Source organism: Ovis aries, chromosome 2 (assembly GCF_016772045.2).
Source record: "Ovis aries strain OAR_USU_Benz2616 breed Rambouillet chromosome 2, ARS-UI_Ramb_v3.0, whole genome shotgun sequence".
NCBI lineage: Eukaryota > Metazoa > Chordata > Mammalia > Artiodactyla > Bovidae > Ovis > Ovis aries.
In genome coordinates, this window is record NC_056055.1 from 63,495,009 (window position 1) to 63,639,187 (window position 144,179).

A 144,179-nucleotide genomic window follows, 5' to 3' on the forward strand; every position below is an offset into this window, starting at 1 on the left:
CCTCTGTCCTTGGGATTCTCCAGGCAAGAATACTGGAGTGGGTCGTCATGCCCTCCTCCAGTGGATCTTCCCAACCCAAGGCTTGAACCTGTGTCTCTTATGTCTCCTGCATTGTCAGGCAGGTTCTTTACCAGTAGTGCCACCTAGGAAGCCCAAAAGAATGCATAGCAGTATACATAAAATATAGCTACCAAAAAAATGTACTGGAGAAAAGTATCATTACTGTTCAGAAAAGAAGTTTAGCATTAATAAGAGTCAAGGCTCTTAGAGGAATTACAATAAAAGTGGGCCAATTGAATTCCTTTTTCTAATTCTATTTTTTACATTTTTATTTTTTAAATGTTGTCTTAGTTTCTAGCAAAATGAATCAGCCACACGTGTACTTATATCCCTTCCCTTTTGGACCTCCCATTCAGGTCACCACAGTGCACTAAGCAGAGTTCCCTGTGCTCTGCGGTGTGTTCTCATTAGTTATATATTTATACACAGTGTCAGCAGTGTATATGCGTCAATCCTAATCTCCCAGTTCCTCCCACCTACCCCCTGTTTTCCTCTTGGTATCCTTACATTTGTTCTCTATGTGTGTATGAATTTTAAAGTGAGAAAGGGGTGACGCACATGCAAGATGTGAAGTAAAAGTAGGTGTAGGTAGGCATGATCACATTCTTTCAGGGGGATTTTGAGTAAATAGATTGGACTGAAGCACTGGGTTCTAGACTGTGGACTTCTTGATCGTCATACTGTGGATGACATTATGTTCATGTCCAATAGAACTTTCTGTGCTAAGAGAAATGCTTTATACTGTTGCTGTCTAATGTTGTAGGCTTATGTGGCTATGGAGCACTTTAAATGTGGCTAGTGTAACTAAGAAATGGAATCTTAATTTTATTTAATTTTAACTAATTAAAATTTAAATTTAAGTGGCCACATGAGATTAGTGGTGTCAGTGTTAAGCAGCACCGCTCTAGAGAGTAGGGAATCACTGTAGGTTTTAAGCAGGGAAAGACAAGATGAAAAATACATCTTAGGCAGATTAATTTAGCAGCAGTGTTTAGGAAAGCGGGAAAATGAGTAGTTCTTTTGAGATTGTACTAAATTTATAAATTGATCTGGGAGAATTCACATTTTTAAAATGCATTCTGATCATGAACATGATGTACTCTTACATTTATTTAGTTTTTAAATTTCTAAATGTCTTTCAACAGATTTTAGTGATATACTCTTTCATTTATTTGGTTTTTAAATTTCTAAATGTCTCTCAACAAATTTTAGAAACTTATAGCAACATAGTTCATAATAACAAAAATGTGAACATGACCAAAATGTTCATATATAATCTGCGAGTAAAATAAAGCACAATTGTCTATTGCTAGAAGATGAAAGAGCTATAGCTATATGCAACTTGTGAGTAATATTGGATAAATGAAAGCAAAAAATGATATATATAGTATTACTCCATTCAAAATGGACAAAATAATAAGCAAGCAAAATTTTATTATTTATATACATAATAAAATCATAAAGAAAAACAAATAAATGATTTACTATAAAAGTCAGAATAGTTTTTTAAACTTGGAAGGGATGCTGTTGCAACATAGGAAATTTCTAGGGTTATTTTAAATTGGTTTTATTTCTCAATTAAGGTAGTTTGTGTAATAGACCAGTTATACTCTATATATTAATGGCTCAGATGGTAAAGACTCTGCCTGCAATGTAGGAGACCCAGGTTCAGTTCCTGGGTCAGGAAGATCCCCTGGAAAAGGGAAAGGCTACCCACTCCAGTATTCTTGCCTGGAGAATTCCATGGACAGAGGCACCTGGCAGGTTACAGCCCTTGGGGTTGCAAAGAGTCGGACATGACTGAGTAACATTTTCACTTTTTTCAAAAACATAATAGTCATACAAATAAAACTATTATTTGCAACAAAAACAAATGTTGCTCAAATGATTTGCTGTTACTGTCTGTAAAATTTCTAAGCTATATAAACTCATCAGTTTTCTTTAATACAATTACTTACAAAGGCATCAAAGGCCATAGAAACCTTGTTTATGCATCAAGAATAACAAGGTTTAAAAATTTTGCTACTTATTGATTATAATTTGTCCCACTTGACCGTCTTTCATTATCTTGTTTCACAATTGTGTAATTTCATATTAATGAATCTGCTCCTATTGAGTTGAATCAAAACTTCCAATATTGGTAAGATTCTGAAATTTGATAAGCTGGCTAAGGCAAAAGTAAAGATACTCTCAGAGTACCTAGCTATTAATTTAAAGAAACCTCATTTCTCCCATTCAAAACAAAATAAAAGCAAAAAACAAAAAACTAAGCCTTCAAAACAAGTATACACATTAAAAAATAAAAAGTGATGATTTGTATGTGTCCAGAGTTCCCTGCATTTGGTAAATCTCTAAAGAATATTACCCATGTGAAACTAACGTTGGCATACGCCACCTGGATGTTTTCAGAAATAGTGAAGCAAATTAAAGAGAGATGAAGATTTTTAAGGGTTATAGAGTTTGAATACGATAATTTCAAGGACATATAGAGGATTTAGAAGAGAAATCTTGCCTGCACTAGATGAAATTTTCCTCTGTTTGTTATTTAGTCACTCCCTGGTTCCTTTAATAGCTTTTCAGTGAAAAAATTAAAAGAGAAGAGCAGAGGATTGTTTGGGGAGTGACCAGGACGAGGGGAGAGGAGAGCTGCGGCCTCTTGAGAAAGGGGAAAGGATTCTGAAGAGGTGGGAAGTGAGTTATTAGATACACCTATGGAAAGAATATAAAAACATTCTGAATCCCAGAGGCTCAAGCAAAGGAAACCTTGGGGAGTTTTTCTGGACCTGAAAAAGGAATAAGCGCTGAGAAGCAAAGGCGGAATGTAATTTCCTGACGTGGAGAAAAACTGCAATAAGAGCCCACAAAACAGTCAATCCTGAATGCTGAGAAACAGGTACACCAGAGGACTTGTCTTTGCTTTATTCAATGAGATTCTGAATGTGAGTTCATGGTCAACAAAAGTATCTTTCTCCTCAGCCAGAAATAGCACACAGCTAACATACTTAACTCCTTTCTGTTTATATAGCTATAAATGGGTTACACATCTTGTATAGTTTTAGAAACAAACAAACAAAAAAAATCCTTACTTTTATTTCAAAAGATGTTTTCACAAGAATCCATATTGTTTCCTGATAAACTCCTCTACTACCATTAAGGAAAAAAAAGTTGTACGTGTAAAGACTTCCTGGTATAAAATTTGAGTATATAAAAAGAGAGTGGTGTAGATTGGCCCTTTTTGAAAGCTTCTGTGTGGGTTTTTTGTGTGTGTGCCTTCATTAATGGATTTAGAATCATTGAATTGCAAAAAGAAGGCAGAAAGGTGATGTTTTGACAAAATGAGCTCAGTTGTTTGGAAGCGGCCCTTGAGGCAGTAGCTCTGAACTGGGGGCCTTGTGGATTTCTCCATAATGCAGATAAAACTTCATGATATATTTAAATCCTTTTCCGCAAACATTTTCCTGATTTGTTGCCAAGCTGTCACTGAATTTAGTAATCCAGACAGATTACCATAGGGGTTCTATTTTTAGGGTCCTTCTGTTACTGCGGCAGTTGCAGCTGATCGGATTACAGCTATATCCTACCCATGTAAAATGCACTGATGCTTCAAGAGAAACCTGCATCCACTCCCGTAATTACAATGTCAGACTCATTCCTAGATATTTCTCCCTAAGTTGATTTTGTAGCTGCATTGTGACCAATCCATTATTAACTCACTAGATGGTGTGTTTTCTTTTAGTTTTGTTCTGTGCCTTTCAATACTAGCTTACTATTGTGTGTTTTAGTGGTGGGGGGGGGGGGGGGGGGTGGGACATGGGTGATGGAAAATGCATGGTGTGGGTCTCAGAGGACATAAAATTTCTCTAATTTTGAAGGCAGAGAAATGTGTAACCCAGCCTTTACTCTCTCCTATAAATGACAATATCTCCATCTAGTGGTGAAAATGAACTTAACCATAGTATTATCTTCACTGTCAGATGAAGAAAGAGGCAAATTTGCCTCGGAGCATAAATTATATTTTACCTTTAGAATGCAAAGGGATTCCCTGATATAGTAAAGAATCTGCCTGCAATGCAGGAGACACAGATTTTACCCCTGCGTTGGGAAGACCCCCTGGAGAAGGGAATGGCAACCCACTCCAGTATTCTTGACTAGAAAACTCCATGGACAGAAGAGACTGGTGGTTTACAGTCCACGGGGTTGCAAAGAGTCAGACACAACTGAGCGACTAACACTTTCATGTTAGAATATAAAATTTTTCTTAAGAATACATAGTCACTGAGCCAAACTAGACTTCTTCCTGCAGTCTTTGCAAGGGAAAAATAACTCCATTTACTTCAGGGGAAGTTTGGCCTCCAGAAATGACTTTTCAATAGCCAGGTATACAAGTTGTCAATAATCTTTTTCGTGATTTTTTACAAGGCTTTGGGAGGGAGGCAAAGTGTAAAGAAATACTAATAGCAAGTTGATTTAATATCACATGGATTCTTGTACTTGGTCTAATAAGTTATCCAACAAATATCTCATCTCCCTATAAAACTCATATTAATTTCATAGTATATAGACTCCAGTGAATTAGTATATATTAAACATACTTTGGAGAAGGCAATGGCAACCCACTCCAGCACTCTTGCCTGGAAAATCCTATGGATGGAGGAGCCTGGTGGGCTGCAGTCCATGGGGGTCGCTAAGAGTAGGACACGACTGAGCGACTTCACTTTCACTTTTCACTTTCATGCATTGGAGAAGGAAATGGCAACCCACTCCAGTGTTCTTGCCTGTAGAATCCCAGGGACAGGGGAGCCTAGTGGGCTGCCGTCTATGGGGTCGCACAGAGTCAGACACGACTGAAGTGACTTAGCAGCAGCAGCAGCAGCAGCATACATATCTAAGCAAGTAAATTACATTATTTTCTTGAAAGTATAGATGCCAAAGAATGTTAGATTTTCCCATTCTGTAAGTTATTGCAACCTTTACAGTAAAGTAAAATTTTTTAAAAAATTATTTAAAAAGTTAGAATATCGGCAACACTATTTGTGAGAGCAAGCATCTGGAATCTCTAACTGTCCATCAAGAAGAGATCTGTTTACAAAAATCACACATAGAACAAGTAAACTGTTGACCACCATGCATAAGATAGAAAGAATTGAACTGATTGATATAAAATGATAAATAAAGATTTTTCTAGATATGCTGATAGGTGAAAAAAGCAAATTCCAGAATGTAAATATTATTGTAAGATAATATCATTTAAATAAATACCCATCCTTCAATAAAAATGTTATATTAAAAAAAAAGAAAAAACAAGTTATTGTAATATAAAGTTAATAATTTAAGGCTGTCTTTTACAAATGTTCTTGATTATTGCTGTTTGTATTTGCAAACTCAGGATTGTTTTTAATTAATCTTCCAACTTCTATTAAGTTGTACAGCTTTAGTAACAAATTTGTTTACATAAGCATAGGTAGTCATCAGAGAACCAAGAGAGTGGAGACAGCCACTGAGCTTGCAGCAGATTTCCACCAGGTGGCAGCACGTTTGTGGACACATTCCAGATCCTGGTCCTTGAACCCAAATTCCCAATTTTGGTGTGCTGTGCGTAGCATTTTGAGCTTCTCTCGTGGCTCACAATCTGCCTGTAATGCAGGAGACCTGGGTTCAATCCCTGGGTCATAAAGATGGCTTGGAGAAGGGAATGGCAACCCACTGCAGTATTCTTGCCTGGAGAATTCCATGGACAGAGGAACCTGGTAAGCTACAGTCCATGCGGTCACAAAAAGTCACATGACTGAGCGACTAACACTTGCACTTTCATAGGAATTTGGTCTCTCTAAAAGGACTGCTTAGGGCAACTCAGTGCAGAAGTCAGATGTTTCAAGTCAGAATGCCAAGTGATTTGTATAAAATTGAGGATATTCCTTTCCTGAAGCTATAATGTCAGAATACATAGAGAGAGATTAGAGAGAGACAGTTATGAAAATAAATACAAATACATGAGCACATACGCATCTATTTTCCAGTTCTATGTGCTGAGCAGCCATAAGAACAACTACATTCCAACTGCAAACCTAGTGACCAGATTTGGTTCCTAAAATCATTCTCCTTAAAAAGAAGTGAGAAACAGAGAAATAAGTGATTTCAGGACTTATTGGGGGAAGTGCAAGATGAGCCTCAAAAATATTTTTAGCCAGAAAATATGGAAGTTCTCAGATAATGATGAAGATCTGTCAAAATAACAGAGTCCAGACCAAAGAGGCTCCTGCGGTCCAACTTCAGACAATATGAACATCAAAGTAAGTGATAATATTAACAGATTATAAGAAATCAGTGTTATGATTGTCAATGAACTGAGAAACTCTCCGAAAGCAAAGAAAACTAAAGAGACAGGACAACTGAATACAACATGTGAATTGGATTGGACCTTGAACCAGATATTGTCTGTTGGAAAGACATTATTGGAACAACTGAAAAACATAAAGTGGGCCTGAAGATTAGATAAGAGTACTATATAATGTTCATTTCTTGATTTTGATTATTATGCTATGGTTTTGTGGGGAAAATATTCCTGTTTTCACGAAGTTCACACTGAGATATTTAGTGGTAAAGGCTAAAAGTTGCTTTCAAATAAATCAGAAAAACGTGTGTCTGTGTTGTGTGTAGAAAAAGAGAAGAATAGAAATGAGTAAAATGCTATAATGCCAGGGTCTGAGTAAAAGTTATATGAACATTATTTGCATTATTCCTACAACTTTCTACAAGTCTGACCTTTTTTTTTTTTTTTTTCAAAATAAAATTTAGAAATTTAGTGTCTAGAAAAGTAATACTAACACAGTTCCTGGCACATATAATCTTCACAAATATCAAGCTTAGAATTCACGATTTCCACAGAACCTTGTGAATTAATCACATGGTATGGGCTTCCCTGGTGGCTCAGCAGGTAAAGAATCTGCCTGCAATGCAGGAGACCTAGGTTCAATTCCTGGGTTGGGAAGGTCCCCTGGAGAAGGGATAGTTTACCCACTCCAGTATTCTTGGGCTTCCCAGGTGGCTCAGCAGGTAAAGAATCCGCCTGCAATACAAGGTTCAATCCCTGGGTTCAGAAGATCCCCTGGAGAAAGAAAAGGCTACCCACTTCAGTATTCTGACCTCAAGAATTCCATGGACTGTATAGTCCTTGGGGTCACTAAGAGGTGGACACAACTGAGCGCCTTTCACTTCTCTCTTCTTCATGATAAACTAAGGGGCTTCCTAGTGACTTAGACAGTAAGGAATCTGCCTGCAATATGGGAGACCTGAGTTTGATCCCTGAGCTGGGAAGATGCCCTGGAGACAGGAATGACAACCCACTCCAGTATTCTTGTCTGGAGAATTCTGTGGACAGAAGAGCCTGGTGAGCTACCGTCCATGGTGTTGCAAAGAGTCAGACACGACTGAATACCTAACACTTCCTTTTTTCATGATGAACTAAAGTAATATGCCCCTGCCATTCAACATTTAATAATTCTCAGGGTGAAAAATAAAATACCTGTGTGCTATGTGTAAGTCAGAGGATATACTTTTAAAATGATGTAACAAACAGTTTAAAAAGCTGAAATGATGACAAGATTTTTCTTTCCTTCCTTCTTATGAGCTCCCTGAAATAATAGTAAATATACACAAGAAGAATAAATTACAGAGGTTAAAAAAAAAAAGATGTCATCAAGCAACCACATAAATGTTGCATTTCTGTAACATAGGAAATATTGATATATGGATATATTCGAATAGAGAAAAAAAAAAAACTCTGAAGGAAAAGCCTAAAAAAGATGAGAACAATTTCTTTCTAATGAATCACAAATAGCCAAGCTCAATATTATAAAAAATGGAGAATGTACGGGGCAGAAGTTGTCAGAGTACTTAGTATCAATAAAAAGTTGAGTATAGAATGGCTGAGCCTCTGTAAGATCATACTATAAACTCCCAAGCAATGGCACAGAAGGAGGAGGTAATCTTGTGGGTACACTCTACCCCGACTCTCTCTTGTTTGCAAATGAGTGAGGACGTCAGTCATAGTGTAGAAGGCCAAGATATTGCGGAATTGTTGCCAGTTAGCCTCTTGGCCAACCATGGAGCCGTATACCTCTGGACCTTTTATTATGAGCAGAAAGTAAATTCTTAATTGTTTAAGCCATAATTTATCAGGCTTTCTTCTATCTGGAGCGAAAAACATTCCAATATTGATCCAACATTTAAATGTGAAAATGCAATCATTAGAAAGACTCACAATAATAATATATGCTATTAACAAAAATGTGTAGGAGTAGGTGGGGCTGGGGAGATCAAGCAAGAAAGATACCTTCCTCTTTTGCAGGAGATAAGAATTATTGAGTTGAGACATATTAAAATATAAGCTTTCGAATGGGTTTATTTATAGATAGAAGTGCATTCTCAGACAACAGAACAAATGAGAAGAAAAGACGTGATTCAAATGCCATCATCACAAATTAAACCAACCAAAATTATGAGATGAGATGAGAGAAGATGAAAGAAGATATCATATGATCATCATTTTCTTTATTTTGTAAAGTTGGTTTATTAATGTTTGGCTGTGCTGGGTCTTTGTTGCTGCTCAGGCTCTCCTCTAGTTGCAGTGCCGGGGCTACTCATCGCAGTGGCTTCTCTTGTTGAAGAGCACAAGCTCTAGGGCAGCAGGCCTCAGTAGCTGTGGATTGGATGCGTGGGCTTAGTTGCTCCGTGGCATGTGGAATCTTCCCAACCCAGAGATCGAACCTGTGTGCCCTGCATTAGCAGGCAGATTCTTTACAACCAGACCACCAGAGAAGTTCTTATTTTCTTAATTTAATAGCGTGAATATTTATTGTACAAATTTTAAAATATAACTATAGACAATGATTTAAGGTATTTCCCGTGTGTCTGTTGTGCAGTTTTGTTTTTTTCTCAAAAATGGACTTAAGAAAGCCAAAATATTTTTCCTTTTTTCCCTCTGCACAATTGAGAAAGAATCAAATATTCACAGTGTAAAGAAACAAATGTCCTTAGTCTTTGAGAATAGATTTTAAAGATTCTTGAAAAGAAGTAATTGAATGATTATCTGATTTCATACAATGTCAATGGGTGCTTGTTTTTTCTCTTACATTTCTATTTTCAGTCCTCTCTTTTCATTTCTTCTCATTGTGTTAGGTACACACCCTCCAATTGATGCTAATGGCCTTAAACATCTGAAAATCTTCCTTTAGAGTGTGACCTGACTTTAGGCAATCTCCAATAAATCCGAGAGTCCATTGGCACAGCACCAAGAAGCAAGAGTATTTAAAAGCAAGATCATTCATCCAAGAAGAGGGATGCTTTCTGCCAGAGTTCTATTTTCAGATTACTGAGTTCTAAATGGAGCCATTCATTCTAATTGACAGTTGACAATGTTAATAGCCGGCAAAGTGCTTCTGTGAGCAAACATTCCTGTTTTCCTTTGTCTGCTTCCACCCCGGTGATAGCCATTGGCAGCAATCAGTGCCCGCGCTATGTCTCTGTACCAGCCCAGATGATTCTTGTGAGAGGCTGCTGTGCCTCATCCTTGCTCTCACAGGCCTCACTCTCTTCATCAGGAGGAAAGTTTACTTTCAGACTGAAAGCGGAGACATGGTGAGCTTTACTTCCCCAGGGGACATCCAGATGTTCAACAGGTCACCAGATATTCAAGGCTAGAGCTCTTGGGAATCAATTCTTACACATTATATCTGAAGTGCGTCAAAATATGGATTAAGGATAAAAACGTAATGCTATATAAAATCATTACTGCTTCCATTATACACATAGCTTTCCCTCATTGTTGATAATTTTTGTTTTTATTTTCTTTGAAAAATGATTTTCCATATTTTTCATGCCTACAGCTTATGCATCCTTGGTTAAGTTGTAAATCCTATGAAGAAATAGAACTTGCTTTTTAAATTTATTTTTTAATACAGCACTTTGTACATACATTTAGGAGGACATTCATAGAGTTTATCACTAGATGGCAGTAAAGATCAAAAACTGAATGAAACCGGAAAAACTTCCAAGTAGGAATTCTGAAATAAAATTTTAATTTGAATAATTGAAATCAATATAAAAATTTTATGATCAAATACAAGGACTAATACATATCTGAAAAACATGCTGGCTACCATTTGCACTTAAAAAGTGGATTATTCTGGAGAAAACAATGGAAATATTGAAATCAAATTGTTAGAAAAACACAACTAATAATGATATGCCTGTTTGTATGATAATTATGCATACAAACAACTCCCGGGAGACAAACTTACAAGCGTTTTACATTATGTGAGAATCTTGCCTAAAATATTAAAGTATAATTCTGTGCCTTGTCAAAAAAAATGCATTCCCCAAAGATTAGAGAAATTTCGTCATTTAGTATTTTAACATTCTTCATTCTAGTATAATATTTCCTTCATTTTTCAAGAACAGTTGGATAATGCAAAAACATAAAACAGTATTAGAATGATGCACAAGAATTCTCATTGCATTTAATGACACTTTGCTGTTGTTATTTAGCCATTCAGTCCTGTCTAACTCTTTTGCAACCATGGACTTTACCCTGCCAGGCTCCTCAGTCCATAGGATTTCCCAGGCAAGAATACTTGAGTGAGTTGCCATTTCCTTCTCCAGGGGATCTTCCTCATCCAGGGATAGAAACTGCATTAAAAAATTTTAATAATATCACAGTTTCTAATTTTTTTTTTACCAGTGTTTTATTTAGAAAAAGTATAGTGTTTGTATCGGGCTGGAAGAAGCACAAGCTGGAATCAAGATTGCCAAGAGAAATATCAATAACCTCAGATATGCAGATGACACCACTCTTATGGCAGAAAGTGAAGAGGAACTAAAAAGCCTCTTGATGAAAGTGAAAGAGGAGAGTGAAAAAGTTGGCTTAAAACTCAACATTCAGAAAACGAAGATCATGGCATCCGGTCCCATCACTTCATGGGAAATAGATGGGGAAACACTGTCAGACTTTATTTTGGGGGGCTCCAAAATCACTGCAGATGGTGACTGCAGCCATGAAATTAAAAGACACTTACTCCTTGGAAGGAAAGTTATGACCAACCTAGATAGCATATTGAAAAGCAGAGACATTACTTTGCCAACAAAGGTCCATCTAGTCAAGGCTATGGTTTTTCCAGTGGTTGTGTGTGGATGTGAGAGTTGGACTGTGAAGAGGGCTGGGCACCAAAGAATTGATGCTTTTGAACTGTGGTGTTGGAGAAGACTCTTGAGAGTCCCTCAGACTGCAAGGAGATCCAACCAGTCCATTCTGAAGGAGATCAGCCCTGGGATTTCTTTGGAAGGAATGATGTGAAAGCTGAAACTCCAGTACTTTGGCCACCTCATGCGAAGAGTTGGCTCATTGGAAAAGACTCTGATGCTGTGAGGGATTGAGGGCGGGAGGAGAAGGGGGCAACAGAGGATGAGATGGCTGGATGGCATCACCAACTCGATGGACGTGAGTCTGAGTGAACTCCGGGAGATGGTGATGGACAGGGAAGCCTGGCGTGCTGCAGTTCATGGGGTCACAAAGAGTCGGACACAACTGAGCGACTGAGCTGAACTGAACTGATAGTGTTGGTTAGTCAGTCATGTCCAATTCTTCTCAAGTACATGGACTATAACCCACCAGGCTCATCTGTCCATGGAATTCTCCAGGCAAGAATACTGGAGTGGGTTGCTATTCCCTTCTCCAGGGTATCTTCCTACCCTAGGCAAGGAATCCAGGTGTCCTGCTTTGTAGGCAGATTCTTTACCATCTGAGCCACCTGGGATCGATCTTGGGGCATCTTTATCATTTTGTTTATTTGCTTAAAGTGAAGGGTTATGATAAAACATTTTTGTTGTATAGACTTTGCCCTCTAAACATCATCATTTTGTCCTTTGATCAGAGATCAAAGGGAACCTTAACACCTACATGGACAGATTTACCTCCAAGAAAGATCACAAAAGTAGGATGGTTTAGTGAATTGCTCAATGAATCAGATGGTCTTCCTTTCAGCTCTGTTTTGGTGTCACTTTTCGCTAAACAGTCCTTGCAATGAATTACCCGTTACTTAACTGGAGAAAGAGTTGCAAAGAGTTGAACATGACTGAGTGAGCACAAGCATGAGCTTAAGCTTATGTGGCACCAGGTGGCAGGGGCTTATACTGGACCAGACCCTATTTTTCTTTTGTTTTATCTTTTAAGATAAAAAAAAAAGGCTTGACTCTTTTGAGTGAAGATAGGAAAGAACCAGTAAAGAGGAAGATTTAAAACACAAGTAGTTAATAATCAGCCCCATGAAGTGTAAATACTTACCTATTTGATGCATTTATATTTGTTTTCTGTGCAATCCATTCAAACACAGAGAAGCAAGAGGAAACAATGGTTGTATCCGCTTTAAAAAAAAAAAAACTAACAAATGATTTTACTGCAGGTTCTTTTAGTAGGAAGTCAACTTTGTGATTTTATATAAAAGTGGAACTTTTTGGTTTGACTTTTTAAAATTATTTTAGAAAAAGACAAAAAAAATCAAAACAGAAACTAATATTTACTTGCAACTTTCAAGAGAAAATATTAGAAAAACTATTATACATGACTAGGTCATAAATTCCATATGGGTAGTTTGGATGTAGAGTAATGTACAAACCTCTTATATTGTCTTTAGTTAATTGGATCTTTCTCCCATGCTCCCAAACACTGGAAGAAAAAATAATTCTGAGCCCTATCTTGTTTAAAATCCAATAATGTCACTGCTTCTAAGGAACAAATGAAATGGCCGGTATCTCACAGCCCAAGTTAACCTCTAGTGTCAAGTTTTTCCCCTGAGTAGACGAAAAATGTGAACCAGCAAACAGATTGGCCAGGGGACACTGGGCCACAGACCTCAGTCTTTCTGTCGACAGTGACTCACTTCACCCTGGTACACTCCAAAATTCTTAGAGAGTAGCCAAGGGAAGAAGAAATGGGAGAGAAACTAAGAAACTGAGCTGTTTTTTTCTAGACAGATAGAGGAGGATCTAAAAATAGATTATTAAACTAGACTAAAATTCACACCAGATGGCACTAAAAGCTCATTTTGTTTTCCTTCTTAAACTGAGTATGAAGTTTTTGAAGAATAATAGATTATATTTAGACAATAAAAAAGAGCTTCATTCAGGGTCGGCTTCATGAATACACAACCTTTACACATGGGGCCCCACTCAGAAGTCACCACTATTTGGTTCAATGGTGTGCTCTATATGTTTTGAACTTCTAATAATTTTTGGACAAGGACGCTCACATTTTGCCATGTACCCATGCTGGTCTATATTTTCTCTATATTTAGAAAGACTAAAGTAGACTTCTGAATGTGGAGAATTTAACAGAAAAAGTACACATGCTAGATAAATGAGGACAAACATATTTAAAGTATAAAAGTTGAAACACTCAAAATGAATAGTTGGTTTGCATGCTGACAACACAACATTTCCAGTGGTCACAATCTTCAAGAAAATAACACAATAATTGTTTCCAGCTAGAAGCGAGAGACTTGAAGTTTATTTCCATTAGACTAGCCAAAACAAAACAGACTTCTTTTTAGATGGGTGGTTTGGTAGATGACTCAGCTTGGGACTAAGCCTGAATTTCTATGGATTCCTGTGGTGGGGTGAAAAAAAGTAAAAAAAAAAAAAAAAAGAAAGAAAGAAACCCACATACACAGTGAAATTCTTGATGTATAGATATATTCAAGCTATTTTCTTTTCCTTTTCTTTCTCTCATACTGTTTTTGCATTCTATTCCTACTCCTTTTTTGCAAGTACTTTTCCTACTTTTACCTTGGACCCATTTTTAGTTCCATGGACTGCCCAGTCAGCTGGATATTTCAAATAGCAAGATCAATAGATACAGATAACCAGAGAACATTTTTTAGAGCCTAATTCAGAAACCCCAAACAAAAAAATAACTGGTAGTTAATTACTTTTTTTTATTCTTAGGTAAAAAACCAAAGTCTTTAAAAAGATAATGATAAGCATTAAACCTTTTATCACATGAGAACCAGAAGGATGATGTACTAGAACAGTGCAGTTTTTTGTTTTTTTTTTTTTTTTCTGAAAGCCCCATTCAAGTTCTAACATCAATAAGAAGTCTCTTTACTTCTGTTGGGCTTCCATGATTGTTCACCAATAAAGATTCCACCTGTTAATGCAGGAAATGCAGGTTTAATCCCTGGGTCAGGAAGATCCCCTGGAGAAGAAAGTGGCAACCTACTCCAGAAAATTCCATGGACAAGAGGAGCCTGGCAGGCTACAGTCCATGGGCCACAAAGAGTCCACACACATTCACAGAAAAACAGAGTCAATAAATAAGCTTTTCACTGCTTGAAAGGCTAACACTACTGAATTTAATAATCTCCAGTGAGATGAGAGTATAAAGAAGATAATCCATGACTTAGTTTACTACATGCAAGAGCTCTCGTTTCATTCCTCTTTGCAGCAGCTAAAAATGATCTGATGTTTCTGATATTATTGAACATTTCATAATGTATTCTCATATTAAAAGAAGCTTTCTTTGGCAAAAATGTATGGCAAGCTCCTCATCATAGCAGAAGCTACTGTGTTTTAATTTTTACTGAGTTCTTTATGTGGGCTCAATGGTGATTATCTCATTTATTAATAGTTTTCATCACAACCATCAGTGTCATTTTACAGATGACCAAACTGTGGCACAGAGAAGGCAGGAAACAGGCAAGCCTCACAGTCAGTGAGTGGTAGGGCTGGATTTGAATCATGAAACCTGACTAATTCTCAGTTATGATTATGAAGATGCTGATTGTCTGTAAATCAGTCTTCAGAGCCAGAAAAGCAAACAATGGTAATAATTGTAAGACGATGCATTGTTTATACATCATGGCTAAAGAAAAGATTTGGAAGGTGGGTCGCTTTGGCTATTGAGTCAATATCACGGGTTTCTACCACTGAAACTAAAGAAAGGATCATTTCCACATGACTGCACCTTAGGTATCCAGAAATGAAAAAGACTTTTCTTTTCCTGCATTTCTGGCTCAGCCTGAAACAGGTACACAAACTCCAGAACAAGGATTTCTTTTCAGAGCTTTCAATTTTTTAAAGCCATTTTAGTTTTGAGCTGAAAACTGGTTTGCTACTGCTGCTGCTAAGTCACTTCAGTCATGTCCGACTCTGTGGAACTATAGAACGTAGTCTGCCAGGCTCCTCTGACCATGGGATTCTCTAGGCAAGAATGCTGGAATGGGTTGTCATGCTTTCCTCCAGGAGATCTTCCCGACTCAGGGATTGAACCCATGTCACTTATGTCTCCTGCTTGGAAGGCAGGTTCTTTGTCGTTAGCACCAACTGGGAAGCCCCAAAACTAGTTTAATCCTAGTTTAATCACTATAAGATCTATATCATCCATAGCAAAAGAAATGGATGAAATAGAAACACCATTCAATCGTATTGACTGTTTCGCCTATCATTACCAATTATCTTAGAATTTGAAAGCATTGTTGTTGGGTTTTTTTTTTTTCACTTTCTCTTAGATGGTTTAAAGTATATAGTTAATACTCCTCCACACAAGAATCTACAAGTAGTCTGTGTGTGTGCATATTTTAACAAAATCACTGTAAGTTTACAAAAATTCGTGTAATCAAGCAAGGAAGGATAAATGAAAAATCTTTTTCAGCAAATGCAAAACACTAGCTACCTGCTTTGTGTGTTTGTTCATTTATTCCCTAATAAGAAGGGGAAAAGCTTTCTTATTAACATTATACTTAATTTCATATCTTGTCAGGGAACCTGAGTTGACAGTTTTTTATTCTTTTTCCTCTGAATTTTGACAATGAATACATTTTTCTAATATTTGATATTTATATCTCGATTATTTTTCCTTTAAACTTGGGCATTAAAAGAAAATTTGCCATCAAAAAAAGAAAAGAAAACCACCTTTTTGGCCTTGTTTATTAGAATCACCAAGAATAAATAAAATCACTGAATCACTGAATCTCTAAGCAATAAAGGACATTTTTATTTTTACCTATTAATAAAAATAACATCTTTGTCAAAAGACATAGTGTCTTCTGAAGCAGGTTTTCATTCAGTCTCATTTCTTTCTTAATTTTCCTTTGGGGTCAGAAGACCTATGTTCAAATTTATGTTCAAAATTCATTCACCATTCACATACTGTGGGACCTTGGGCAAGTCATGTGATGTCAGGAACTTTAGACTCCTCACATGTAAAAAGCACACGACACTTCCCTACCAGACTTGTTTGAAGACTACATTAATATATATATATATGTATAACAGCTTAGACTAGTTCTTAAGAATAAGAAATTCTCAGTAAATTTAGTCATTCAATAATTCAATAGGATGAAGTTTTACTGATCCTTCACATACTCTTCATTTCATAGCTTTTCCCAATTCTGTTACTCTCTTATTTTACTAAAGTATTTCATATATGTCTGTATATAATGATTATTACATTATATTATCAACTTTTGCATGACTTTCTGGATTCAAAAGTTGATTACCACTTTTTTACTTAATATACTTCTTTTTTTAGGAAAATTTTAAGTTTGCAGCAAAATTGTATAGATTTCTCTTTTAGTCTCTCTCTATGTCTTACAATTTTCCCTATTATTAACATCTTGGATTACCAGGTACAATTTAAAATTGATTAACCAATATTGATACATTATAATTATCTAAACTATACTTGGGTTTCACTCTTTGTTTTATCATCTGTCCCTGGAATTCTAAAAGTAAGAATTCTGGAGTGGGTAACCATTCTCTTCTCCAGGGGATCTTCTGGACCCAGGGATCGAACCAAGGTTTCCTGCATTGCAGGCAGATTATTTACCGTCTGAATCACCAGGGAATCCCATATAACTCTATCAGTTCAGTTCACTTCAGTTCACTCAGTCGTGTCTGACTCTTTGCGACCCCATGAACCACAGCACAGCAGGCCTCCCTGTCCATCACCAACTCCCGGAGTTTACCCAAACTCATGTCCATTGAGTCAGTGATGCCATCTAACCATCTCATCATCTGTCATCGCTTTCTCCTCCCACCTTCAATCTTTCCCAGCATCAGAGTCTTTTCAAATGAGTTGGCTCTTCACATCAAGTGGCCAAAATATTGGAGTTTCAGCTTCAACATCAGTCTTTCCAATGAACACCCAGGACTGATTTCCTTTAGAATGGACTGGTTGCATCTCCTTGCAGTCCAAGGGACTCTCAAGAGTCTTCTCTAGCACCCCAGTTCAAAAGTATACGTTCTTCAACGCTCAGCTTTCTTTATAGTCCAGCTCTCACATCCATACATGACTGATGGAAAAACCTTAGCCTTAACTAGATGGAGCTTTGTTGACAAAGTAATGTCTCTGCCTTTTAATATGCTTTCTAGGTCATAACTTTCCTTGCAAGGAGTAAGTGTCTTTTAATTTCATGGCTGCAATCACCATCTGCAGTGATTTTGGAGCCCAAAAAATAGTCAGCCACTGTTTCCACTGTTTCCCATCTATTTCCCATGAAGTGACGCGACCGGATGCCATGATCTTCGTTTCCTGAATGTTGAGCTTTAAGCCAACTTGTTCACTATCCTCTTTCACTTTCATCAAGAGGCTTTTAGTTCCTCTTCACTTTCTGCCATAAGGGTGGTGTCATCTGCATATCTGAGGTTCTTGATATTTCTCCCAGAAGTCTTGATTCCAGCTGTGCTTCTTCCAGCCCAGCGTTTCTCATGATGTACTCTGCATAGAAGTTAAATATGCAGGGTGACAATATACAACCTTGACATACTCCTTTTCCTATTTGGAACCAGTCTGTTGTTCCATGTCCAGTTTTAACTGTTGCTTCCTGACTTGCATACAGGTTTCTCAAGAGGCAGGTCAGGTGGTCTGGTATTCCCATCTCTTTCAGAATTTTCCACACTTTAATGTGATCCACACAGTCAAAGGCTTTGGCATAGTCAATAAAGCAGAAATAGATGTTTTTCTGGAACTCTCTTTCTTTTTTGATGATCCAGTAGATGTAGGCAGTTTGATCTCTGGTTCCTCTGCCCTTTTTAAAACCAGCTTGAGCATCTGGAAGTTCACGGTTCATGTATTACTGAAGCCTGGCTTGGAGAAATTTGAGCATTATTTTACTAGTGTGTGATATGAGTGCAATTGTGTGGTAGTTTGAGCATTCTTTGACATTGCCTTTCTTTGGGATTGGAATGAAAACTGACCTTTTCCATAACTCTATTGGCTTTGACACATGCATAGTACATGTATTCACCATTATGATGTTGTACTTAGTATTTTAATTAACCTAAAAATGTCCTTTGCTTCACCTATTTATCTCTCCCTTCTTCTTCCTTACCTTTGGTACCAGGGTCCAGCCCCAGTTGGATCCAGGGTATCCCAAGCATGAACGGTGAGGCAAGAGAGATGTATAGATATAGAGAGAGATAAGGAAAGAATTTGCAGTTAAGAGAATAGAGGAGAGAAAAGAGGCTGATATTCCTTGGTTTACACAGAAAGCCAATGAAGCCTCAGACAAGAGACTTTCTCTGTTCATGTAGGCCGCCGGTGCCCTCTCGGTCTCTCGAAGGAGTGAAGACGCAGAGCCCCATCCCAGTCAGGTCTTAGAAGCCCAGGCAAAAAAGTGAATGCAGAGAGCCTCTGAGCTCCAAGGAATCAGCCTGAAAAGGAAAGTAAGAGAGAGAGAGAGAAAGAATTGAAAGAAAGAACGACACGGGGGAACCAGGCTTTCGTGGAACTGGTCCTTGTCCGTCTCTTTATTTTTCAGGGAAGCTTTTATACTTTAAGTTGTACATAGAGATAAATGTAAGAAGCAGAGTCACGCAGGGTCAGCTGCTCTGACCCTTATTTAAAGACAGAGTGTTCTTTGCATATCTTTGTTCTTACAAGGGTCTTATGTTTGTTTACAATATCTTCTGGTCTGAAGACCGATTAACATTTTATGGCCCAATCTTTCTTTCTATTGATAAAGGTTAGTCAATCAGAAAACTTGTTTTCCCTTAAGATCTGCTTAGTCTTAAGACAGTGATAAAGTTACTTTCTTACATAGCAAGGATACAACGATTTATAACAAAGAAAGAGGAGTACAATGATTTATAACAAAGAGAAAATTCATTAACTCAAAAGTTTATTATCGCTAACATCAAAACTACTATATTTCTTTTTCTACAATGCCAATTACATTGATTAACATACTCCCAGGTGCCTAAGGGTATGGAGGCCCGGTGGCAATCATTGAGTTAGCAATGAAACGCTTCACCAACATGATTTTTATTTTTAGAAAAACCCTATGCTAAGCCTTTCAAAATACTCCAAACTCTCTGTGCTGTTTATGGTTGAGAGGTTGTAAACAATCATGTGCATAGTAGTGAGAGTGTGGATAAACCTGTCACACAAGTTAGACTGCCAGCATTTGAGCTGAGACACTCCTTTTATATGCAGGAGACTATTAACTGGAGCTATAAGTTAATTTTCCAGAGAAAGTTGGTTGGGGATAGCCCCTGTTAATGTCAGAAGAGTGTAGTATAACAGACAGATTTTGGTTTCGGGGGTAGATGCTCAAGCAGATCCAGGGGACCCCTTGAGTCCTGACCCACCTTGCCCATCAGGCCTCTTCCACATGACCTTTGTCATGGGTGGGACCTCCCATGCTGGCTCCTGGCACTTTGGCAACCACTTATCTTTGTACTGTCTCTATAGTTTTGCCTTTTCCATAATGTCATATAGTTGAAATCATACAACCAATTTTTAGATTGACTTCTTTCACTCCGCAATGGAGAAGATTAATACATGTCTTTTCCCCAATGTCTTGATAGCTCATTTCTTTCTATGGCTCAGTAATACCATTGTGTGAATATACTAGTTTATACATTAATCTTTTGAAAGACATCTTGGTTGCATCCAAGTTTTGAAAAGTATAAATAAAGCTGCTAAAATCATTTGTATGCAGGTTTTTGTGTGGACATAATTTTTCAACTGATTTGGGTAAAGACCTAATAGTGTGACTGCTAAATTGTATGCAAATGTCTTTAACTTGTAAGAAGCTATCAAACTGTCTTCCAAAATGGCTGTACTATTTTTCTTTCTTATGAACAATGAATACAACTTTTCTGTTACTCCACTTGGAATGGGTTTTGGCCATTCAAATAAATGTATAGTGGTGTTTCATTCACTTTAATTTTCCATTCACTACTGACACATGATATAGAGCATCTTTTCATATGCTTATTTGCCATCTGTGTATCTTTTCTGGTGAAATATCTATTCAGATCTTTTATTCCTTTTTAATTTAGATGCATGCATGCTAAATTGCTTCAGTCATGTCCAACTCTTTGTGAACCTATGGACTGTAGGTTGCCAGGCTCCTTTGTCTAGGGGATTTTCCAGGCAAGAATACTGAAGTGGGCTGCCATGCCCTCCTCCAGTGAAGTTTCTTGACATAGGGATGGAACCCGTATCCCTTATGTCTTCATGTCTCCTGCATTGGCAGGTGGGTTCTTTACCACTAGTGCCATCTGGGAAGCCCTTTTTAATTTAGGCTATTGTTTTCTTTATACATGCTTTGTATACCAGTGTTTATCAGATGTTTTGCAAAGGTTTTCTCCAGGTCTATGACTTGTTTTCTTATTCTCTTAACAGTATCTTTTACAGAGCAGAAGTTTTTCATTTTAATGAAGTCTAATCAATGTTTTTCTTTCATTGATCATAGAGAGTAATATATTTTTATCTTCTGAAATGTTTCTTTGTATCTCTACTTACTTACTTCATACTCTCCTATTCAATTGTGTATCCACTTACCTAGCCTAGAATCTGGAATTTAGTCAGGAGCTTAAGCAGTTTTTGATAAAATATGTAGGTTAGTATGGTATATTAGATATATCCAATTGGAGAGCAATTGGATATTCATACGCAAACAAAATAATTTTGACCAAGTCTCATCTTATGTTATACAAAAATTAGTTCAAAATGAATCACAAACTGAAATAGACACTGAAAAACTATAAAACTCAGAGGAGAAAATTTCCAGGACCTAAGGTTAGGTTAAGAGTCTGTAGATGTGACACCAAAAGCAAAAACATTAAAAGGAAAAACTGAACCTCATTAAAATTTGAAATGTTCCCTCTGAGAAAGCCTTTATCTATTAAAATGATTAAAAGCTACAGACTGAAAGAAAATATTTGCAAACCACATATTTGACAAAGGACTAATATCTAGAATATTTTAAAAGTTCTCAAAATTCAACAATAAAAAAATAGACAATGTCAAAATACAAAATAGTGACAATGTCAAGTGCTGATGAGGTTGTGGAAAACTAGCTTACTTATACATTTATTGTGGGAAAGTAAAATGGTACATCGTCCTGGAAAACAGTTTGATAGTTTCTCAGAAATCTATACATGCAACTACCTTTTTTTTTTGAGCGAGAAATTTTTATTGCTGATGCCATTTCATCTTTATACTGGTTCATGAAATATAGCAGAATGTTCGATTGTTCCAATGCTGATGCAATAAATCCCACTATTATACAGAGATACCATCTCAATAATCTGTAACCAGATGGTAAAAGGGTTAGTTGTTCAGTTGTGTTCCACTGGAGCCTGCCAGTCCCCTTGATCCATGAAATTCTCCAGGCAAGAAGACTAGAATGGGTAGCCATTCCCTTCTCCAGGGGAACTTTCCAACCCAGGGACTGAGCCCAGGTCTCTTGCATTGCAGACAGTCTTTACCATCTGATCTACAATACATACAACACAAAGTAAAAGTGTTAGTTGCTCAGAATTTCATGGACAGAGGAGCCTGGGAGGCTACAGTCCATGGGGTCACTAAGTGTCAGACACAACTGAGCACACACAAAGATGGTAAAATGTAAAAAGTTCATTTTCTAACTCTGTGAACATTTCATTTAATATGCAAAGTCTATTTCAACAAGTGATCATAATATAAAATTCAGATTCCTGTCCCTTGATATCAAATTAAGCAACTGTACTACACACAAAAGAAAATCAGAATAGAAGAATCAATGACACATCAACTGTCCTGTAAAATCATTTTATTTTCTGCAAGGTAAACATTTTTCTTAGGCATTGTTACCAGAACAACCTCTTTGTAGGGTTTTATAGTTTGGAATAACTATGTATTTTTTTAAAAATTGTATTTATTTTGTAGAGTTGTAATACAAAAAATGATTTATAGGCTATATTTTTCAGGAAGAAGTTACTAGACTATATTCCTATTGAAGAAACTTTCCTATTTAAATCTATGATATGGAATGAAAAGATGATTAAAAAGTCTTCTGATCAAAAAGCTTGAGATCATCAAAGGAATGTTTAGTTTCCTTCACAGAGAGCCACCAGGATTTTTTCATAATCTCCTTTGGTTTCATCCTGTTGATAAAAATAAAGTATGCTTAATGCTACCTGAGACCACAATCAATAGAAAGTATTTTTAAATTGTAGAATAATTATTGTATTAGGCTTAACATACATCAGAGTATATCAATTTTTTTGGATCTTGGATAAGAATATCACTTATTTAATTAATAAAATTTATATAGCAGATAACTGGTATTTTTAATTGCTTATATGAAAAGCAGTAGCTTTCAAAATTCAGATGCAAACTTCTCTTGATTATTCTATAGTAAAGCCATTATTTTCCAAGAATGAAATATAACACAGAATAAATATAGCAAAATATAACTTCATATCACCTTTGACTTGCTCAACCAGAGTGAAGGTTATAAGTCCATGATAGTCTCACTTTTCATGTTAGATTTTTGTTATCCAATACAAATGCCAAATTGAATTTGAACAGTCATCTATCTTTAAGTTCAAAACTCCTTGACTTGTCTTTATTTTTCACTTTCTAACTTAAACATGCATTCTATATTTTTTACATATGACAAAGTTAAGGAAAAATTTAGAATAAAAAGTTTCTAATCCTCTGATCAATACTCATTGCAACATAAATCATTATATATCTCTACCAAAGCATTTTGATTGCTAAATGTATGTATGGTAAACTGTTTCCATGACTACTGAAAAATCTGAAGTCTTTCTGTATAGTATCACTAGTAGATTTTACCAGCCCAAGTTCAATTTACTTTAAATTATGCATCTTTTTTAAAATTTTTATTTTTTGGTCATACTGTGCAGCAAGTTCAGCAACCAAAGATCAAACTCATGTCCCTTGCAGTTAAAGTACAGAGCCTTAACCACTAGACCACAAGAAAAGTCTCTGTATATTAATATAACAAATTAATCATATATGTAATTTATGGATACAGTAAATCAGCCCTTCTTTTTGAAGAAGTTGCAAAAAAATTATCATTTGTGGGGGTAACATTATGAGAATTACAACATACCAGGATGGCTTGACAGAGAGAGATGCCATACAACTTCTGATAGCATGCTTTGATGTCATTCATGTCGATTTCAGAGCGGGAAACCATAATCCTGATCAGTGTCTTATGACGAGTTCCAACACCCTGTTGAAAACAAATGATGATCAGTGTCCCTTATATTCCAAGCCTACTCTTAAGGCAGGATGTGGGTTTGAATGTGAAGCTATTTTGCTAACCTATATAGTTTTTATGGAGAAACTATTTCCACATTAAAATACGCACAAACACACACACTTCAAACAAGTGGTAATAAAATGACACGAACTCAACTGTGACAAGAGAATTATATAGAGAGCTTTTAAAACCTCCTAATTTATCTTCCACTATCCAGTCTTTCCTCTGTCTAAGCTATTTAAGAACTGCAAAGTAAGCTTTCTAAGTTGTAAACTGATCATTTGATTCATCTGCTTAAAACCTTTTAGTGACCTTCTGTAAATTTTAGGATGAAAATCAATCATTTTACCTGGGCTTACAATGCCCTGCCTAATTCTACAACTTCTTCCACCGTGTACCATCACTCTATATATTTTATCCTGAAAGGGACATGCCGTGTTCTCCTCCAGGGTCAGACTTGCTTTATTCCTTCATTCTTTACACTGCTGCTCTCATCTGGCTAATTCCTGTTCAAATAGCATGTTGTAATTTAGCTGACACCTACACTGCTTTCCAAAGTCTGGGACACAGGTCCCTCTTCTCATTTACAATACTAGGTGTTCTCATTATCCATCTAATAACCTCACTAGGTAACAGCAAGCATGGGGTCAGGAACTGTACTGCCAACTACCCAGTGGAACATGCCTATCACATCAAAGGGACTCTTTTCTTTTAATTGAATGGTTAGATTGCTTTCTCCTAAGACTTCTTTATTTTGGAGTTGCAAAGGAAAAAAACAGACAACTTCATAACTTTTCACAAGTATATAGGTACCATCCTATATAATAAAATACAAGCTAGACAATAAAGGACTTAAAGTGATATCTCAAATACATCTTAATAAAACCTTACACTTTGATGAGCTTACAATGACATTTTAAAATCTTAGAATGACATATTAAGCAATGCCATGGAAGGCAAAATAATAAAAAAGATAAATGAAATTTAGAAGAGATTGTAAAGCTTACAATCTTAGCAGCTTGCTAAAATCATACATTCAGTTCAGTTCAGTTCAGTAGCTCAGTCGTATCTGACTCTTTGTGACCTTATGAACTGCAGCACGCCAGGCTTCCCTGTCCATCACCAACTCCCGGAGTTTACTCAGACTCACGTCCATCGAGTCAATGATGCCATCCAGCCATCTCATCCTCTGTCGTCCCCTTCTCCTCCTGCCCCCAATCCCTCCCAGCATCAGAGTCTTTTCCAATGAGCCAACTCTTCGCATGAGGTGGCCAAAGAACTGGAGTTTCAGCTTACGAGAAAGTATATTGCCCTTCCTCTGCTGACTCAGATTTTATGCAAATCATGAGTAATCTACAAATTGCTTTCAAGCTCACCTTACTATCTTACCTATACAAGAATATAACAAGTCTAACAGAATTTTAAGAAGTAAGTGTATTACCTCTTGCAATGGACAGAAAAATAATTTTTAATGAAAAGATACTAAAAAATAAATGTAATTTTTAAACAATATGGGATTTTCTGTTCTCTCCATACACAGTAATTTTTTCCCCAAAGCAAATCATATGTTACCTTCATAGCCTGATGGAGCTTCTCAGCAAAGAACATTGGCTTGCTTGTAGCACACTTCACTGTAAGAGAGGCATGTTTTAGTTGACATCTTTACCACAAAAGAGGAAAGGTACATATGAAAGAAATAGGATATACAGAGTTTTTCAAGAAAGATTCTGTTCTCCATCCCTGTTCCTCACCATCCACCCCCAGTAAGGGATATCTGGCTTAAAAAAAGCTATTTTCTAGACGGTGATTCTGAATATTCTGTCCTCTGACAATATCATTTATCTCTTATTATCCTAAGTCCACTGATAGCAGCTTAAATAGTTCGTGCTATCCTGAGTATACTCTTCATGGAAACAAGGAAACCAGTAGATATGTTAAAGGCCATGTTGGCAGGCAAGAAATACTTTTTTTCTTGTTGTAATAAGAAAAAAAAATCCAAGTGGGACAGGAAAGTCATAAAATATAAGGCAACTGCCAAATAAAATACTAACAGATGTGTCAATCAGTTTTAAGCAGATTCTCTACCTTCTTACTCCAAGTGTGATCTATGGACCAAAAGAACTGGAGTCAACTGAGAATTTGTTAGAAATGCAGACTTCCAGTTTCCACCCAGACCTACTGAATTAGAATATGCATTTTAGCAAGATCCCCAAAGGATTCATGTGCACATTAATGTTTGAGAAGCACTGCTTCATAATGGAGGTTTCCGAACTTCAACTGGTCATCTGAATAAAAGGGAAAACTTTAAAATTCTTTTCTTCTGAAGGTCTAAATCCTTTAAGCTTGCCCAAGATTACTCAGCAAGTGACAGACCAGGATGTGGACCCTGATTTCTCTAATTCCAAATCCCATGCTCTTAATGACCATTTTGACTTTCTTTTGTGCCATGCCCAGCCTGGTATATTGCATGGTACAAGTTGATGCTCAATATTATCCACCTGCTCATGTTTTTAATCAAGGAAATAATATCTGTAATTACTAACATGACTATTGCATCACTTTAGCTAAATATTTATTGTCATTATCTTACATGCTACCTCTATTTGCAACATAAATTACATCTGAGTTTTTGTCTTGTTATTATATTTTATAAATTATTGGACAACATTGACAATACAATTTCAAGTTAGAAAACTCTTCCCTCTTCAGGACTACATACCAATAACTGTGAGGCATTTCTCGATGTCACCTTTCAACTCCAGGTCCAGAACTTTGTTCATGTCATGCTTACTATACTTGGAATATTTCTGAAAAACTGAATATTAAATTTAAATTAGAGATGTACAAAACATCCTGTTTTTTTTAGCAAACTAGCAAAATCAGGCATGGCCACAAAGTCAAAGCATTCCTTATGTGTATGCTAAGTCACTCCAGTCGTGTCTGACTTTTTGTGACCCCATGGACTGTCACCTGCCAGGCTCATTTGGCCATGGGATTCTCCAGGCAAATACTGGAATGGGTTGCCATGCCCTCCTCCATGGGATCTGTCCAACCCAGGAACTGAACCCACATTTCTTATGTATCCTGCATTGGCAGGCAGGTTCTTTACCACTAGCGCCACCAGGGAAGCCCAAAGCATTCCTTAGGATGACTGAACTTCAAAAAACACAATGTAAATCTAACTATTCATCTGAGCATATTTTGGATACATCATCTTCTCTGAGAGATGTAATTCACATGGCTATTTTTGGGCTTCTGCGTATTTTGGGAAAATTTTTGCAAATGTTGACATTTATTAGAAGTGACATTTGATTGACAGCCATAACTCTACATCAGAGCCAAGTGCCACAGCAAATGGATCTTTCCTTATATAAAGATCTGTGTTGTAGATTCCTCTTATTTTAATCTCAGAGTGCTAACAGAATGCTGTTATTAAATAATAAACTTGAAGTAATCATCATGATCTGCCCTTTGTCTTTACTTCCAGAACACTCGGGGTAAATCTTGTGGCAAGAACTCTCTTTTAGCTTTTGTTTCTGGAGTATCTAGATACTCTTTTCTTCGATTAGCCTCAGCTGTTTTCTTCTTCATTGTAATTTCATGTGTTCTGTTTTACGTGTATATATTGTCAGACCTATTCCAAATATCGAGGGGAAAAAATAGTAAAAATAAACTAATGCTCTACATGCCAAAGTCATAAAATGTGTTTCAAATACTATCACGTGGTGTCTGTACGAAGCTGGACAAATGCACAAGAAGCAATAAGAGATCAGGAATTCTGCATCCACTTGGTTTCGGAGTGTCACTGATTAAGATTTCTTTCTTGCTTTCTCTTGAAAGTGTTAGTCACTCAGTCGTGTCCAGCTCTTTGTGACCCTATGGACTCCTCTGTGCCAGGCTCCTCTGACCACAGGATTCTTCAGGCAAGAATACTGGAGTGTATTTGCCATTCATTCCCTTCCCTGGGGGATCTTCCTGACCCAGGGATTGAACCTAAGTCTCCTGCAGTACAGGCAGATTCTTTACCATCTGAGCTACCAGGGAAGCCCTTTCCTTTCTCTTGCTTGTCCTCATTAAAAAATAAAAATAAAAAATGACTTCTGCAAACAGTCCCAGGGAACATTTGTTTTCTTCTTACCTCTGCGAAGATGGGGATAGCTCCTGGTGGTAAGAATGGTAGTGAACACATTCACATCTGTCCCTTTTCTTCTTTCTCCTGCTTCATATAAGGCCTGTTAAAAAAACACAAAAGTAAACACTTGACCCTCTGAGGACTTGATATCTGCATAAGAATGTCAGATCTCTTCAAAGATTTTGGAGGCAGCTGCTTTGTGTCCAATACAATCAAAGCAGGTGACAATGCTAAGATTACAAGTTCCTTAGAGATGGAAACTTTGTTTTGTCAAGTATCTTCCATAATATCTCTCAAGTTACCTTGCAAACACTAGAGACTGAATCTATGCATGCAAAATAAATGTTTATTGAGTTAACTCGCTTTAAGATTACATTCTGTATCAAGAACACTTCAAAGGACAATCTCTAAATTTTTAATTTTACTCTTAATTGTTTAAAGTAATTTTCAGCAAATGGTACTAATAAATCAATAATTCAACCATTACCTAGATGTTGAATTTTGATGTGAGAATTTCTGGATTCAAATTCTGACTCTGCAGCTTAATCGTTCTTAGATATTACTACTGAGATATCTTAGTAATCTTATGTAGTTTCACATTATTAAACTAAAGACTTTCCTCTTTTGTAAATGGAAAAGATAACCTCTACCTTATTGTCAGCAACCTGCTCTGTTACCTTTGAAATGTTAATTACCACCCTCCTCCTGGGTCACACTAATCCATGTAATGGCCATAAATATACATCTAAGAGCCCTGAAAGTCTTTTTTTTTTAAATTTTAATTTTAATTTTTTCCTGCACTGGGTCTTTGCAGCTGCACGTGGGTTTCCTCTAGTTGTAGAGAGCAGGGGCTATTCTCTAGTTGTATTGTGCAGTGGTTTCTCTTGTTGCAGAGCACCGGCTCTGGGCACACGGGCTTAGTTGCCCCAAGGTATGTGGGATCTTCCTGGACAAGGGATTGAATTGGTGTCCTCTGCATTGCAAGGTGGATTCCTAACCACTGGACTACCAGGGAAGCTCCCTGATAGTCTTAAAATGGAAAGCAAATTCAGAAGTATCACAAGCAAATAATAGTAATTTCTTACTATGGGCAGTTACTCAAATACTTACTTTTGTTCTTTGATATGATTGCACAATTTCTATTAAAACGATAAAACTTCCAATGGGCATAAAAAGTTATTCGGGACTTTCTGAGCAAACAACTGATATAGATGCATTTATTTAACAAAAGTCAATAAATGCAGGATAATGCATTGATATAGTGAAGAGAGTGGAGTAGTCAAGTAAGTTTCTATTTTTACTAACTCACTGTAATGAATTTGTTGAGAATACTAACTGTACCATGAGTAAAGCATATGTAAATACTAGATGCCATTTTTTTTTACCAAAAATTCCAAGTCCCAAAACAACACAGTTTTTCTAATGTTGCCAATGGACTGATGTATTAAAAAACAAGCAACCTCACTGAAACAATATATAATAATATACTTGAAAGTATATAAATGCTATAACTTTTATAATTTTAATATCATTACCATAATATTTTTACAATATTAACTTACACTTCTAAACCAATGTTCATTGTTTAAAGAATTGTTAGATGTGTTTATTCTTTTCACTTTTACTTTCTTATACCTGGTAAAATAAAAATTCAGAGTTTCCTCAATAACAGATCAAATTTTTACTGTTCTTTCTCAATCCTCTCCAGTTTCATGAACAGTGCAACCTGTTGAAAACATAAAGACCACATTTCCTCTCTTGGATTGCTTGAATCCTGGCTGGTGGGCATCCTTCAGGGAATGGACATTAGATGTCATTATCCTTTTGGAGAATCTCATATCTGCTTTCACATGGAGGCCCTCAAGTGGTACCTCACCTCAGGTCGGACCTAACTGAAGTAGCAAAGTAGATTCTAAGAGTATTTATAAGCACTTGCTTACCCTGGCATCTGAATCAGCCAAGTCGTCATTTACAGCAAGCTCCTCAGATCGGTCACCCTGGAAAATAACCCATTCTCATGTAAGTAGCTTTCTAGCATATAATCACATGGCTTATTTATTCTCTTAAAATCAGATGAGTAATATTCTTTGCAGAAAAAGGAGTGAATTGCTCATTTCTAGAGAGAGATGAAATCTAAGATTTTACTTTTTATCAAAGAAGAGATATTTCCAGATCTGTTTTCATTATACCTTAGCAAGAGAAAGCAAAGCCTTCTCATAGTCTCCAGATGTGTCTGAGGCAATGTCTTTAGCCAGATCTCTCTTCAGTTCTGAGAAATAGGAAAAATATATTTTGTAGTAAACTACTGATAATGGTGATGATAATAATATCTAACATCTCTATATTGGTTCACAACTTGCAATGCCAAATGTTCAATAACTTATGGAACACATTTCAAATAGTTTTATTTTTTAATAAAGCAAAATCAGAGCAAGCAAAATTTTTGATCGTCAAATTTATTTCCTATAAGGCAATTAAAACAGTTTACATAATACTGTGAATGAAACTCTACAGCCCTAAAGCTTTTGCTAACAAGAATAAATTGCACAGGTATACATTATTAGATAACTATTTCTGAAATAAATCATACCAGAATTTAAGCAATGGGGTGAATAGAAGAGCTATTTAAAAGGACAAACCAAAGTGCTTGCATGAATATAGACTCTTTATTTATTTTGAAATAATAAATGTCTTATATGGAATACAACTTAGTTACGTATGCATGTGTATGTATACACCTCTACAGTAGATATAGATTTAAAATGTTTCCTTGTTAAACACCCTTACTTAACATTAAAAAATTATGTTGTTATTATTTTTCAGCAAAACTTTAACTGAATTTATAGTTGACTAGAAGGCAGAACATTTTAATAAACAGTCATTGAACTGTACCTTGGGAATAATTTATGGCTATTTGCCTTTGTAAACTATATTTTATAAAATTTAAAAAATTAGTTATAATGCCCCTCTTGATGACTATCACTGATAAATGGACCTAAGATAAATATTGATAACGAGATAAGAATTGCAGAACATGAGGTTAAAACTTTCTTATTCTGATTCCTTTATTAGATTTCCGTGAAAATAATACACGAGGACTATTGTATTCTCTGTGCTTGGTTTTAAAATCACGTAGAATGATCCTCTACGGTGCTGCATATTGGGTTGAGAAAATAAAACAAACAAACAAAAAAAAACAGGGGGCTTAGGAAACTAGAAAAAGAAAATAGTGATGACTCAGCACTGCCCAGGACCCATTTGCAGATACTCTCTTTACAGTGTTAAGCATACCATTGAAATGAAATGTTTCACTGAATAGATAAAATGAGCCATGGCTAGTCTTTCATCCCCATGAATCTAACTGGATGTTAACAGTGAGTAAGTCATTTATGTTCATAATGGTAAAGTTAGCTTGCATCAGAGAATTATAAGCACCAAGCTGTTTATCTTTTCAAGGACAAATGTTTGGAGGGTTTTTGTTTGTTTGTTTTTGTTGTTATTATCTTTTCAAAATGAAAGACAATGGGATATTTTTATGAAATAACTCATAAAAATAGGAAATGTTTTTAGAAAACTATTTAAATTCAGAGCTTTGAATTGAGAATTTCATTGCAATACTATGTGGCCATTTGTCCCAGACATACAATTTTTTTTAAGTGCAAAGTTGATGAGGACTGAGACAATCGTGTCCCTTATTTGTACCCCACTAACTCTAATGTGTCTGGTAACCATATGTGCCTGTGATAGACCTGTGACAGACAATGAAAGAAATATTTTAATATGTACTTTTCCCATAATTAACATCCACACTCAATTTTTCAAAAAGTATATCAGAATTCCTTTTCAACTAAGACACTTGGACTGTTACGCATTAAAACTTACCTTCTCTATAGACTCTGTTAATTTCTCTGATTTCTCCGTTAGTTCTTGATGCCAGAATTTCATTCAGAGTGTCTTCATCAGTCCCAAGGCCCTGAATTGAAAAAGATGGAAAAAAAAAAAATGTAGAAAAATCTTCATTCAAAAGTATCAACTAGTTATTATGTTCCAAAATTTGTCTGAATCTGACATTTAGTAAATTTCTCACAACATTCAATAAATATCCACAATATTTATTAATTGCAATAAAGTATGTATTATATTGCTTAAAAAACAAAATGGGTTTAATGCCAATATTTTGGGCAAATAAATACAAAGTGAGATCTATTAAATATGGTAACATCATGAAGATAGTGGAAATAACATAGTTGTTAACACCAGCATCTATTTTTTCTTTTACTTATTCATGCACTTATTCATTTTATTACCACTGATTGGTGGTCCTGTGCTGGTTGTTGAAAATACTCTAGCAGGCATAAGTGGTTTGAACATGCTTTGAGGAAAGGCGCTTTGCTTAAATCAGGTGGTTTACCTTCATGGCAGCACGGAGCTCTTCAGCATCAAACTGGGCTGGAGTTTTCAATAGAGCCAAAACAACTTCCTCAAGGTGACCGAGGAGGGCTTTCTTCAGAACTTCATCCAGGGGCTATAACAAGAAGATATATAACCTTTTAGTAAATAATGCATTAGGTAATAGAGTAAAGCAGTGTTACCTGATGTTTAGCTAATCTTACTGAGTCCTAAACCCAACCTGTTTTCATAGCTCCTTCCCTTTACATAGAAAAGGGTACCCAATATTTAATATCTTAATCTTTTTGTTTCTAGAGTGATTAGAATGAAATTTACTGAATTCATTGATAACTCCTTAAAGGATAGCATTCTCAATCTTTTATAGAGGGAATAAATGACAAAGCTCAAAAGATAGGGGCTGCGTATTAACAGAAATAGTAATAAGAATACTTTAAAAATAACGTATTAATAATTTTTCCAACCATTGAGATTTGCACTTTTCAAATAAGCACTGTAATCAGACATTATGTTGTTTTCTAACTATACTCCTTAAAAAAATTACCTATATTTTGTATAAAATAGAAACCTTACTTTTAAAGTAGAATTATACATATAAACTTTACATTCAGACACTAAACAGCTCAGTTTAAAATTGAACAGAAGTCATATTTCAAGCAGAACATATTTCTTACTGCCAACAGAAATCTTGATGTCTGTTATGTTCAAGTTAAAGGCTTATCTCCAATATAGAACACCACATGTGCAAAGAATCAAAACAGTGCATAAAACCAGCAAATGCGATAGAACTGATTACATTGCAACCAAGAAAACAAATACAGTAATCCCAGACTTAGTTGTAATGGAAAACAGTGGCTAGAGACTGAAAGAACTAGGCAACTGTATTTCAAAATCTATGCGCGCATATTCAGTTATATTCGACTCTGCAGTTCACCAGGCTGCTCTGTCCATGCAGTTTTCCAGACAATACTGGAGTGGCTTACCATTTCCTACTCCAGGGGATCTTCCTTACCCAGGGATCAAACCTGTGTCTCTTGTGTCTCCTGCACTGGTAGGCAAAGATTCTTTACTACCACTACCTGAGAAGCCCATCAAACACTATATTTAAACATAAATATAACTGAAATTAATTATCTAAGTTAACCACTGCAACCGACCTTTCCTTTCTCCTGCAGGTAGGCTGCTTTGATCTGCTGACGCTGTGCATTGTTTCTCTTAGTCAGAATTTCAATGATGGTTGCTTCATCCACACCTGGAAATAAAGGGCATCTAGACTTTAAAATTCAATTTTCTTTATCATCAATAACGGACATAAAATGATTCACTATCAAGATGCTTCAAATGAAGTTCTTAACAAAACAAAGAAGTATAAATTATAACAGGCTGGGACATGGATGTGACTCTATATCAGATGGAAGCACTTGGTGAAAATGGCTCATTTGTGTCCTACTCTTTGTGACCCCATGGACTGTAACCTGAGAGGCTTCTCTGTCCATGGGATTCTCCAGGCAAGAATACTAGAGTGGGTTGCCATTCCCTTCTCCAGGAGATCTTCCCAACCCAGGGACTGGACCTGGATCTTCTGCACTGCAGGCAGATTCTTTACCCTCTGAGACACCAAAGGAAGAAGAAATTCTCCCCAGCCCTCAGTGTTGCAATGTTTGTTCCTAGTTCACACCTTAAGTGTGAGCAGAGGTGCTGACTTCAGCATCCGGTTAGAAATGAGCTTTGTAAGGATAACTGTTGTAGCAGTCTACTGATTTAATCAAAATCTCCTAAGTGCTGAGAAAGGAAGTGTATCTTCATTGATAAAGATCTCTTATCTTCAAAATGAAGCAGACTCTTTCCATTGCACATGTTTGTTTTTTAGTAGCCATTCTGAAATGTCTAGGAGGGGACTGTTTGGGGAAGACAGAGTTACCTTTAACTGTGATTGCTTTATGCAAGGCCTCAACATCCGAGGATGGATTGAAGGTAGGATAGGGGCTCACTGCTGACCCAGGACCACCTTTGGATCCTTTCACAGTTTTCTGTGAATGAGAAATAAATTATTGTCCATTCACTTACATTTGCTTCTATTTTAATACTACTATTTAAATGAGCTATTTTATTGTCTCTTGACTTACAATGTATTCCTGTTCTTCATTTTCAATAAACCAGGCCTGCTTGAGGAATTCAGATACCATCGCCATTTTTGAAGGATCTGAAAAGAAAACAGGTCAATGTTTTTACAAACCACAAACTCAACACATATACATACCACTCCACTCCCTTACATATGTAAGACATAGAGCAGCCCTGCTTTTACTTTCCAGGATTACTCCTAGGAGCATCATACAATGCTACATGTAGTGTTTTTTGGTTTGTTTGTTTTTAAATGTAGGTGTGTGTGTGTGTGTGTGTTTGGCCATGCTGCATGCCAAAAGATGTGGGATATCAGTTCCCCAACCAGGGGTCGAACCTGCACCTACTGCAGTGAAAGCAGGAGTCCTAACCTATAGACTGCCTGGGAAGTCCCTAGATTTGAAGTTATTTTAAAGAGACTCTACTACCCTTGAACAGAAACCCAAAGCCTCAGAAATGTAGCTCTTTCTCAGTATATTCAGGCCTACCCTTAGGGCTCAGATGATGTCTATAAGTAAACAGATAAGCTGTGAAGAGCAAAGCTGGTGCTTCATTTCACCATGTACTGTATACCAAGCCCCAAGGGCATAAAAACATTGAAACATCCTTTGCCTCAAAGAACTTAAAGCCAGCATGTGCTCTTCCTAAGAAAACTCAAAAGTTTAAGAACAATTTTTAGAGGAAGTTCTGGGTGATCTGAGACTCTTTTGGGGGAAGGTTTGAGATTAAATTGGCTAAAAAGTTAAAGAGAACAAAACAGAGAAGCTTGTCATATTTGGGAAGTTGATAAGAGTTTATTAGCTCAAGAAGCCCAAATTTAAAAGTTCAAATGTGTTTCCAAAGTTTTGGATAAACATTACTGGGTTTTTTTAAAAGAAAGTTATATTTCAGAAAGATGACTCATCCTGTGTCATAGAGAATGCCTAGGAGATGGGCAAGATGGAAGATTAGAGACCACTTAGTAAGCTGTAGGAGAATCTATGTAGGGTTAATGAGGACTTGAACAAAGCTATTGGGTAGAGAAAGAACATTATACTGGCATTTATAAGCTAAGATAATCTATGGCAATCTACAGGAGTGAACTCAGACTCAAAACTCTACCTTAAAAAAAAAAAAAAAAAGATATTCTTGTGAGATTTCTCCTTGAAATAATTCAGTTTTCTTTTCCATTCCTTGGTATAAAATTATTTCAGCACCTGGAATAATCACTACACTCACATTTCTTCTGTTTGAGCTGTCTGAATTCTCATCCTACATGTGTTGTTTTTCTTTTTTTACCCAATACGAAATAATCTTGGAAAAGAATTATTTTATACCAGCTGCTTTGCTCTAAAAAGGATTCTTTAGAGTGAAACTGCACCATGCATGTCCTCCTTTGGAAAATTGTATGTTAAAGAAAATTGCTTGACTTACTATCATCGTTCAGCAATATTTTTATTTAATAAGCTATGTATATGTTTAAAACTTGAAGTACATTTTAAAAATTAATGCATTTACTGCATTATCTGCAAAAGAAGCCCTCAAGGATCCTTTTTGTCTCGGATTTTTTTTTTTTTTTAGGAGCCTACGCTCCAGTTCTATGCTGATCGATCTCTCCACACCCTTTTATTTCTCTGGAGACTGCTATTATGAGTACATCTGAAAGAGATTCGAAGGATGATCTTAGCAGTTTTAAATTCTCCTTGTGAAGCTAAATGACTCATGAGGAGTAAAACCCATAGCCTGATTCTTTACCGGTATGTTCAGACAAAGTATTTCAATCCCCACCTGCTGAAAAGTGGTAGAAATTCTAAGTAATGAGATTAAATACATGAGGGAAATAATATCCAAAGCAGAAACTATCTCTACTTAATTATCATGGGAATTGTTCAAATTACTGTTCTGTCATCTGTGAGGAGAACCAATATATTGTGCACTATTTAATCTCATCCCCCCAACAACTGATCAATTTAAAGCTATTTCCTGAGGTAAAGTCATGGTGTACAATTTTGCACAAGGTTTTAGTTCCTATTACACCATAATCTGCTGCAACTGTTGTTGGCACATTGAGTTTCATTTTCCTCTTGCTTAATTGGCATATACAAAACATCTTGCAATTTCTGGCAAGACTGCAGGTATTTAAAATATCCATTTTTTATCTCATCCATGCCCTTTAGAAAGTAGAATTCTTAGAATGAGTGATACAATTGGTCACTTAGTGGAGTAATTTTCCCTCCGTAATAGAAACAGATGTTCCAATATTTCCACTTTTTTCAATTAGAATCGAAAAACTTCAAAAGCGATCAAAGAGGAGATTAAGAATATTGTCAAATATAATTTTTTAAATGAGCCTCACAACTTCAAAATAAATTTTATGGAAACTTTACTGTACATCACAATTTTTTCACTTAAAAAAGCTTATATCATCCATTAATTTCTTAAAAGAATAAACTTGAGAAAGACTAGAAAATATTTCTTTATTATATTAGACAAAATAACAAAAATAAAAGGGTTAAATAATTTATTTCACACATGTCCACAGAGAACACAGCTTTGTGCCATATCTTCTGTGTTCCTAGATTTTGGTTGAAAAAGTGATCTGGAATGTGGTCTGGAAAAGAGAAGCAGCCTGAATAGAACCTTCTTCAGGAAAACAGTTAGAGGAAAATGGAATCTCAATTCAGCCAAATAAGATCCACAAGCTCTCAGCAAAACTTAAAGATACAAAGATTGTGACAGGATGTTAAAAAAGAAAAAACAACTCCCTGCAGGAAGTAGATTTGATCATATACTGCTAGCTAAGTGCTCAAATGCAACTCCATGTTTTAACAGAACCTTGAATATTTGCAACACACCTTACAAATACCACAAACAGCAAAAATATTTTGCTCAAATTGTATTGCTAAACCATTCTCTTTTCAATACCTAACCTCTGCATGAAAACCAATATGTTGTACTCGATAAAACCCACTTAATAATTTAAAAGTAAGATCTCTTAACTATCAACAAATAATGCATGCAAACACATTTTATAAACTTCAACATGGTATATAAATGTTTGTCACATATTTTTACTATTCAAAGAATGATCCAGTCTAGAAATTAGAATTTTTTTTTAATAAAAAATGAATAATCCCATGAGTTCACAAGAGGCTTTTTTCCATCTTTCTTTTTTTTTAGTTGCAACATTTAGAATATGTACTAGGTATTGAAGAGCCTGTTTTCTTAATATTCCTTGGCTCAATATATATTTAATCTGGCTACCAATGAGCTTTGAAACCAAGTTCATCTCAGTCCTTAGCATCATCTAATTTGAAGATGAAATTGAACATCTATAAATAGACTGACTTACATGGAAATTAATAAAATTCCAGTGTTGTTCTAATTAATAACCTGTGAAGATGCACTGCCTATCAATCTCATTTATCTATGAAAAAGTGTATAACTTTCTAGAAATTAATATTTTTATGTCATAAGAGAGCTCTCTTCCTCTCACTCAGCAAGAAATTAAAAGAAAGTAAATATGCATTAAATGATGCTTGCTAAATGTAAGAGAAAGGTATTCTAGAAATGGTACGTTAGCAATTATACCAACTGTACAGTTTGAGAAAACTAAGACATTGTATGAAAGTTAATTTCCTGATTTTTTTTCTTTTTAAACTGCACTGTGGTTGAAGTATTTAGAGACAGAGGGACACCATATCTGCAGTGGTCTCTTAAATGAGACAGTAAAAATAACTATATAGAGTGGGTAGAAGAAGAAAAAGGAAGATAATGATAAAGCAAATGTGGTAAAATATTAACACTTGGGGAATTTGGGTAAAAAGTATATGTAATTTTGTGCAATATTCTTGCAACTTTTCTGAAGGTTTGAAATTATTACAAGACTGCTTTTAATAACTTTAAAAACCACATTTTCTATCTCTGTCAGCTTCATGAAACCCTACTTCCAGAATTTTTGACAGAGGAAACTGAGTTTTGTGATCTATCATGCCTTCCTGATGGTAAGTAAGAAAGATCAGAGTTCTGCAAAGACAGCAGCAGAAATAGATTTTTGCAGAGGACATCATTATCCCCATTTTCTACCTGGGGGAAAAATGTAATTTTTTCTGTCAGTTTTCTAGATTCTAGTAGCAAGCATCAAGGCATACATAAATCCATGCTTTCTGATTCCAAAAGAGTGTATATGCTTTTAATGATCAATGATATTTTTAATAGCGTATAGTTAAGAATCAAATTCATTCACAGTAAGCCTATGGAGACCGTGGCAGGTTTTACTCCAGCCTGAGGGAGTTTATTTTTCAGCGCTTTGGCCTGTGTAGTTTTTTTCCTCGATTATAGATTTCACAAGTCTTTCCCACACCTACTCATGTGAGAAAAGGCAATTAGACTATACAAAGGCATGACTTATGAAGAAACACTTTATGAAAGGTAGTTTCATGAATGTTTCACTTCCAGGCCTCTGAGTAGGGTGTTCTGTTTGCCTGGCATGCTATTTCATCCTCCATACCCAATTCTCCTTGCCTAAATGATGTTTCTTAGAGAGGATTTCGCCTAGACCTCATCACATCCTCCAGACGGGTCTTCCTTAGTTCAACACTGGGGTAAGCGACCAACCATCTGTGCTCTCCCAAAGCATCCTGCCTTCACCCCTACACTTGCCCCTATTGTTCTGCATTATCACTTTCTATTTATTTACTCAGCTATATTTTTAGTGGCATTCCACGGGGGCAATGATAATCTACCATGCCTGGCAGAATGCCTGGTACTTAGTATGCTGGAAAACATCACTGAATGAACAAATAGTGTATCAGTGCTAATTATTTAGGAAAAATATCTATACCAACTTAACTAATGTTTTCTATCCACAACTATAGGATGTAAAAATAAGAACTGAGGAGTTTTGACCCATATCTTGACTCTCTTTAGCTGGCCATATGACCTGAAGAAAACATTTAACTTTTGGAGTGAAGAGGGCTCTCCAATTATAAAAATAAGAGTTGGAATGCACAGTAGCTGAGATTCATTACAGCTCTGAAATGCTAGTCATAAATTTCACCTCAAGTACCAGGAAGTGGAAAAAATTAGCATAGCGAAAGAAAAGTGGAGTGATGTTAGTCGCTCAGTAGCGTCTGAGTCTTTGCAACCCCACGAACTGTAGCCCACCAGGATCCTCCGTCCAAGGAATTCTATGGAATTTAGAAAGATGGTAATGATGACCCTGTATGCGAGACAGCAAAAGAGACACAGACGTGTAGAGCGGACTTTTGGACTCTGAGGGAGAGGGTGGGATGATTTGGGAGAATGGCATTGAAACATGTATACTATCATGTAAGAAATGAATCGCCAGTCTATGTTTGATGCAGGATACAGGATGCTTGGGGCTGGTGCACGGGGATGATCCAGAGAGATGATATGGGGTGGGAGGTGGGAGGGGGGTTCATGTTTGGGGTTCATGTACACCCGTGGTGGATTCATGTCAATGTATGGCAAAACCAATACAGTATTGTAAAGTAAAATAAAGTAAAAATAAAAATTAAATAAATATATATATATATATATACAAATTAAAAAAAAAATAAAAAGTCCTTGGCTGAAACCCTCTGGGGAGTTGGACATGCTTGGGCACTAGTTGTCTCAGATTCCTTGTATGGCGCCTTACAATAAGCACTGAACTTTCATTCACCACAGAAAAAAGAAAAAAAAGAATACTGTAGTGGATAGCCATTCCCTTTTCCAGGGGATCTTCCTGATCCTGGGAATGAACCTGGATCTCCTGCTTTGTAGGAGGACTCTTTAGGGTCTGAGCTGCCAGGTAAGTCCATAGTGAAGGAAGGTATTACATAAATTGTGTCTATTCTTATCTTTCTCATAAAAATCTCTCCCATTTTAAAGAAAGGGGAAATAATTTACTCAAAAGATAGCTTTTGGTTTATCACTGAAAAAGAATATGTCCGCTGGTTTCAAATATGTCATCACTTAATGGGTGTAGAGAAGATTAAGCAGCAGCTGAGCAAGCTAACATCAATAGAAACCAGTCTTTGCAGATCTTTTGATTGAAAAAGTATTTAATAACCACGAAACTCTAGCTGGTTTCTTAATAATATTATTATTAACTATTCTGTCAACATCTGTCAAATGATGGCTGTGTGCCAGATGTGGTTGAGCCTGGGGCTAGGGTGGTAACCCAGCTTCTGGAGAAGAGGCTAAGAATTTTGAAATTATGAAACTGGCATTTTACCACATTTGAGGTGTTCTGCAATGTGCCTACAAAAATACATTCCTGTGGGCAGAGGAGAATATTGCTTTTTCAAAGTCCAAACATAATTTTAGACACAAACTAGGCAAGAAAAGTACATAGTTTTTGATTAATTAGCACTAAAAATTAGATATCAGATCATTTAACTTAACACTGAGAATGAGCTAAGACAAAATTTTGAAGGGACATTTGTAATAAACAAGAGCCAGATATATGGTTAGGATTCAAAAATCCCTCACTTTTGCATGTATATCCAACACCAGTAAAATCTCTACTTTAGATATGCTTTTTGCTTTCCTAAGGAGTTTTATAGCTATTAGCTCATTCGACAATCAAGATGTTACTAAGTGGAATAATTTTTAGAGGGCTCTAATGACATTCCCAAGGGATAACTTATCTGACACCACCCAGGAAGTGTTTCCTTTCCCCTTAGGTTTTCAAATCTGCACTTGAAAAGCCAGTCTATGACACAGAGGCTCCAGGGGAAAGAATGCGGCCACACCCTCTCTAAATGAAGTAAGTGGATCCTCTTATTTATTTATACTGCATGAGTGAACATAACATTAATTTAAGATGTTAATTACAAAGGATATAATTTCCACTATGAGATCTGAATCTTTTTTTTTAAAGAAAAAAATAAATTATTTAAGTCCCTGAAACCCACCTCTGGGTTCTTCAGGCCTGGCTCCCCACAAACATCCACCATCCATCATGATTTCTACATAAAGTTCATACAGATCTTGGAAACTCATAACTTGTGGGAACAAACACATTCATCTCTTCTTTTCCATGGTAACTCACCAACAGTACAGAAAGCCAGTATTAAGCAAAGTTTTCTTGTTTTTAAAATTGTATTTCTTAACTAAGTAAAAATAAAACTGCAATTTGTGATCCCCAAAATATAAATTCCCAATGTAATCTTACAGAAATGTTTGTCAAAGATATAAGTGCAGCTAGCCATAAATTCCACAGTAGTAACATTAAACACTGACGGTAAAAGTTATCAAAACAGCCAAAACTTAAAGGAAAACCAAGACTTACCTTTTTGGTTTTTTTCACCTCCGTACAAAGAACTAAAGAGAGATTCTCCTCTGAACGGTTTGTGGTGGAAGTGGAACCTTGAGCTTCTGATTTTATAGAATTTCAAGGGAGGCCACACCTAGCAACCAGAAGTTAGTAACTGGCTGTCTTTTGTTTGAAATACAGGGCTCAGCCTTGCCCAAAAGTGAAACAAGCATTGCAAAACTATTCACTAAGCCAACTCAGAGCTGACAGCAAAAAGGAAAAGAAACGGAAGTACAGATTTTTTTTTTCCCCCCACTTTAGTTTGCACTGCTTTTTTCAGGGGAGCAGAATATAAGAGGTGTTCAAGTATGCAGTACTATCTGCCTCAATCCTGATACCAACGACTGACATACTTTTTTTAGTTAGACGAATTGTGAAATGAAAAATCATAAACTTTAAAATAAAATAAAACTCTCACTGGTTAAGTCTCAACTTCACCACTAGTTATTATGTTATTTGGGGGACGTATTTAATTTCCCTGAATTTGTTTCAACTTTTGTGAAATAAGGATAATATTTTCTAGGCTGCCAACTTACTAGAATTCTTGTGAGAATTAAGAAAGAATATATCTGCAAAATTTAGTGTTAAAAAACTCTGGGTATTTTTCCTTTTTGTTATTTTATTCTTTATTTTTTAAATTGGAGTTATAATTGCTTTACAATATTGTGTTAGTTTCTGCTATACAATAATGTGAATCAGCGTGGATAGTTTTCTATTTCTATTTCACCAGCATTTTTCCTGCCTTCAAAACAAAATATGTTCTATGCTTGCATACACCTTGTTGATATACATAAGAAATGGAAAAGACATAAAGTTCCAAATTGTCTCAAAATCTCAAAGTTAATTCTAGAAATATAACCATTATGATATTTTAAGAAAATATTGACATTAGAGGAAGGCTTAATACATTAATTCTTTTTATAGACTGTTATATATAAACTTTCATGCAAATAGATCCTTAGTATCCTACAGAATTTGAACAATAAACTAGAACTACAAAATGAAAGGATTAGTGGAGTAACAGCTGTTTCAGAACGAACAGGTATCACAAGAAATTTCCCACTTGACTCAAGGAAAGGAAATTTGTTTCGTAATCTTGATGATGATTCATTTTTATTCTTCCTGAAGCCTTACAAAGTTATATATGATGTTTCCATTAAACCATGCATTAGTATGACTTCTCTCATAGTATTATAGTTCAGTGTATGCTACATTTTAGTAGTTCTTTTTCCTCTTAGATATCTCAGGTTATTATGTATGTATATATCAGGTTTGGAAAAATCAGTGAAGATAGTTTCTTATGATTGTCAATTTTTAAAACATATTCTAAATTCTCAGTGCTAATGTTAATGAAGTCAACATATCCTGAAGAGGGGTGATCATCTAAATATTTAAGAATATATATATATATATATATATATATATAGTCACCTACCATAACAAGTATGTTTTGAACTATTTAATTAGGTGCCAACTAATTAATTGATTGGCATTATCACAAATTGATATTATTGCATCTTGGACAGATGTAGACCAGCTTTTTCATACCACATTTCTTTTTGTCAGGTGAAAAAGGAAAAGATACTTACACAAAATTATCATATTTGTATTTTTATTCCTGATTTTGACAATGGAAACATTGGAACATGCACAGTGACACTCCTCTGAAATGAAGAAAAAAGTTCATGTAGCTTTTAGAAGACTACCTAAAAGAAACATATGGACCCATTTTGTCCTGTTTTTGTGGTTACTGGTAGCATTAATGTGGAGGAATTGGGTTGTATGTTTGGATTTGTAATACATTGGCAAATGTATAATGGCAACAATAGATGTAATACCTGTGGCAGAATTAAGGACAACAAGTTAGAAAAACATTTTTTTCCAAAATTAAATTGCTGCTGTAACTCTAAAGGCAATGAAGATGTCCATCAGCAGATGAATGGATAAGAAAGCTGTGGTACATATACACAATGGGGTATTACTCAGCCGTTAAAAGAATTCATTTGAATCAGTTCTGATGAGATGGATGAAACTGGAGCCAATTATACAGAGTGAAGTAAGCCAGAAAGAAAAACACCAATACAGTATACTAACACATATATATGGAATTTAGGAAGATGGCAATGACGACCCTGTATGCAAGACAGGAAAAGACACAGATGTGTATAACGGACTTTTGAACTCAGAGGAGGGGAGAGGTGGGATGATTTGGGAGAATGGAAATTCTAACATGTATACTATCATGTAAGAATGGAATCGCCAGTCCATGTCTGACGTAGGGTGCAGCATGCTTGGGGCTGGTGCATGGGGATGACCAGAGATGTTGTGGGGAGGGAGGTGGGAGGGGGGTCATGTTTGGGAACGCATGTAAGAATTAAAGATTTTAAAATTTAAAAAAAAAATAAAATAAAATAAAGGCAATGAAACTCCCAAATATAAAAAGAAAGTCACTAACCATAAAGAAAGATTTCTGTGAGTAATCTATTAGGAACTGTGTCCCCCCAATAATGCTGTCAAGTGGGATCTGGAAATAAAATGTATCATGTGTTACCATTAGCAGCTAAGGGATAATAACTGGTTAAATGCTTCATGTATGTAAAAGCCACATACTACAAGTCTGGAGGAATGAGTCACCAGTCTTGCTGTTTCTAGAAGATGACTCATTAGTTCCATTTATTTTACATGGAGAGAACAGAAAATGAAGAAAAGGAGGGGGAGGGGAGAGAGTTAAAGTAACTATTATGTTTTATATTTTCACAGTATACTTATCTCTACTCCTATAGTACAGACCTGATAGTGAAAAGGAAACAAAACAAGGATACAAAATATGCAGTCTCTCACACATATCATACTTTAACAGAGCAAAAGTATTTGGACAAAATCTGGCAAAACATCTGATTTAAGTAAGGGGTTTCCTCCACCCGTTTGTTTTAGGTTCTCTCTAAAAGTAATGCTCAAAATTCTCCAAGCCAGGCTTCAGCAATACGTGAACCGTGAACTTCTAGATGTTCAAGCTGGTTTTAGAAAAGGCAGAAGAACCAAAGATCAAACTGCCAACATCTTCTGGATCATGGAAAAAGCAAGAGAGTTCCAGAAAAATATCTATTTCTGCTTTATTGACTACTCCAAAGCCTTTGACTGTGTGGATCACAATAAACTGTGGAAAATTCTGAAAGAGATGGGAATACCAAACCACCTGACCTGCCTCTTGAGAAACCTATATGCAGGTCAGGAAGCCACAGTTAGAACTGGACATGGAACAACAGACTGGTTCCAAATAGGAAATGGAGCATGTCAAGGCTGTATATTGTCACCCTGCTTATTTAACTTCTATGCAGAGTACATCATGAGAAACGCTGGGCTGGAAGAAGCACAAGCTGGAATCAAGATTGCCGGGAGAAATTTTAATCACCTAAGATATGCAGATGCCACCACCTTTATGGTAGAAAGTGAAGAGGAACTAAAAGTCTCTTGATGAAAGTGAAAGAGGGGAGTGAACAAGTTGGCTTAAAGCTCAACATTCAGAAAACGAAGATCATGGCATCTGGTCCCATCACTTCATGGCAAATAGATGGGGAAACAGTAGAAACAATGTCAGACTTTATTTTTGGGGCTCCAAAATCACCACAGATGGTGATTGTAGCCATGAAATTAAGATTCTTACTCCTTGGAAGGAAAGTTATAACCAACCTAGACAACATATTGAAAAGCAGAGACATTACTTTGCTAACAAAGGTCTGTCTAGTCAAGGCTATGATTTTTCCAGTGGTCATGTATGGATGTGAGAGTTGGACTATGAAGAAAGCTGAGCGCTGAAGAATTGATGCTTTTGAACTGTGGTGTTGGAGAAGACTCTTGAGAGTCCCTTGGACTGCAAGGAGATCCAACCAGTCCATTCTAAAGGAGATCAGTCCTAGGTGTTCTTTGAAAGGACTGATGCTAAAGCTGAAACTCCAATACTTTCACCACCTCATGTGGAGGGTTGACTTATTGGAAAAGACTCTGATTCTAGGAGGCATTGGGGGCAGGAGGAGAAGGGGACAACAGAAGATGAGATGGCTGGATGGCATCACTGACTCGATGGACATGAGTGTGTGTGTTGGTGAGTTGGTGATCAACAGGGAGGCCTGGCATGCTGCAGTTCATGGGGTCACAAAGAGTCGGACACGACTGAGCAACTGAACTGAACTGAACTGAACTGAAGCATTACTTTTCATGTGGAGAAAGAGGTATATTCAGAATCATCAAAAACAGCAGTTCTCTGAAATCTCAAAATTTCCCCACAGCTTTCTCACACCCATTATCCACAGTCAATGAAAATACTGCCTTAGTTTGTATTTCTAATGTCTGCATAGGTTAAAGAATTTTGAGAAACAGTGTTCTAAATGGTTTTCCCTTTATCTCTGGAAATGTCAGATACTCAAATAATTATCACACACAACTAAATTATTGATTGTTATTATTACTCAGTTTTTCCCAACATCATGTGAAATAGAGAATTTTTTTTTTTTAATTTTATCCTCCTGCCCATTCAATGAAGTAGTCAAATGAAGATACTGAAGGCCAATGGAGTGAATCTTCATTGGAGTGTATCATCACACTGAAGCAAAAATAGACAAAAGCATATATGTGTAACAAGTTGGAGGAAGGAACTTCATCTTCTAAACTTGGCATCCCAGGAACCAGGGAGCACAGCTGGAGGTGAGCAGCAAGCAAGCCAGTGAAGTTTCATCTATATTTACAGCCACTCCTCATTGTTTGCTTTACAGTGACAGTGGTGATCAGATCAAACGGTGGCATTATAAATGTAACAGCACTTAAATCATCCTGAAACCATCCGCCCTGCACCTCCTCTCCATGGAAAAATTGTTTTCCAAGAAACCAGTCCCTGGTGCTAAAAAGGTTGAGAACCTCTGTTCTTAACACATCAGTATAGGAAGGTGGTTAATTGAGAATGTGAAGGAATAACACTTAGATACATTATCTTGCTTCCTTGATATGGATTTAACAGGGAAAAATGAAAGTTATCACCCTATCTGCCAAAGAATTAACCATGACTAGAATTCCCAGGGATTTGGAATCTACTTATCCTCATGGACTTTGAAAGGAAAATAGTTTCCTAAGTTTCTCATTAGGGTCAAGCCAAAGTAAGACAATATTTTGTTTGTTTTGAAGGTGGAGACACATTTAGAGCAATGTTTTAACTGCTAAATCAAAATCATTTGTGAATTCTGAAGTCAATTTGTTATGCACTGATCAACGCTAAAAAGAAAGAAAGGAGTAGAATAGAATGAAATGGAACAACATGGAAAGTATCAGTATGTTTCACTTATAAGGAAGTATTATTTTGTGAAAATTTAGCTTGTAATGCTATGTGTGTGCATGCTTGTATGAATGGTGTAAAAATGTAATAGGTTGGTGGAAACAAAATTAAGTTTTCACACCATGATTTTAAATCATTATAACTAAGCTCAACACATCTATATTAAGCAAAATAGAAATCACTACAGTCAACACATTTTTGCCAACGAGAAATAAGTTTGCTTATTCCTATTGTGCTTTGGATTTGACTAACTCTTGGAAAGCATTTTCTGCATCCTACTGGTTGTGGAAATGTTTTGCCTGAAAAAAAGTTGTCAAGATGCTTGAAGAAGTGGTAGTTGGTGAGAGGTCATGTAAATATGGCAGATGAGGCAAAACTTTGTAGCCCAGTTCATTCAACTTTTGAAGAACTGGTTGTGCATTGTGTTGTCAGGCATTGTCATGAAGAAGAATTGGACCCTTTCTGTTGACCACTGCCAGCTTCAGGTATTGCCGTTTTCAGTACATCTCAGTGATTGCTGGAGAAGGCGATGGCACCCCACTCCAGTAGTCTTGCCTGGAAAATCCTATGGATGGAAGAGCCTGGTAGGCTGCAGTCCATGGGGTCGCAAAGAGTCAGACACAACTGAGCGATTTCACTTTCACTTTTCACTTTCATGCATTAGAGAAGCAAATGGCAACCCACTCCAGTGACAGGGGAGCCTGGTGGGCTGCCGTCTATGGGGTCATACAAGGTTGGACAAGACTGAAGTGACTTAGCAGCAGCAGCAGTGATTTGCTGAGCATACTTATCAGATGTAATGGTTTCGCTGGGATTCAGAAAGCTGGAGTGAATCAGATTGGCAGCAGACCACCAAAGAGTGGCTCTGACCTTTTTTTGATGCAAATTTTGCTTTGGGAAGGGCTTTGGAGCTTCTTCTCAGTCCAGCCATTGAGCTGGTTGCTGCTGGTTGTCATATACAATCCACTTATCATTGCACGTCACAGTCTGATCAAGAAATGGTTTCTTGTTATTGCGTAAGAATAAGAGAAGACATCCAGTCCCATCACTTCATGGTAAATAGATGGGGAAACAATAGAAACAGTGACAGACTCTTTTATGGGGCTCCAAAATCACTGCACATGTTGACTGTAGCCATGAAATTAAAAGATGCTTGCTACTTGGAAGGAAAGTTATGACCAACCTAGACAGCATATTGAAGAGCAGAGACATTACTTTGCCAACAAAGATCCATCTAGTCAAGGCTATGGTTTTTCCAGTAGTCATGTATGGATGTGAGAGTTGGACTCTAAAGAAAGCAGAGTGCCGAAGAATTGATGCTTTTTTAAAAAATTAATTTATTTTAATTGGAGGCTAATTTATTTACAATATTGTATTGGTTTTTTGAACTGTGGTGTTGGAGAAGACTCTTGAGAGTCCCTTGGACTGCAAGGAGATACAACCAGTCCATCTTAAAGAAAATCAGTCCTGAATATTCATTGGAAGGACCGATGTTGAAGCTGAAACCGATACTTTGGCCACCTGATGCGATAGAATTGACTCATTTGAAAAGACCCTGATGCTGGGAAAGACTGAAAGCAAGAGGAGAAGAGGACGACAGAGGATGAGATGGTTGGATGGCATCATCAACTTGTTGGACATGAGTTTGGGTAAGTTCTGGCAGTTGGTGATGAACAGGGAGGCCTGGTGTGTGCTGCAGTCCGTGGGGTCACAAAGAGTCAGACATGACTGAACAGCTGAACTGAACTGAAGAGAAGACAACTCTTCAAATGACGATTTTTTTTGATTTGCAGTCAGCTCTTGAGACACTCACTTATTGAGCTTTTTCATCTTTCCATTTTGCTACAAGTGCCAAATGATGGTAGAATGGTCAAGGTTGAGTCTTTCAGCAACTTTTCTCTTGAGTCTTCTGCATTGACAGGTGGGTTCTTTAGCAATGCAGGAGACTTAAGAGAGTACGTTATTCCTTTGTAAAAACATTTCACTATTTATTTATCCATTTTTCTCTAGTCTCATATTGGAATGTTTCTAATTTCTGGCTATTACAAACCGTGCTGCAACAAACATCCTTATACACACCTTCTGGTTCTTTTGCTAGGTCATGGTGTTTGCATGCATTCTGCTTTAGTCAATACTGCCACTTAGTTTTCCAAAGTTGTACCAAGTTACACTTGCAAACAGCAGTAAATGAGAAATCCAGTCTTTCCTTATCCTTGTCAATATTTGCTATTGTCTTTTTCATTTTAACAATTCTGGTGTTGTGAGTGGTATTACCTTGGGTTTTGAATTTAGCTTTCTTCAGTGGCTAATGAAGTTTAACACCCTTTTATATATATGTTGATTATTGGATATATTCTTTCTTAGATTCCAGTTCTCGTTTTTGGTCCATTTTTTCTAAAGGGTCGTCTGCCTATTTCTTACTGATTTGTAAGAAATTCAAATTCTTTATACAATGTTCACAAACAGGCAAGGTTTATCTATTTTAATTTTTTGAAAAATACTTTAAATTGAAATAAATTTACATATACACACACACACACTTACACATACCACATGCACAAAGTAGTTGGTCTAACCTAAAGAGGTGGTTGCAATTCTCAGTCCTGGAAGGAACACAAGAGCTTTGGGTTTTCTAGATCATATAGTGTGCTTGAATCCCCTCAGATGCTTCTATGCTAGCATGGTCACAGAAGGGGCTGACTCTCTATGGGACATGGAAGAAGTCAGCATCAATTGCCATGGTCTCAGGGCCTTACTGAAGGTGCCCATTATTGAAATGGTCATCAGCAAATGAGATCATTGAAATTAAGAGCAATGTGGTGCCCTTTCTCATTTCAGTAGGTTTTCCAAAACCTTGTATTCCAGTGTGATGCAAGGACAAGAGAGAGTGCTGAACACGTACTCAGGTTAAATTTACTGCTAGTCTCAGGGCGTGAATTTTGAGGTAAAAGTGAATCCAATTTATAACTTTAAGAAATATTTTATCTCTCCTGTGTTCAAATTGTAATTCCAATAGCTGTCAAACAAAAAGAGGTGATAACACACTTGTGCTAAGATCTTGCATCTCTGCTTCTCTATGTTTTCCTTTGTGGGTGATAAATCATAGATAAAACAGAAATTCAAATTCAGTGGAGGCTTAATATCTATTATTATGTGACTTAGGAAAAGTCAGTGAATAATTCACTGAGTCAGTTCTTACACTCCTACTAACAGGATCTTGCTAGGATTAGAAAATTTTTCACAAGTCTTTTTTATCCCTGAATATGGTATCACCATTCCTCTCTATGTTATTCTAAAAAGGAGAGAGAATAAAATGGTCACATTGGCTACTGTAACTAATTTTATTTTGATAAATTATCAAGAAATTTGTAGGGAGAAAAATTAAGGTGTGTGTTAAGGTCAAGAGTTCAAAATCCGCTTTCCAGGTTCAAGGAGAGCAAAGCATCTATTTAAATATTGTGAAATTTCAGATTTCCTAATGCTAGCTTAATTACCATACATTTTGTACACAAATTCTTTTATAACCTTTAGTAATTTGTGCTATCATAATGATTTCTTCTTTATGTCAACCAACTTGCAGCAAAACTTTGTGGTGATAAAAATACATATATATGTAAACTAATTTCATATTAGTTTGAGTAATAAATACTTATTCAAAACTCCAGTTGGCAGGAACACTTGTTAATTGCTGGTAAAGAATACAAGATGGGACTACCCTTTGGAAGATAGCCTGACAGTTTCTTAAAAACTTAAACATAGTCTTAGGATACAGTCCAGTGATTGTACACCTAGATACTTACTCTAATGAGTTAAGAAAATTATTTTATCACAAAAATCTGCACACAAGTGATTATAGCAACTTTATTCATAATTGCCAAAAATTGGTGGCAACCAAGATATCCATTAATCGGTGAGTGGATCAACTATTATACATCCATACAGGGCTTCTCAGGTCATGCTACTGGTAAAGAATCCAACTTCCAATGCAGGAGACACAACAGATGCAGGTCCGATCCCTGGGTTGGGAAGGTCCCCTGAAATGGGAAATGGCACCCCACTCCAGTATTCTTGCCTGGAATATTCCATGGGCAGAGGACCCTGGCAGGCTATAGTTCATAGACCACAGTTCATGGGGCCTCAAAGAGTCAGACATGACTGAGCAACTGAGCATACACATACACACACACACACACACACACACACACCCACACCCACACCCATAATGGAATTTTATTCAACAATAAAAAGAAATATGTTATCAAACTAGGAAATGTCATGGAAGAATCTTAACTGTGTATTTCTAAGTGAAATAAGGCAGTATGAAAAGGTTGTATACTATATGATATTAACTATATGACATTCTGGAAAAAGCGACCTCCAGAGACTGTAAAAATATCAATGGTTGCCACGAGTCTGGGAGAAGGGTAAGAGAATGAGTAGGTGGAGTATAGGGGATTTTTAGGACAGAGACATTTTTCTATACTATCATAATGTTATATATATGGTATTTTATATTTGGCAAAATCCATAGAACTGTACAACATAAAGAGTGAATCCTAATGTAAATTCTTGTATTGACTAATAATAATATATCAATAGAGGTTCACCAGTTATAACAAATGTACCATACCAATACAATATATTAATAATAGAGGAAACTAAGGAAGAGGGCCTTTATGGGAACTCTCTATATTTTCTCTTCAGTTTTTCAGCAACCCTTAAACTGCTCTAAAAACTAAATTTATTAGTTAAAAAGACCCCAGTTGACTATATAACAATAGATTCACATCTTTTAATTAAATAACAATGCTATTTTCAAATTCTATTTGAATTCAATGGATTAAATAGATAATTTAAAACAATTCTTTAAATAGAAACAATCAGAAAACTCGATCCGCATTTTATATCATATTAAAAATATTTCAGATAGAACTAAGATTTAAACGGAAGTAAATATATAAATGGGGCTTCCCTGATGTCTCAGCGGTAAAGAATATACTTGCAATGCAGGAGACATAGGAGAGGTAGTTCAATCCCTGGGTCAGGAATATCCCCTGGAGGAGAAAATGGCAACTCACTTCAGTATTCTTGCCTGGAGAAACCCATGGGCAGAGGAGTCTGGCAGGCTACAGTCTATGGGATCGCAGAGTTCGACACGACTGAGTGACTGAGCACGTATGCATGCTCATAAATAACATACATAATCTCTGGGCTGGGAAACACTTATTCATGCATGGAAATCTTGAATGATTAACAGAGAGACAGAGATTTTAATACACACAAATAAAAGTAGATGTGGAAAAATACAAATAAAATCATTAGATTCTCATAAAAGTTCAAATCTTATTTTCATATATTAAGAAAAGACTGATATGTATACTATAGCGGGAGCTTTTATAAACTGTTGAGGAAAAAAATTCAAGCAGGGGACTTCCCTGGTGGTTCAGTGGCTAAGACTCAGAGCTCCCAATGCAGAGGGGCCTGGGTTCAATCCCTGGTCAGGAAACTAGATCCCACATGCTGTGACTAAGACCTGGCACAGTCAAATAAATAAATATTTTTTAAAAAAAATTCAAGCAACCTAAACAGCAATGGAAATGAGGTGGAAATGTGAATATTCAGAGAAGCAAATTCAAATGGCCAAACCATGGATTTGTGTGAGAAATTTCTTCTTGTTCAAAAGGTATTCCTACTTTCTCCTGCTTACTCCTCTCTGTTGACCTGATCTAGATTATGTAGCAGAATTGGGAGTAGATGTTCCTATGGCTGTTGGAGAGGCAGTGGATGGGTCCCAATGCCTCTCCCATGAAGATGAGGGATGCCTTGTCATCCCTGTAGGACTGTAGCTAAAGATCACCAACAAGCTCCTTGGTGTGCACCCCCAAGAAAGTGCAGGTCCTGAACTACTAGAAGTTGAAAAAGAAATTTATTTCACCAACAGAGAGTAAACAACAAATTTTGTTTGCACCATTTCAGATAAGGAAGCGGTGGATATTAGAATAAGCTTTTGACTGATCGTTGTCTCCTGGTACCCTAAATATTGATTATTATGAAGAATTTAAAAGCTATTTTGTCTAAAGTATATGGTTATCTGATTGTCTGACTTTGACAAGGTCCTAAAGCAACTTTACTTTCCTATTGCAAAACATATGTTACTGTAGTTTCAGGGGAAAGAGTTTTGCAACAACATACCATATTTTTTCAACATGCAAAAGAATGGCATGGGATTTAAGACTGATTTTAATAACTGAATGATTCAAAATGTCTTTCAATGTCATAATTGTACAAAAATGTTGATATGACTCTTGTGTAGCTAGCTAGTATATAAAAATTATTCTTTTAATTTTTAGCTATTTTATAGTTTTTGTACATCCATATTATGGAAGGTCATGAAACCTGTCATAGAATAAGTATCAAAATACAAGACCAAAAAGAGGAGAAAAGTTGCACACTTTTTATAACCAAGATCATCTTTAAGCTCAAAGCCAAACATGCAAATTCTAACATTTTCCCTAAATCTGCTACATAACCAGGAGTCTTTTGGAGAGACTAAAAATAAGCAAAGTGTGAAAAGGAAACAATTCTAAATTCCATGTGTGTTAGCCAGGTTCAGAAGAACCCCAAGAAATTTAAATTCAGCTAATGGGTTTACAGTGAGCAATCCAGAGAATTAAAGATCCTTTGGTTTCAACAACAGTTCTTCTTTCTATTTGAAACTATATCCTGTTGCCTGGTTAAGGTTTTGCATTTTAAGAGGCAGTGGCTGGTGCTTGCAATATGCACCTTTCAGTTTAATTTCCATCTGGGTGAACAAGAAGTCAGCTGCCTGGAGCTGAGGCATATTTACTGTGGACACAGGTAAATTTGCTTAAACTATCCTAAGTGTAAAGAGAATAAAGGCTTAGTTGAGTAAAGAGAGAGTACAAAAAACTCACTGGGATTAGAACTGATGGGTTAGGCAAATCTTCTTTGTAGCATTTGATATTTGCAATATGGAAATGAAATGCAGATCAGAAGAACTGCCTCTCGGACTTCTTAAAATGCAGTGTCTCCTAAACTTCCTTTAAACGAAAACATCTAAGTTACGTTTCTATGTAGTTTGAGTATACTAAGTTTAATATCACTATGAGATATTTTTAAAAAACTCTATAGATGGGCTTTGGTGAAAACTAGTACTGTATTGAAGAGAACATTCGTATCATGAATGTCACTACTATACAGGAGACTTTCTGAGAAAAAGTAAGGCAGAATCCATTTTGTGAACAAACCGGTTTTGCAGAAGGAGTCATCAAAGTTCAGAATGTCTAACTGCGGTTTGATGAATCATGGCTTTAAAATTTGCTCCAGGGTGGGGAAGAGGGGGAGGGAGATTTGCAGGGAATTGCTCGGTCCTGTCAGAACTTTAGTAAGGAAAAGACAATACCATGCTTTTTCTTGAAATACCAGTATTTTTCTTTCATAGGCAGTCTGAGTTTAATGTGACACTTGCTGGAAACTGAAACATAAACTCTTAAAAATAAACATAGAAGAAGCTTTTTTTGTTTGTTTTCAAGTTACTCATTTCACTTTAAGTGAAAATGGCAGAAAAGTCACTCCCTTCCCTCCCCCGCAACCCTGGCCCTGTGGGAGGGCACTAGGATGTGCTTAAAATAGTTGTGTCTTGAAGATGCTGCAGTGCTTAATAATTTACGTAGTTCTTTCAGCTATTGAAACATACCATTCTTTATTTCTGCTGGTCTCATGAAGACTCAGAAAAGACTCTAAGACTGATTTCTAGCGCAAGGCATTCTCTGCCTTTGAGATTCTCTCTGTCGAAATTCTATTCATATTTTTAGACACAGCTCAAAAGCTAATCCTCTGCAGCATAACTTCAAATCTCTACAGAAAGGAGTGCTGCTTCTCAGGAAAGCAAACAGCACATTTGTTGGATCTTGAATACAGAATCATTTTAATTGAATGTTTAGTATACCTATTTTTAAAAATAATTTTATTTATTTACAGATTTTTGGCTGTGCAGGGTCTTCATTGCTTCCTGGGCTTTTCTCTATTGTGGCCAGGGGAGATTACTCTAGTTTCAGTCCACGGGCCTCTCTTGTTGTGGAGCCTGGCTCTAGAGCACAGGCTCAGTAGTTGGGGTGCTCAGTCTTAGTTGCTTTGTGGCATGTGGGATCCTCCGAGACCAGGGATTGAACCCATTTCTCCTGCATTGTCAGGCAGATTCTTTACCTCTGAGCGACCAGGGGAGCCCCTAGTGTACCTATTTTTGTATTGTTTCTCTCACCTACTAGATCAAGTTTCTTCGGGATGCATTCTTATTCAGCCTCAAATTCTCCACAGGGTTTTCCACACTGTAGGGACACACACAGTGAAAAATCAAACATTTATTCAATTACTTAGCAGAATGATTCAGCCCTATAGTCACAATGTGTGAGCCTTCCAACAGATGTTAACAATCTCTTGTATTAGGTCCTCTTCCAAGACCTGGGGCTTGGTGAAACACAAGCAAAAATCTACCATCCTTATAGAACTAACATTTTAATGACACTAGTTGTATTATGTCAAGAGAACCTACTCCAAAAAGGAAACTTACACTTTCTATCTCTATGGAATTTTTAAATAGTCTACGCATTAATAGTGGAGGCTTTGAAACTGCACTTTTGCCTTATGAGGTAACTGCAGACAACAGATCATGTATGGAAGGTTTTCTGATAGTTTAGGTTGTTCTCATAAACATAGCCAATATCTTTGATTTTTTTAAAAAAAAGCTAGAGTAAGTTGATAACATAAGGCAGTGAAAATGCTTTGAAAGCATCTAAATGCAATTCTCTGCCCTCTGTGGACACTGTGAAGAAATCACATCTACCCCTCCATAGCATGGATCAGAAAGGGTTATGAGAAAAGAGAACTTTGAAAAAGGCAGGATCAGCACTGTGTCCAAGAGTGAAAGTCAAATTCAAGAGGAAGTGCTTGTCCTACATTGGCCAATAGAAGCAGGAGCACACAGAGGAGGATTAGAAGACAAATCAACTAAAGCTAATTGTAGTCGCTCTCAACAGTAGAGAAGCAAAAGGCCAGACTCTTCAAAGTCTTTGTAAAAGGCCAGAACAGGATGGATGGTATTAAGGAATTATTAATACTTACTGAGCTCTTGCAGGTAAGAGTGCTAAGTCACCTCAGTCATGTCCGACTCTTTGCAACCCCATGGACTGTAGCCCACCAGGCTCCTCTGTCCATGGATTTCCCAGGCAAGAATACTGGAGTGGGTTGCCATTTGCTTCTCCAGGGGATCTTCCTGACCCACGGATCAAACCCACATCTCTTGCGTCTCCTGCATTGCAAACAGGTTCTTTACCACTAGCACCACCTGGGAAGCTCTCCAGGTAAAAGTAAGGAGGCTTTACTAAGGAAGAGGGGAGAGGGCTAGATTCGAGACACAGAGGGAAGATCTTGATAAGGTAAGCACTATGGAAACCTCAGCAACTTGGCAGGGGAAAATAGCATTAGAACTAAAGAAAGCTTTTCAACTAGTTTGTTGTCTTTTAATATGTAAATTAACGTCTCTTTCATATAAATAGTATCTGTGGTATTGTTGATTTGTGCTGTTATATATAAGTCCCTTGGATAAGTCAGGTTTGCTAGTGCAAACACTAAACTCCAACCAGCTCAGTCAGAATGGGGAAAATAGAAGAGAACAGCATTAGGGTTCTCTTGTAACTCAAGAACAGATCTAGCCCTCAGACTCTTAGAACTAGAAATTTGCATGTGGTTTGAAGTTTCTTTTTCTCTTATCTCTGCATTAATCAGACCAGCTTTTCTCCTAATGGTGGGAAACTTGACAGACAACATTCTTGTTCTTCAGACTTCTCATCACTTGTCTATCAAAGAAGCATTGCTTCTGTCTCTGTGTTGGGGAAAAAATACTGGAATGGTTGCTATTGGCACATTTTGGATCAGTCGCTTATTTCTGAAGCCATCTACAGTGGTCAGAGAGTTAATTTACTGTGACTGAAAGACCTACCTAGAGCCAGTTGGTTGATTTTATCCCAAAGAAGGTAGGGTTAATCTTAGCATCAGGAAGAATGTTCTCAGACAAAGCAATAAATGTCTACAGCATTCTTTCAGGGAGGAAATCCACTGTTTTCCTCAGTGTCTCCACTTGTATTGTCTGGAAAGGTTTAAAATACTTAACTTTTAGCCTGAAGTGTATTGCCTTTATTTCCCTCCTTGGTATAGCTGGATAAACATCTTCTATAGTCTATATAGTGATTTATGGATAATAGGAACTTTTAAATGTAAGTAAAATTTTTGTACAAAAAAATAAAATCCTACTTTCAATATAAACAGTATTAAAGTTAGATTTGTTTAATTCTTTAAGCATTTGATATTTCTACAAATACGTTATAAGTTTGTAACCAGTGCCACAAACAAATAAGGCCTATTTTCTTTTTACAAGTGTCATAAAACCTCATTTCATTTATTCTTTATTGTAGTGAAATATTGTGAAGGTGAGGAAAATATAGGCCATATCAATGTCCAACTGCCGACATGACCTTTTTGTTGTTCTTTCATTTTTGTTACTCTGGTCACAAGCCTTTATATGGTACATCTCTGCAGAGTCCCATTATGTAATTTTCTCATTTTAATCATGGTTGACTGCCAGATACTTTCTGGTGTATGTGTGCTCACTCACTGAGTCATGTTCACCTCTTTGCAACCCCATGGACTATATGTAGCCCACCAGGCTTCTCTGTCCATGGGGTCTTTTCAGGCAAGAATATTGGAGCGGGTTGCCATTTCCTTCCCCAGGGGACCTTGCCGACCCGTAGATTGAACCCAAGTCTCTGACTTGGGAGGCAGATTCTTTACCACTGAGCCACTAATCTGGGTTATAATATTTAAATTTCTTTTAAAAGAAGAGCAAAATCTAAAGCAAAAGCATTTGTTTTGTTTCAAGAAATAAATGTTTTTCCTTTAAAAAAAAAAAGCAGTCATTTTATAAAGATTGCTACCTTGCTTTTCTTGTTTATATGTATTAGTATTTTATTTTATATGTATTATACATATGATATAAAAATGATATAATATTATTTTATTTATTATTGAGAGCATTAACCAACATCTGTCATTTTTAGTCTTGTTTTTCTCCTAATGGTTGATCTTTTCATTTTATTTTTTTGATGCCTGAAGTTAATGAACCACTTTCATATACATTCATAGATTATAATTGTACTATCATAAAGGAAAATGAGGATTTCAGATGAACTCTGTGGAAGAAAATGTATATGTGTGTGTATATTATATATATATTCTGTCAGTGCTGAGAATATATATATATATATGTGAAGTAAAATAATAGAACAATTTCTATTTTTAATTGACCAGTTTAAGCAACTGCCATGTTCATTAAGAGCCTATTGTTGCCCCGGTTCTGTACCTGTCTTCGGATAAAATCTTATTTTGCAGTCTCAGGAAGAGACTCTTTCCTTCAGTATCTTTTCTGGGGGGAAAGGCAGAACATGTTTCATAAAGTAAAAATGTAAGAATTTCATCTCTTGGTTTACTGTCTCAGTTCAGTTCAGTTCAGTCGCTCAGTCGTGTCCGACTCTTTGCGAACCCGTGAATCGCAGCACGCCAGGCCTCCCTGTCCATCACCAACTCCCGGAGTTCACTCAGAGTCATGTCCATCCAGTCGGTGATGCCATCCAGCCATCTCATCTTCTGTCATTCCCTTCTCCTCCTGCCCCCAATCCCTCCCAGCATCAGAGTCTTTTCCAATGGGTCAACTCTTCGCATGAGGTTTAACGTCTAAAAAGACCTAAAAAAGTGAAGATAATGCAATATTAAATATTATTTTTGCTTGTTTTATTTTATTTTTCCCTTCTCATCTACAGTCAACAACTAAAACCCTGAAGACTGCCTCTTCCTCTCCCATTCTGTCCTCAGCTTCACATGTACCATTTTCCAAATAATCCCCATTCCTGCTCATGCACAATTGCTCGTTCTGTTTCCAGTATAGACACTCCCCCTTTTCCCCATAAGTCTTTGCATTCTTTAAAGTGCAGCTGCAACCTATACTATGTATTCCTTAACTTTCTAGTTTATTCCTTTGAGTAAACAATCATACTCTTGTTTATACTTGTATTTAATAGTTCCTTAGTCTTAGAAACTTCTTTAGAGAACCAGCAGACTTTTCAAAGCTTCTTTAATTTCAACCTTAAAAAGATCCAGTTAGAAATTATTTTTCTGTTGATAAAAGTGAGGTGAGGCTCACAGGATTCAGATTTTTTTTTTCTTCTAAAAGAAAAGTGAATTGTGACAATATTTGAACTTTGTTTAGGACTACAAATGACATACCTGCCTACTACAAACAGCATAGTTCACAGTACGTGTTCCAACTGTTATTCACATGTTCCCATTCAGAATTAGAAGGAAAAATGAGAAAAATCAAACTATGACTTAAGAGGAAGATGGCACTGAATTCTTTTTTAAATAATTTGGTATGAATATATAATTACTTGTGTGGTTTCTTGTGTAACTGTGTGTTTGATATATATCCCTCCTAAAAGACTGTAAGTTCCCTGATTTATTTCTTATTAGTTCCACTCCCCAGCACAGTGCCTGGACTACAACAGACACTAAATAAGTTCTTGTTAAAGGAATAATGAATGATAAGATATCTCTATATTAGAATGAGCTCACTTGTCTGAGGAGTTCTTTAATAGCAAGGTATCAAACAGAACAATCTGGTTGACTTTCCATGATTGGAAAGCTGTTACTATTCTTTCGAGCACAAAGGAAATCTACTAGCCATGCTTGAACAGAATGAAGGTGAACCAATACTGAGTGTTAAATAATACAACACAGGTGCTGTGACTGAGTAACAGATATGGACAGTTTTTATCTCTGAGGTCAATTCTAGTTTCAGTTTCTATTTTCTAACATTCTTTTTTCTCCTTTCACTTTAAAATGAAATTTTTTTTACTGTTAATGACATGATGATAGTAATGAAGAATGGCTTTCTTCCTTAATAACCCATTGTAGACCCATTGTTAACTAACAAAATTTGGAGTGAACAGAATGGGATTTAGAAGGATATCTAAGTAAGGAAAAAAATATTATTTCTGTATAATTTTTGAAAACAGAACTGGAATGTAAAGGAGGGTGGAGAGGAACATTCTAAGGGTGAAGCTCACGGAGAGAATTAAGGATGAAGGAAGCACTGTTAATACTCCCCTGACTTTAAGTTCCTGAGTAAATAAATCGTTTCCATAGTGCCAGTGTAGAGTTGTCTGAAGCTGAATAAGTAAGGAGGGAATTCAGTCCATCACGATAAACCTGAATTAAGACTCGTTTCTTTAATACTCTGGCTATTGCTGATATAAAGTACATCTCTGACCAATCAACAGGACTGATTTACCCATGATTCTGAACTTTGAAACGTAAAACTTTATAAGGCTTTGTCCCTAGGTGAGCAGGTGGCAGAGTAATGGTGCCATTGTGTTTATTTATGGCTGAGTAGCCGAACCCTTCTGGAGAAGGCAATGGCAACCCACTCCAGTACTCTTGCCTAGAAAATCCCATGGACAGAGGAGCCTGGTAGGCTACAGTCCACAGGGTCGCTAAGAGTTGGGCACGACTGAGCGACTTCACTTTCACTTTTCACTTTCATGCATTGGAGAAGGAAATGGCCACCCACTCCAGTATTCCTGCCTGGAGAATCCCAGGGACAGAGGAGCCTAGTGGGCTGTGGTCTATGAGGTCACACAGAGTTGGACACGACTGAAGCGACTTAGCAGCAGCAGCAGCTGAATCCTGGTGGTTTAAGACTGAGACTCAACAGAAACCAATCTATAGGACACACTCAGGCACTACTGATATTCCTGAGATAAGCCTGAATTTTCCATTTGCCTCAAATGGAAACCAAGGAGAGTGGAGAGGCATTTCGCAGCCCCAGTAGAAACGCTTTACATCCCTATCACAATGCTTTATCATTTAAGTTTGACAACTCTGAATGGGTTCTATGCTGCTGTAACACAAATGTGTAAGTGTATGTGCATGTGTGAGCATCTGTGTCTGTGTGTGTTTAACACTCAATGTCTGGGTTCCTAGGTAGCAGTAACTTCAATTTTCTCAGTATTTTTGACAATAACAATGGACATTGTCATTATCCAAATGGACCATTTGGAATGGACATTCCAAAGCATTTCCTTTGGAAAAAGTTTAAATGCATTGGAATAGTGGACTCTGCTATAGGATGTGGCTCAGAGGGAACTGTAGTTACCATGTTATATTCATCTTACCCTCATTCTTGCATAGATACTTCATTTTCACCAAGACTAATAAGGCCAATGTTGATTCAGAAAGGTACATTTACTTCTGGTCATTATTCAGTTTAAATTATTCATTTTACCTAGAAAATATATTAGAATGGTACTTACTAAAACCAAAAACATAAATAATTCACTATATTTACAAGACAGTTCAGATAAGGTGCTTAAAACCACTCTGTTGGTTTGAGTGGAATATTTAAAATACTTATAGCTAGACATATATATTATGTTGCTTATCTCTGAATATGTATTTTAAAGTTGTCTTCATGCCAAGAATCATGTTACTGTTCAAATGAAGTATATGATTGAGCATCTAAAACCTTATTTTCTGACTGTGCCTGATTCTTGACAAAACCATCATGTGGGCGGGGTTATTAAAAAGTGCCTAGAGCTTTCTCCCAGAGAAGGCAATGGCAACCCACTCCAGTACTCTTGCCTGGCAAATCCCATGGGCAGAGGAGCCTGGTAGGCTGCAGTCCATGGGGTCGCTAGGAGTCGGACACGACTGAGCGACTTCACTTTCACTTTTCACTTTCATGCATTGGAGGAGGAAATGGCAACCCACTCCAGTGTTCTTGCCTGGAGAATCCCAGGGACGGGGAAGCTTGGTGGGCTGCCATCTCTGGGGTCGCACAGAGTCAGACACGGCTGAAGCGACTTAGCAGCAGCAGCAGAGCTTTGTTCTCAATTGTGTAACTATAAAGTCTTTTAAGTGCGAGAGGTGGAAGTGAAATCCCATCTGCTACATCCATCAAGGGTGAAATTTTCTATTGGTTTTACATTTCAGGGCTTGCAAAACTTTTTTCACATATATTTATTTCATCCACATAATTATATTGTGAGAAAGATTGGGTAGGTAGTATTGCACATATTTCAAAACTGAAATGCACTGAAGTTGAGATTTTGTTAAAGTGGATAATTAACAAATAGAGGAGTCAGGACTTGAATCTAGACTTATAGTGCAGACCACAATGCCCAATTTGACTTAGCTATTTGGAGGCATAAAATTATCTACAATTCTAAATTAAAGACTGACAAAAATTTAGAAAGAATTTTTGATTGACAATAAAATAAAAACATAAGACTGGAATATGAGGGCTATAGTGACTACAAACCTACATATACACCTACCATGTAATACTGATAGACCCACAGGCATCCACTTTGTTTCCCTTCTATAGGAGGGTGGGGAGCCTCAAAAGGACACTCATGTTTCTAACTACTATATCATTATTCAATTTCCTGCATGATTCTTGAAAAACCAGCTCTTCTGGAGTTAGCACTCATGGTATGTTCATACTCTTCAAAGTTTTCTTTTTTCCTTTTTGAAACTTTTGTTCTTCTCAGTAATTTTTCATACTTGACATCTGAGACAAAGCTGAGTGATGAAATAATGAGATGGTTTGATTCATTCTTTGTCTTTACAATGAAAAAAAATGCAGTGCAAAGGCACCATGCATGCCTAGTTTTTGTCCACTGAAAATCTTTTCTCTGCGTTGATTGCTCTTGAACTTCACTGTTTTTCTTGATTTCCTTTGACTTTGAATCCTTGAATTACATCTTACCTTTCAATTTTTAGGTTGGAATCTTCTTTCATTATATCTTGGATCCTGTGTCATGAAATCATTGAAATACTTTGGTTCCAATTTTCTTAGAGCTCCTTAGAAAATAAACATATAAGCTGACTGTCCAAACAATTTTCTTTGATTTTTTTTTATTTCAAATAAGTTATAATCCCCCACAAAACTGTTAAGAATAAGTTTTATTGATTACAACAAATGTAATACAAAATGTCGTTATTCCATTTTCAAAACAAACCAATTAGAAAACTACAAAAACATAATATAAATCAAAAGCATAGATATCATGATTTACTTTGATTTCACAGATATTGGAGAATAATCCAATTAAATAAACTTCAAAATACTCTGCCATTCTGTATGTGCAATATATTTAAATAACTGATGATTTTTTTTATTGGAATTTATGCTTTATTCAGCTTTCTAATAATTTAGAAAGTTTCTTTTTGGGGGTTATTTCTTTTCATTTTTTTCTTTTTGACAAAGAAGATGTAAAAAAAAAAATTTATTTTTTTATTGAAGGATAACTGCTTTACAGAATTTTGTTGTTTTCTGTCAAACCTCAACATGAGTCAGCCATAGGTATACATATATCTCCTCCCTTTTGAAACTCCCTCCCATCTCCCTTCCCAGCCCACCCCTCTAGGTTGATACAGAGCCCTTTTTTGAGTTTCCTGAGCCATACAACAAATTCCTGTTGGCTATCTATTTTACATATGGTAATGTTGGCTTTCATGTTACTGTTTTTAATACATCTCACCCTCTCCTCCCCTCTCCCCATGTCCATAAGTCTATTCTCTATGTCTGTTTCTCCACTGTTGCCCTGTAAATAAATTCTTCAGTACCATTCTTCTAGATTCCATATGTATGTGTTAGAATATGCTATTTATCTTTCTGTTTCTGACTTACTTCACACTGTATAATAGGTTCTAGGTTCATCCACCTCATCAGAACTGACTTAAATGTGTTCCTTCCTTTGGCTGAGTAATATTCTGTTGTGTATATGTACCACAACTTCTTTATCCATTCATCTGTTGATGGACATCTAGGTTGCTTCCATGTTCTAGCTAAATAGTGCTTCAGTGAACAATAGGATACATGTGTCATTTTTCAATTTTGGTTTCTTCAGGGTATATGCCTAGGAGTGTGATTGCTGGGTCATATGGTAATTTTATTCCTAGTTTTTTAAGGAATCTCCATACCATCTTCCACAGTGGCTGTATCAATTTGCATTCCTACCAATAGTGCAAGAGTGTTCCCTTTTCTCCACACCCTCTCCAGCATTTATTGTTTGTAGACTTTTTGATGATGGCCATTCTGACCAGTGTGGAATGATATCTCATTGTAGTTTTGATTTTCATTTCTCTAATAATGAGCTATGCTGAGCATATTTTCATGTGATTATTAGCTCTCTATATGTCTTCTTTGGAAAAATGTCTGTTTAGGTCTTTTTCCCACTTTTTGATAGGGTTGTTTGTTTTTCTGGCATTGAGTTGTTTGAGCAGCTTGTATATTTTGGAAATTAATCATTCATCAGTTGTTTCTTCTGCTATTATTTTCTCCCATTCTGAGTGTTGTCTTTTCACCTTGCTTATAGTTTCCTTTGCTGTGCAAAAGCTTTTAAGTTTAATCAGGTCCTACTTGCTTACTTTTCATTCTATTTCCATTACTGTAGGAGGTGGGTCATAGAGGACTTTGCTTTAATTTAGGTCATCGAGTGTTCTGCCTATGTTTTCCTCTAAGAGTTTTATAGTTTCTGGTCTTCCATTTTGAGTTTATCTTTGTGTATGGTGTTAGGAAGTGTTCTAATTTCATTCTTTTATATGTAGCTGTCCAGTTTTCCCAGCACCATTTATTGAAGAGGCTGCCTTTGCCTCTTCAAAAATAAGGTACCCATAGGTGCATGAGTACCTATTTATTTCTTTCTATCTTGTTCCGTTGGTTTATATTTCTGCTTTTGTGCCAGTACCATACTGTCTTTATGACTGTAGCTTTGTAATATAATCTGAAGTCAGGAAGGTTGATTCCTCCAGTTCTATTCTTCTTTCTCAAGACTGCTTTGGCTATTCGGGATCTTTTGTGTTTCCATATGAATTGTGAAATTTTTGGTTCTAGTTCTGTGAAAAATGCCTTTGATAATTTGATAGGGATTGCATTGAATCTGTAGATTGCTTTTGGTAGTATAGCCATTTTCACAATACTGATTCTTCCTACCTAGGAACATGGACTATCTCTCCATCTATTTATGTCATCTTTGATTTTTTTCCTTCATGTCTTATAATTTTCTGTGTACAGTTCTTTCATTTTCTTGGGTAAGTTTATTCCTAGATATTTAATTATTTTTGTTGCAATGGTGAATGAGATTGATTCTTTAATTTCTCTTTCTGATTTTTTATTGTTATTATATAGAAATGCAAGTGATTTCTGTGTATTGGTTTGTATCCTGCAACTTTGCTAAATTCACTGATTAGCTTTAGTAATTTTCTGATACTATCTTTAATCTTTACAGTGTACAGTATCATGTCATCTGCAAACAGTGAGAGCTTTACTTCTTCTTTTCTGATCTGGATTTTCATATCAGACAAAATAGATCTTAAAATAAAGAATATTATAAGAGATAAGGAAGGACACTACATAATGATCAAGGATCAATCCAAGAGGAAGACATAGCAATTGTAAATATCCAACACAGGGACACCTCAATACATAAGACAAACACTAGTGTACATAAAAGGAGAAATTGAAAGTAAGACAATAATAGTAAGAGACTTTAACACCCCACTCACACTAATGGACAGATCATCAAAATAGAAAATCAATAAGGAAACATGTCTTAAATGATACATTAGATGAGATGGATCTTATTGATATCTTCAGGACATTCTATCCAAATGCAGAAGAATACACCTTCTTCAAAATAAACCACATCTTGGGTCACAAATCAAACCTCAGCAAATGTAAGAAAATTGAAATCATATCAAGCATCTTCTCTGACCACAATGCTATGAGACTAGATATCAATTATAAGAGAAAAAAACTATAAGAAACACAAACACATGGAGATTAAACATCACATTTCTAAATAATCAACACATTTCTAAATAATCAACTGAAGAAATCAAAAGGGAAATCAAAAAAGGTTGAGAAACAAATGACAATGAAGACATGGCAACTCAAAACCCATGGGATGCAGTAAAAGCAGTTCTAAGAGGGAAGTTTATAGCAATACAATCCTACCTCAAGAAACAAAAAAGACACCAAATAGACAACCTAACTTTATACCTAAAACAGCTGGGAAAAGAAGAACAAAAAGAAAATTAGTAGAAGAAAGAAAATCACAAAGATCTGAGTAGAAATAAGTGAAAAAGAAATGAAACAATCAATAGTAAAGATTAATAAAACTAAGAGCTGGTTCTTTGAGAAGATAAACAAAATTGACAAACCTTTAGCCAGATTCATCAAGAAAAAAAGAGAGAAGAATCAAATCAACAAAATTAGAAATGAAAAAGGAGAGGTTACAACAGACAATGCAGAAATACAAAGGATTCTGAGACTGTTGTGAACAACTATATGGCAATAAAATGGATAACCTGGAAAAAATGGACAGATTCTTAGAAAAGTTCAATCTTCCAAGACTGAATCAGGAAAAAATAGAAATTAAGAACAACTCAATCACAAGCTCTGAAATTAAAGCTGTGATCAAAAATCTCCCAAAAAACAAAAGCCCAGGACCAGATGGCTTCCCAGAAGAATTCTATTAAACCTTAAGAGAAGAGCTAATGCCTTCTAAAACTCTTCCAAAAAATTGCAGAGGAAGGAACACTTCCAAACTCATTCTATGGGCCACCATCACCCTGATACCAAAACTTAACAAGACAACATGAAAAAAGAAAACTACAGGCCAATATCACTGATGAACATAGATTCAAAAATCCTCAACAAAATTTTAGCAAACAGAATTCAACGACATATCAAAAAGCTCATACAACATGATTGAGTTGGGTTTATTTCAGGAATGCAAGGACTCTTCAATATATGCAAATCAATCAATGTGGTACACCATATTAAAAAATTAAATGATAAAAATCATATGGTAATCTCAATAGATGCAAAAAAAGCCTTTGACAAAATTCAGCACCCATTTATGATTAAAACTTCAGAAAATGGGCATAGAAGGAAGCTACCTTAACATAGTAAAGGCTGTATATAATAAGCCTACAGCAAACATTATTCTCAATGGTGATAAACTGAAAGCATACCCCCTAAGATCAGGGACAAGACAAGGGTGTCCACTTTTACCGCTATTACTCAACATAGTTTTGGAAGTCCTAGCTATAGCAATCAAGTAGAAAGCTTTATGATGTAAAGTATTTTGCTTCCATTGATGATGTGACTGATTGGGGAAAATATTAAAAATTCCAACTTAAAGACTTTCCTGATTGTTGAAGAGCAAAAAATAAATGATTTGATTTTCATCATTCTCAAAGAACCGATCTTAGATTTTTTTAAAGTATCATCAAGATGATGACTTACTCTCACCAAAAAAAAAAAAAAAAAAAGTCCTTACACTTTCTACAGATTTGAGCTTAAAATACAGCGATGATTTTTAAGAAGCAACGCATAGGAAACCCTGTGTTTCTTCTTACAGAAATAAATTTGTGAAAGAAAAATGATCTACCATGAATTTATCTCTTTCAAGTGAGAGGAGATTCAGAAACTTTTGATGGGTCATCAGTAAATGTTTTCCTGCTAAAACCGTGATGATTGACTAATATTTCAGCACAATTTTGAGTAGAGGAGCAACGCAATTAAGACATGTTCTAGGAAGTATTCTCTGCTACTTCACATGATACTTGGTTAATGCTAGGATGACATACTTCTTTCTGAGAATATGACAAGACATATGAGGAAACAGGGAGTATCGACTGAAAGGTACCTCTTGAAAGTATTTGGATTATGGACAGTTACCTCATCTGTCAGGGACACAGAAGGCTACTTTGATGAGCAAGAGGCAGAACATATCCTGAGTACAAATGGGGAGACTTGCTACAACTGGTTCATCAGGGTAGGGCCACAAGAGTCAATCAAGGAAAATACTACATCATACATAAAATGCAAACATCAAGCCAATTGTTGGCCAGAGTCCTGATAGAGTCCTTAATAAGATTACTAAGAAATAAATACCTTGGCTCACCTTAGAGTATACAATGTGAATCATAAATACTCATTCAGTTCAGTCGCTCAGTCATGTCCGACTCTTTGTGACCACATGAATCACAGCACACCAGGCCTCCCTGTCCATTACCAACTCACAGAGTTCACTCAGACTCACGTCCATCGAGTTGGTGATGCCATCCAGCCATCTCATCCTCGGTCGTTTCCTTCTCCTCCTGCCCCCAATCCCTCCAAGCATCAGGGTCTTTTCCAATGAGTCAACTCTTCGCACGAGGTGGCCAAAGTACTGGAGCTTCAGCTTTAGCATCATTCCTTCCAAAGAAATCCCAGGGCTGATCTCCTTCAGAATGGACTGGTTGGATCTCCTTGCAGTCCAAAGGACTCTCAAGAGTCTTCTCCAACACCACAGTTCAAAAGCATCAATTCTTCGGTGCTCAGCCTTCTTCACAGTCCAACTCTCACATCCATACATAAGCACTGGAAAAACCATCTCCCTGACTAGACAAACCTTTGTTGGCAAAGTAATGTCTCTGCTTTTCAATATGCTATCTAGGTTGGTCATACCTTTTCTTCCAAGGAGTAAGTGTCTTTTAATTTCATGGCTGCAGACACCATCTGCAGTGATTTTAGAGCCCGCCAAAAATAAAAAGTCTGACACTGTTTCCACTGTTTTCCCATCTATTCCCCATGAAGTGATGGGACCAAATGCCATGATCTTCATTTTCTGAATGTTGAGCTTTCAGCCAACTTGTTCACTCTCCTCTTTCACTTTCATCAAGAGGCTTTTAGTTCCTCTTCACTTTCTGCCATAAGGGTGGTATCATCTGCATATCTGAGGTTATTGATATTTCTCCCGGCAATCTTGATTCCAGCTTGTGCTTCTTCCAGTCCAGCGTTTCTCATGATGTACTCTGCATAGAAGTTAAATACGCAGGGTGACAATATACAGCCTTGACGTATTCCTTTTCCTATTTGGAACCAGTCTGTTGTTCCATGTCCAGTTCTAACTGTTGCTTCCTGACCTGCACATGGGTTTCTCAAGAGGCAGGTCAGGTGGTCTGTATGCCCATCTCTTTCAGAATTTTCCACAGTTTCTTGTGATCCACACAGTCAAAGGCTTTGGCATAGTCAATAAAGCAGAAATAGATGTTTTTCTGGAACTCTCTTGCTTGTTCCATGATCCAGCAGATGTTGGCAATTCGATATCTGGTTCTTCTGCCTTTTCTAAAACCAGCTTGAACATCTGGAAGTTCATGGCTCACGTATTGCTGAAGTGGTTAGCTACTTTGGATTGACACTCTGTGGGTCATTTATTATTGCTGGAGTTCCAAGTATAGAGGCTATTCTATTTTTTAGTGTTTTCTTTATGGGATTGGATGTGCAGAAAACTTTACACATCCAGTAAATAACTTCACCTGAACTCTAGTGTGATGAAACATTGAGTTGAAGGTGTTTTAATTAAACTATTTTATTCAAGCTATAATTTAAAACATTAGATTAAAACTAGAAATAGTAAGAGAAATGAAATTAATTTTTTACAAAAATAAATATTATAATTAAGTTTTAGAGAATTAGTCATTACAAAGTAAATCTACAGGTTACAGAGTAAAGCAGTAGCATTAGGTGAAGATTTAAAGCTAGATACTTTGAATCATACCCACTTATTTTTCATTCTGTATTTTCTATGTCTTATATGTAGAACATGAACATTTTCTAGAGAAAGACTCTTTTCCATCCAAAATCAGCTTTCATATTTTTTCTGCCTTCCCATTTTGCTTTAGCCCATCTTAAGTAATAAAGGTAAAAGATAATATTTATTGCTCACATTCACACTGTAGAGTATTATACAAAAATTTTGTACCGTGTATTACCAGAGATAATTCTTACAACCATCTACAAACCAGATACCAGTATTTTCCTTCCCTTACAAGAGGCCTTACATTGGTTAAATAACTTGCCCACAGTCTGTATGTGAAAGAACATGAACTTAAACTGGGGTCAATTATTTTCTAAACACCATTCTCTGAAAAGCTGTGCCATAAGCAATCCAAGTGCAAGCCTCTTCCTTATAGAACTTTCATTTTAATATAGTTTAGTGTTAAGTGTATTTCAAAAATTATGAGAAAATGAATTAAGCCAGAGGAGTAAAACTTTATTTCATACACATACTTTTTTGTTGATGTTTGTTTATTCTGTTTTTACCATGCCTTTTTCCTTTTTAAAATTTTTTTTCAACTTTGCATTTAAATTGGTGTATAGTTGATTTTTTTTTTACCATTCATAAAGAAGTTTGGGGGGTACTGAATTTATGTCATTTCTCTCATATTTAAAAGAGAGATGGTGTCAATGTCATTTACTCTTTGTATCCATGGATATGATGTGAAGATGATGTATTTAGAATAATAAGATGAAAAGAGTTCATCTTTATAAGAATTAACAGCAGAGATTCTGGAATCTAATTACTGCAGAACAAATTTGAATTACTATTTACTAACTATATAAAGTTTACCAAGTTTCTTAATCTTTCTGTGCCTCAATTTCACATCTGAAAAATATACATAACAACTAGTATTCCATATAGCTGCTACTTGATTATATGAGAAAAATCTGTGTAGAAAGTTTAGCACAATATCTTGTAATAGACATTTCTCAGAAAAAATTTATTTTCTTTGTCACAACAAATGAACAAAAGACTAGACCATAAAAATAAGAAGATGGCCTCTAGACCACATTAAAGAAGATGATTTTCCAATATAAAAGTGACTTTTGAAATAAGACAAGTTTAGGTTTTCTTTTGGAGATGGTTTTTTACCAGTTTGCATTTTTTTCCGAATAAAAAGGAAGTTGTTTTAGAGAATGAATTCATTTTTAGTACTGCTTTGATGTTCTCTGAACTTCTTTCTGTGTTTTGAGACACATGATTCAATTTTCCTAAGAATTTATTCCTTAAGGAAAATAGATTAGAAGAGATCTTAAGAAGCTGAAAGAAAACAAGTGAATTATTTATGATTGCATTTTTCCTGATTGTGGTTGTGAGCTGCCATTCAGAACAAGCAAAATGTTTATCATTTTATTATCAGAAGACTGTATGTCATATAAAAGGAATAAGGGAAGTTTTATAAATGATCTAAGGAAAAACTCTGAAGAAAAAGAAGCAGCAGGTTAGAAATGTTGCCAGTGATGCTATAGTAGCAGAAATATTACTGATACTAGAAACCAAGGAGGAGAGAAAGACAACAAGGGTTTCTGAAGCTGTAATGTTTAATACTAGAAACTCAAGGAGATACAAAGCTTAGTGGCTGAAAGTGATAAGCCTGTCACAGCATGTCTTTCTTTGGAGTCTGTAGCTGTCAAGGCACTTCCTTTGCTGGTTGCTATAGAAATAATTATAGTACAAGACGTTGAGAATTCAAAGCAGATGGATGTCAAAGTAGAAACGCTGTCATCTTTGTGTGTTTACTCTAATATCCTTAGGGTGAAAAAGATAAAATTAAAGACAAAAAGCACCATATTTTGAATTGAAAATTAAGAAATATAGGTTTCACAGTTTAATGAAGTATTTCATTTCAGCACAAAGCAGTTAAGTGAGGGCTATTCAGTGAAGCCTTTAAAGTGATCAGAAATGCTAACAAAAAAAGAAACTAAGGGTTCTTGTCAAGTGGGAGAATGTTTGATTTAAATCAAGAAACTGAGGATAAGTTTATCTTTGAAAGGATTATATCATCCTGTAAGTGATCTCTTTTTAGGTTTGTAGTTATATGCCAGGATATCACTACCTTGAAAAAAATATTCAAAAAAACCAAAGCTAGTTTTTTTTTGCTATCACCATATTAACTTTGATTCTTTCTTTCATTTTAATTTCTCCTGTTAGATTAATCATATATAAAGGAGATATTATAAGATATAAATATATGTGTGCATATATGTACATTTGTATGTGTATGTATATAGTTAGATAGATATTATTTCTATCCTGTTCTATCTTTTCATCTTTCTTTTAACCAGTACTATAGTATCTTCATTTCTAAAATGGATTTTTAAAATTTCTTGATATTCAATAGAGCAATCCCAGCATCTTCTTCAAGTTTCTCTGGGCCAAGACATTTTGATAATTTTAAGTACTTAGTCACATTTCCCACTTTGGCATGATAATTTATGGAAGGATACTATGATAGCAATCATGGCTTTTTGATCATTATGAAGTAGTAGATGACAGAATTTACTAAAAGCCCTAAGTTCTAAGACACATACTGGTTGTACAGTGGCTATTCATTTCTTTTGACTCATCTGATGTTGGGGGAAAAAACACCTGAATTTAATCTACCTATATACCTAAGTTAATCATTCCATAGTTGATACTCCTATTTAAGTTTATCTTCAGTATCTCAAGTAATTCTGCCAGTTAAGAAACTAAAATAAATGTATGGGTGTAGAAACATTTGCATTCTTATAGCCAGTGATAAACAGCTCCAATTCTAGTTCAAAGTGAAACAAATAAAATGCTAAATGGAAAATACTAAGAGTTGGACATGACTGAGCAACTGAACAAACAAATTTTGTTAAACATGTGTGTATGTGTATGCTCAGTCATGTCTGACTCTTTGCGATCCCATGGACTGTAGCCTGCCAGGCTGCTCTGTCCATAGAATTTTCCAGGCAAGAATACTGAAATGTGTTGCCATTTCCTACTCCAGGGGATCTCCTTACCCATGGTCAAACTCACATCTCTTGAGTCTCTTCCACAGGCAGGTGGATTCTTTACCATTGCACCACCTGGAAAGCCCTAATTAAGATTGTGTTAAATATCAGTTCAGTTCAGTTCAGTTCAGTCATTTAGTTCTGTCCGACTCTTTGTGACCGAATGAATCACAGCATGCCAGGCTTCCCTGTCCATCACCAACCCCTCGAGTTTACACAAACTCGTATCCATCAAGTTCGTGATGCCACCCAGCCATCTCATCCTCTGTCGTCCCCTTCTCCTCCTGCCCCCAATCCCTCCCAGCATCAGGGTCTTTTCCAATGAGTGAACTCTTCGCATGAGATGGCCAAAGTACCAGAGTTTCAGCTTCAGCATCAGTTCTTCCTATGAACACCCAGGACTGATCTCCTTTAGGATGGACTGGTTGGATCTCCTTGCAGTCTAAGAGACTCTCAAGAGTCTTCTCCAACACCACAGTTCAAAAGCATCAATTCTTTGGCGCTCAGCTTTCTTCACAGTCCAACTCTCACACCCATACATGACCACTGGAAAAACCATAGCCTTGACTAGACAGACCTTTGTTGGCAAAGTAATGTCTCTGCTTTTCAATATGCTATCTAGGTTGGTCATAACTTTCCCTCCAAGGAGTGTCTTTTAATTTCATGCCTGTAATCATCATCTGCAGTGATTTTGGAGCCCCCCAAAATAAACTGACTCTGTTTCCACTGTTTCCCCATCTATTTGCCATGAAGTGATGGGACCAGATGACATGATCTTTGTTTTCTGAATGTTGAGCTTTAAGCCAACTTTTTCACTCTCCTCTTTCACTTCCATTAAGAGGCTTTTTAGCTCCTCTTCACTTTCTGCCATAAGGGTGGTGTCATCTGCATATCTGAAGTTATTGATATTTCTCCCGGCAATCTTGATTCCAGCTTGTGCTTCTTCCAGCCCAGCGTTTCTCATGATGTACTCTGCATAGAAGTTAAATACACAGGGTGACAATATACAGCCTTGAGGTATTCCTTTTCCTATTTGGAACCAGTCTGTTGTTCCATGTCCAGTTCTAACTGTTGCTTCCTGACATGCGTATAGGTTTCTCAAGAGGCAGGTCAGGTGGTCTGGTATGACCATCTCTTTCAGAATTTTCCAGTTTCTTGTGATCCACACAGTCAAAGGCTTTGGCATAGTCAATAAAGCAGAAATAGATGTTTTTCTGGAACTCTCTTGCTTGTTCCATGATCCGGCAGATGTTGGCAATTTGATTTCTGGTTCCTCTGCCTTTTCTAAAACCAGCTTGAACATCATGATTCACGTATTGCTGAAGCCTGGCTTGGAGAATTTTGAGCATTATTTTACTAGTGTGTGATCATGAAAAAGCAAGACAGTTCCAGAAAAACAACTATTTCTGCTTTATTGACTATGCCAAAGCCTTTGACTGTGTGGATCACAAGAAACTGTGGAAAATTCTGAAAGAGATGGGAAGGGAATACCAGACCATCTGACCTGCCTCGTGAGGAATCTGTATGCAGGTCAGGAAGCAGCAGTTAGAACTGGACATGGAACAACAGACTGGTTCCAAATAGGAAAAGGAGTACGTCAAGGCTGTATATTGTCACCCTGCTTATTTAAGTGCTATGCAGAGTACATCAAGACAAACGCTGGGCTGGAAGAAGCACAAGCTGGAATCAAGATTTCCGGGAGAAATATCAATAACTTCAGATATGCAGATGACACCACCCTTATGGCAGAAAGTGAAGAGGAACTAAAAAGCCTCTTGATGAAAGTGAAAGTGGAGAGTGAAAAAGTTGGCCTAAAGCTCAACATTCAGAAAACGAAGATCATGGCATTTGGTCCCATCACTTCATGGGAAATAGATGGGAAACAGTGGAAACAGTGTCAGACTTTATTTTTTGGGCTCTAAAATCACTGCAGATGGTGATTGCGGCCATGAAATTAAAAGACGTTTACTCCTTGGAAGAAAAGTTATGACCAACCTAGATATTATATTCAAAAGCAGAGACATTACTTTGCAGACTAAGGTCTGTCTAGTCGAGGCTATGGTTTTTCCAGTGGTCATGTATGGATGTGAGAGTTGGACTGTGAAGAAGGCTGAGCGATCAGCCCTGGGATTTCTTTGGAAGGAATGATGCTGAAGCTGAAGCTCCAGTACTTTGGCCACCTCATGTGAAGAGTTGACTTATTGGAAAAGACTCTGATGCTGGGAGGGATTGGGGGCAGGAGGAGAAGGGGACCACAGAGGATAAGATATCTGGATAGCATCACTGACTAGATGGACGTGAGTCTGGGTGAACTCCAGAAGTTGGGATGGACAGGGAGGCCTGGCATGCTGTGATTCATGGGGTCACAAAGAGTTGGACATGACTGAGCAACTGAACTGAACTGAACTGAGATGAGTGCAATTGTGCTGTAGTTTGAGCATTCTTTGGCATTGACTTTCTTTGAGATTGGAATGAAAACTGACTTTTCCAGTTCTGTGGCCACAGGTGAGTTTTCCAAATTTGCTGGCATATTGAGTGCAGCACTTTCACAGCATCATCTTTCAGGATTTGAAACAGCTCCACTGGAATTCCATCACCTCCACTACCTTTGTTCATAGTGATGCTTTCTAAGGCCCACGTGACTTCGGAAACATAGAGCATTGTAAGAAGTTCTGGTGTTTAAGAATGATCCTGTTTGCAAGGTCTAAGTATTGGGTTGAAAAATTGATTTTTCTTTATATATAAAAATTTCCCCAACCAGTCAAGACTGAATATAGTAAAAGTTAAATGAACAATAAAGCTGTATAGAGGAGGGAGTCACTACCACAAGGTGGAGGTCATTGGAAAAGGCTTTATTAAAGCATTAAAAGAGGGTAGCACTCACACAAAGAAGTTGCAAAAGAGTAATGGTAAGAATCACTAGCCTGTATAAAGAAACTATAAATGTGCATAGTAGGCTAGCTAATTTCAAATTATAGTGAATTATATGCAAAATATGTAAAATGATATGGCAGAAATCTCTGCCATAAGCCAATAACCCAGATGAGGAAGTGGCATTCCATGAAGACTGATGAAATCAGGCTTCTGCTCATCCAAATTTAATAATTTTTATTTATGTATATCAAGCCATGCTCTTGTCAGCTGTCCATCTATTTTTCCTTTAGCGATATCTTGGGATATTAGTCATCACCATAGTGATGACTCAGTAGTTGATTATGGCCTTTTCACCTCTACTCCTCAGGAATCCTATCATTCCTACTGACTGCAGGGAGCCCAGTTCTCTAATAATTATTGTCTGTCCTCAATCCTGGTGCAGTAACCACTGAGCTTCCTGACATGCCAGTACCTCCATGTCTAGCATGTTCCTCATAAGCTTAGTGATGAGAGCATTCTTGGCCCTTCCAAAGAATTTAGCCATCTGGTGGGTACTCAATACCCACTGGTTGTGTAACCAGTGGCTCTGTTACACAATAGAGCCACTGTAGCATGCTTACTTCTCTGAGCCTTTTGATCCTTCCCCAAAGCTCTGCCAAGGGAGTTCTGTCATTTGCACTTAATTTAATATGAACCTTTTGTCCCCACAAGCCTCCAGTAACCTTCCATCCTAACAGTGTTTTAGAACCATTTCTAGGTGCTCTTGCCAGGGAGTTTTCAGTCATGGGAGACTTCTCCCTAATGGCCAATTCTCCTTTATGGAGCTTATCTTTCATCATCCCTAACCCCCAAGCAAGTCCAGTGCTATCAAGATCAACTTCTTGGAATACTGTCTCTCACCTCACCTCTGATTTATTTTGCTACAGTTAATCGTGTCCTGAGGTTTCTTTGGTAAATAACTCTTTTTCGCCTCTAGCAAGAAAGTCCTTCCTCAGTTGGCCCATGTTGAGACTTGTTATAGAGCTCGAAGACAAGGGGAGGAAATGAGGTCAGATCCTGAAGAGAACAACTGTTATCCTCCAAGGCATCCATCTCAGTTGAGGTTTTGGTATGGTCTTCAGGCAAGAGAAAGCTGCTGTTCTTCAGGAAAACAAAGTAGACTATGCTTGTGGTCCAGGGGTTCAGAGGAATCCGGGACCCTTATTCTGAGCACGTCTATATATATTTCTCCATTCAATGTCTTAGGGACTCTCTTCCCTATCAGGGTTTTTATTTTAGCATAAAGACTTGCCAAAGCTACGGATTCCATCTTCATTAGCTCTACTATTTTTACAATAAAAAAGTGTGTCTGAAATAATAGAAAATTTATATATTGCCTCTGCTCCCAGTTCTTGGCACAGAGCTCTAGAGCCTCGAAATTCCTAAGTGATAGAAGTACTAGGAGAATCTTTAGTTCTAATATTTGACCTTTGTGCTGACATGAGCTCCTAAACCCCTTGGAATTTGTCCCTGGGTGATAGCAGTGTCTTGTGTTCTAATGAGGTGACTCTCAGTGGGCTCTTGGATGAGGATTGGTCACCAGAAAGAGCAAACCATGATTAGAGGCTTGGAATTCTTTTAGCCTCACTACCCATTCTCTGGAGGCTTCCCTGGGGTAGTCCAGTCAGCAAAGAATCTGCCTGCAATGCAGGAGACTGGATTCAGTCCTTGGGTTGGGAAGATACCCTGGGGAAGGAAATGGCAACTCACTCCAGTGTTCTTACCTGGAGAATCCCAGGGACAGAGGAGCCTGGCAGATTACAGTCCATGGGGTCACAAAGAGTCTGAAACGACTGAGCAACTAAGCATGCACCCATTTTCTGGAGAGGGAAGAAGGGCTGGAAATAGAGTTAATGATTGATCTTACCTATATGATGAAGCCTCTATAAAGATCCCAATATTATGAGGTTTGGAGAGCTTCCCAGCTGGTGAACATGGGGAGTTGCTGGGAGAGTGACCTGATATACCCAGAGAAGGCATGGAAGCTCTGCACTCCTTCCAGTGTACTTTTCCCATACACATTTCCATCTAGATGTTTATTGTATCCTTTATCATAGTCTTTGTTATATAGTGATCAAACATAAATAAGTTTTCCCTAAGTTCTGTTAGTTGTTTTTTGAGCAAATGATCAAATCCAAGAGGGAGGAGACCATGGGAACTTCAGATTTATAGCCCAGTTGAATGAAAGTTGTGGGCATCCTGAGCAACTACTAAGTGCAGTTGTCGTCTTAGGTGGGGAGAAGTCTTGTGGGACTGAACACTTAACTTGTAGGATCTGGTGCTCTTTCCAGGTAAACAGTGTCATAACCGAGATAAATTGTAGCACATACAGCTGGTATCAGAGAGAACTGCTTGGTGTGGGAGAAAAAACCCACACTCCTGACGTTGCAAGTGTTGTAACTGTTGTACACAACAAAAGACCAAAAAAGTGTGGGGAGGAAAAAAGAGAGACACAGAGGAAGAGTGAGCTTTTTTTCCCCCTCGTATAATGCCTCATCCAATTTCCATTTCAATCTGCCTTCTAGCTACAGAAACTGAGGATCTCTTTAAATGCTCCCAAACAGACTTTCTAACTTCTTTTTCACAGTACCCAGGTTGGTAATTGATTAATCTGAACCTGTCAGTTTTCTTCTTCAAACAACAGTAGCACTTAGCAACAACAAACACAGTCCTTATAATTACTGAGCCCTCCTTATCTTGGAAATGCTTAGAACTATGTGTCAGTGAGTCTCGTATCATCTATTCCCATCCAGACTCAACAATGGTGGAAATTATAGCAATTATAATGCCAGAGTGAGCAGGAGGTTTTAAACATGGTTTATCTCCAACAATGGGATCTCTATTACTATCTAGCTGGCAAATGATCTAATTCCAAAATCACATCCTAAGAGTATGCTACCTGGGACCACTTCTGAAATTACTTATTTCCAGGAGGGTTTCAGCATTAGTTTCCTAGGGTTACCATAACAAAGTCTCACAAAATTTGTGGCATAAAGCAAGAGAAATTTGTTGTCAATTTCCAGAGGCTAGATATCCAAAAATCAAAGTTTTTGGGGGGGTTAGTGTCTTCTAGGCACTCTTGGAAGAATCTGTTCCATGCCCTTCTGGCTTCTGGTGATTAATTAGAAATATTTGGCATTCTTTGGTGTATGGATACATTACTCCAACCTCTTCATCTATCTTCACATGTTGTTCTCTCCTTTTATTTCTGTGGTCACATGACATTCTCCCTGTGTATCTCTGTCTCTTTGGGTTCAAGTTTCCCTCTTATTCTGAGGACACCAGTCATATTGACTTAAAATCAATACTGCTCAGTATGACTTTGTCTTAACTTGAGCACATATACAAAGACCCTATTTCAGGTCACATTTATGCATTAGGATTTCAACAATCTTTTGGGGAGACACAGTTAAACCCTTAACAGTCCCAAGGACAAATAAAGACAAATCCTGTGATGAGAATTTGTGTGTAAGTGATTTATTAAGATATATTACCAAGAAAATGTAGTAAAAGAGGATGTATTATCAAGCAGCACCCAACTAAGAGTAACTTTTGCTCATTCTAGTCATGGAGTCCTGGGGATGGTATAGGTCACAACTCAAGTGTCAGCAGAGAGAAAGATGATTCTCACCTCTGTACCCATCAGTCACTGGTTCAAAGCTATAGCTGGAGGAACATAAATTCCCAGGTATCTTTATTCCTGCTTGTAACAGGAAAAGTGTTATGATGGCTTGAAAATAGCTGTTATGGAATGATGTATGCCCCCCAGACTTGTATATTGAAGTCTTAATTCCAAGTGATGCAGAATGTAACTGTATTTGAAGATAGGGCCTTTAAGGAGGTAATTAAGTTAAAATGAGGTGATGTGGATAGACCCTAATCCAATACAACCAATGTCCTTATAAAAAGAGATTAGTTGCAGATGACACACAGACAGAGGGACAACGACCATGTGAGGACACTCCAGAAAGACATAGTAAGTGTTCTACTGAAAGCTGAAACACATACTTTGTCAGTGTCAGCTCTGAAAAATTACCCAGCTTTGTTTTTGTACAATGGAGACAGAAACAAGTATACATATGGACCTTAGGAGATTCCTTTAGATGCATCTTGATATTTCTACATATGGTGATAAAATGAGTGGGTTAATCCAGTAACAGGAGTAGGATGAGGATACCAACAGAGCATGGATGCTTCAAGGTTGAAGAAATGGATCACTCCACAGAGTGATTACCCTAGACCACATACAATTTTAACCAAGGATGGGAAAATCTTGAATAGTTGTAGAGGAGTAAGAAGAGCCCTTAGTTGATGGTTGCTGTTGAAAACTCTGCTTCATTCACTATATCTTATATTATGTTTTTATATTTGCACACACAAGGGACTTATCTCACAGTCCTAAAAAATACAATTCATAGCCAAGTTTGAGGAACTGTTATATGTAGTTGGGGAAATATATGAAACAATCACACAAATAGCAGAACCTCTTTGCTTTTCTAAAGGACAATTTCTAAGACTCCCATTATTGCCCATTAAGTTAAACCTGTTTTTATATGCTTTTATGTTTTCTTATCTAATCAGTTTAATATCTCATTGAAAGGACATTCTACTATATAATGCAATATTAAAGCTGATCTTACTTTAGTCATTACTAATCATAATTATATTGTTTGCATAATTTTTATCTTTAGTTGAAGTTATAGTTTTATATATTCATTTCCTACATAAATAATTTTCTGTGGATTTATAACTCAATTAGTATTTCAAATACTTTTGTTAATACACACTTAGAAAAATATCACAATAATGATAATTTAACTTTTAAACCTTTAAAAATAGAATATAAAGATGCAGGTTTTATTTTAGAAAAAAAGCAAAATGATGGATCTGATATTATCATTTTTTTCCAATTAGGAATATTTTGTGTAAATATATACAAAAGTCAGGTTACTATAATCTTGATTGTGACAAGCATAATAATTAATGTGAAATCATTTAGTTGAATTTTTAATAAATAAGTAAAAACTTTGCATGTGACTCTATAAGTGATATAAGAAAATTATAGGTTATCTGCAGGGATGAATCCATTTAGAGGTATTGTTTATAGTCATAGAATGGAAAATATTCCCAAAACAGTTCAACCTATGGTAGAATAGTCTTCAACACTTTTCTCAGAAAATAAACATCTAAACAAAATAAACATCTAAATAAATATTGTATTATATTCCATAGGAATAATTATTTTGATGTTAGTTTCACAAATGTTATATTCACACCCAGTGTTAATTAACTTTCAAATCTGTTAATTAAAACAGCAGAATCTCATGTTGTAATATAAATAAAAAGACAATTTTCTTCTCAGAGAGCCAAGCTAAGTCAGTATTCAGAGCCTAGAAACAGAATATAGACAAAAACATTAACCTTCCAACTCAGGCAACCTCTAATTATGCATACATGAAAATATAGATTAAACAAAATTATTGAAATTGAATAGCTCCATGCTTACAGTTCATTAGCTCTTGATGAAAAACAGAAAAAAATTGTGTAATTCTTGTATAACTAGTTAGGAGCTGATGGTGGAAACATTTTGTGAAAACACAAATCAGTTCACATTCTAATATTATCTCAATTGAACCTACTCTTACTCATGTCTATACCATCCTCCTTGTTTTCTCTAACTTGCAGAACTTTTCCCTTATTTATCATCCCTTGGCCAGTAACTGAGAAGAGCTTCTTGGAGGATATACTACCTGCCTTCTCATCTCAACCAATATCAATCAAGTCAGGCAATATTTTAGGTACTGAAGATATAGGAGTGAACAGAAGTCCACATACCTGTCTTCTTCAAGATTATATTTTCACTCAAGTGATAGACATAAATAAATTAAACATAACTAAATAATGATCTTCTCCATCTTTGGCTGCAAAGAATATAATCAATCTGATTTCAGTGTTGACTATCTGGTGATGTCCATGTGTGGAGTTTTCTCTCGTGTTGTTGGAAGAGGGTGTTTGCTATGACCAGTGTGTTCTCTTGGCAAAACTCTGTTAGCCTTTGCCCTGCTTCATTCCATATTCCAAGGCCAAATTTGCCTGTTACTCCATGTGTTTCTTGACTTCCTACTTTTGTATTCCAGTCCCCTATAATGAAAAGGATATCTTTTGGGGGTGTTAGTTCTAAAAGGTCTTGTAGGTCTTCATAGAATAGTACAAATTCGCTTCTTCAGTGTTACTGGTTGGGGCATAGGCTTGGATCACCATGATATTGAATGGTTTGCCTTGGAAACAGACAGAGTTCATTCTGTCATTTTGAGATCGCATCCAAGTACTGCATTTCAGACTCTTTTGTTGACCATGATGGCTACTCCATTTCTTCTAAGGGATTCCTGCCCACAGTAGTAGATATAATGGCCATCTGAGTTAAATTCACCCATTCCAGTCCATTTTAGTTTGTTGATTCCTAGAATGTCAGTGTTCACTCTTGCCATCTCCTACTTGACCACTTCCAATTTGCCTTGATTCATGGACCTAACATTCCAGGTTCCTATGCAATATTGATCTTTACAGCATCGGACCTTGCTTCTATCACCAGTCACATTCACAAGTGGGTATTATTTTTGCTTTGGCTCCATCCCTTCATTCTTTCTGAAGTTATTTCTCTACTGATCTCCAGTAGCATATTGGGCACTTTGGGTTCCAAAATCACTGCAGATGTTGATTGCAGCCATGAAATTAAAAGACGCCTATTCCTTGGAAGGGAAGTTATGACCAACTTACATAGCATATTAAAAAGCAGAGACATAACTTTGCCAACAAAGGTCCATCTAGTCAAGGCTATGGTTTTTCCACTGGTCATGTATGGATGTGAGAGTTGGACTGTGGAGAAGGCTGAGTGCCAAAGAATTGATGCTTTTGAACTGTGGTGTTGGAGAAGACTCTTGGGAGTCCCTTGGACTGCAAGGAGATCCAAGCAGTCCATTCTAAAAGAGATCAGTCCTGGGTGTTCATTGGAAGGACTGATGCTGAAGCTGAAACTCCAGTACTGTGGCCACCTCATGTGAAGAGTTGACTCATTGGAAAAGACCCTGAGGCTGGGGCAGGGGGTGGGGGGGATTTGGGGGCAGGAGTAGAAGGGGATGACAGAGGATGAGATGGCTGGATGGCATCACAGACTCGATGGACATGAGTTTGGGTAAACTCTGGGAGTTAGTGATGGACAAGGAGGCCTGGCATGCTGCAATTCATGGGGTTGCAAAGAGTTGGACACAACTGAGCAACTGAACTGAACTGTATTGAAATAATGATCTTAAATCCTGAATCTTACTATCTTACTTTGCAACCTTAAATAAGTTATTTAACCTACTAAACCTCAAACATTTTTTTTTCCATTACTTGAAATATATATATATATATTTTTTTTTAGTTTTTTATTTTTTTAATTTTAAAATCTTTAATTCTTACATGTGTTCCCAAACATGAACCCCCCTCCCACCTCCAAAAATGGGGATGATAATATTATCAGTGGCTGTGTGTATACAGACACATACATGGGGGCTTCCCAGGTGGCACTGGTAGTCTGCCTGCAATACAGGAAGAGCTGAGTTTGATGCTTGGGTTGAGAAAATCACCTGGAGAAGGAAATGGCAACCAACTCCAGTATTTTTGCCTGGGAAATCCCCAGGACAGAAGGGCTTGGCAGTCTATAATCTGTGGAGTCACAAAAGTTGTACATGACTTAGCAACTAAACAACAACATACACACACACATATATAAGCATACATAAAAAAGAATATATATACATATATATTTATCTTCCTTAATATAAAGTTAGCTTTCATTAACAGAGAATTGTAAATCCCAATCAGACTGAGCAAAGATTCTTATGTAGACAGAAATCAAGCTCATATAAATTGCCTGTGTTGACACAATGGAATAGAGAGAAAAATATAAATTATGGATGATCCAGTGAGCAAAGAACCTTGTTATTCAATTTCTTGTGTTGGGGCATTGAATCCAGAAAAGTAAGAAGGTTAAACATCAAATATTTTACTATAAGACTGCTTACCTAACCAGAGAAGTACTGATTTAATTCATGATATGATTTCTGTAGAACAAAAGAGATCACCCTGCCCCCAAATAATTTCCAGTATCCTACCACTAGAAAGCCAGTGTTGTTGTTGTTCAGTCAGTAAGTCATGTTTGACCCTTTGTGACCCCCCTGAGTGACATCATGCCAGGTTTCCCTGTCCTTCACTATCTCCCAGAGTTTGTTCAAACTCATATCCATTGAGTTGGTGATGCCATCCAACCATCTCATTTTCTGTTGTCCCCTTCTCCTCTTGCCTTCAATCTTTCCCAGCATCAGGGTCTTTTCCAATGAATTGGCTTTTCACATCAGGTGGCAAAAGTTTTGGAGCTTCAGCTTCAGCCTCAGTCTTTCCAATGAATATTCAGAATTGATTTCCTTTAGGATTGACTGATCTGATCGCCTTGCTGTCCAAGGGACTCACAATAGTCTTCTCCAACACCACAGTTCAAAGCATCAATTCTTCGGTGCTCAGCCTTCTTTATGATTCAACTCACACATTCGTACATGACTCCTGGAAAACCTGTAGCTTTGCCTTTGTTGGCAAAGTGATGTCTCTCTCTCTTTTTTTAATACACTGTCTGTGTTTGTCATAGCTTTTCTTACTAGGAGCAAGTGTCTTTTGATTTTGTGGCTGCCATCACTGTCCACAGTGATTTTGGAGCCCAAGAAAAATTCTGCCACTGAAAAAAATCTGCCAGTTTGCACTTTTTCCCCATCAATTTACCATGAAGTGATTAGTTATGATTGATTGCCATGAAGAAAGCTAATAGGAGTAATTTTCTTAAGTCCTCTTAATTATTTTTAGGTCAGTGTAGGTTTCAAGAGATATGCACTTACTATTAATAAATAAATAATAATTAAAATTGCTTGTTAGATTGCAGAACATGAAGAGACAAGAAGGGTAAAATGGCACTGAAGGTGGAGGCCAAATGGTGCAGAGGATGTACTGCCTGCATGGAGCTTTTTAAATAGATGATCTTGTTTTAGTATCTGGCAGCAACCTAATTTTTTTTGATAGAATGTGTCATAATTTACCCAATATAAGTAGGAGCAGAGTCAGAGGGTATATCCCAATCTATACATAATTTGAGGGAGTACAAAAGCAAGCAAGAGTCTATTTGAGATGGGGAATGGCCAGGCCAGGAAATAGGAGAGGGACTCGAGCAGTGCCTGTTGCCTCACCCATGCAAATTCAGAGAGCACTGCTGAGTCAATCAGGTGTAAGCAGTCATGAGGTACTCTGGGAAAATCCAGAAAAACCAGGGAAGCAGTTACAGTAAGTCCTTTACATATGAACCTTCAAGTTTCAAGCTTTCAAAGATATGAACATGTGTTCACATGTCCAATCATGAAAGTTAATTCACATGTCTGGCATACATGGTTATGTATGTGCATTCTCTACAAGGGATTGTGCTTCTATGCACTTTACTGTACAGTACAGTATAGAATACAGTAGTACAGTATCTTTATTTCAAGCTAGATCTGAAAGAGGATGACTTCATTGAACTCCTTTCTGTGCAACACAAGGAACTTAATACTGAAGACCTTGGAACTGGAGGCCCAGAGAAAGGGCAAAGAGAGACAGAGAAAGAAGTGATTGAAGAACCAAAGACTTTCATGATGTGGAAAATGACAAGGGGATTTTCTTTATTTCAGGAGACACTGTTAGCTTTTTGAGGTACAGGACCCAAAAGTGGAAAGGAGCAGGAAGGTTGCAGCAACCATTCAGAATGCAGTCCCGTGCTACTGTGTCATCTATGACAAGAAAATATAAGCTACATTCTGGATCATTTTTTTCAAGAGGGTAGATAGAATTGAATCCAGCAAGAAGCTGGAGAGAAATTGCAGCTTGCCCTCTGTCTGCTAACACTGACAATGCTTCAGTTCTGCCATGTCCCACCTCCTCTCCTTCCTCCAGCCAGTAACTCTTATCCGTTCACACGATGCCAACCCCTGTATGCCAGTTGTTGTACTGTACTACTGTACATTTCAAGTACTGTACTGTAAGATTTAAAATGTTTATTTTTGTGGTTTTTTAATGTACTATTTGTGTGAAAAGTAGTATCAACCTATTACAGTACAGTACTATATAGCTGATTGTGTTAGTTGGGAACCTAGGCCAACTTTTTTGGACTTAACAACTGCTCTCAGAACAGAACTCGTTCCTATGTAGGGGACTTACTATATGTTAAATCAGGAAGAGAGAGTCACTAAGGCAGGCTGAAAGGGAAACAATCCATGTCAAAGCAGAAGAAATATTAGTGGTTGCAGAGTAGCAAAGGAATGTATGAATAGTACCCACATGACCTTGTGTTAGACATTGTTCCATCCCACTCGTATTCTAGTTTATTCCATACATAAATGTCTTTAGCAGGCCTCCTGGAATTTTTGTGATTACGACATATTATTCATGATACCCAGATATTTCAGAATTCACTGACCTAAGACTCAGGGAAAATAATTAAGTGGTGATTTCTTTTAATTCCTAAATCATGATGGCAAGAGTCATCCCACTTGATTGGTAGAAAGCAATGACCATGAACGTGTAATTTCACCCAAGGTGTCTCAAATGTTTTTCAAGTCAATTTTTAGCCATCATCAGCATACAGGGTCTGTGGTCACTGCTGTGCTGAATAGGGTGTCCATGAGCTCACAAGAATCAGCTGTGCACATTTATTGCAAATCCATGTTTAGTGAATTTATGTTGATAGCTTTAAATTGGCTATAGTGGAAAACACTAAAACTCCTCCCTGAAAAAAAAAACCTCCTCCATGGAGAGCTGGTTGTCAAATATTACCTACACACCATTAAGTTTGCCCTGGTCTTCATTTCCACCACCACTCATTTGTGGTTTGATTCCAGTGCTTATGAAGCCTTTTGGAAAAGCCTCACTATTGCCATTCCCATGGTTTCTCCATCTATTTTGTTAACTTTGTGGTGTCTCAAAATGAATTCAACAAACAGTGTAGGAGATAGATGGTATTACAACCCTTCTCTGATTTGTTTTATTCCTCAAGAACCTCCTGCCAACTACCAAAATGTGTGGTTCTCCTTCCCTGATGGCATGTGTGTGTATATGTGTGTGTGTGTGTGTATGTGGGTGTGTGCACACATGTGCATATGGGAGGGTATGGGAAAAGAGAGAAGAAATGTCTGATAACAGGAGGGGCAGATGGAGTCAAAAGTAAGCAAGCCATTTAAATTTATTATTTAAATTTATGCATTCGTTGTGCTCTGTCTACATCTCTTTTGCCCCATTTCCCAGATTAACTCTTCACTCCTTTTCATTCTGCCCTTTGTTCTGGGAAATTAACACATAGGGGCTAGCTCAACGGTTCTCTTTCCCCCTAACCCACTGAGTTTGGCCAAAGGAAGACCTCAGCAAGAGATCTGAAGATTGAATGATCTTCTCTCTAGCTGCTCTTGCTGGGTTCTCATAACTGTTCTTTGCTGTGTCCCTCTGTTCCAGGCTCAGAAAAAGCTCCCTGCTGTTGCTAGTGTCAGGATACAACACCATCCCTTATTGCTTTCCTAAAACCTCATCCTGTACCTTAAAAAAAAATCCTTTCTATTAAAATCTCATCAGTTGTCCTGTTTGAGTAGGCTATTCCTTATTTCACTGGGATCTTGGCTGATATGCCATTTAAACTAAGTCATAGTCTATGAAATTTAATATTCTTCTCACTAAAAACATTTCTAGTTGGTAATATTAATAAATCATATACTCATGTTGTTTCAACTATGGAAAAACAAAAAACCTAAGAATAGTTCTGCCAAAAGTAGCTGTTTATATCATCTTAATTATTGCACATCTACCTCACCTATCATTTTATGAAATCTTGCCAGAGTTTAGTAATTTTTTTCTGAATAATTACACTGGTCATAAACAGAAAAAGCCATAATCAAAGAGAAAAATAAGGATAATGAGGGAATATTGAGGATACCAGCTCTCAAAATATATGTAAAAATATTTCTAATGCATATTGGTATAAGAAAAATACAATAATTTTTATCAGTATGTTAAATATACAGGATGAATTACAGTAAATAGATTAAATTTCATGAACACTCTTTCTGGGTTCAGTTACATTATGGTGACTATCTGGTGATATAATTTGGTTTAAAGCAGAGTGGTGTTAGAAAACGACTCTTGTATTAGCCAGATCTTGAGTTCCACATTGTTTTGTTGAAGAGTTTCTGGAAAAATATTTCCCTACTCATTTATTCTCATAAAACCATCAGGAATTAATCAGGAAACATTTCAAGCTCTCTAACCTTCTACGCTTCAGGCCATCCTGAGTCAGTCATCTAGCTAAAATGTTGCTCCAATACTAACGCAATCTCAAGAGAAAGAGGGCACTCTCACTTTGACCTGCAACTAGGAGAAAGGTCGTATGACATGACTGATACTTTGTGAAAGCGTGGGAAGGAAATATTAGGTCATTTTATTATAACCCAGTGACTGCATAGTTTGTACAAACTGTATTCAACTGAACAAGGGTTTTTTTTTTTAACATTTCCTCTCCTTATATTTTCTATTAACTTACCTAGTGGCTGTAAAATTGTGATCTTGTGATTCAACATTTAAATTTAGTTTTATCACATTAGTGATAAAAATGGTGAATAAACCCAAATAAGAAAGAAAAGATTTTAAAAATGTATATACTGTATATAAAATGACAATATGTATACACGGAGAGAAAAAAGGCCTAAATTATTACCTTATTCACTCCAACTGTCAAAGGTTGAACATAATGATTTGGACATATTAAGACCTCAAGACCTGTTTATTGAATTTAATGCAAATATTTGAAATAAAGTTAAAATTGCATTGTCTTTTTATGAGAGAAGTTCCAAACTTAAGCATTTGTTTTGTTTTTTAACAGATAATGAAAAGTTAATCTGCTTACAGAACCTTGGCAACACCAAAAAAAAAAAAAAAAAAAAAAACCAATGTCTCTTTTAAGATGCTGAAGATTACCTAAAAAGCCTGTCAGCAGAACCATGACATGCGTAGATGTGGTGCCTGATGCTCCCTGGCTGAGGATTCTTTCTGACGAAATACAAGCTACCCACCTGTGACTAAAGGTATTAAGAGTGATGAAAAATATGGACAGGGTAAGAATTGCTTAGTGCTGTGAAACTAATCCAAAATGTACATGAATTCTAATATTTCATGCTCATTATAAAAGAGGTCTCTGATATCTTAACACACCTACAAAACCATTGATTCAGATATATTCTTTTACCTTCACAAGAATCTCCACTCATGAGCTCTCAACTCAGTAGTGAAGTGAAGTCACTCAGTTGCGCCTGACTCTTTGTGACCCCATGGATAGTAGCCTGCACCAATCTCCTCCATCCATAGGATTTTCAAGGCAAGAGTACTGGAGTGGGTTGCCATTTCCTTCTCCAGGGAATCTTTCCAACCCAGGGATTGAACCCAGGTCTCTTACATTATAGACAGACGCTTTACCCTCTGAGCCACCAGGGAAGTCTCAACTCAATAGCAGCATTAATTCTAAAGAAAGTAAACAATTTACATTAATCAGGTATAAACTTTCCCAAGTTGTCATATATAATTAGCATGAACAGTTTTGAAGAGGCCAGTTATGCTGTTGTTTCTTTAGAGATGAATTGAGGTTGATAGGTTAAAATATTTTCTTGATTCTCTTCAGCAAACAAGACAACACACTTGTTTTTGTTTGTTTTCTTTTTCGGGGTTGGGGGGTGGGTTTTGTCTTTTTTTATTTTTGGTGGTAGAGGACAGTTCATGTATAGATCCAACATCAGAGAGCATTGAACCAAGAAGTGTTAGGGCACAGTTGAGACTAGGGTACATTTGAGATCTCAGTACAGGGCCAAGGTTGTAGCAATAGTTTCTGACAAAACTGAGGAGTGATTTGAAGATAGAATTGTTGGAATTTGTAGCAAAATTGGACTAGCAAAGCAAGACAGAAGACATTTTCAATCCAATTGCATTATTCAGGAAGGGATAGGCTACACTGTAGTAGGAAAATGACCCTTGAAATCTCACCAGCTCAATATATAAAAGTGTATATCTTGTTTACCAAAAGTAAGTTAGAGTTTGGTAGCTCTATACAGCAGGGCCTTTTCCAGTAGTACCACAGATACCTAGGCTCTTTGTATCTTCCAGGGCCACGTCAGAAATTCTTATTTTCCAGGGTAGCTACACTGAGGGAAAAGAGAGCTGAGAATTATCAGGACTTCTCACTGCTGAGACTTAACATTGGAATGTGTTCTAAGCCTTAGAATCTAAGGCACAGACCATAGAACTCATCAAATAACCCATGTGCTTTCCTCCATCTTCCAGTCTCTATGTAATTAGATCAGGACAATAAGATTACTTTTGGCCAATAGGCTGAGTGGCAATGGTGTGTCATCTCTGGAATGAGACATTTTCTAACATGTATACTATCATGTGAATTGAATCGCCAGTCTATGTCTGACACAGGATGCAGCATGCTTGGGGCTGGTGCATGGGGATGACCCAGAAAGATGTTATGGGGAGGGAGGTGGGAGGGGGGTTCATGTTTGGGAATGCATGTAAGAATTAAAGATTTTAAAATTTAAAAAATAAAAAACTAAAAAAAAAAAACAAAACACAAAAGCATCAAAAAAAAAAAAAAAGTTAGTGTGATTTCATCAAGCTTTTTCTCCCCCTGTCATATGACTGCAGTTCCAAATGATAGATCTACAAGACTGTAAAGAAAAAAAAAAAGAAGAACCTGTTTCCTAAGTCACTGTTTAGAAGGGAGCTGCTCTAGAGAGCTACTGGACCCACATATGTCTTTGTGTGGGCAAGAGCAGAGTAAAGTTGTACCTGCTAAGCCTTAAGATTTGTAATTTGTTTTCAGAAAATAACCAAGCCTATCTTTACTGATACAGCAGTGAAGGTGAGTGCTTCAGAACTAAGCCCTCCAGTGGGGAAAGTTATAGTGCACTTGGTTTCCTAGAATCCTACTACTGTTGAAAGATGAACGTTGTTGTTGTTCAGTCTTTATGTCATGGCAGACTCTGCAACCCTATGGATTGCAGCAAGCTTCCCTCTTCTTCACTGTCTGCCTGAGTTTGCTTAAATTCACATCCATTGATTTAGTGATGCCATCCACCCTTCTCATCCTCTCATCTCCCTTCTCTTGCCCTCAGTCTTTCCCAGCATCAGAGGCTTTTCCAATGAGTTGGCTCTTTACATCAGGTGGCCAACGTGTTGGAGCTTCAGCTTCAGCATCAGTCTTTCCAATGAATACTCAAGGTTGATTTCCTTTTAGATTGACTGGTTTGATCTTCTTGCAGTCTAAGAGACTCTCAAGATTCTTCTACAATACCACAATTCGAAAACATCGATTCTTCAGCGCCCAGACTTCTTTATGGTCCAACTCTCACATCCACACATGACTACTACTACAGCTTAGTATTAGACATGAAATGATTGGACCAGATGCCATGATCTTTGTTTTTGAATGCTGAGTTTCAAGCCAGCTTTTTTCACTCCTCTTTCACCCTCATCGAGATGCTCTTTTGTTCCTTTTCACTTTCTGTTATTACAGTGTTATCATCTGCACATCTGAGATTATTCATATATCTCCTGACCATCTTGATTCCAGCTTGTGATTCATCCAACCCAGCATTTTGCATAATGTACTCTGCATATAAGTTAAATAAACAGGGTGACAATATATAGGTTGACATACTCTTTTCCCAATTTTGAACCAGTTCATTGTTCCTTGTCAGTTTCTAACTGTTGCTTCTTGACCTGCATACAGGTTTCTCAGCAGGCAGGTAGGTGGTCTGGTATTCCCATTTCTTTAAGAATTTTCCACAGTTTGCTGTGCTCCACACAGTCAAAGGCTTTAGTATAGTCAATGAAGCAGAAGATGTTTTTCTGGAATTCTCTTTCTTTCTCTATGATCCAACGGATGTTGGCAATTTTATCTCTGGTTTCTCTGCCTTTTCTAAACCCAGCTTTTATCTCTGGAAGTTCTGGATTCACAAGCTGCTGAAGCCTAGCTTGAAGGATTTTGAGCATCACCTTGCTAGCATATGAAATGAGCACAATTGTATGATAGTTTGAACAGTCTTTGGCATTACCCTTCTTTGGAATTGGAATGAAAACTGACCTTTCCCAGTCCTGTGGCCACTGCTGAGTTTTCCAAGTTTGCTGTTATATTGAGTACAGCACTTTAACAGCATTATCTTTTAGGATTTTAAATAACTCAGCTGGAATACCATCACCTCCACTCGCTTTGTTTGTAATAATGCTTCCTAAGGTACGCCTGACTTCGCACTCCACATGTCTGGCTCTAAGTGAGTGATCACACCCTCATGGTTATCTGCATCATTAAGACATTTTTTGTATAGTTCTGTGCATTCTTGCCACCTCTTCTTAATAACTTCTGCTTCTGTTAGGTCTGGGGCTTCCCTGGTAACTCAGTTGGTAAAGAATCCACCTGCAGTGCAGGAGACTCTGGATTGATTCCTGGGTCAGAAAGATCCTCTGGAGAAGAGATAGGCTACCCACTGCAGTATTCTTGGGCTTCCCTGTTGCTCAGACAGTCAACAATCTTCATGCAATGTGGGAGACCTGGATTCGATCCATGGGTTAGGAAGATCCCCTGGAGAAGGAACAGCTACCCACTCCAGTATTATGGCCTGGGGAAATCCATGAATAGAGGATCCTGGAAGGCTAAAGCCCATAGAGTCACAGTCAGACAGGACTGAGCCACTTTCACTTTGTTAGGTCTTTGTCATTTCTTTCCTTTATTGTGCCCATCTCTACATGAAATGTTACCCCAGTATCTCCAATATTCTTGAAGAGATCTCTAGTCTTTCCCATTCTATTGTTTCCTTCTATTTCTTTGCATTGTTCACTTAAGACGGTTTTCTTATCTCTCGTTGCTGTTTTCTGGAACTCCGCATTCAGTTGGGTATATCTTTCCCATTCTCCTTTGCCTTTTGCTTCTCTTGTTTTCTCAGCTATCTGTAAGGCCTTCTCAGAAAACCACTTTGCTTTCTTGAATTTCTTTTTCTTGGGGATGGTTTTGGGCACTGCCTCCTGTGGACTGTTACCAGCCTCTGTCCATAGTACTTCAGGACTCCATCTACCAGATCTAATCCATTGAATCTATTTGCACCTCCACTGTATAATCATAATGGATTTTATTTAGGTCATACCTAAATGTTCTAGTTAATAGCATTATATGAACAAGGGTAAGGCTATGCGACAAGAAATGTGTCTGTGCAGTTTAGAAGCAGTGATACATTTTAAATATAGCAGCTAGTTTTTCCAAAAAAGATTTTATACTACCCCAACAATATTTCTTCACTCTTTCTTTCAGCATATAAAACAATCTGATAAAAGTTGTTTTTAAGTAATGCATGTATCCAGTTCTTTTATTAAAATAAATCTTCTCAATTTACCTTTTCTCATATTAAAAATAATTTCAAGTATATTTAATTGGGCATGACAATTCATGGGGTCGCAAAGAGTCGGACACGACTGAGCAACTGAACTGAACTGAACTGATATAGATTACAGAAACTGTAGACTCATAGTTTCACTTCCTGCATAAAAGATACTATTAATATTTTAAATGTGTTGGCTTTAGTTTTTTTATAATATATTTGGAAGAAGTAAAGGGCCTGACTCTCTCAAAATTGGAAACAATTCATATTAGATAATCCTAGGAAAACAAGCCAAAAAACTACTTTTACTAACTCTACAGATTTTAATTTGAATATAAATTGTACATAGTTTGAAATTACTTAATGGGAGACAGACATCTTTGCCTCTGGAAGAGCCAAATTTCATGACTTGGGAAATGTACAGTCAAAGAAACGATGAAAGTATATCTTAAATTTTGCTTTAAGTTTCAAATCCTTTGGTTTCACTCAAGATATATGAAGTCAGGTTTATGACTAACAAAGCCACTTCTTCCCTCTCATGCAATGAATCAGAGGCAACGGGGTTAGCTAGGGCTTAACATGGATTAAAAGCAAGAGAACTGCTAAACTGTCAAATGTTCTCTTTTCAAGACAATAACAGGAAACAAAATGTCCAAGCACTACTTAAAATTTACAGAACTATTACAGACCTAGGAATTGTTTTATCACTCAGAACAGCATAAAAGAGATGTCTTAAAGATATCTTTTATAGAAAAAATGGAAAATCAGCCTTATTATGAAGTCATTATAATAAGAAAATCTTTCTCCTTTTGTTTATATTTCTCTAAAAATTGATTTTATATACATTATTCTTTTAAACATCTTACCCTTTGTTATGGTAAAGAAAAAAAATTGCAAGTGAATACTTAGAATCTCTTGTATCTCTCACATACCAGGAGAATTTTTCCCTTGTCCCCATAATCTGTGGCTTGGTTGTGCAGCCTGGAATAGTGAGTGAAGGACGAGAATAAGAACAGTATACTGTAATCCATCTGATTGATTTTCATTGCTGAAAATCAATGAAAATTTATTCACAGTAAAAAAAAAAAAAGAAAGAGTAAACAGCAAGGACAGGAGATGCAAGAGGCTGGGTTTAAAGAAGATGTTAGAAATCGAAGGAGAGGGACTTGTGTTGTAGTCCAGTGGTTAGGACTTTGCTTCCAATGCAGGGGGTGAAGGTTCAATCCCTGGTTGGGAAGCTAAGATCCTACATGCCTCAGAGCCAAAAACCAAAGCAGAAAATAGAGGCAGTATTGTAACACATTCAATAAATACTCTAAAAATTATTTTAAAGTAGAAATTAAGAAAAGAAGAAAAGAAATTGAGGGAGAAGATTGGGATTAAGTTGCCATTCTGTGATGAGTGTGTCTTTGGAGTAACTGAAAGAGAGATGAAAAGGATTTCTATGTTGGGTTATGTGTTATGAATGGAAGCCTTCCCTTCCAGAGGATTCAGTAAAAATTAAAGAGCCCCTATCTCAATTAGAGATGATATTTCTCAATAAAATGCTGAAATGGGCCAAAGAGTAACAAGCTTCATAAGTTGTCTTGACTTTTAACAAGATATTTTAATTATCTCAAAAAAAAAAAAAAGTTCACCAGACATCATTTTGTTATACCAAGCCAACAGGAAAACAACAAATAATGATTGATCAGTGTGGTTAATCACCGAATGAAAATTCTCAAAATAACAGACTGGACTCAGGACTTCTATTTCAGCAAGGAATGCTTCTACTTAGCAGTAACAGAAAACAGTCTAATAAGTTTAACAATGGAGGGACATTTTTCTTATATCACAAGACATTTGAAAGTAAGGCTGTGTTGGCATTTGTTCAGCAGTTCAATAATGGCAGACCTAACATCTCTGCTAACTTCTTTTCCTCTCATAACTGAAATGTGTCTGCCACTTTACAGTAGCAAATCCTTGAGATGAGAAGGAAACTGGTTTGATCCTTCTAGCTCATGAAGGAGGACGGCTTGGGAAGTAGGGTGGCCTCAAGAAGGAGGCTCAGGGAAGACTGCAGAAAGTCTTTTGTGTAGTTCAATATTATCTACTTCATTTGATTTCTAGGGATGTCCCACAGAAAGCAATGTTTTTGGTTTTTATGGCTTTCCTGTGACTATCCTCACTATTCAGATATTTCCTAGCCTGGTGAATAGCCGGTTGAAACCAGAGTCAGGGAATAAGGTTGTATCTAGGCCCTGAGGCATAAATTATTCCTTCCATCCAACTTCTTCCTGAAGTAGACATCTTTTCACAAAGCAGGGTTAACATAAGCAATTTGGCATATATTTTTATCAGAAAAATCAGGCGTTTTAATTCTGAAAATGAGCTGTCTTTTGGGCAGCAATAGAGGGGAAAGTTATACCATGAAGGGCTTTATTAGTGATATGAAGTAACTGGCATATTTTATAATCTTAAAATCTCTAGTAACATAAAGGAAATGATGTTCTATAGGAAAAAGATTGAGTTTAGTGTGGCTCCTGACTCAAAACTTTTATATTTCCACCTGGATGATGGAGATTTGAAAACTCAAGGGCTATCCACCAGAACAAAGTCAACATAGCCTACGCCACCTACTTACATGTACCTTCAAGCATGTTAAAAGAACGCAATAGAGTGTAGCTTGCAGCATCCTTGATTTTGTGCAGCACCACCTTTCTGTATGTTTTCTTTGGCTGACTGGAGTGGCTCTGGTCAGTCCCTGTTTAATGAATACGAACATCTTTGATCTGAGACATTACAACCCTGGGAAATAATGAGGAAGTATTCATTAGGAGTACTTTGTTGTTGTTGTTGTTCCTTACTGTGGGATCTATTCCCACATCTCTCATTTAGCATTGGTATGAGATTAGACCTTGATCACTTCTAGATACCTTCCCATGAGCGGTTTTCATCTGAGTTCACTTGTCGCTTGAAGTTGAAGAGCTGGGAGTGCCCTGGATGGATAGATTTTGCATCAACAAAAAGCTGAGTTTTTTCAGGTGACTCAAAGAAAGAAAAGAATACAACTGTGGAAAAAAGTATTTTGTTGCACAATATGCAAACATTTGTACTGACTTGTAGAACAAGTTGGATAAAACACACACCCGACTAAGATGGATAACATACAAATAGCCTATTCTTCCTACTGATTCTAGCACCATATAGAATGTGTTTCAATTTCCTTATTGTTACAGATTGTAAAAAGGAAAAAAAAAAAACAAACAGATTTTGGTTCTATGTAGATAGAATTGAAAGGTGACAACAATTGATATAATCTAAAAGTGGTAAGAATAAATATAGTGTAGCAGTTGGCATGCAGTTAGAGGCTCAAAGAGTAAATGTTGAGTATCTGAGCTGCTCAGAATTTTACAAATTTCTGAATATTTAACTCAAATTAGATAATAGCAACAGGTGCATGCATGTGTGCTAAGTCGCTTCAGTTGTGTCTGACTCGATGCAACCCTATGGACCGTAGCCCACCAGGCTCCTCTGTCCATGGGATTCTCCAGAATACTGGAGTAGGTTACCATGCCCTCCTACAGGGGATCTTCCCCACCCAGAGATCAAACCCACATCTCTTCTGTCTCCTGCAATGGCACGCAGGTTCTTTACCACTATTGCCACCCGAAAAGTGAAAGTGAAGTCGTTCAGTCGTGTCCGACTCTTCACAGCTCCATGGACTGTAGCCTACCAGGCTCCTCTGTCCATGGATTTTTCCAGGCAAGAGTACTGGAGTGGGTTGCCATTTCCTTCTCCAAGGGATCTTCCCGACCCTGGGATTGAACCCAGGTCTCCCACATTGCAGGCAGACGCTTTACCATTTGAGCCACCTAGGAAGCCCCAAACAGGTACATATATATATATATATTTTGTACAGGGCCAAGTTCTAGGTGCTCTTCTCACATGAACTCATTAATACTTGTTAAACTTATAAAGTAGGTGCTGTTTTTATTCCCATTTGTTAGGTGAAGAAACAGAGACTTTAAGCAACCTGCCCAAGGTCACACAGCTAGTAGGTGTTAGAACTAGGGATTTGAACTCAAGTTAGCTTCCCAGGTGACACTAGTGGTAAAGAACCCGCTTGCCAATGCAGGAGACACAGGAGATGAGGTTTGAGCCCCAGGTCAGACTGATCGCCTGGAGGAGGACATGGCAACTCACTCCAGTATTCTTGCCTGGAGAATCCCATGGACAAAGGAGCTCAACAGGCTACAGTGCATAGGGTCACAAAGAGATGGACAGAACTGAAGCGAATTAGCACCCGCACACAGCTGTCTCTGAGCTCTGTACTCTTAAACAGTGCACTATACTGCCTCTGTAGGACTTTAGGGATTATCTAATCTAAATCAAACCTCCCAGGAGATCTCAAGCATTATTGACACAATTTGTTAGATTAGGTCTTCGCTCTTTCAATCCAGACTCACATTTCTGTCCACTACGTCAAAGGAAAGACTAACAATCCAATCAAAGGAAATGGGTGGTGGTGGTAGTGTTTAAAGGTTAGATGTTTTGTAGTTTTAAATAAATAATACAATTAATATGTAACTATTCTTTAAAAAGTCATTCAGTCTGTTTGGCGTTTAGTCAGGTTAAGCAAGAGTTGTTGAACAGAATCAAAATACTATTAATTTGGAGATTACATGTTAAAATTAGTGCAAGATCCCACCTATAATAAATAAAATCAAAGTTTAGGAATTGCCAAGGATATTTAAGGATAATCATATCCTTAAATAAACAAACAATTATATCAATACACACACAAAAATTAATGAATAATGACTCCATGTAAACAGAGCTTATGCTTCTGTTACGTGTTTCTTTTTTTCATAATGTATTTATTCTTTGGGTGTGCTGGATCTTCCTTGCTGCATGGACTTTCCCAGTTGTGTATGAGCAGGAAAGTGGAATAGTGAAAGTGAAAGCTGCTCAGTCGTGTCCGATCTTTGTCCATGGAATTCTTCAGGCCAGAATACTGGAGGGGGTAGCCTATCCCTTCTACAGAAGATCTTCCCAACCCAGGAAACCAGGGTCACCTGCACTGTAGACGGATTCTTTACCAACTGAGCTGTCAGGGAAGCCCTGTACAAGCAGGGCTTGTGTCAACCCTTTATTTGTCTGCACGAGCTTCTCACTGGCGTGGCTTCTCTTATTGCTGAGCGTGGGCTCTAGGGCATGCTTGCTTCAGAAGTTGCAGCACGTGGGCTCAGTAATTGCAGCTCCTAGGCTCTAGAGCACAGGCTCAATAGCTGGGGCCCATGGATTTAGCTGCTCCATTGCATGTGAGATCCTCCAGGACCAGGGATAGAACCTATGTCTCCTGCACTGGCAGGTGGATTCTTTACCACTGAGCCACCAGGGAAGCCCCTTCATGTTTCTTATTATAATGTATTTTGTGTGCAATTTCCAAGAATTAAATGAAATTACTCAATAACTCACCTTCCCTTTTGATACCAAGGTGTCAACAAATAAGACCCAACAGCTTTTGAATAACATACACTGCTGGTTACCTTGATTAAAAAAAAGTTTAGATTTAAGACATCTTTCCTTATATCCCCAAATGCAATTATAAGGCATGATAATTGTATCAGACATTGTAGTAAATAAAGAATAAACATCATTAACAAATCCACAGTGGGGATATGTCGACAGATTCCATTTATCCTCTAGTCAGCTTCTTAATGATTCAACCTCTTAGACTCTGTGGTTTTCCTGCCTTTCTGGACAGGTGACAAGGCCACTGACTGCCTAAGTTTCCCAGAACATTCTGCTGTATGCCAGGCCCAGCTAGCACAGAGCAGAATGGCAGACTCTTCATAACATAAAAGTAACAGATTCTTTCAATGCCATTAGCACTTTGGGCTTCCCTTGTAGCTCAGTCGGTAAAGAATCTGCTGCAGTACAGGAGACCCGGGTTCGATCCCTGGATTGGGAAGATCCCCTGGAGAAGGAAATGGCAAACCCACTCCAGTATCCTTGCCTGGAAAATCTCATGGACACAGGAGTCTGGTGGGCTGCAGTCCATGGGGTCACAAAGAATCAGACATGACTGAGCAACTAACAGTTACTTACGGAACAGCACCTTTAACACATGATAAAATTGAGCAAGATGTTTTTCTCAAGTGTAGGCCATGAGAATGAGGAAGAGGAACCTTATCTCTGAAGAGAGAGTAATCTGATATACTAGACATGTACCAGCGGCTGGGCAAATAGCTGATTGGAGGAGTAATTTAGAAGAGAAAGTTACATGGAAATAGAGTCAAAAACTAGGGTTCAAATGTCAAATTAACCACTTTTTAGTGCTTTGAGCCTGAAGAAGTCTCCCATCTTCTCTAAGCAGTGATTCCTTCACCAGTAAAATTTGATTAATAAAACCAATTGTGAAGATAATTTTTGAGAACTAAATAAGAATATGTCTGATAAGTGTTTAATATAGGGCTTATATGTAGTGGATGATAAAAATTTTGAGATAAATCCAAACATCATGTTAAATTTTTAAAAGTGGCTTATATGTCATATGGACTTTTATTGTCCTTTTTAATTTTTCCATTTTTTTCCTGAATATCTGCAGATGACAAAGGATGTGTACCAAATGCAACGTAAAGACAAATAATCAAGCAAACGGGTTTTATGAGAAAAGATGAAAAGGTAAAGGATACACACCTTGTCTTACTGCATGAACTGTATGCGATCTCAGTTGTATCCAACTCTATGCAACCCTAGGGACTGTAGCAGCCCAGGATCCTCTGTCCATGGGATTCTCCAGGCAAAAACATTGGAGTGGGTTGCCATTTCTTCCTCCAAGGGATCTTCCTGACTCAGGGATCGAACTTGAATCTCTTATGTCTCCTGCATTGGTGGGTGGGTTCTTTACCACGCGCACCACCTGGAAAGACCTATGCTATGGTACATAAGTACTAAAGCCTACCATTGACCTAATTTATTATCTTGTTAAAAATTATACACCATCACGTACTTGGCAATAAAAATCTACAGTTCTTATTTTGAGAAAATAATGTATACAGGACCTGATGTACAGGTCCTCACAAAAAATCAACTTGCATTTGTACCGTCCTACTTCAGCGGTAGGTGATAGCGCCCCCTACTGACCAGTAATGTAGAGGAAAACGTGCACATCCGGTCACACCTCTAAAAGCTACTAAGAACTTACCTTGTGGGTCTATAGGTGGGAAGACATCTAGATAGATAAACACATAAATGCAAGTACACACACAAAACCACTATCTGCATGTATGCACATGCTAGAAGGTTCACACTTTCACTCCTGCCCCACGTGGATAGGCTTGACAAATGCTGGGTATATGGAGAACCTGTTGATGCAACTGAACAATATCCTCTTCTATATACAGCAGGAGTACAATCTAGGTGAACTAATGTAGGTCTTTAATAATAGCTACGTAAATCTCCATGCCAGGCACCAAGACAGTCTTTATTTATTTATAAGTTATTTATGTTTAATGCTTAAAGTTTTGAATGTGCAATCTGCCATTATAGAAGTACTAGCGGTCAATACAATGCATTAGAACTATGTACAATGCACAGGTTAGTACCAGAACCTTTCTACCCTATAGAGTTTTACAAAACTATCAATGACATCAGACACTAAGCACTTAAGACACCATTTTTTTTCCTTCTACTATATTAGGAACATCAATGGACAGATCATTTCAACTTGCAGCGTTCACCCATTTCTAGTATGAAATTAAGTAATTTTCTACTTATATAATAAAGTTTATCTACACCATTTTCTTGATTTTGATTCATTGCAGCAAACACACTATACATCAGCTGCTAAGTCACTTCAATCGTGTCTGACTCTGTGTGACCCCATAGACGGTAGCCTACCAGGCTCTGCCGTCCCTGGGATTCTCCAGGCAAGAACACTGGAGTGGGTTGCCATTTCCTTCTCCAATGCATGAAAGTGAAAAGTGAAAGTGAAGCCACTCAGTCGTGTCCGACCCTCAGCGACCCCATGGACTGCAGCCTTTCAGGCTCCTCTGTCCATAGGATTTTCCAGGCAAGAGTACTGGAGTGGGGTGCCATTGCCTTCTCCGATACATCAGCAGATCCAGACAGTATTTTAATTTCATCATTGTGAGGCACTCAGGAATCAGTAATGCCTGCATTAAGTTTAACTACTGTTTCATAGTGTTTTATTAGTTTCTGTGTCAAACTCTTTAATTCATTGAACTGTTTAGTTGATGTTCAATAGATGTCTACTCTGGGCCAGGCAGTAATTCTAAGTGCCAGCTATGCAGCAATGAATCAACCAAGCAAAATCTCTTCCTTCTTGGAGATTACATTCTAGTGGGGAGATATGAATGTTCCCATTAAGTCACACCCAGACTCTGAATATTTCAGATAAGTAAAAGTGAGTTTTCATCATTCCTTTAATGAAGTTTGGAAATGTGAGTTTTTATTCTCTTATGATTGCCTGGACACTATAGCAAACCTGTTTTTAGTAAGCATGTGGCTCTATTTTAGTTTCTTGTTGATATTTTTAAATGGGTCTAAAAATGCTAATAGATACCTTATGACTATCAGATGTTGTGAAATAAGAATGTGAAATTAGTGGTGCTCACGATGTGTAACTTAGTGGGAGATGTGTGTGTGTGTAAGAGAACTTATTGCTATTTCTTTAAGACCTTGATCTTTTTCCAGTCTCCCAAAATATAATCCATCTCTATCACTAAATTTACCATTCCTCATTTGCAGGGAGTTATAGAGAAACTCTAAATAAAGCATGCTTTGAAAACTCCTCATAAGCTTTAAAAGAGCAGGAAAGATCATCAAAACAAAAATACTTGTATAGAGACCCAAGTGGGGTTCATGTTTAAGGTTACCTTCTGTTAAAACTCTGTTTTTAAGCTATTCAGATTAAATTTTTGAACCCAAAAGATACCCTTTCCAAGAGTGATGTGTGAGCATGTTTCTAAGTCTAGATTTGACCAAGGAAGGCAGCTGCTTTACCATTTAGCTCCAGGTTGTATTGATTACTGCTGGGCTGAAAAGTGACGCTACCCATGCCCAAGTGCAGGGGAGACATGTGATCCAGAGTCTCAGCTATTCTTCATGTTACTAATACCAGCACAATAAGAAATGGGTGGCCTTAATCATTACTGTCTCTCCTTGTAATTGGGGTTTGTGAAGGTTTTACCCTATAAAATGTGTCCAAGTAGTAAGGAGCAGAGATTGCGTTTAGCTAATACACTTTTATGAGGATTCTCTCTCATGTCTCTATAAATATGACCATGAGAGGAAAATACAAATACCAAAGAGAATATTTAAACCAGATTATGACCAAGTAGTACAGAAGAACAGACACTGGTAAGGTCCAGTGAAGGTAATTGGAATGTAAACTTTTCCTTGGGCTACCCAGGTGGCACAATGGTAAAGAATTCGCCTGCCAGTTCAGGACTTGCTAGAGATGCGGGTTGGATCCCTGGGTCAGGAAGATGCCCTGGAGAAAAAAATGGCAACCTAAAGAAAGAAAGAAAGAAACTGCCTGGAGAACCCCATGGACAGAGGAGCCTGGCCTGCTACAGTCCATAGCATCACAAAGAGTCAGACACGACTGAAGTGACTCGCACACACACAGAAAAAAAATGGTATCTAGAAGGATAGTCCTGATGTACCTATTTGCAGGGCAACAGTGGAGAGGCAGGCATAGAGAAGAGACTTGTGTACATGGGGGCAGGAGTCGGAAATAGGAGGGAGAGGGTGGGATGAATGGAGAGAGTAGCATGCAAATACGTACACTGACATGTGTAAAATAGATAGCCAGCAGGAATTTGCTGTGTGAATCAGGGGATTGAAACCAGGGCTCTGTGACAACCTAGAGGGTGGGATGGGGTAGGAGGTGGAAGGGAGGCTCAAGAGGGAGTGAACATGTATACCTATGACTGATCCATGTTGATGTATGGCAGCTCGTTTTTAATGTTAAATATCCTTCCTGCTATTATCCATACATTTCTTTTCTTCTTCCCTCTGCTGTTAGTATTCTTGGTTAGTAGAAGGGAAATGATTCAAAACTATTTGCAGCTGCCTTCTTTGCTTGCTTGCTTAGTGGCTTCAGTCGTGTCCGACTATGTGACCCTATGGACCATGGCCTGCTAGGCTCCTCTGTCCAGGGGTATTCTCCAGGCAAGAATATTGGAGTGGGTTGCCATTTGGTTCTCCAGCTACCTTCTTTAAGTAAGGTAAAATTCAACAGATAAATGCAAGTTCTTTCTCAGCCTTCAAGAGGCTTCGTCCTAAAGAATAATGCTTGACATAATTGCCTTGCAGTTACTCCACTTTTTTTTCTTATTTGCAGAAAACTACTGCAATCATGTATTTAATCATATATTTACATTTGTAAAAGTCTGAAATGGTGTTGTAGACAATTTGTAGAATTCTGTATCTTTTCAAGTGTCAGTGTTGATAGTTGGTCTTCTGGAGGAGGAAACAGAGAGCTTTCATAGCCCCAGCAACTCAGGTTGGAAGCTTCTTCACACTCTAAGACTTAGAACTCACGAAGAGAAACAGAGGGAAGATTAGAGGTTTGAACCTTGGGATGTTAGCTTGACTACTTCCTTGTATTCTCACTTGGGTCAGTACGAGAAGTTATTCTCCTTAATTGTAATCTTAAAAAAAATTTTATTGGAGTATAGTTTCTTTACAATGTTGTGTTAGTTACTATACAGCAAGGAGAATCAGCCACATATATACATATATACCCTCTTCCGTGAATTTCTTTCCCACTTAGATCACCACAGAATACTGAATAGAGTTCTCTGTGCTATACAGCAGATTCATATGAGTTATCTATGGTTTTTCCAGTAGTCATATATGGATGTGAGAGTTGGACTGTGAAGAAAGCTGAGCGCTGAAGAATTGATGCTTTTGAACTGTGGTGTTGGAGAAGACTCTTGAGAGCCCCTTGGACTTCAAGGAGATCCAACCAGTCCATCCTAAAGGGAATTAGTCCTAAATATTCATTGGAAGGACTGATGCTAAAGCTGAAACTCCAATACTTTGGCTACCTCATGCGAAGAGTTGACTCATTGGAAAAGACTCTGATGCTGGGAGGGATTGGGGGCAAGAGGAGAAGGGGACAACAGAAGATGAGATGGCTGGATGGCATTACCGACTCAATGGACGTGAGTCTGAGTGAACTCCAGGAGTTGGTGATAAACAGGGAGGTCTTGTGTGCTGCAGTTCATGGAGTCTCAAAGAGTCGGACATGACTGAGCAACTGAACTGAACTGCTATAGTATCAATAGTGTAGTCTTAATTTAAAATGCTTCTTGTAAATTACAAAATTAATAGTGTACTTGAAAAAAATGCTATGTTATTTTTCTCTTGAGTTACTTTTCAAACTTCAATTTTGGGGAGTGAAGACTGTATTCATTTACAATATTCATTATATCATTATATATTCATATATTGTCATATATAAGTGAATATATTCACTATATTCATATTCATTATATCTTTAACAAATAACCACAAATTAAGTGACTTAAAAACACACAAATTTATTATCTTATTCCACAGGTCACAAGGCCAACACAGTTCTCACTGGGCCAAAATCAAGATGTGAGCAACGTCTAGGGGAAAATTCATTTCCTGCTTTTTGCAGCTTCTAAAGCTGCCTGTATTCTTTGGTTTGTGCTTTTTCCTCCAACTTTGAAACCAGCAACATAGTATCTGACAGTACATCTGTTGTCACACCTCTGCCTCTGACTCTCTTCTAAGAATACTTCCACTTTTAATAACCTTTGTGATGACATTAGAGCCACCCAGATAGTCCAGGAAAATCTCCTTAATTTAAGCAGCTGATTAGCAACCTTAATTTTACTGCAACTCCAGTTCCCCTTTGTTGTGTAACCTAGTTCACAGGTTTGAGGGCATTAAGACATCTGGTGGGAGGATATTTTTCAGGTGCCACTATTTTGCGCACTGCAGAGACAATAGGTGAGAAGTACTCAAGTGAATTTGATAATATAAAGTCAGTTGATAAATCCACTTAACAAAACTTGAATTAAAGCTTTCAACCTCACTTCCAGATTATGGGATGATTTAATAGCTCATTTTAAATAACATGCAGACATGATTTTAATAATATTCCCTAGGAATTCACTTAAAAATTTTTGATACTATAATTGATTTTTATGGAAAATCTACTGTTCTGCCTTTTTCCCTTTAGCTTCTTCCAATGTATACAGACTCTGATGAAGAAAAATGATAGGTTTATGGAAGGAAAGAACATTTCCGTCAACAAGCAAACAAAGGAAAAGAAAAATGGGAGAGAGAAAAGATAGGTTGGAAAGTGTACTTTATAATCCAGTTTGGGCCTGGTAGAGCCTCAATTACAAGCTTTTACTGTATCATCCATTGCTCTGTCATGGGTCAAAGTTTTATTTGCAATTTTTGTGAATAATAAACCCTCATTTTTTTCAGTCACAATTTATGAGGCAAAGTGCTAGATTCCGGGATTATAAAATGGAATAAGGGTGACGGCATAAGGACATATAGTTTCAGTGCAGTAAGGGAAGTGTGGTAAGGCAGATATTTGTGGATTATTCGGGGAGCAATAAGAAACTGTATCTAACACATCCTGGAGAAGAATAGCAAAGACAGATTCAGGAATAACTTCTGAGCAGATAAATGCCTGAGCTGAGTACTAAAGCATAAGACTGTATGGGTAGAAGTGGAACACATGATCTTTGCTCACGGAACACCATGAAGGGGAGTGTAAAGAAGCCCCTAGTGTACCGGGAGTGCCAAGCCTCTCCTTGTCACTGTGGTCAGCTTCTCTCCACTCTGTAAGATACACCTCAAACCCATCCGCTCTGGGACATCGTCTCTAACCAGCTTTACATAATCAAACCTCATTACCACAGCACCCTATTTACTTCTTTAGTGGTATTTATTACAATCTTTAATTATGTTAATTCACATGTTCAGCGTTTTGCTTCTTTTTTCCCCTCACCACAATCTAAACTCTACCAGATACTCTCCCATCAGCGCATTTTTCTAAAGTTTTTCATTAGTGAAATAGCTGCAGTGATTTTAATGATACTTTCTGGGAAGATTCAACCTTATTCTTCTTTGTATTTCAGCTGCCCATGAACTGCAAGGAATCAGAGTGGAACTGAAAAAAGCCCAGAAAAATGTGAAACTTGTACATGGTCATCCCAATGCAGCAGTGTCCCCATGGAAGATGATTTCTTGGGATTTGGACAAGAGAGAATAGACAAGCTTGGAAATGTCATCCTTTCTCATGACTTAAAGTAACCAAAATAATTTTTAACAGCATTAATTTTTGGCCTTTAAGTAAGTGTCTTTCTGATATTTAAATTTGTAATGTAGAACAGTGTATTAAAAAAATTGAAACCATCACATTGCTTGACTCCATAAGCAATACATTTGAAGGCATTTATTTCATGGCTATCCAAATATATATATGCTGTTTTCTTTTACAGATCTTTTTTTTTTTTCTCTCTCTCAAAGGACTTTTGAAAAATCACTTCACAATGTTATGTTGAGAGGTAGGTTCCGGCTGTTAGGTAAAGCACATTATCTGGATAAGTGACTAAATTCATACGGTACCACAACTTGAGAATCTTCAAAACTATATCTTTGAAAGCGAAATCTATTCTTTCTGATTTTTGTAGAAAATAGTCAGATGTGTATCTTTTAATTTAGAGTTCTACCAAATCACTGGTTATATTAATAACTAACACACACACACACATACACACACACACACACACACACTCACATGTTTTCTTAGGCTGGAAATAAGGAGTTAGTTGCCTAAGACTAGAGCTTTTATTTTCCATTCTTTCCAGCATCTGGTAGCTTAGAATCAGACACACAGGAGGTACATGAAACACACTTGATGAATACTCAGCCATGATGTCCCAATGGGTTCACAGTCCAGCATCTAAATTTATTTTTCAGGTAAAACAAAATGCTTCCTAAACCTAACTTTACATGAGAGACATTTTCTTTTCACTCTTTTTATTTAGAAAAAAATTTGATAAAATTTATATGTAAGAAGCATATATCTTAAACAGACCTTCTTTTGATTAAAAGGGAAACAATAACCCCTTTTATCTTAATACGATGACTTGTCTGCAATAGATCTAAGAAAGAAAAAAAACAATGCACAATTATGTTTATTTCCAGTTGGAATGGACAAAATCAGAATGATGGAGCCATCCAAGCCAAAAACAGTAATCTTCTTAATCAAGATTATCCTTTAAGACTACAGAAAGACTGGGAGGACATCTCATTTGCTTTCTCTTCTTCCCGCAGTCTCCCACCATGATTGGTATTATAACTGATCTTCAGTTACTAATGTTATTATTGATTTTCAGTGGTGAAACTTAATCATTAGTTATCTTACAAATTGCCATTAGTTCCTTTGCTATATTTAATTTTTAAAATTCTTTTCAGTAGAATGAATATTTATTTTACTCTTACTATCACAGCCTTTTCAGATTTACTTCTTTGACATATTCTCATCTGTAAGTAGCATCCTAGTTATAACCTTAACTGTTATGAATGTTTTCTATCTTGGAACTGTACATAATTATTTCTGTTACAAGATATAACATGAACTTTAAAAGAGGTAAAAGTTTCATGAAAGTAATCTCATTATTATTTAATAGTGTTCCCATAAATGTATATAGTATGCCTAAAATATTTATTTGTTTTTTAAAACTTTATCATACCTGATAAATCAACATGGATTCCATAAGAAATATTTCAAGATGACCTGAAAGTTAATGAGTTACTAAGCTAGGTTCAAAGCTCAAGAAAACCATGAAATGTTATGAGAAACACTTAAGTTTTGAGTTTACAAGTCTTGGAAGAGAATTAATTTTATGACAAAAAATAAAATAGCATGCAGTTATAAACATGAGTTTTCATTTAACTTATTTTTATCACCTCAAATCCCTACTCTCATTCCACACTTCTTTAAAGCACTGATGTTTGATAGCATCAGAGCAAATTAAACAAGATGATGGCTGGCTGAAGTCATTTGAAAAAATGATTTTTATTAATAAAATATCAGCTGTCATTATACATTGTGATTTAGAGGAAATATAAAAATATGACTCCCACTGGTTGTAACATTAATTGCTTAAAATCTTGTCACTGTAAAAATTTTAAACACTGTAGAATTTTTAATTTATACAACTAAAATTTATGGTGATACACCACTAACATTTAGACCATTATTTAAAATAATTATGTGTTCTTTATGGAAGAATGACTTTATCTCTAGAAGACAAGACTCAACCATAAATATGGTATATATTTTTCTTTCACGATTCTTGCAGATAACCAAGGTTCAGGGAATAAATAAAGTGGAAAAGTGTCTTAGAAATATGATTGAAAATACAAAATTTTTCAAGATATTTTTAAGACTTAAAACACTACACTTGATTGCATATCCATTCATTCCACACTTATCTATTAAGTTAATATTGGCTATCCTCTGGGGATACTTTAGTTAATAAAATGTTCTTTTTTATATTTACCCTTTCTGTTTGTTACCTGTTTAGAGTACAGGTAGAAACTTTCTGTGAAACATATTTCCAAATAGTCTTTAAAAGTCTGGTATTGTGTTTTATAAAGTTATTCTTACAGCTGTTTTTCTCCCCTCAAATGAGCACCCAGTTACTTGAAAAGATTTAACTACAACAGCAACGACCCCCTCAATTTTTATAGTTTTAAGCCATTTCCCACAAATTTCTGGAACACTAAAAAATATTTTCAAAATGCACGTCTCAAAATTTAAAGTATATGTTATTTCATACAGGATTCTTTGATTTTTATAAGTAATTTTATTGCTTTTTTTTACAACATGTTGGCATAGTTTGCTAATAATTTATTTGCAAGGATGCCTCATAACATGGTAAATGGTGACATGGTGACATTTTAACATAGACTTTTCCTTGTGTTTTTTTACCTCATTAAGAGGTTTTTTGTGTCTGTAGTACAGTTGATTATAACATTGGAATAATCATAGGATTGATTTCTGTGTGGGTTGCATGGTATAAGTCCCTCATTGGCCTTTAATTGAAGCCACTAATTATCTTTCAAATGCTAAAGGCAAGATGTTGGATTAATATCTTAAACCTTGAAAGCCTACTAAAAACAGATGCTGGAGTTATGATGGCCACTATGAAGTTTATATATATTTATAAAGTATCTTATCATTAATATGAATGTCTTAATAAATGTTTTAATGTCACAATGTTGTTTCAAATTTTATGCTTGTTTTGTTTTGTTTTCTCTTGTCAATAAAGTTGAATAGGTTAATGACAGCTTAATGATAAAGTTTGTTCTCAGAGTTAATATTTATAACTAAGTACCTAAGTACAGGAGTAGTTAAGTCAAGAGCCTGAATAATTTAAATGGTTGAAGCTTAGAGAATATCCATGGACAAAATGACATTTAAGGGAAAAATCTCAACAGTAGGGCATATCTTTAAATAAAACAACTGAATCATTTTTAAAGCATAATATGTCTTTATGCATTTTCAAAAATTATCCACTATTTCATAACAGAGAAATTAGGAAATTTTAGCACATAATACAAACTTTCATAGCCTTGAAAAAAGAAACATAAAATTGGAGAAAAGATTTTCACTAGTTACAAAATGTGAACAATATTTTGCTTAAAAAAGTCGTGATAATAAATACTGTGCTACGACAGTGCATAACTATATCAAAACAAAATACAGTAGTTTCCTCAAGCTATATGGGGTGAGTTACAAAAATATATGGTATTTCTTAACACAGAGAGATGCAAAAACCAGGATTTTGCATGAGAAAAACACAGTCCCAGCTCACTAGTTTGAATTTAGGGAGGGGGCGCAGAATAAATATGCCTTCAGAAAAATTACAGAATCATAGAATCTGAGTCATAATGAACTTCAAATGACATCTAATCCATTGAACTTCTTTATTCCTGAATCCTTCTAATAACTTCCCAGCCTACTGGCCATTTAAACTGTCTACATGTCTCTTATGATGGAAGAAAATAGGTGAATAGTGCTAAGGAGAAAGTTCAAAGTCTCTGTTAAAAAACAAAGTGATCTATTTTTATCAGGTCCATGTTATAAACTGTGATATCTGAGTTGCATAGCAAAGAATTCACTACCTGCTCACACACACACACACACACACACACAATGTTCCTGAGATGTTTGAGCACAGGTAAAGAGATAATTGCCTATGGGCAACAAACATCTGATCCCGTAAAGCATTTTGGAAGGAGATACTAGAGGATCTTGAAAGGTACTTTGAGGCCTTGTGAATTTATGAGATATATTCTTGGACTTTATTTTTATATCAATCATTCATTAATAAAATCACTGCTTTCAGTGTGGAGTCATAGCTTTTAACCAATCTTATCTTACTTGAGATTTGGATAAAGAAGACAATCTCATGAAATACCAGAAAGCAACACAAGGAAAGGAAAACTAGTTTGAGTCCTCAGTGATATTCCTCTGCCTTTTAATATGCACTACCAAATTTTCCACAAAATATCTTAATATATTTATTTTTATTCTATGTGAATATTTACTTTCTCAATGTTGGGATCTTCTTTTTCTTAGTCTGGCGATTTAGGGCTTCCCTGGTGGTGCAGTGGTGAGGAATCCACTTGGCAATGCAGGAGAAATGGGTTTGGATCCCTGGTCTGGGAAGATCCCACATGCTGAGGAGAAACTAAGTCCATGTGGCACGACAAGCCTGTGTGCTCGTGTCCAGGAGCTGCAGCCGCTGGACTGGCTCACTTTGGGGTCGGTTCTCTGCAACAGGTGAAGCCACTGCAATGAGAAGTCCGCACACAGCAACTGGAGAGTGGCCTCGCTTGCTGTAACTAGAGAAAAGCCCACACAGCAATGAAAACCCCGTGCAACCAAAACTAAAATAAAATTTTAAAAATATTTATTTACCATATTTATTATGCTACAAAAAATCCTACATAAAATGTAACATAATCATACGAATAATACCTCATCATATTCACAGTTCTATCCACAGCCAAGGAGGGGAGAGTACACAGATTTTTAAAATCTTCTTTTTCTTTTAGATTTTTAAAAAATTTATTATTATTATTATTTTACTTTACAATATTGTATTGGTTTTGCCACACATCAACATGAATCCGCCACGGGTGTACATGTGTTCCCAATCCCGAACCCCCCTCCCACCTCCCCCACGACACCATCCCTCTGGGTCATCCCAGTGCACCAGCCCCAAGCATTCTGCACCCTGCATTGAACCTAGACTGGCAATTCATTTCTTATATGATATTATACATGTTTCAATGCCATTATCCCAAATCATCCCATCCTTGCCCTCTCCCACAGAGTCCAAAAGACTGTTCTATACATCTGTGTCTCTTTTGCTGTCTCGCATACAGGGTTATCGTTACCATCTTTCTAAATTCCATATATATGCGTTAGTATACTGTACTAGTGTTTTCCTTTTTAGCTTACTTCACTCTGTATAATCGGCTCCAGTTTCATCCACTTCATTAGAACTGATTCAAATGTATTCTTTTTAATGTCTATGTAATAACTCCATTGTGTATATGTACCACAGCTCTCTTATCCATTCATCTGCTGATGGACATCTAAGTTGCTTCCATGTCCTGGCTATTATAAACAGTGCTGCGATGAACATTGGGGTACACGTGTCTCTTTCAATTCTGGTTTCTTCAGTGTGTATGTCCAGCAGTGGGATGGCTGGGTCGTAAGGCAGTTCTATTTTCAGTTTTTAAAGGAATCTCCACACTGTTCTCCATAGTGGCTGTATCTTTTTAAAAAGGAGAGAGAGAGAAGTTTCTGCACTGCAATGAGGACCCAGAGCCACAAAAAAAAAAAAGAAAAGAAAAGAAAAACTGACCCTATCTTAATATCTCTAAAGACATGAAAAGTATTATTTCCTAAGAAACAATGGGACCCCCCCCATTTGTAAACCTATTTTACTTAACACAATATGCTTTCTGTTGCTACTCAGACTGCATTAATTCTAGTATCAAAATGTACTGTTAGAATTCTCAATGTCTTTGTGACTTTCTAAACTGTAATTGATCACTTTGTGAAAAACCTTTTCAGAAATTTTAGAATGACTAAAAACTCGTGTGAATCCTCAAAACCTAAGAAAATAACATTGGATTGCGTTGAAAGGGCAAACTCTTCAAATTATTTATTACAGATAACTCACCATCACAGACACATGAGATTAATAATTACTGACATGCATTTTACACCTTCAAAATCCATACTGTGTGTTATATGTCTGCTTATACACTGGTTCATATGGTCTATTATAGAAAATCATTTTTTCCTAAATTTGCAAATTATTTAAAGAATAAAATTGACTTTCAGTAAAATTTTATCCATTCACAAATACATATATATTGAATGTTTTACTATAACCAGACACTATTTTCATTAGTCAGCTTTATTGCAGTATAATTTCGCTGAAATGAATTCACTAAAATGAACCTATAAGTGTTATAGTTCAATGAGTTTTAACAAATACATATACTTATGTAATCTATACAATGATCATGATATGATATAGTTACTTAATCACTCTTAAATATTCCTTATCCGCATTTCCTCATCATGCTGTTTCGATGTTTTAAAATTGAATTGATATACAAGGTATATTAATTTCCTAGTGCTTTATAACAAGTTACCACAGCTCAATTGATTAAAACTATGTACTATAATATCTCAGTTTCTATGAGTCATGAGTTGAGGTACAATTTAGCTTGGTCATCTATCTCATTTGCTCCTGTCATTTTAGAACAGAGGCAAGCAGAATGACAGCCAGTATTAATGCTGAATTATTACTAAACAATAACATTTCATTTCAGCTCTAATCTATAGTTCAGTTCAGTTCAGTCGCTCAGTCGTGTCTGACTCTTTGCGACCCCATGAATTGCAGCACGCCAGGCCCCCCTGTCCATCACCAGCTCCTGGAGTTCACTCAGACTCACGTCCATCGAGTCAGTAATGCCATCCAGCCATCTCATCCTCGGTCGTCCCCTTCTCCTCCTGCCCCCAGTCCCTCCCAGCATCAGAGTCTTTTCCAATGAGTCAACTCTTTGCATGAGGTGGCCAAAGTACTGGAGTTTCAGCTTCAGCATCATTCCTTCCAAAGAAATCCCAGGGCTGATCTCCTTCAGAATGGACTGGTTGGATCTCCTTGCAGTCCAAGAGTCTTCTCCAACACCACAGTTCAAAAGCATCAATTCTTCGGTGCTCAGCCCTCTTCACAGTCCAACTCTCACATCCATACCTGACCACAGGAAAAACCATAGCCTTGACTAGATGGACCTTAGTCGGCAAAGTAATGTCTCTGCTTTTGAAAAGGTTGGCAGAAAAATAGTAAGGATATTAGGGCTGAAGGGCACTTTAGACATTGGATAGCCTACCCTTCTCTCAAGGAAACTAAGCCTCAGTGCTCAGTTTTTACTTAGAAAGTTAACAATGAAACTGAGAATAAAAATCAAGATTCTGGACCCTCTGTCCAGTTAATATAATAATATTTACAAAAGGATTAGTAGAGTGGCTGGCTCATAACCATGGTAATAATGCTTTGTTTCTGCTTTACCATACACAATAGATATTCTGCTATATATTCAGATAGAAAATAGTGATTAAATGTTCTCAATAGCTTAGTAAAGAAAAACATTAGAATTTCAAGGATGAGAATAAGCATTATTCATTTGCAAATAATTTAATGTTTTCCAAATAGTTAATCAAAAGGCATTTGTTAAGTTCTTACCATGTATAACTCCCTCATGCACTCTAAGGTGATGAGATGACTGAAAATCTGAATTACTACTTCAGAAAGATGATAATAATAGAAGACATTTTTTGCACATTTACTGCATGAAATGGTTCTGTGCCAAAGAGTTTGTGTTCATATATATCACTCAGTTCTCACAGTATCACTACAAGTTATGTACTATTAGCATTGCTTTTTTTTCCAAGTGAGAAGATAGACATTTGGGGCATTTGTGCTACCTCACAGCTAATTAGTAGAAAAGTTGAGATTCAAAGACATTTATGTGTAGAAATGTTAAACATTAACATTAATATTTACTATACATAACAATGCCTTTCTGAATTTAATTAGTCATGAGTCACCATTTTAAGATGAAGATCTGGCATGGACCTCTTCTTTCCTCATCTTCAACCTGTGCATAAATTGTAAAAATACTTGTTTGAGACAATTGCATATGAGAAATATATTGAGAAAGAGCAAATTGCACTCATCTCACACACTAGTAAGGTAATGCTCAAAACTCTCCAAGCCAGGCTTCAACAGTACATGAACCGTGAATTTCCAGATGTTTAAGGTGGTTTTAGAAAAGGCACAGGAACCAGAGATCAAATTGCCTGCATTTGTTGGATTATCAAAAAATAAAGAGAGTTTCAGAAAAACATCTACTTCTGCTTTATTGACTATACCAAAGCCTTTGACTGTGTGGATCATTACAAACTGCGGAAAATTCTTAAGGAGATGGGAATACCAGATCACTTGACCTGCCTCTTGAGAAATCTGTATGCAGATCAGGAAGCAACAGTTAGAACTGGACATGGAACAACAGACTGGTTCCAAATAGGAAAAGGAGTACGTCAAGCCTGTATTCTGTCACCTTGCTTATTTAACTTTTGCGCAGAGTACATCATGAGAAACGCTGGGCTAGATGAAGCACAAGATGGAATCACGATCGCCAGAAAAATATCAATAATCTCAGATATGCAGAAGACACCAATCTTATGGCAGAAAGTGAAAAAGAACTAAAGAGCCTCTTGATGAAAGTGAAAGAGAAGAGTGAAAACATTGCTTAAAGCTCAGCACTCAGAAAACGAAGATCATGGCATCTGGTCCCATCACTTCAGGGGAAATAGATGGGGAAACAGTGGAAACAGTGGCAGACTTAATTTTGGGGGGCTCCAAAATCACTGCAGATGGTGACTGCAGCCATGAAATTAAAAGATGCCTGCACTTTGGGAGGAAAGCTATTACCAACCTAGACAGCATATTAAAAAGCAAAGACATTACTTTACCAACAAAGGTCCGTCTAGTCAAGGCTATGGTTTTCCCAGTAGTCATGTATGGATGTGAGATTTGGACTATAAAGAAAGCTGAGCGCCAAAGAATTGATGCTTTTGAACTGTGGGGCTGGAGAAGACTCTTGAGAGTCCTTTGGACTGCAAGGAGATCCAACCAGTCATCTTAAAGGAAACCAGTCCTGAATATTCACTGGAAGGACTGATGTTGAAGCTGAAACTCCAATACTTTGCGCACCTGATGCAAAGAACTGACTCACTGGAAAAGACCCTGATGCTGGGAAAGATTGAGGGCAGGAGGAGAAGGGGACGACAGAGGATGAGATGGTTGGATGGCATCACCGACTCAAGGGACATGAGTATGAATTGATGATGGACAGGGAGGCCTGGCATGCTGCAGTCCATGGGGTTGCAAAGAGTCGGACACCACTGAGCGACTGAACTGAACTGAAAAGGAGAAGGAAATAAATAACACTGAATAGAGAACAACAGGAACTAAGAAGATGCAGGAAGGAGAAAAAAAGAGCAAGAAAATAAGTGAAAGTTTGGAAAAAGAATCTGATTTTGTTTTGTTTTGTAATTTCAGTTCAGTTCAGTTGCTCAGTCGTGTCCGACTCTTTGTGACCCCATGAATTGCAGCACGCCAGGCCTCCCTGCCCATCACCAACTCCCGGAGTTCACTCAGATTCATGTCCATCGAGTCGGTGATGCCATCCAGCCATCTCATCCTCTGTCGTCCCCTTCTCCTCCTGCTCCCAATCCCTCCCAGCATCAGAGTCTTTTCCAATGAGTCAACTCTTCGCATGAGGTGGACAAAGTACTGGAATTTCAGCTTCAGCATCACTCCTTCCAAAGAAATCCCAGGGTTGATCTCCTTCAGAATGGACTGGTTGGATCTCCTTGCAGTCCAAGGGACTCTCGAGTCTTCTCCAACACCACAGTTCAAAAGCATCAATTCTTCGGCGCTCAGCTTTCTTCACAGTCCAACTCTCACATCCATACCTGACCACTGGAAAAACCATAGCTTTGGGGCACTACAAACTAATGCCCAGTAGGTGGTGCTAGAGTACACCTATTCCAACAGTCAAAAAAGCTGGCCGGGTCCCTTTTCCTCCCACACACAGAAACAAAACAAAACGGAAAAACCCACAATCAATCAGACACTGGGAATTGAGATGTGATTATTAGTTAGTGAAGCCAGCTTTAAATTATGTTTTAAGCCATATAATGAAAAACAGATTGTAATGTGGTGCTGTTGTGAGGAAGTGCTGGAATGCTGACAACATACGTCACAATCCTTTATTTAGGAACTTTCCTCTACAGTTTTCTTTCAGTTTTCACAGATGTTTTGCGTGGCCACTTCATAAGTCAGAGTGAGTGGAACTTTAGAGATTCCCAGTTCCACACAGTAAATTCAATGTAAAAGGACATTTACAGTTGCTCACTTCCCTGACCCGTTTCTCACAATGAAATAAAGAGAACAATAAAATGTCCATATAATTTGATTTTAGTTAAGAACACACTAACATGTTAAAAAAAAAAAAATAGTTCTAAATCAATTGTCACAGTTATATATTCTCAGGAAACTAAAGACCTGACAGAGCTAACAGCTATTTCATTCCTCACCCAGGTCAGCCTCCTACAAAGACATGTTCATTGAGCCCTGATGCTCCAAGATAGACTTTCCAGTATGTTGACAAATGGTCACTTATCATTTTCAATACAACAATCAGTTCACTTCAGTAGCTCAGTTGTGTCCAACTCTTTGCAACCCCATGGACTGCAGCACGCCAAGCCTCCCTGTCCATCACCAGCTCCTGGAGTTTACACAACTCATGTCCATTGAGTCAGTGATACCATCCAACCATCTCATCTTCTTTTGTCCCCTTCTCCTCCCATCTTCAATCTTTCCCAGCAACAGGGTCTTTTCAAATGAGCCAGTTCTTGACATTAGATGGGCAAAGTATTGGAGTTTCAGCTTCACCATTAGTCCCACCAAGAACACCCAGGACTGATCTCCCTTAGGATGGACTGGTTGGATCTCCTTGCAGCCCAAGGGACTCTCAAGAGTCTTCTCCAACACCACAGTTCAAAAGCATCAGTTCTTTGGCACTCAACTTTCTTTACAGTCCAACTTTCACATCCATACATGACCACTGGAAAAACCATAGCCTTGACTAGATGGACCTTTGTCAGGAAAGTAATGTCTCTGCTTTTTAATATGCTGTCTAGGCTGGTTATATCTTTCCTCCCAACGAGCAAGCATCTTTTAATTTCATGACTGCAGTCACCATCTGCAGTGATTTTGGAGCTCCCCAAAATTAAGTCTGCCACTGTTTCCACTGTTTCCCCATCTATTTCCCATGAAGTGATGGGACCAGATTCCATGAACTTAGTTTCCTGAATGTTGAGCTTTAAGCTAGGTTTTTCACCTCTTTCACTTTCATCAAGAGGCTCTTTAGTTCTTTTTCACTTTCTGCCATAATGTTGGTGTCATCTGCGTATCTGAGGTTATTAATATTTTTCTGGCAATCTTGATTTCTTCTTGTGCTTTATCCAGCCCAGCGTTTCTCATGATGTACTCTGCATATAAGTTAAATAAACAGGCTGGCAGTATATAACCTCAACGTACTTTTTCTATTTGGAACCAGTCTATTGTTCCACGTTCAATTCTAACTGTTGCTTCCTGACCTGCATACAGATTTCTCAAGAGGCAGGTCAGGTGGTCTGGCATGCCCATCTCTTTCAGAATTTTCTGCAGTTTGTAATGATCCACACAGTCAAAGGCTTTGGCATAGTCAATAAAGCAGAAATAGATGTTTTTCTGGAGCTCTCTTGCTTTTTCCATGATCCAGAGGATGTTGGCAATTTGATCTCTGGTTCCTCTGCCTTTTCTAAAATCAGTTTGAACATCTGGAAGTTCATGGTTCACATATTGCTAAAGCCTGGCTTGGAGAATTTTGAGCATTACTTTACTAGTATGTGAGATGAGTGCAGTTGTGTGGTAGTTTGAGCATTCTTTGGCATTGCCTTTCTTTGGGATTGGAATGAAAACTGACCTTTTCCAGTCCTGTGGCCACTGCTGAGTTTTCCAAATTTGCTGGCATATTTAGTGCAGCACTTTCACAGCATCATCTTTCAGAATTTGAAATAGCTCCACTGGAATTCCATCACCTCCACTAGCTTTGTTCGTAGTGACGCTTCCTAAGGCCCACTTGACTTCACCTTTCAGGATGTCTGGCCCTAGGTGAGTGATCACACCATCCTGATTATCTGGGTCATGAAGATCTTTTTTGTACAGTTCTTCTGTGTATTCTTGCCACCTCTTCTTAATACTGCTTCTGTTAGGTCCATACCATTTCTGTCTTTTATTGAGTCCATCTTTGCATGAAATATTCCCTTGATCTCTCTAATTTTCTTGAAGAGGTCTCTGATGCCGCTGCTGCTGCTGCTAAGTAGCTTCAGTCGTGTCCAACTCTGTGCGACCACATAGATGGCAGCCCTCCAGGCTCCTCCATCCCTGGGATTCTCCAGGCAAGAATACTGGAGTGGGTTGACATTTCCTTCTCCAGAAGAGATCTCTAGTCTTTCCCATTCTATTGTTTCTTTCCCATTCTTTTTTTTTTTTTTCTGTTTCTTTGCAGTGATCACTGAGGAAGGCTTTCTTATCTCTCCTTGCTATTCTTTTGGAACTCTGCATTCAAATGGGTTTATCTTTCCTTGTCAGTTTAATTATGAATGAATATTTGCCATTTATAAAAAATAAACATAATCTCCATTGGTCTCTTTCTAAACTCTTGCGTGCTAAATTGCTTCAGTCCTGTCTGATTCTTTGTGATCTGATTGACTGTAACCCACCAGGCTCCTGTGCCCATAGGATTCTCCAGGCAAGAGTAATGGAGTGGGTTGCCATGCCCTCCTCCAGGGGAATCTTCCCAATCCAGAGATCGAACCTGCCTCTCCTGCATTGCAGGCAGAGGATTCTTTACCAACTGAACCACTTGAGAAGCCCTACTAAAGTCAACATTCATCTGTTGTTCCTGGCAAAAGCTTTTCACTTCAGTCTCACCTGCCCATGGGCAGTTAAGAGATTATTGCACTTCTTTGATATCCTGGAGGGTATAGCTAGTGTAAATGGAGTTAGGTAGCTTGCAAGTGAATACAATGCGTTTGCATACGCAGAATGACATGACTTTTAAATAAATGGGTGGTGACATTTGTAACTTAAGTTTCCTTCCTCCTTCTGGTTTCAAATTTGAGCAATAAAGAAAATGATGATTGTAATCAGATTATAAGGACTAGGTGACTGATGGAGGTTTAGGGCATTTCTTTGGTCACCCAAGAACTGAGTGGCATGACTAGTGACAGTCCTTTCCTTCTTTTACAGGCACTTCAGGTTATGAAGGGAGGGACTCCCACAATGGGTGAGGCACTATAAGTGATAAGTGATAAGTGATTGAGATGTTAATCTGTGCTTTGTTCTTGCACTTTACCCCACTCTCATCCACTCTGAGAAGGTGATCAATCCCTTCAGTCAGTCCCTTCATGCTCTCTTATCTCATAGGAGGTTTTTCTGTACGACACAAAGAATAATTGTCTTCCCAATACAAAGAGATTATGCCCAGGAAATGAAAGGGAGAAAGAGGAGGAAAAGAGGAGGGGGAAAGGGAGGTGACCTCCTGAAGTTGAGGATGCAAAGGGGGAGCTGGAAGTTCCCAGGTAGAGCCTGCCGCTGGCTTCCTAACAGCATCCCAGGAGGCGAGAAAAGTTTTTGGTTGGGTGGGAATTGATGGCTTCATGGTATGTTTAAGAGACTGAAGTTCAGGCAAAATTTGCTGGGCTTCCAGATAGAACAGAGAAACCCAAGACTCTCAGATTTCAGTAACCTGTTTGAGCTAAGACTAGGCATCTAGAGGTAACCAAATGGGTACAAAGACCAAAGGACTTCCCCCTTTGAAACACATGCTTCATGTTTCATCAGATGGATGTGAATGAGAGAGCACCTAAGAAGATTCAAATTGAATTATCATGAGGTTGGAGCCCAGAGAAAGTTCTAAGTTTATTCTTAAAATAAACGCTCCTTCTGAGATTTTGGACTAAGATGACATTTATAATTTAGTTCAAGTTTGTGTTCTCATTCTGAGATTTTTTTTTCCCCTAGGAATTATCATTTTAACTAACTGTCCATCTCAGCCAAGGAATAAATAGTGTTGGTTTCAAAGAAAATAAAAAATGTAAGGAGAGAAGAGGAAATTATATGAGAACAATTCTTTTTGTTTAATTTTAGTGTTCTTGCTTGGATAACTATTTTAGTTGGAGGATCAAATGATAAAATAAAAACTCCAGTAAATATTATTTCATAACAAATCAGTTTTTGTGAAATGGGGATCAGAAGGATGGAATCTGTAGATTTTAATCACCTCATTACCTGTGTGTGTGTACTGCAACAAAAGAATCGTGGTTGGGTTTTCATAACGTGAATCAAGAGACACCCTTATGGCTAAGTTATCCACTGAAATAGAGAAGTTATCCTTGGCAACATTCTACATTAGGGTAACAAGTAGGTGAGAGTCATCAAAGTAGACAAGGGCATACCTTGGGTCACACTATTGTTCATTCAGTTCATTCCATTCTCTTTGAATCTGCCTGCTTTCAGTTCTTCAGACAAACAAGGTGTGTGCTAGCTTGTGGTTAGAATTCTCAGGGGGTAGTTTTTCCTCTTTCATCCTACCTCCATTAAAGCTAAGGCCAAAGCAGGCAAGTACTTTCACCATCTCCACTTTAATGGTGAGTGTGTGTGCGTGCTCAGTCGTGTCTGACTCTTGGGAACCCCATGGGTGTAGCCTGCCAGGCCCCCCTGTCCGTGAAATTGGCAGCTTTTTCCCTTGAGATTTTGCCTTTTGAAGAACCCCAGCATTATGCAAAGGTCCTTACTGGTATCCCCTTACTCAGCATTGCTCCCAAGCTTCATTTCCTGTTCCAAGGGCACATCTAATACTGACACACCCTGCATCTTCATCACTTTATAAGAAAGCCTTCTGCTTACCCACCAAGCTTTTAAAAAATAATTGTTATATAGCATTAGGAGTTTTTAATGTGTTTTACCAAAATAGGTTTTTCTGGATAGAAAGTCAACTACCTTAACCCCATTTTTCATTAAATACAATTGAGTCAATTTTTTTTTTGCCTGCATCACTATACCAAACTAATTTTAAAAGATAGTTTTCAGAAGAAGATAAAAATCATAATTTTCATACAGATAAAAGAATGAATACACTTAAAGGATTTATTTTATTCTTGTGATAGAACCAGACTAATGTCATAATCAGTTCAGAGGAAAATCAAAACAGCCCAAATTTATTCGAGTGAAGGAATGTTGACGTGAATTGCAAATGGAGACAAAACTGTTGTTTTTCCAAGTCATTCAAGTTACTACCAAACTGGATAGAAAATTTAATTAAATACTACCAGACAAGTCATAATTTACCTAACAATTACCTTCATTTACAAAGAGTTGCAAAATGGCTCAAAGACAATGAACTGGGCTAGAATCTGGTAACCCAGAAGGGTTTCTATTAAGACATAAAGTTTTTATCTACACTAATCTTGTCAAGGTCATTAATAACCTTTACACTGAAAAATCTGATATCATTTCTCAGCAATTATCTTGCTCTAGCTACTAACAGCTTTTGACATAACTAACAACTTCCTCCTTTTTGAAAAAAAAAAAAAAAATGTTTTTGCTGTCCCCTTTGCTGGTTCCTGTTGATTGTTTTCATAAGCTCTTCTCCATGGATACACATTGCCCCGGTGATTTAATCCAGTTCTGGGGGTTTAAATGCCAACTATGTGCTTACAATTCCTAATATTATATCTTCAATTTTAATTTCTTCTGGGAACTCCTGACATGTATTTTAAAAATTAGGATTTACTGTCACATTGCCATCTTAAAACTGTGTTATCCAAAATTCTACTTCGATTTCTTTTGATCAATCCTTTTTTAACACCACACACATATACACCCCACTGGTCCTCTTGCAGTTCTAGTTGCTCAAGCCAAATGTATAGAGTCATCCTAGATGTCTTCCGTTTGTCTCAGGAGACTCATTCTCCATCCTTCCACTCTCTAATTTGTGACAATGAAAATGGACTTATGGGAGCTAAATGAAGTTGCCCTTTGTTTTGCAATTGGCTTCAGTGAGTGGGGAGCCTTTGCTGAAGTTTGGAGTCGGGTAGGTGAGGGAAGTCAAAGTACTGATTCCTTCATCAACATCCTCACGGGGCAGTTTTGAGCTGGGTGCTCTCTTTAAGAGTGCTCTGTTAAAATTCCACTTAATGCAAGTGTTTATATTCACTCTCCAGGGTGTTGCACTATGCCTTGGTTCCTCTATACCCTACTTGCATCTTTTTAAATAATTCCTTTGTTAACACATTGCTGGTTATCATACTTTAATATGTCATATCTTTGGTGATAGAACACTGATGCAAGCCCTCTGTTTCACATCCAGCAAATTCTCCTCTTCAGTTTCCAAACTGTATCATTTTACCACGTCTCACAAACGCTTCCCTGTCCAAGCACCATCATCTTTCTCTTCCGTGTTACTGCAATAGTAGTGGTTTTGCCCCCAGAGACCACTGCCTTCTGAAAGCCCAGAAGAGAGTGCTGTAGAAAGTGTATAACTATCTTTTGAAATACAAAATTCATTTTTTCTACACTGATCTTGTCGAAGTCATTAACGACCTCCATGAAATACTGAAGAATTTCGTGTCATTTCTTAGTAACGATCATGCAGGTATATAATATAATAGCTTATAGTTGCCCTTCTACAGTCTATTCTCAAACACAAAAACAGCAACCTTCTGAAACTTTTGTAGCCACGTGTTCCGGGAAACAGACTCACTCAGAAGGACAATGCAGATAGCGGAGTGCAGTTTATTACACCGGTGGGCCCAAGGCAGAGTCTCCTCTTAGCCAAGGACCCCAACCAGTTTTTGTGAAAACCCTATATACCCTAAGTGTATGTGCCCAAACCCACTTCCCCAAATTCCCTGGAACTAGTCTGAACAAAGGAAAAGAAAGACACAATCAAAGTTAACCTGTAATTCATATGCCTTAAGCCTAGGTTATCAATAGGCCTGTGGTCATACCCCAATAAGCATAATAGAATGTATGATTCTATTCGGTTACACAGATAATTAGGGTATTCTTTTAGGCGACAGAGAGCCCTGGGGCTCTTCCTTCCCCGGGCCTGGTTTTCCTGTTGGTATGTCGTTTCCATAGATATTGGACATATAGCTCAAAGTCCACAGTCCAGCCCAAGATGGAGTCCTGCTTTCAAGATACAGCCTGTTCTGTTTCCTCCTTCAAAACAAATATGTCTCTCATGACCCAGCCTCTCGCACCTGTTTTCTGTCTCTCCTGGATCTTCATTCTACTCCAACTCTTTTTTTCTGCTACTTTTAAAATATGTTTAGCATACTCTTTGTCTAGCATGCTCTTGTCTCAGAGTCTCTTCACTTGTCCGAAATGTGCTCTCCTTAAATATCTACATAAAGCCCACCTCACTGTCATATGAAAGGGCATCCTTAGCCCTCTTCACCAGCATTCTCTATCCTTACTTCACATTAATTCATAGTACTTAACGCCACTTGACATTATTTATATGTTTCTTATAGATTTATTTGCTCTGTCTTATTTGGAATCTAAGTCCCATGAGAGCAAGATATTTGTCTATTTTCTGGTGGTGTTTCTGTTCTGTCTAGAAAAGCATCTGGATTATAGTCACAGCCAATTAAACATATGTGGAGTGAAATGAAAGAATGAATATGTGAGTTATCAAATGATACAGAAATTGTATTTTGAAACCCTGAGTGATAAATGGCCAGTCCAAATTCTACTTGAGCTTCAACTGTTTTTCAACAGGAATCAAAAGATTTTCCTAAATATAATCTCAACCATGATCAAATATTTGAAAGCAATTGATTGGTCTCAGAGTGACTTTCAAACTGAAACACAAAATCAGAGTTGAGGAATGGGTTGTAAGGAAGCCAGTAATGAAGAAATTAGCCTGACAGATAAGCAAGATGGGTACATAAGAAACTTCATAACGTCATAGTAGGTTCAAGCAATATTTTGAGTAAAAGAACATAATTATGCTACATATAATTAATGTTTGTTTTCAATTAATAAAATCACCTTGAATAAAATAATGATTGTCAAATGAATTTCTAAATTTGCTATTAGAAAGGAAATATTAAAATATCTATTTATATTTTACATACAGTAGAACATAAGTGCCCTTCATCATCCTTTCACACAAGTGACTTGCTTTATTTTTTTAGTTTTGCATCTGGACCCCCCCCACCACCACCACCACTACTTTTTATTGTATCAGTAGCTCTTAAAATTGGGCTCTTTAATGTGGTTTATACTGTGGTTTTTATTGGGCTCTTTATTGTGGTTTTATCACATTTTATCACACAATCTTGGTTTTATCACATTTTTTATAACATTGCAACAACTCTCAAGTTCACCTCTACTCCCATTAAATTATTTTTTCCATGATAGTATTAGAGTGTTAGTTGGCATTTTTCTGAAGATTCCCAGCATCAAAATCATCTGGAAGAGCCCAGTTCAAATGTTTATCAGTTCAGTTGTCACTCAGTCGTGTCCAACTCTTTGTGACCCCATGGACGGCAGCACGCCAGGGTTCCCTATCCATTACCAACTCTCCGAGTTTACTCAAACCCATGTCCATTGAGTCAGTGATGCCATCCAACCATTTCATCCTCTGTCGTCCCCTTGTCCTCCAACCTTCAATCTTTCCCAGCATCAGGGCCTTTATCAGTGAGTCACTTCTTCACATCAGTTGGCCAAAGTATTGGAGTTTCACCTTCAGCATAAATCTTACCAATGAATATTCAGGACTCATTTTATTTAGGATAGACTGGTTGGATCTCATTGAGGTCCAAGGGACTCTCAAGAGTCTTCTCCAACACCATTGTTCAAAAGCATCAGTCCTTCAGCACTCAGCTTTCTTTATGGTCCAACTCTCACATCCATACATGACTACTGGAAAAACCATAGCTTTCACTAGATGAACCTTTGTTGGCTAAGTAATGTCTTTGCTTTTTAATATGATGTCTATACCTGTCTTATTTGATAGGAAAGAAAAATAAGACCCACTTAAACAGCTTTTGAACTGTGGTGTTGGAGAAGACTCTTGAGAGTCCCTTGGGCTGCAAAGAGATCCAACTGACTGAAACTTGTGAAAATCAAATAGAAGTGGGGGAAGATTATTGACTTGAGAAATTGAAAAAAGCAAGTGATAATGGTTTCAGATATGGTTTGTTCCATACATTCAAATACTTGCTTTAGAACCTACTATGTCTCCATCTCTAGACTCTATTTTCCTTCCTGTGGGGTTGATTCCCAAGTTCCTCATGACAAGATGTTTTTCATTTTGAGCATCTCCTCCCAGCAGCTTCTGAAAAAGTCCCCAAATTAATTCTGATTGGACACTTTTATGAGACTCTATAACTTTTTCTCTGTCCTAACAATAATTTTTAAAGTTAAAGTAGAAAAAACGATAGATTTATAATAGGGACAAAACAATAGAATTCTTAGACCTAAATCTAGCAAGAATGGTTTAAGACATAAAAATTAAAATTTGAAGTCCAAATGAAGAAGATAAACTGGAATAATAACTAATATAGAAATGTTGGTGCTTCTAAAATTAACACATAAATGTTTATCCATTTCAAATTACCATCTCAATGAACTTTTCTATGGAATGATATAAAATAATTCTGGAATGTGTACTGCAAGAATAAGTCTCTAAAAGAAGCCAAGAACTTTCTGAATACTGAATAAGAAAAATTAAGAAAAAGTGAGAGAATTTCAGATACTAAGATAATTGGCATCCCAACCAGTATCCCAACCAGTAACACTGAAGAAGCTGAAGTTGAATGGTTCTATGAAGACTTACAAGACTTTTTAGAACACCCCAAAAAGATATCCTTTTCATTATAGAGGACTAGAATGCAAAAAGTAGGAAGTCAAGAAACACCTGGAGTAACAGGCAAATTTGGCCTTGGAATACGGAATGAAACAGGGCAGAGACTAATAGAGTTTTGCCAAGAAAATGCACTGGTCATAGCAAACACCCTCTTCCAACAACACAAGAGAAGACTCTACGCATGGACATCACCAGATGGTCAACACCAAAATCAGATTGATTATATTCTTTGTAGCCAAAGATGGAGAAGCTCTATATAGTCAACAAAAACAAGACCAGGAGCTGACTGTGGCTCAGATCATGAACTCCTTATTGCCAAATTCAGACTTAAATTGAAGAAAGTAGGGAAAACCACTGGACCATTCAGGTATGACCTAGATCAAATCCCTTATGATTATACAGTGGACATGAGAAATAGATTTAAGGGACTAGATCTGATAGACAGAGTGCCTGATGAACTATGGATGGAGGTTCATGACATTGTACAGGAGACAGGAATCAAGACCATCTCCCTGGAAAAGAAATGCGAGAAAGCAAAATGGCTGTCTGGAGAAGCCTTACAAATAGCTGTGACAAGAAGAGAAGCAAAAAGCAAAGGAGAAAAGGAAAGATATAAGCATCTGAATGCAGAATGAATCCAAAGAACAGCAAGAAGAGATAAGAAAGCCTTCCTCAGCAATCAATGCAAAGAAATAGAGGAAAACAACAGAATGGGAAAGACTAGAGATCTTTTCAAGAAAATTAGAGATGCCAAGGGAATATTTCATGTAAAAATGGGCTCGATAAAGCACAGAAATGGTATGGACCTAACAGAAGCAGAAGATATTAAGAAGAAATGACAAGAATACACAGAAGAACTGTACAAAAAAGATCTTCATGACCCAGATAATCACAATGGTGTGATCACTCACCTAGAGCCAGACATCCTGGAATGTAAGGTCAAGTGGGCCTTAGAAGCATCACTATGAACAAAGCTAGTGGAGGTGATGGAATTCCAGTGGAGCTATTTCAAATCCTGAAAGATGATGCTGTGAAAGTGCTGCATTCAATATGCCAGCAAATTTGGAAAACTCAGCAGTGGCCACAGGACTGGAAAAGGTCAGTTTTCATTCCAGTCCCAAAGAAAGGCAGTGCTAAAGAAGGCTCAAACTACTGCACAATTGCACTCATCTCACATGCTAGTAAAGTAATGCTTAAAATTCTCCAAGCCAGGCTTCAGCAATACATGAACTGTGAACTTCCAGATGTTCCAGCTGGTTTTAGAAAAGGCAGAGGAACCAGACATCAAATTGCCAAAATCTGCTGGATCATGGAACAAGCAAGAGAGTTCCAGAAAAACATCTATTTCTGCTTTATTGACTATGCCAAAGATTTTTGACTGTGTGGATGACAATAAACTGTGGAAAATTCTGAAAGAGATGGGAATACCAGACCATCTGACCTGCCTCTTGAGAAACCTATATGCAGGTCAGGAAGCAAAAATTAGAACTGGACATGGAACAACAGACTGGTTCCAAATAGGAAAAGGAGTACGTCAAGGCTGTATATTGTCACCCTGCTTATTTAACTTATATGCAGAGTACATCATGAGAAATGCTGGGCTGGAAGAAGCACAAGCTGGAATCAAGATTGCCGGGAGAAATATCAATAACATCAGATATGCAGATGCCACCACCCTTATGGCAGAAAGTGAAGAGGAGCTAAAAAGCCTCTTGATGAAAGTGAAAGAGGAGAGAGAAAAAGTTGTCTTAAAGCTCAACATTCAGAAGATCATGGTATCTGGTCCCATCACTTCATGGAAAACAGACGGGGAAACAGTGGAAACAGTGTCAGACTTTATTTTTTTGGACTCCAAAATCACTGCAGATGGTGACTTCAGCCACGAAATTAAAAGACACTTACTCCTTGGAAGAAAAGTTATGACCCACCTAGATAGCATATTGAAGAGCAGAGACATTACTTTGCCAACAAAGGTCCGTCTAGTCAAGGCTATGGTTTTTCCAGTGGTCGTGTATGCATGTGAGAGTTGAACTGTGACGAAAGCTGAGTGCCGAAGAATTGATGCGTTTGAACTCTGGTGTTGGAGAAGACTCTTGGACTGCAAGGAGACCCAACCAGTCCATTCTGAAGGAGATCAGCCCTGGGATTTCTTTGGAAGGAATGATGCTAAAGCTGAAACTCCAATACTTTGGCCACCTCATGCGAGGAGTTGACTCATTGGAAAAGACTCTGATGCTGGGAGGGATTGGGGACAGGAGGAGAAGGGGACGACCGAGGATGAGATGGCTGGATGGCATCACTGACTTGATGGATGTGAGTCTGAGTGATCTCTGGGAGTTGGTTTTGGACAGGGAGGCCTGGCGTGCTGCGATTCATGGGGTCACAAAGAGTCGGACACAACTGAGCAACTGAATTTAACTGAACTGAACTGAAGATAATTATAAACTCACTGTAATAAAAAATATATTTATATATAAATATATTAGTCAGATATGGTGGAGCATCCGCAGAAAGACAAGTATATATGTGCTTTTTATATAACTTAGTGAGAAAGAGTGCTGATACACTATATCAGAAGGAAAGATATACCCAGAAGAAAACAATACCGGACACTGATCTTTTTCTTTTTAAAATAAAAATATTGGAAGGAACTGTAGGAGGCTATTGGTATAAATCTGAGATGGAGAAGACTTTCCTAAGTATGACAGACATCTCAAAAACCATAAAGATAAAACTAGATATATTTGTCTATTTTAAAATCACTTATGTTTTATGGCAAAAGTTACCATAAACAAAATGAAGAGGCAAATTTAAAGATAGGTTTGTAAATTAAGTATGGAAAAGGCTCTATTCTTCTTAGAGACTAGTTATTGAAAGCTCATTTTGTGTAAATTTCATGTAGAATTCATGGGATCACCTAACTCTATATACAACAGAAAGATATTTCAAACTTTCTCAGATTATTGACAGGATTTCACAGTTAAAATTTTTATTGCCCAGAAGTACCTTTCTCATTAAGGGAGTCTTCTCAAAAAATATGATAAATTATTCCAAGTCTTTATTTTAAAGTAAATAATAGGCAGGATATTATTAATTGGATAATAGTATGAAACAGAGCAAAACAAACAGAAAGGCAATGGAAAATAATTAATAAGATCTCAAAATGTTCTCTTTGAGATTTTCTTTTCTTGTCAGAAAGACAAAATTTGGAAAGGTCAGCAGATTTACACTGTTGACCAAAAAAAAATTCTAGAAATGTGAGTTGAGGGAGAGAGCATGATATTTTTTCCCAGCTGTTTTAGTGAAAAGCAGAATTCTGAAAAGTATAAAAGGCATATGCCAAAACATAAACATATAAAAAACCACTTCTAGACTACTCTGAAATTACAAATAAAACATAGATGTTATAACAACTGAGATACATTTTAAAGGCAGAGACAGTTTTGATTAATGAGTGAAAGCCTGTAGAATCTCTTCTTAAGAAAACTAGAAAAAAACAGTCTTGGCAAAAACTGCTTTCTCAAGAGCCCTGGTAACTGTGAGCTAAGATCATTTGTGTTTAAAGGAAGGTGGCAGAGGATTGGGTGATCATTCACTTTTGAAGGACTTCAGAGGCTGAATGCACTCAATCTGTCCTAGATTCATTTCATTAAGAGAGAATGAACTAGTTAACATTGCCAAAATGAAGTTCATGTAAGGTAACAGGCCCAGGGATTTTTCTGACCAGCTGTCTCTTTAATAAGGATATGTTTTCCATCACTGTGGCTAAAACAAAATACAGAAAATAAGACAGAATTTATCCACAGTTGAAAGGTGAAATTTATTAACAGTTGAAACCAGAAAACTCTTTTACCTTGCTGGTGGGAGAATGAATTGGTACAATCACGAGGAAAAATTAAGTGGGAAGTTCTTAGTTAAACAAACAAATGTTTATGACTCAGCAATTCCGGTCCTACATTTCAGTTCAGTTCAGTTCAGTTCAGTCACTCAGTCGAGTCTGACTTTTTGCGACCCCATGAATCGCAACACACCAGGCCTCCCTGTCCATCACCAACTCCCGGAGTTCACCCAAACTCATGCGCATCAAGTCGGTGATGCCATCCAGCCATCTCATCCTCTGTCATCCCATTCTCCTCCTGCCCCCAATCCCTCCCAGCATCAGGGTCTTTTCCACTGAGTCAACTCTTCACATGAAGTGGCCAAAGTATTGGAGTTTCAGCCTCAGAATCAGTCCTTCCAATACATGGGCCAAAAAAGGTGTACATATAGTCACCAAAAAATGCGCCCAATAATGTTCATAGCAGCACTTTTCAAAATTATCCAAACTAGAAATTACCCAAGTAGCTTCTGTCTACAGAATACATTCATAAATTGTGGTAGAGTCATCTAATGGGGGGAGAAGGCAATGGCACCCTACTCCAGTACTCTTCCCTGGAAAATCCCATGGATGGAGGAGCCTGGTGGGCTGCAGTCCATGGGGTTGCTAAGAGTTGGACACGACTGAACGACTTCACTTTCACTTTTCACTTTCATGCATTGGAGAAGGAAATGGCAACCCACTCCAGTGTTCTTGCCTGGAGAATCCCAGGGACGGGGGAGCCTGGTGGGCTTCCATCTACGGGGTTGCACAGAGTCGGACACAACTGAAGCAGCTTAGCAGCAGCATCCGATGGGACACTATAGCAATGAACAATGAGGATGAATAAAATAAACTACACACAACTTGATTATTCTTTCAAATAGAACATGGATAAGTCTTGAGAGTATGATATGCTGCAAAAGAAGTCAAGCACAAAAGGGCACATGTTGTTTGATTCCTTTAACGTACAAGCCCAAAGCAAATGATGGCACCAGAAGTTAGGATAAAGGTCACTCTTGGAACATAGAGATTGGAGACGTGAAAGCCTGAGGGGCTCTGGAATGCTGTCAGTGTTCAGTCTGGAAAAATTCACTGTGTTAAACTTATATTTTGTGTACTTTTATGTATGGATGTTACATCTTAATAAAAATTCCTCATTAGATTTGCATTTGCTGTATAGAGCAAGAAGCTGTGGGGAAAAGACATGAGTACTTAACTTTCTTTAAGTAGAGTAAATAGTTTATGCAAATCTTAACTAAAAAACAAGCAACGACTTTCTATACATAGACTAATCTGAGTTTATATCTATCTTGACCATTAGTCTGGGGAAAACACCCCCTTTGATTCTTATTTCAAACCCAAAGCAATTATTGCTTCTACTGCAAAGAACAGTTTTCATGTCACTTGGCTTCATTTCCCAATTTTCAGAAATATGTAGAGTAAGAATATTGCTAACCAAAGAGATATCATCTTGTAAATCACTTCACTGCCTGCAGCAATTTTGACTTTGGAAAGTCTTTTCACATGATGCTATTCCCTGGCCCACAGAGGCTCAATGAAGTGCCTTGCCAATAAATATTTGAATGGGAGTGACTCCTCTGAGTACGTGTTGAAGGCTTTTGAAAATGTTCCAGACACTAAGCTAAGCAAGTACTGCTAAGATGACAGGTGAAGTTTTGCCCTCCAGCAGTGTTAACCTCACTTCCCAAGGTGCTGAATTTTAAAACTTGGTGAACTTTTACAAATTGCACACCACCAGTGTTCCAGAGCCCCTCAGCTTTGAATGCTCCCTTGCAGTCTTTACTTTGCTCCTATTTTTCTAGTTTTCTAAGGTAAATACCACTTCGGTGTTCTTGCCTTGAGAATCCCATGAACTGTATGAAAAGGCAAAAAGATAGGATACTGAAAGATGAACTCCCCAGGTCAGTAAGCGCCCAATATACTACAGGAGAACAGTGGAGAAATAACTCCAGAAAGAACGACAACATGGAGCCAAAGCAAAACCAACGCTCAGTTGTGGATGTGACTGGTGATGCAAGTGAAGTCTGATGAGGTAAAAACAATATTGCATAGGAACCTGGAGTGTTAAGTCCATGAACAAGGTAAATTGGAAGTGGTCAACAGTGATGGCAAGAGTGAACCAGTACATTTTAGGAAACAGTGAACTAAAATGGACTGGAATGGCTAAATTTAACTCAGATGACCATTATATCTACTACTGCAGGCAGGAATCCCTTAGAAGAAATGGATTAGTCCTCATGGTTAACAAAAGAGTCTGAAATGTAGTACTTGGGTCCAGTCTCAAAAATGACACAATGATCTCTGTTCGTTTCCAAGGCAAATCATTCAATATCACGGTAATCCAAGCCTATGCCCAACCAGTAATACTGAAGAAGCTGAAGTTGAACGGTTCTATGAAGACCTGCAAGACCTTCTAGAACTAACACCCAAAAAAGATGTCCTTTCATTATAGGGGACTGGTATAAAAAATAAGAAGTCAAGAGCTACCTGGAGTAACAGGCAAATTTGGCCTTGGGGTACTAAACGAAGCAGGTCAAAGAGTACCAGAGTTTTGCAAAGAGAACGCACTGGTCATAGCAAACATCCTCTTCCGACAACACAAGAGAAGACTCTAAACATGGATTTTACCCTTGTCAGTACTCAAATCAGACTGATTATATTCTTTTCAGCCAAAGTTGGAGAAGCTCTATACAGTCAGCAAAAACAATACTGGGAGCTGACTGTGGCTCAGATCATGAACTCCATATTGCTAAATTCAGACTTAAACTGAAGAAAGTAGGGAAAACCACTAGACCATTCAGGTATGACCTAAATCAAATCTCTTACAATTATGTCGTGGAAATGACAAATAGATTCAAGGAATTAGATCTTATAACAGTGCCTGAAGAACCATGAACGGAGTTTCGTGACATTGTACAGGAAGTAGTAATCAAGACCATCTCCAAGAAAAAGAAATACAAAAAAGGAAAAATGGTTGTCTGAGAGGCCTTACAAATAGCTGAGAAAAGAAGAGAAGTGAAAGGCAAAGGAGAAAAGGAAAGATATACCCATTTGGATGCAGAGTTCCAAAGAATAGCAAGGAGAGACAAGAAAGCCTTCCTCAGTGATCAATGCAAAGAAACAGAGGAAAACAACAGAATGGGAAAGACTAGAGATCTCTTCAAGAAAATTAGAGATACCAAGGGAACATTTCATGCAATGATGGGGCACAATAAAGGACAGAAATGGTATGGACCTAACAGAAGCAGAAGATATTAAGAAGAGGTGACAAGAATACACAGAATAACTATATCAAAAAGATCGTCATGACCCAGATAACCACGATGGTCTGATCACTCACCTAGAGCCAGACATCCTGGAATGTGAAGTCAAGTGGGCCTTAGAAAGCATCACTATGAACAAAGCTAGTGGAGGTGATGGAATTCCAGTTGAGCTATTTCAAATCCTAAAAAATAATGCTGTGAAAGTGCTGCACTCAATAAATCAACAAATTTGGAAAACTCAGCAGTGTCCATGGGACTGGAAAAGGTCAGTTTTCATTCCAATCCTAAAGAAAGGCAATGCCAAAGAACGCTCAAACTACTGCACAATTGCACTCATCTCACACACTAGCAAAATAATGTTCAAAACCCTCCAAGCCAGGCTTCAACAGTACATGAACCATGAACTTCCAGATGTTCCAGCTGGTTTTAGCAAAGGCAGAGGAACCAGAGATCAAATTGCCAACAACCATTGGATGATTGAAAAGCACAAGAGTTCCAGAAAAACATCTACTTCTGCTATATTGATTACAACAAAGCCTTTGACTGTCTGGGTCACAACAAAGTATGGAAAATTCTTAAAGAGATGGGAATACCAGACCACCTGACCTGCCTCCTTAGAAATCTGTATGCAGGTCAGGAAGCAGCAGTTAGAACTGGACATGGAACAATGGACTGGTTCCAAATAGGGAAAGGAGTATGTCAAGGCTGTATATTTCACCCTGCTTATTTAAGTTATATGCAGAGTACATCATGAGAAATGCTGGGCTGGAAGAAGCACAAGCTGGAATCAAGATTGCTGGGCAAAATATCAATAACCTCAGATATGTAGATGACACCACCCTTATGGCAGAAAACATCCATATGGCAGAAAACATCCTTATGGCAGAAAGCAAAGAACTAAAGAGCCTCTTGATGAAAGTGAAAGAGGAGAGTGAGAAAGTTGACTTGAAACTCAACATTCAGAAAACTAAGATCATGACATCTGGTCCCATCACTTCATGGCAAATAGATGGGGAAACAATGGAAACAGTGGGAGACTTAGTTTTTCTGGGCTCTAAAATCACTGCAGATGGTGACTGCAGCCATGAAATTAAAGACACTTCCTCCTAGGAAGAAAAGCTATGACCAACCTAGACATCATATTAACAAGCAGAGACATTAGTTTGCCAACAAAGGTCCATCTAGTCAAACTATGGTTTTTCTAGTAGTCATGTATGGATGTGAGAGTTGGATTATAAAGAAAGCTGAGCACCAAAGAATGGATGCTTTCAAACTGTAGTGTTGGAGAAGATGCTTGAGAATCTCTTAGACTGCAAGGAGATCAAACCAGTCAATCCTAAAAGAAATCAGTCCTGAATATTCATTGGAAGTACTGAGGCAGAAGCTGAAGCTCCAATACTTTGGTCACCTGATGTGAAGAACTGACTCATTTGAAAAGGCCTTGATGCTGGGAAAGACTGAAGGCTGGAGAAGGGGATGACGGAAGATGAGATGGTTGTATGGCATCACTGACTTGATGGACATGAGTTTGAGTAAGCTCCGAGAGTTGATGATGGACAGAGAAGCCTGGTGTGCTGCAACCCTTGGAGTCGCAAAAGTCAGACACGACTGAGTGAATGAACTGAACTAAGGGTAAATCCAAAGTAAGCAGAAGGAAAGAAATAAAAATTAGAGCAGAAACCAGTGGAATCAAACAAAAGACTTTACTAGAGAGAAAATAAATGGCACCAAAATCATTTTTATTGAAAAGATCAATAAAAATGATAAATATCTAACTAGGTTAACTTAAAAAACAGAGAGAGAAAGCACAAGTTACAGATCCTATAGGAATTGTGGTTGGGTATAGGGAGTAGATAGAGAGTCAGAGAATTGCTCTTGTCCACAAGGAGAAAAGAGAGCAAGGAATTGCCTACGGACAATCTAGTTTTAGGTTGAAGCAGTAGAGGACAGGACATCATTTTTTATAGCATTCAAGGAGCAGGGTGTGAAAAGCTCACGGACATTTCTTGGATTTGTTGGCACCAAGGTGAGGTTTTGAGCATCATCAACCAACTTTCTGGCTTCAACCAATCTAGGGTCTATATTCTCACGGTCAGCAGTTTTCATCTGGTGGAGGGGTCTGCTTCCTGTAAAAACAATGAAGGAATCTGTGTCAAGCCTTTATCTCTATGTTTCAGGGAACTAGGAGTTCAGCAATTCTGCTATGTGGCAGAATCATACTCGAAATTGTTACGAGTTCCCTAGCCCAACAGCTATTCTTTATTTCTACATCTTCATATTTCCCAATCATTAACTCTTGAATCAGCATTTTACTTTAAAAGACAAGGACACACGGCCTTGTACACAGTTTCATGGTGAAGTTAATGACATGGTCAGCTGCCTGTCTTTATTTATGTGTGTTGGCAAGATGAAGAGGTCAGAGTGGGAGAAATGCTGACTTTTTGGAGCACATTTGAGATGTTACTTTTGAAAGTTTCTTAAGTGCTAGGATGCACTTTGACAGTGGTCCTGCAGAGAGAAGGGAAGGGTGGCTAATAATATCCAGCTGGGGTCTGATGCCATAAAAATGTGAGTTAAAAAAAAAAAGAACTAAGGGTATGTTTGATGAAATCTGGATATTATAGCTTAAAGAAGAGTAAGAGAATTGAACAGATTTTCAGACTGAGATGTAGGCAACAAGATCGAAATCAAAACAGGAGCAGAAATGTGAGAAATACTACGCATACTAGAAAATTTCAGATACTTGCTTTGCTAAAGCATTTCTGGCTCCTCTACCAGATTCATTATTTAATCATTAATTCATTCCTATATTCACTAAACAACCATTTATCGATTGTCTGCTATGTGTCTCAAACAGTGCTGGACACTAGGGGTATGATGGAAGCCAAGCAGACTTTTGGTCCTGCATTTGTAGAGCTTGCACAGAGTTGGGAAGATCACTGATAAGATAATGAATAACATTGGTATTGAGTCAGGGTGGAGGACGGATCAAGAGTGTATCAAATGAATATAGACCAGTGCAGGACCCTTAGAAATGTCAGTATCAAGTCTGGAAAAGATTTATATTTATTTATTTAAATGCATTTTAAAACATCAGAAAGATTTTAAGTAAAATGAGCATTTTAAAACTTGGTCATCACACTTAGCTGGAAAATTCATTCCTGCAACATGATTTCATCCACAGGGGTAGAGATAAAGGCAACAGTATTGCATGTATGTGTGCAGTTTATGGTTGATGGGACTTGATATAACGTTGGATTAAGGCAAACTACTCTCTGTAAATAACCGGAAGGATAGAAAAAGACCTATAAACTTCATGATTTTTTGTTTTGACTTTCCCACTATTAAACATGTGTATCGTAAAGAATCAGTTGTCTATACCCTGCTTTTATCCTTATCTGAAGTGGAAATCAATGATGCCGTCACAGGGCATTTATTTTTATAGCCTATTAAGCTGTAAAGCAACACCATTTAACTATTTCTGATTTAAGGTGTACACTGTACCATGCATTTTTGTTTGTTTAGAGTATGAAGCTTGGAATTTATGGGGATGACCTGTGTGAATCTGAAACATCAAATTGTGTATCCACATATCTAGAGACCTGGAAGTATGTGTAGATTTTAGACTCTAATTACTAATTATTTAAATAGTAAATTCCTCAAAGACCCCTGCTGCCTCTCAAAATGGTTCTGATTTCTTACCCTGCCATGTAGGTTGATATCAAGGCAAATTGGAAGTGGTCAAACAGGAGATGGCAAGAGTGAACATCGACATCCTAGGAATCAGTGAACTAAAATGGACTAGAATGGGTGAATTTAACTCAGATGACCATTGTATCTACTACTGTAGGCAGGAATCCCTTAGAAGAAATGGAGTAGCCATCATAGTCAACAAAAGAGTACGAAATGATGTACTTGAATGCAGTCTCAAAAACAGAATGGTCTCCGTTCATTTCCAAGGCAAACCATTCAATATCACGGTGATCCAAGCCTATGCCCCAACCAGTAACACTAAAGAAGCTGAAGTTGAATGGTTCTATGAAGATCTACAAGACCTTTTAGAACTAACACCAAAAAAGATGTCCTTTTCATTACAGGGGACTGGACTGCAAAAGTAGGAAGTCAAGAGCTACCTGGAGTAACAGGCAAATTTGGCCTTGGAGTTTATGTAATGAAGCAGGGCAAAGACTAATAGAGTTTTGCCAGGGAACACACTGGTCATAGCAAACACCCTCTTCCAACAACACAAGAGAAGATTCTACACATGGACATCACCAGATGGTCAACACCAAAATCAGACTGATTATATTCTTTGTAGCCAAAGATGGAGAAGCTCTATACAGTCAGCAGAAACAAGACCAGGAGCTAACTGTGGCTCAGATCATGAACTCCTTATTGCCAAATTCAGACTTAAATTGAAGAAAGTAGGGAAAACCACTAGACCATTCAGGTATGACCTAATCAAATCCCTTGTGAGTGTACAGTGGAGGTGAGAAATAGATTTAAGGGACTAGATCTGATAGACAGAGTGCCTGATGAACTATGGACAGAGGTTCGTGACATTGTACAGGAGACAGGAACCAAGACTATCCCGATGAAAAAGAAATGCAAAAAGCAAAATGGCTGTCTGGGGAGGCCTTACGAATAGCTGTGAAAAGAAGAGAAGCCAAAGGCAAAGGGGAAAAGGAAAGATATGCCCATTTGAATACAGAGTTCCAAAGAATAGCAAGAAGATATAAGAAAGCCTTCCTCAGCAATCAGTGCAAAAAAAAAAATGGAGGAAAACAACAGAATGGGAAAGACTAGAGATCTCTTCAAGAAAATTAGAGATACCAAGGGAATATTTCATGTAAAGATAGGCTTGATAAAAGACAGAAATGGTATGGACCTAACAGAAGCAGAAGATATTAAGAAGAGGTGGCAAGAATACACAGAAGGATTGTACAAAAAAAGATCTTTAGATGAAGATAATCATGATGGTGTGATCACTCACCTAGAGCCAGACATCCTGGAATGTGAAGTCAAGTGGGCCTTAGAAAGCATCATTATGAACAAAGCTAGTGGAGGTGATGGAATTCCAGTGGAGCTATTTCAAATCCTGAAAGATGATGCTGTGAAAGTGCTGCATTCAATATGCCAGCAAATTTGGAAACCTCAGCAGTGGCCACAGGACTGGAAAAGGTCAGTTTTCATTCCAATCCCAAAGAAAGGCAATGTTAAAGAATGCTCAAACTACCACGCAATTGCACTCATCTCACACTCTAGTAAAGTAATGCTCAAAATTCTCCAAGCCAGGCTTCAGCAATATGTAAACTGTGAACTTCCAGATGTTCAAGCTGGTTTTAGAAAAGGCAGAGGAACCAGAGATCAAATTGCCAACATCCACTGTATCATCAAAAAAGCAAGAGAGTTCCAGAAAAACAACTATTTCTGCTTTATTGACTATGCCAAAGATTTTGACTGTGTGGATCACAATAAACTGTGGAAAATTCTGAAAGAGATGGGAATACAGACCACCTGACCTGCCTCTTGAGAAATCTGTATGCAGGTCAGGAAGCAACAGTTAGAACTGGACATGAAACAGACTGGTTCCAAATAGGAAAAGGAGTATGTCAAGGCTATATATTGTCACCCTGCTTATTTAGCTTATATGCAGAGTACATCATGAGAAATGCTGGGCTGGAAGAAGCACAAGCTGCAATCAAGACTGCCAGGAGAAATATCAATAACTTCAGATATGCAGATGACACCACTCTATGGCAGAAACTGAAGAGGAACTAAAGAGCCTCTTGATGAAAATGAAAGAGGAGAATGAAAAAGTTGGCCTAAAGCTCAACATTCAGAAAACAAAGATCGTGACATCTGATCCCATCACTTAATGGCAAATAGATGGGAAACAGTGGAAACAGTGTTAGACTATTTTGGGGGGCTCCAAAATCACTGCAGATGGTGATTGCAGCCATGAAATTAAAAGACACTTACTCCTTGGAAGAAAAGTTATGAACAACCTAGATAGCATATTGAAAAGCAGAGACATTACTTTGCCAACAAAGGTCGATCTAGTCAAAGCTATGGTTTTTCCAGTGGTCATGTATGGATGTGAGAGTTGGACTGTGAAGAAAGCTGAGCACCGAAGAATGGATGCTTTGAACTGTGGCATTGGGAGAAGACTCTTGAGAGTCTCTTGGACTGCAAGGAGATCCAACCAGTCCATTCTAAAGGAGATCAGTCATGGGTGTTCATTGGAAGGACTGATGCTAAAGCTGAAACTCCAATACTTTGGCCACCTTATGGGAAGAGTTGATTCATTGGAAAAGATCCTGATGCTGGGAGGAATTGGGGGCAGGAGGAGAAGGGGATGACAGAGGATGAGATGGCTGGATGGCATCATGGACTTGATGGACGTGAGTGTGAGTGAACTCCGGGAGTTGGTGATGGACAGGGAGGCCTGGCATGCTGCGATTCATGGGGTCGCAAAGTAGGACATGACTGAGCGACTGAACTGAACTGAACTGGGAAGAAATAGAGAATTTCAATGTAAGAATATATAAATGTTTTTATAAAATTTGGTGCAAGTTTTCTTTCCTGAAAAACACTTGGGACCAGACACATTCTCTTTCACTCACATCATGCAGTGGATAGTTTCTAGTCTGAACTTCATATTCATGGTGTTACCCAAAGCCTCAAGAGGCTGTAGCTATTAATACAAGAAAGGCCCAGAGTTATAAGTATCCATATGTACTTGCGTCCAGTGGCACAGAATTTGCTTGCCAATACAGGAGACACAGTTTCAATCCCCGGGTTGGGAAGGTCCCCGAGGAGCAGGAGATGGCAACCCGCTCTAGTACTCTTGCCTGGGAAGATTCCATGGCCAGAGGAGCCTGGCAGGCTACAGTCCATGGGGTTGCAAAAAGTTGGGCACAAGTGAGTAACGGAGCATGCACATGCATGTAGCAGTATATCTAATTTCTATTACTTTTTTACTTCATATATAATGACTTTAAAGATCTTATTCATCTTAGATTGCCACTGATATCCATTTATCAATTGCTCTCTCTCATAATGAATTCTGCATGTAGGTTTCCAGATAATTAAAAAGGTTTATGTTAATTTTGTTGCTGTTCAGTTGCTACGTCATGTCCAATTCTTTACAACTCCATGGACTGAAGCATTCCAGGCTCCTCTGATCTTCACGATCTCCCAGAATTTGCTCAAATTCTTGTCCATTGAGTCAGTGATGCTATCTAACCATCTCATCCTCTGCCACCCCCTTCTCCTTTTGCCTTCAGTCTTCCCCAGCATCAGGATCTTTTTCAATGAGTCTGTTTTTTGCATCAAGTAGCCAAAGTATTGAAGCTTCAGCTTCAGTGTCAGTCCTTCCAATGAATATCAGGGTTGCCTGGTTTGATCTCCTTGAAGTCCAAGAGACTCTCAAGAGTCTTCTCCAGCACCAAAATTTGAAAGCATAAATTTAAGTTATTCAATTAATTTATTTCAATATAAAATTGTGGTACAGTGTTGCTTCCAATTATATTTTTATAAAATAAATGACTATTTCCGGATAAATACATATATTTAAAAATAGCTCATTGTTACACAGTAAATGACAAAGAAAAGCTATTTCCATTTTGCTTTTAAACTTTCTTTTCCCAGTTTTAGTCTTATTCATGTGTCTAAAATTGCATAAACTGCAAACACAAATTTTCCAAAAGCGCAATAGTCCACTAATTATGCCTTAGGAGCAGAGCCAAAGTGGAAATTAGCATTTTACAATACAGTGTGTTAAAATAAATGAATCATTTGCTAACTATTGAAAAAAACAACAAAAACAAGAGGTTCGATAAACACAATTCCTTAAAGAAAATACCGGATAAACAGATAGCAAGATTCCTATTGCGTTCCTGTCATCCCCACTATTATTGCATACACAGAAGATTTGATAGTTTCCTACAGAAAAAAATGTAAGAATAGTTTCAATTTGACACACTGTCACGTGGATAATACAAACAATTTCAAAAGCTTTTACAAACAAGGACAGGCCATCCAATCTGTTTATTCGAAGAATAATGCTGAATTTATGTGTACCTGGAAAAGAAAGATGAAGTCCTAATTTTAATCCTCCAGGTCTGCCAGTTGTTTACTTTCTCCATTTCCATTGCGACATCCTGGTCAAGATGGTCCTTATCTAGATGGCCTTAGGTTGTTATCCCTAAGTGTTCTCTGTATTTGAATTAGACCCCAGATAATGCTCTCATTTCCTGCTTGTATTTCAAGCCCTTTATAATGCAACTCCCCTTAAACCTTCAGTCTAGAGTAGTTTTTCACTGTCTATTTTATGTCCCTTATATGCCTTAGCTCATTAACAAGTTCAATTAAAAGAAGCACACAGTGCTGGGTACTATACTGAAAAAGTTTTAGTTGCTATCTTTTTTTTCCTCCTAACATTTTATTAAGGTCTGAATTGTATCTCCTCCCTAAATTCTTATGTTGAAGTCTCAACCCCTAGAATGTAACAGCATTAGGAGTTAAGATCTTTAAGGGTATAATTAAGCTAAAATGAGGCTATTAGGATGAGGCTTTAATTGAAGATAGCTGTTGTCCTTAACAAGAAAAAGGAGAGACACAGCGATGTGTGGGCATAGACCAAAGGCCACCTGAGGACAGCCCATCTACAGACTCAAGAAGCAGCCTTCAGGAGGAACCAGTCCTGCCGGCACCTTGTTCTTAGACCCCCAGCCTCCAGAACTGTGAGAAAACAAATGTCTGTTGTTAAAGCCATTCAGACTGTGGTATTAATATTTTGTTTCAGCAGCAGCCCTTGCAAACTAATACACATGTATATTTAGCAGGTTATCGAAAGGAACTGATAACATTGGAAAAATACCAATTTGCCCTAAAGTTAAATTCATAATCCAGAAAACATAGAGCCAATATAAAAATGGATTTTGAAGACATCCGCTCTTTACATGCTTTCCCTCGTCTCTCCAAATCTAGCACAGCTCATCTATTATCCCATGGAATGTTCTCCGCTGCTCTGGGCAACTTTAACTCCCTTCTCTGGACCTCTTGAGTACCTAGTTCCTAGTCCAGTGGAAAGAAATATATTCAACATCAGAACTTGGTTCTTACTCTGACCCCAATGTTGAAAACTAATATCAGTATATTTGTCTATTGAAGCTGGCACCGAGGGAAGGAAGACAGAAGCCCCTTGCCGGCTTGCTCCATCTACCAGCGCTCATTCATTCCCTTCTCTATTGCTCACAGTGACACTTGGGACACCAGTGCATGAGACATGGGTTTAAAACCCTTGAATCACATTACAATTCATTATCTTAAAATATCCTCATAAGAGCTCTCATATGAGGAGGCAAGCTACACCATACACTTAAAAAACCACTACACGGGGATGACATACAACGAACTGAACTGAGCTTAGAGGGACGAATTTTATTAATAAACTGCTTGCTAAGTGAATTTGAAGCCCCAAATTTTTCTAAATTAAAAAAGAAAACTTCCATCTGGTCTGAGATTCTAAGAACAGGAACTACCCATGGAACGGGGCTCTGCTTGAAGTTGGTATGGTTTTGGCTTCATGACTAATCCATATGTGGGTGTCAGGTCAAGCTCAGCCATGGGGCATTTCTTCAGTGTGAGCAGTTGCAGAACTGCGGTGATGAAAATGAACAATTCATTTTGTGCACCCTCTTCTCTGAGACACTTCTGGATTCCCATTCCAAAAATGAAGACTTTCTCAATAAGACTTTTATTCAGTTCCCTGTTTTCATTCAGAACTCTCTCAGGTCTAAGCAAGTTGGGATTATCCCAAATAGTTCTGTATAAAATAGACAAAAATAAAAATTTTTAAAGACTTCGTTTTATCACTTTTGCTTTTGTTGCCAACTTCTCCATAATAATTTTGCTTTGGATAAGTCTTCCATACAAGTTCAGAACAATGTATATAAAGTTATATATACATATATCTCTGTGTGTGTGCGTGTGGGTATGGTGCTTCCCGGGTGGTGCAGCAGTAAAGAATCTGTCTGCCAATGCAAATGTGGATTCAACCCTTGGGTCAGGAAGATCCCCCTGGAAAAGAAAATGGCAACTCACTCCAATATTCTTGCCTGGAAAATTCCATGGACAGAGAACCTGGCAGGCTACAGTCCAGGGGCTGAAAAGAGTTAGACATGACTGAGTATGCAAACGTATATGTATATAGTTATGGAAGTATATAATTAGATAATTATTGTGGATATATATGTCATTATTCCCTTTAATATGTTGACAGATTTAGTTATCATAAAACAGTACAATTATACCTATTTTTCACAAAAATGGTTTCTGGTTCATTAAATAGTGAATAAAATACATGAAATGTATTTTAATTTTTTATTATTTTAAATGAATAATTCCACAAAAGTCTCAATAGAATATTATAAAATTGTGGTTAAATAAAAGGTAATAAATATTTTAATCTCCTTGGCTTTAAGCAAAACAGGAAGGATTAGACTATTGAGGCCACACCTCTCACTCTGGTGCTCTTTCACTGTGTTTAGGAAATAACTTTCACACATTATCACAGAGAGGAGCCAGGTCTCCTGAAAGCAACTCTGACTGAGGGGGTGGCCCACATTTGGTTCTCCCTCCTCCTTCTACCTTTTGTTACAAGCACGGTATCAGGCTCATCTACAAGTAATGATAGTGTATTACCTACATCCTTAGCCATACATCAGAGACTCACCTGACTTC

The 144,179-nt window shown here is 37.4% G+C and overlaps 1 protein-coding gene and 1 long non-coding RNA gene across 19 annotated transcripts; one reads left to right on the forward strand and one right to left on the reverse strand.

Annotated features, from left to right (window-relative positions):
• Positions 1-18,829: 18,829 nt before the first annotated feature.
• ANXA1 (annexin A1) lies at positions 18,830-52,052 on the reverse strand. 4 transcript variants are annotated; one of them, XM_060410908.1, is made up of 13 exons: positions 51,983-52,023; positions 34,281-34,357; positions 34,076-34,184; positions 33,312-33,406; positions 32,159-32,272; positions 31,630-31,720; positions 29,937-30,016; positions 29,688-29,744; positions 27,754-27,847; positions 26,335-26,430; positions 25,188-25,246; positions 23,463-23,585; positions 18,830-22,485 (listed from the first exon to the last, which is right to left on the reverse strand). In XM_060410908.1, the coding sequence occupies exons 2-13, from the start codon at positions 34,344-34,346 to the stop codon at positions 22,429-22,431; spliced, it is 1,041 nt and encodes a 346-aa protein (XP_060266891.1). In that variant the 5' UTR covers positions 34,347-34,357; positions 51,983-52,023; the 3' UTR covers positions 18,830-22,428. The 4 variants fall into 4 exon arrangements, with proteins under 4 accessions (XP_060266891.1, XP_004004354.1, XP_060266889.1 ...); XM_004004305.5 differs by lacking the exon at positions 51,983-52,023 and adding an exon at positions 41,558-41,623; XM_060410906.1 differs by lacking the exon at positions 51,983-52,023 and adding an exon at positions 41,558-41,623 and having other exon boundaries at positions 18,830-23,585.
• On the forward strand, positions 40,976-111,114 carry LOC105607837 (uncharacterized). 15 transcript variants are annotated; one of them, XR_009599552.1, is made up of 6 exons: positions 40,976-41,032; positions 48,310-48,553; positions 88,577-88,778; positions 99,709-99,785; positions 103,980-104,299; positions 106,265-109,492. It is a non-coding gene; the product is annotated as an uncharacterized LOC105607837 (long non-coding RNA). The 15 variants fall into 15 exon arrangements; XR_009599556.1 differs by lacking the exons at positions 40,976-41,032; positions 48,310-48,553 and adding exons at positions 53,693-53,762; positions 110,782-111,114 and having other exon boundaries at positions 106,265-107,481; XR_009599553.1 differs by lacking the exon at positions 103,980-104,299.
• The last annotated feature ends 33,065 nt before the right edge of the window (positions 111,115-144,179 follow it).

What these genes read in the sequence shown, in the direction of transcription:
- ANXA1 (XM_060410906.1), bottom strand. Translation starts at nt 34,346, where the DNA reads ATGGCGATGGTATCTGAATTCCTCAAGCAGGCCTGGTTTATTGAAAAT. An exon ending in ATGAAGAACAGGAATACATT is followed by an intron (nt 34,185 to 34,280) that starts GTAAGTCAAGAG and finishes TCTCATTCACAG; the next exon opens with AAAACTGTGAAAGGATCCAA. An exon ending in TAACAGAGTCTATAGAGAAG is followed by an intron (nt 30,017 to 31,629) that starts GTAAGTTTTAAT and finishes CCTATTTCTCAG; the next exon opens with AACTGAAGAGAGATCTGGCT.